The following is a 144,179-nucleotide window of genomic DNA, read 5'->3' on the forward strand; positions in this document are numbered from 1 at the left end:
AGAGGGCCACTCTTGAAACACACCTTCAAACCCAGGCACCTCTGTGCTGTCATGTAGACATCTACATCGGTGCCCTCAGACACATCCCATCCTGAGCTGCTGAGTACTAGGGGAGAGGGTGGTGCCATATTGATGGGAAGACCGGAAGAACCAAGACGGGTGTTGAAGTGCTAATGAGACTGGGGGGCTGAGGAGATGGTGTCCCAGGAGGCTGGGTTGATGTGAGCCTAGACTTGGTACCCAGAACGCGGTTCTCAGTCTCCTGATCACTCTGCCTCAGTATTTGGCCTTGTTCTAATCTACATAAAAGTATCAGAGGGCTAGAGTTCAGTGTGGTTGAAACAGGCAGTATAAATGGGGCCCAAGAGGGGTTGCCAAGGTGGGAGGGGTCCTTAACCAATTTATATTAGATTAGTTTTTTCCAAAACTTGAAAGACATTTCCATTAAAGCCTCAGAAGTGACAGACTGCAAGAAATGTTCTCTCTGTTGTGGAAGGGAGAGATGGAGAGGCTCATGATTGCTATGACTTTCGGGTTCTCCTGTTTTCCCTGGAAACGGTGAAGAGACTTCCTCATGTGCTGCAGTCGTAGGCTCTAGGAATTGCTTTTGCAGCCAGTGCCCCTTCTCTAGGGACTCATAGAGGTGATGGGCCAAGTCTGTGTTGTGGATGTCAAGTAGATGAAAGGTCTTCAGCCAGAAACTGGGAGAGACATGAGAGAGGGAAATTCTGGCAGGAGGCTGTGTACAGCAGAAGTGACTGATCAGTTCTGATTTTCTTTGCAGCAGCAGTGGCTCCCGTTTCTCCCCCTACCCCTGGTCACTACCATGTCCTCTACCGAGGGTGTGGAGAAACGCAGTTGGGCTGGCATGGGGAGACATACTGCCTGGTTGGTGGCTACCGGGCCTACGGGGATGTTCCTCTGGCCACGCCAGCAAAGGTGGAAGCAGAGAAGCCAGTCCCCAGACGTGCTCCCAAGAGAAAGCACTCTCCGGAAAAGTCGCACAAAGATCTGGGTTGCCCCAGACCCAAAATCCGGCGATTGGAGCATTCAAACCATTTCGGACTAGAAGGTGCTTTGATTCTCAAGCAGGGTGGCCCAACCTCTGGGCACATCCCCTCTGTAACAGCCCCAGTAAACGAATGTCCCATCCTTGCTTTTTCAAGGTCGGCAACAGGGATTCCCCTCCTAAAGAAGGTTCTCTCGCATTGCCACACTCTCAAAAGCTGCCCCCAGTGTGCTTCCTTCCTGTGGGCCTGATCAGGCTAAGGGCAGAGTTGTCTCTTTCCTTCTCTGAGTCGGACCAAATCGCCTTAGTAACACCTCTTCACAGTGTTGACCATGTGTTTCACGGGGGCTGCTGCTGAGCCTTTATCTCATCCTTTCATGGTGGAGAGAGAGAGGATTATACTGATTTTTACTTCTAGGGGAGAGGGTGGTGCCATATTGGTGGGAAGACCGGAAGAACCAAGAGGGGTGTTGAAGTGCTAATGAGACTGGAGGGCTGAGGAGATGGTGTCCCAGGAGGCTGGGTTGATGTGAGCCTAGACTTGGTACCCAGAACGCGGTTCTCAGTCTCCTGATCACTCTGCCTCAGTATTTGGCCTTGTTCTAATCTAGATAAAAGTATCAGAGGGCTAGAGTTCAGTGTGGTTGAAACAGGCAGTATAAATGGGGCCCAAGAGGGGTTGCCAAGGTGGGAGGGGTCCTTAACCAATTTATATTAGATTAGTTTTTTCCAAAACTTGAAAGACATTTCCATTAAAGCCTCAGAAGTGACAGACTGCAAGAAATGTTTTCTCTGTTGTGGAAGGGAGAGATGGAGAGGCTCATGATTGCAATGACTTTCGGGTTCTCCTGTTTTCCCTGGGAACGGTGAAGAGACTTCCTCATGTGCTGCAGCCGTAGGCTCTAGGAATTGCTTTTGCAGCCAGTGTCCCGTCTCTAGGGGCTCATAGAGGTGATGGGCCAAGGCTGTGTTCTGGATGTCAAGTAGATGAAAGGTCTTCAGCCAGAAACTGGGAGAGACATGAGAGAGGGAAATTCTGGCAGGAGGCTGTGTACAGCAGAAGTGACTGATCAGTTCTGATTTTCTTTGCAGCAGCAGTTCCTTTGGCCACGCCAGCAAAGGTGGAAGCAGAGAAGCCAGTCCCCAGACGTGCTCCCAAGAGAAAGCGCGCTCCGGAAGAGTCAGACGAAGACCTGGGTTGCCCCAGACCCAAAATCCGGCGATTGGAGCACGGTGCCAGGAGGTAGACCCCACAGAATCCTGCTGGCTGAGCCATTCTGAAGAGAGAGCAATGGTTTAAGTGCCTAAGGCAGCGAATGCCTCTTCCTGCTGTGACCCACCCCGTCCCCCTACTGCCCACTGCCACAGATTAGAACTTTGAAAAGATGGGCACATCTATTAAAATGGCATCATATAAAAATAGAAAATTTTATGTACATGTGCATGATTATGCCATCATATGATGATCCTGCTTGACTTCCCTAACCTAATACGTTCACAAGAATTCTTTACAATCTTTAAAATACTTGATTTGTACACATTGTATATTTATGTCTATATGGGTTTCCAACCTGCTCTCGCTGAAAGGGTTCAGACCCAAGTGTGTACATGGAGGGTCTGATTGGTGTAGTTCTGGCAGGGGTCTCATCATAAGCATCTAGGGAAACACCAGGGAAATAGCTCCCCTTGAAGGAAGGGCAAACAGATCTGGCTTATACACAAAGGGTCGCAATAAGAGGACCTGAAACAGGAAGGTCAAAGCCAGTAGGAGGTACTGGGGCAGGGGACATACAGCAAGCAAAAGACATACAGTTGGCATTGAATAGAGCCGGGAACACAGAGTGAGGGTCCTGGGGCTGCGGCCCTCAGAAGTCCAAGCAGAAAGGAGGCACTGGGCATTAGGACAGTCAGCCAGCAGGGCGCAGGGCCCAAGCCATTGAGCTGGATTCATGTCTAGGACTCATGCCAAGAGTGCCCTAGATGGCAACTAAGTCACCACGATGGGACTCGGGCAAAGGACAAGAGAGTTTAACACCTAGCCAAAGTATCCAGTGGTCCATGATGCCAGGATAAGTCTTGAAGCAAGCATGACTGAGGCTGGTTTTAAAACTATCGGGGTGGGGGGGCTTCCCTGGTGGTGCAGTGGTTGAGAATCCGCCTGCCAATGCAGGGGACACGGGTTTGAGCCCTGGTCTGGGAAGATCCCACATGCCGCGGAGCAACTGGGCCCGTGAGCCACAACTACTGAGCCTGAGCGTCTGGAGCCTCTGCTCCGCAACAAGAGAGGCCGCGATAGTGAGAGGCCCGCGCGCCGCGATGAAGAGTGGCCCCCACTTGCCGCAACTGGAGAAAGCCCTCGCGCAGAAACGAAGACCCAACACAGCCAAAAAGAAAAGTAGTAAATAAATCATAAATAAAAAATTTAAAAACAAAACCAAAAACGTAAAATCTGGAAAACAGTTGAACACCTATATACCCACTGCAGACTTTACAATTAGTATTTTTCTTTTTAATAAACTTATTTATTTATTTATTTATTTTGAGCTGTGTTGGGTCTTCGTTTCTGTGTGAGGGCTTTCTCTAGTTGTGGGGAGCGGGGGCCACTCTTCATTGCGGTGCGCGGGCCGCTCACTATCGCGGCCTCTCTTGTTGCGGAGCACAGGCTCCAGACGCGCAGGCTCAGTAGTCGTGGCTCACGGGCCCAGTTGCTCCACGGCATGTGGGATCTTCCCAGAGCAGGGCTCGAGCCCGTGTTCCGTGCATTAGCAGGCAGATTCTCAACCACTGCGCCACCAGGGAAGCCCTACAATTCGTATTTTGAAAAAAAAGTAAAACAAAGAACCTCAGTAAAAATGACTTAAGAGTCTTCAATTAATCCTTTTTCTGTCTTAGTAAAACTGGAGGGAGATAAACAACCTTAGTAATCGTTACGGATAATATCCGGACTATGGGTGTGTCATTGGCAATGATCGTATAACCATTCCTGGAGTATTACAATGGGCTGGTCATTGTCAAGGGCACTTTCAAATATTGTGCTGCTCTGCCCGAGCGCACTGCAGTGTAGATGTGATGAGTCCCACTTCACAGAACATAAACTGAGACTCAGAGAGGATATATGATGCTTTATAACACCAAATACAGAAAAATCTAAAGAAAAAAATGTCGCGTAGTCAAATCAGTACTGTTACTTTAATCACTTTTTCTGCATTTGTATTACTAAAATTTTAACAAAATGAAATACTCCATCTAGTATTTTGTGCCCTGCTTTTACACTACATCTTCCCACCATTAAATATTCTTGGAGAAAATCATTTTTAATGAACTGTTTTCCATCCTTTTTTTAAAAAAACGTCTTTATTGGAGTATAATTGCTTTACAATGGTGTGTTAGTTTCTGCTTTATAACAAAGTGAATCAGCTACGCACACGCATATATCCCCCTATCTCCTCCCTCTTGCGTCTTCCTCCCACCCTCCCTATCCCAACCCTCTAGGTGGTCACAAAGCACCGAGCTGATCTCCCTGTGCTACGCGGCTGCTTCCCACTAGCTAGCTATTTTACATTTGGTAGTATATATAAGTCCATGCCACTCTCTCACTTCGTCCCAGCTTCCCCTTCCCCTTCCCCGTGTCCTCAAGTCCATTTTCTACGTCTGCGTCTTTATTTTCCATTCTTAAGTTGGGCCATCCGTTATTTAACCAACCCCCTATTGTGGGATTTTTAGGTAGCTTCTAATATTTTTTCTATTACACTACTGGCTGAGATGAATATTCTTGAACATAAGTCTTGTACATAAATTTGACTTTCACCTTAGGATAAGATGCTAAAAGCAAAACTACTGGCTCAAAGTGTATGAACATTTTAAGGCTGTTGATACACAAATTGCCAAATTACCCTCCAGAAGGTTCGCACCAATTTCCATCCCCATCAGCAGCAACAGACGAAAACGGCCTTTTCCTTACATCCTTAGCAGCAAATTTTGTGCATTCTTAAAACTTTCTACCAATTAGATGAGCAAAAAAGAAATAGATTTATAACTTGCGTTTCTTTGTTAGGTAGTGAAGTTGAACATCTTGCCATATTTATTGGGGATAAGCTTCTGTTCTATTGTGAATGCCCTGTCGCATCTTCTACCCGCTTATCTATCACTGTTTTGGGAGATGTTAGGATGCAGAACCTTCTTCGGTGCCTGGTGTGGTTCTGCTCCTGCTGACACAGAGTCCTCTCTCAGTGGAAGATGGCTGCTCCTTAGCACTGAGAAAAGTCAGCACCCCTACATCCCGCCATGGGCCTGGAAGTGATGTCTCAGTGGCTCTGGAGGAATTACATTCAGGTCCCTGGATTAAGCAACTCACCAGCAACCAGAACTGGTACTTCAGGACTAAATGACTCTGCAGTGTATCAGGTCCCATGAACTTGACCTTCTTCCCACCTTTTCACCCAGTGACTGAATCAGGCCAAGCTGCGGTGGAGACACAGCTTCGTCTCTCTTCTCCCGGGAGTGGGACTGAAAAGCCAGTACAGAGCAGATCATCCCTGCAGACACTCGCTGGGTGGCCCCGGGGCACAGCAGGAGGAAAGAAGGGTGATCATCCTCACCCTTCTTGGACGGTGGAGCCACGTTCCAAAAACAGATGCAGTAAGCACGAACCACACAACCACCCAGATGAACTTGAACTCAGCAGTTGGAATGAATAACCCCTCCTTTCTGCAAGTCACTGCTCACCCTGTGCCTCTCTCCATTGCTGAGTGGTTCCTTCTGGCTTGAAATCACTACTGGTGACTGACCACTGCTGGTGCTTTACATTGTTGTTCCCCCCACGAGAATGCCAAGTTCAGGGCATCCAGTTTCTCCGCGTGAAACCCTTCGTAGTTGCTATGGGTGAACGGAAGAGTGAGAGATAAATGAACAAAACAATTTTTCCCTAGCACTTCCATGCTGTTTCTAAATGACAGATTTCCACAGCTCCCTCCCCCATACAACCACAGACTCTTTGAAGACATTTCTCTCTCTCCCCGCATGCCTGGCACAAAGGGGGATAAATGCTAATCGAGGGAATGAATGAACCAAACCTTATCTGGACCACAATAACACCTACTTGAGCTCATCTTTCTTTTTTTTTTTTTTTTGATGTTTTAGTTTAAATTTTATTTCCTGCCCCCAAACATCCATTAAGCGCCCAGGAGAAGGAAAAGGGGATGTGACTAGCAATAGAGAGAAATGTTCTTCACAACAATGGCCATGGCAAGCTTAGGCACTTTTGGTGAAATCTCTCTGGGAAGTACTGGCAGAGGAATAAAAGGCAAACTGACACAGAAGTATTGCTCGGTGTGCATTTCCAGGCTCTGCCTTCTTTCTCATCTCTTGGTGGCAGGCGGAGGAAGAGGAGAAAAGGTTCAACTTTTTGATAAACCGGCAGAATAAGCTTATCACATCCTCTCACTATCTCTGCATAGGTTCTAGTCTCTGCAGCATTATATAAGCTTTGCCCAAAGTAATGAACAGTTGAAAGTCAAATGTAATACTTCACCAAACAACTGAAAAATGCTTGCACACCGGAAAGGATTAAGTTGCAGAGAACACAAATGGACCCAGAGCAACCTTTGCCAAAAGAGAATATTGTGCTAAATGTACAGCCACAGCTCTTTTCCATATGAAGAAACAGTCAGAAGGATAAAAGAACTTGGTCAAAATCACACAAGTAAGTAGGACAGAATCTGCTCTGTCTGTCTCTCCCAAGGGTTGTGTTCTTTAACCACCAGGCTAGCTTTTCTCAAATCTGATTCATGCATAGAATAACTCTACCCCTCTGTTTTCCTTGAATGTTCCCTGTTTATACGTATGCCTGCTGCAGGTTTTCACATTGCCCACTTTGACTCCCAAAAGCAACCGAGAATACACAATACTTTGGCCACTCTATCCATGGACCACTGTGGTGGGACTGCCCAGGAAGCTTATTGAAAGTGCAGCTTCCAGAGCCCTACTCCAGATCTAGATAAGTTTTCTGAGGGTTGGCTCAAGAATCCAGGTACAAGTCTTATGAAGTGGTTTTGTGGAACCCCCCAGGTGGGTCTCTCGCTCTCTTAAGTTAATAAACCATTTATTCTGCCTCCCGCAGATGCCCAGCCAGGTCCTGTTAAGGTAGGAGTCCCCGCACCACATCAGAGGGATGCTCCCAGCCAAGTCATCTCTGGAGCCTTGGAGAATCTGGATGGTCTCGTGCTGGCCCACCTGCCATGACAAACCTCCACCAGAGCATTCCCCTTCCCATTTTACCTTCTACCACTCCCAAAGGCAGTCTGCTCCAATGAGGCCTGACTTCGTCTGTCCTAACGTGCACCCGCTCATTCAAGCAGTTTAGGAATACAAGGTGCTGTGGTTCTCAACCAGGGTGGCCCAACCTCTAAAAGAGTAGTCCAAGCAGTCTCTACCTCCTGGGCACATCCCCTCTGCAACAGCCCCAGTAAACGAATGTCCCATCCTTGCTTGTTCAAGGTCGGCAACAGGGAGTCCCCTCCTAAAGAAGGTTCTCTCGCATTGCCACACTCTCAAAGGCTGCCCCCAGTGTGCTTCCTTCCTGTGGGCCTGATCAGGCTAAGGGCAGAGTTGTCTCTTTCCTTCTCTGAGTCGGACCAGATCGCCTTAGTAACACCTCTTCACGGTGGTGACCATGTGTTTCACGGGGGCTGCTGCTGAGCCTTTATCTCATCCTTTCATGGTGGAGAGAGGGAGGATTATAATGATTGTTACTTCTAGGGGAGAGGGGAGTGTAATGATTATGTTGTCATTTTGTATTATGTCCTTTGGTCATGAACTTGTTTTGAATTTCATATGAAAATGGGCCCACCATTCCCACTTTGTGAGGTCATTCAGCACCCTCATTTTGCACCTTTAACATCTCTCTCAGTATCACTTGGAAATGTTTGAAATGGCATCAGCTTGTCCTCACATTCCTATCAGCTGTAAATCCGGCGCCCCAACATGAACCTAACCATTGAGCAGAACACCTCTCCACTACCTGTGTAACACTGGGTAGGCCCCTTCACCTCTTGCTTTTCTTTAGTCCTCAGTTGTGAAAATGTGAGGGTTCTATGAATTTATACTTGGGGCAGGACAAGGGCGAGGAGAGTGTGTCTTTGCTTTTATTCTTCCAAACTGGAATGTCTTCCCTCTCTTCCCCATGGGTCCAAATCTCACTTGTCCTTCAGGCCCACTGCCAAGGAGCCTTCCCTGATTCCCCAGTCCACACAAATCTCTGCCTCTTAGGGTCAGTGCCATACAACCTAGCTGTCTCTTACGTTAATCTTGCCTCTCAAGCCAATCTCAGAATGTGGGTCTCTCTTGCCCTCCTGGGGCCCCTGGGGCTGTGCCAGCCCACCGGCACGCCCCACGTGGGATGTCTGCTAGACTAGGGCATGGGTGGGGAGGCCCAGGTGTGAGGGGCCAGGCAGAGTACCTCTGCCCTCCCCCTGCTCTCCTCCACAAAACTGCCCCTCCTCCTGAAGCCTGACCCCCAAGACACAGGTTCCTTATTATGACCTCACTGGGTAGTGATGACCTCACCGGCCTTCTCCCAGTTGCCATGGCAGCGTAACTGCCAACGTGCTGCCCTCAGAGAAACTTCCCTGACAGTTCTCCACCAGAAGTTCTCCAACCTCTTTGGTTGTCTGAGGGAGAATGTGTGACCGGATCCTCTATCTTTACTCGAACCTGTGCTCTGTTCCGTGGGTGGGCAGTGCGGCAGGTACACCGAGACCGGGCATCTCTACAGGAGCCATGGTGTACACACCACCTCACCTGGCTGCCTCATGTTCCTGTGGGGCTTGCCCACTACGTATACCTGAGCGCGTTCCCAGCTGTAAGTAATACCAGTGACCTGGGACACCTTCAGGGACCCACAGTGCTCACTGCTGAGGACAAGTGAAAGGTCCTCCCTGGACAAGTGTGCAGGATGGTCCTGATCTTTATAAATGTAGCTTCCCCTTTGGGCTACAGGATGCTTCCATTCAGACCCTTTCCTGACTGGCCTCTTAGCAAAAGACAAGTGCATTTTTGTTGGCAAATGGTAAATGGAGCAGTTTGAGGAAGAGGGCCACTCTTGAAACACACCTTCAAACCCAGGCACCTCTGTGCTGTCATGTAGACATCTACATCGGTGCCCTCAGACACATCCCATCCTGAGCTGCTGAGTACTAGGGGAGAGGGTGGTGCCATATTGATGGGAAGACCGGAAGAACCAAGACGGGTGTTGAAGTGCTAATGAGACTGGGGGGCTGAGGAGATGGTGTCCCAGGAGGCTGGGTTGATGTGAGCCTAGACTTGGTACCCAGAACGCGGTTCTCAGTCTCCTGATCACTCTGCCTCAGTATTTGGCCTTGTTCTAATCTACATAAAAGTATCAGAGGGCTAGAGTTCAGTGTGGTTGAAACAGGCAGTATAAATGGGGCCCAAGAGGGGTTGCCAAGGTGGGAGGGGTCCTTAACCAATTTATATTAGATTAGTTTTTTCCAAAACTTGAAAGACATTTCCATTAAAGCCTCAGAAGTGACAGACTGCAAGAAATGTTCTCTCTGTTGTGGAAGGGAGAGATGGAGAGGCTCATGATTGCTATGACTTTCGGGTTCTCCTGTTTTCCCTGGAAACGGTGAAGAGACTTCCTCATGTGCTGCAGTCGTAGGCTCTAGGAATTGCTTTTGCAGCCAGTGCCCCTTCTCTAGGGACTCATAGAGGTGATGGGCCAAGGCTGTGTTCTGGATGTCAAGTAGATGAAAGGTCTTCAGCCAGAAACTGGGAGAGACATGAGAGAGGGAAATTCTGGCAGGAGGCTGTGTACAGCAGAAGTGACTGATCAGTTCTGATTTTCTTTGCAGCAGCAGTGGCTCCCGTTTCTCCCCCTACCCCTGGTCACTACCATGTCCTCTACCGAGGGTGTGGAGAAACGCAGTTGGGCTGGCATGGGGAGACATACTGCCTGGTTGGTGGCTACCGGGCCTACGGGGATGTTCCTCTGGCCACGCCAGCAAAGGTGGAAGCAGAGAAGCCAGTCCCCAGACGTGCTCCCAAGAGAAAGCACTCTCCGGAAAAGTCGCACAAAGATCTGGGTTGCCCCAGACCCAAAATCCGGCGATTGGAGCATTCAAACCATTTCGGACTAGAAGGTGCTTTGATTCTCAAGCAGGGTGGCCCAACCTCTGGGCACATCCCCTCTGTAACAGCCCCAGTAAACGAATGTCCCATCCTTGCTTTTTCAAGGTCGGCAACAGGGAGTCCCCTCCTAAAGAAGGTTCTCTCGCATTGCCACACTCTCAAAAGCTGCCCCCAGTGTGCTTCCTTCCTGTGGGCCTGATCAGGCTAAGGGCAGAGTTGTCTCTTTCCTTCTCTGAGTCGGACCAAATCGCCTTAGTAACACCTCTTCACAGTGTTGACCATGTGTTTCACGGGGGCTGCTGCTGAGCCTTTATCTCATCCTTTCATGGTGGAGAGAGAGAGGATTATACTGATTTTTACTTCTAGGGGAGAGGGTGGTGCCATATTGATGGGAAGACCGGAAGAACCAAGAGGGGTGTTGAAGTGCTAATGAGACTGGAGGGCTGAGGAGATGGTGTCCCAGGAGGCTGGGTTGATGTGAGCCTAGACTTGGTACCCAGAACGCGGTTCTCAGTCTCCTGATCACTCTGCCTCAGTATTTGGCCTTGTTCTAATCTACATAAAAGTATCAGAGGGCTAGAGTTCAGTGTGGTTGAAACAGGCAGTATAAATGGGGCCCAAGAGGGGTTGCCAAGGTGGGAGGGGTCCTTAACCAATTTATATTAGATTAGTTTTTTCCAAAACTTGAAAGACATTTCCATTAAAGCCTCAGAAGTGACAGACTGCAAGAAATGTTTTCTCTGTTGTGGAAGGGAGAGATGGAGAGGCTCATGATTGCAATGACTTTCGGGTTCTCCTGTTTTCCCTGGGAATGGTGAAGAGACTTCCTCATGTGCTGCAGCCGTAGGCTCTAGGAATTGCTTTTGCAGCCAGTGTCCCGTCTCTAGGGGCTCATAGAGGTGATGGGCCAAGGCTGTGTTCTGGATGTCAAGTAGATGAAAGGTCTTCAGCCAGAAACTGGGAGAGACATGAGAGAGGGAAATTCTGGCAGGAGGCTGTGTACAGCAGAAGTGACTGATCAGTTCTGATTTTCTTTGCAGCAGCAGTTCCTTTGGCCACGCCAGCAAAGGTGGAAGCAGAGAAGCCAGTCCCCAGACGTGCTCCCAAGAGAAAGCGCGCTCCGGAAGAGTCAGACGAAGACCTGGGTTGCCCCAGACCCAAAATCCGGCGAATGGAGCACGGTGCCAGGAGGTAGACCCCACAGAATCCTGCTGGCTGAGCCATTCTGAAGAGAGAGGAATGGTTTAAGTGCCTAAGGCAGCGAATGCCTCTTCCTGCTGTGACCCACCCCGTCCCCCTACTGCTCACTGCCACAGATTAGAACTTTGAAAAGATGGGCACATCTATTAAAATGGCATCATATAAAAATAGAAAATTTTATGTACATGTGCATGATTATGCCATCATATGATGATCCTGCTTGACTTCCCTAACCTAATACGTTCACAAGAATTCTTTACAATCTTTAAAATACTTGATTTGTACACATTGTATATTTATGTCTATATGGGTTTCCAACCTGCTCTCGCTGAAAGGGTTCAGACCCAAGTGTGTACATGGAGGGTCTGATTGGTGTAGTTCTGGCAGGGGTCTCATCATAAGCATCTAGGGAAACACCAGGGAAATAGCTCCCCTTGAAGGAAGGGCAAACAGATCTGGCTTATACACAAAGGGTCGCAATAAGAGGACCTGAAACAGGAAGGTCAAAGCCAGTAGGAGGTACTGGGGCAGGGGACATACAGCAAGCAAAAGACATACAGTTGGCATTGAATAGAGCCGGGAACACAGAGTGAGGGTCCTGGGGCTGCGGCCCTCAGAAGTCCAAGCAGAAAGGAGGCACTGGGCATTAGGACAGTCAGCCAGCAGGGCGCAGGGCCCAAGCCATTGAGCTGGATTCATGTCTAGGACTCATGCCAAGAGTGCCCTAGATGGCAACTAAGTCACCACGATGGGACTCGGGCAAAGGACAAGAGAGTTTAACACCTAGCCAAAGTATCCAGTGGTCCATGATGCCAGGATAAGTCTTGAAGCAAGCATGACTGAGGCTGGTTTTAAAACTATCGGGGTGGGGGGGCTTCCCTGGTGGTGCAGTGGTTGAGAATCCGCCTGCCAATGCAGGGGACACGGGTTTGAGCCCTGGTCTGGGAAGATCCCACATGCCGCGGAGCAACTGGGCCCGTGAGCCACAACTACTGAGCCTGAGCGTCTGGAGCCTCTGCTCCGCAACAAGAGAGGCCGCGATAGTGAGAGGCCCGCGCGCCGCGATGAAGAGTGGCCCCCACTTGCCGCAACTGGAGAAAGCCCTCGCGCAGAAACGAAGACCCAACACAGCCAAAAAGAAAAGTAGTAAATAAATAATAAATACAAAATTTAAAAACGAAACCAAAAACGTAAAATCTGGAAAACAGTTGAACACCTATATACCCACTGCAGACTTTACAATTAGTATTTTTCTTTTTAATAAATTTATTTATTTATTTATTTATTTTGAGCTGTGTTGGGTCTTCGTTTCTGTGTGAGGGCTTTCTCTAGTTGTGGGGAGCGGGGGCCACTCTTCATTGCGGTGCGCGGGCCGCTCACTATCGCGGCCTCTCTTGTTGCGGAGCACAGGCTCCAGACGCGCAGGCTCAGTAGTCGTGGCTCACGGGCCCAGTTGCTCCACGGCATGTGGGATCTTCCCAGAGCAGGGCTCGAGCCCGTGTTCCGTGCATTAGCAGGCAGATTCTCAACCACTGCGCCACCAGGGAAGCCCTACAATTCGTATTTTGAAAAAAAAGTAAAACAAAGAACCTCAGTAAAAATGACTTAAGAGTCTTCAATTAATCCTTTTTCTGTCTTAGTAAAACTGGAGGGAGATAAACAACCTTAGTAATCGTTACGGATAATATCCGGACTATGGGTGTGTCATTGGCAATGATCGTATAACCATTCCTGGAGTATTACAATGGGCTGGTCATTGTCAAGGGCACTTTCAAATATTGTGCTGCTCTGCCCGAGCGCACTGCAGTGTAGATGTGATGAGTCCCACTTCACAGAACATAAACTGAGACTCAGAGAGGATATATGATGCTTTATAACACCAAATACAGAAAAATCTAAAGAAAAAAATGTCGCGTAGTCAAATCAGTACTGTTACTTTAATCACTTTTTCTGCACTTGTATTATTAAAATTTTAACAAAATGAAATACTCCATCTAGTATTTTGTGCCCTGCTTTTACACTACATCTTCCCACCATTAAATATTCTTGGAGAAAATCATTTTTAATGAACTGTTTTCCATCCTTTTTTTAAAAAAACGTCTTTATTGGAGTATAATTGCTTTACAATGGTGTGTTAGTTTCTGCTTTATAACAAAGTGAATCAGCTACGCACACGCATATATCCCCCTATCTCCTCCCTCTTGCGTCTTCCTCCCACCCTCCCTATCCCAACCCTCTAGGTGGTCACAAAGCACCGAGCTGATCTCCCTGTGCTACGCGGCTGCTTCCCACTAGCTAGCTATTTTACATTTGGTAGTATATATAAGTCCATGCCACTCTCTCACTTCGTCCCAGCTTCCCCTTCCCCTTCCCCGTGTCCTCAAGTCCATTTTCTACGTCTGCGTCTTTATTTTCCATTCTTAAGTTGGGCCATCCGTTATTTAACCAACCCCCTATTGTGGGATTTTTAGGTAGCTTCTAATATTTTTTCTATTACACTACTGGCTGAGATGAATATTCTTGAACATAAGTCTTGTACATAAATTTGACTTTCACCTTAGGATAAGATGCTAAAAGCAAAACTACTGGCTCAAAGTGTATGAACATTTTAAGGCTGTTGATACACAAATTGCCAAATTACCCTCCAGAAGGTTCGCACCAATTTCCATCCCCATCAGCAGCAACAGACGAAAACGGCCTTTTCCTTACATCCTTAGCAGCAAATTTTGTACATTCTTAAAACTTTCTACCAATTAGATGAGCAAAAAAGAAATAGATTTATAACTTGCGTTTCTTTGTTAGGTAGTGAAGTTGAACATCTTTCCATATTTATTGGGGATAAGCTTCTGTTCTTTTGTGAATGCCCTGTCGCATCTTCTACCCGCTTATCTATCACTGTTTTGGGAGATGTTAGGATGCAGAACCTTCTTCGGTGCCTGGTGTGGTTCTGCTCCTGCTGACACAGAGTCCTCTCTCAGTGGAAGATGGCTGCTCCTTAGCACTGAGAAAAGTCAGCACCCCTACATCCCGCCATGGGCCTGGAAGTGATGTCTCAGTGGCTCTGGAGGAATTACATTCAGGTCCCTGGATTAAGCAACTCACCAGCAACCAGAACTGGTACTTCAGGACTAAATGACTCTGCAGTGTATCAGGTCCCATGAACTTGACCTTCTTCCCACCTTTTCACCCAGTGACTGAATCAGGCCAAGCTGCGGTGGAGACACAGCTTCGTCTCTCTTCTCCCGGGAGTGGGACTGAAAAGCCAGTACAGAGCAGATCATCCCTGCAGACACTCGCTGGGTGGCCCCGGGGCACAGCAGGAGGAAAGAAGGGTGATCATCCTCACCCTTCTTGGACGGTGGAGCCACGTTCCAAAAACAGATGCAGTAAGCACGAACCACACAACCACCCAGATGAACTTGAACTCAGCAGTTGGAATGAATAACCCCTCCTTTCTGCAAGTCACTGCTCACCCTGTGCCTCTCTCCATTGCTGAGTGGTTCCTTCTGGCTTGAAATCACTACTGGTGACTGACCACTGCTGGTGCTTTACATTGTTGTTCCCCCCACGAGAATGCCAAGTTCAGGGCATCCAGTTCCTCTGCGTGAAACCCTTCGTAGTTGCTATGGGTGAACGGAAGAGTGAGAGATAAATGAACAAAACAATTTTTCCCTAGCACTTCCATGCTGTTTCTAAATGACAGATTTCCACAGCTCCCTCCCCCATACAACCACAGACTCTTTGAAGACATTTCTCTCTCTCCCCGCATGCCTGGCACAAAGGGGGATAAATGCTAATCGAGGGAATGAATGAACCAAACCTTATCTGGACCACAATAACACCTACTTGAGCTCATCTTTCTTTTTTTTTTTTTTTTTGATGTTTTAGTTTAAATTTTATTTCCTGCCCCCAAACATCCATTAAGCGCCCAGGAGAAGGAAAAGGGGATGTGACTAGCAATAGAGAGAAATGTTCTTCACAACAATGGCCATGGCAAGCTTAGGCACTTTTGGTGAAATCTCTCTGGGAAGTACTGGCAGAGGAATAAAAGGCAAACTGACACAGAAGTATTGCTCGGTGTGCATTTCCAGGCTCTGCCTTCTTTCTCATCTCTTGGTGGCAGGCGGAGGAAGAGGAGAAAAGGTTCAACTTTTTGATAAACCGGCAGAATAAGCTTATCACATCCTCTCACTATCTCTGCATAGGTTCTAGTCTCTGCAGCATTATATAAGCTTTGCCCAAAGTAATGAACAGTTGAAAGTCAAATGTAATACTTCACCAAACAACTGAAAAATGCTTGCACACCGGAAAGGATTAAGTTGCAGAGAACACAAATGGACCCAGAGCAACCTTTGCCAAAAGAGAATATTGTGCTAAATGTACAGCCACAGCTCTTTTCCATATGAAGAAACAGTCAGAAGGATAAAAGAACTTGGTCAAAATCACACAAGTAAGTAGGACAGAATCTGCTCTGTCTGTCTCTCCCAAGGGTTGTGTTCTTTAACCACCAGGCTAGCTTTTCTCAAATCTGATTCATGCATAGAATAACTCTACCCCTCTGTTTTCCTTGAATGTTCCCTGTTTATACGTATGCCTGCTGCAGGTTTTCACATTGCCCACTTTGACTCCCAAAAGCAACCGAGAATACACAATACTTTGGCCACTCTATCCATGGACCACTGTGGTGGGACTGCCCAGGAAGCTTATTGAAAGTGCAGCTTCCAGAGCCCTACTCCAGATCTAGATAAGTTTTCTGAGGGTTGGCTCAAGAATCCAGGTACAAGTCTTATGAAGTGGTTTTGTGGAACCCCCCAGGTGAGTCTCTCGCTCTCTTAAGTTAATAAACCATTTATTCTGCCTCCCGCAGATGCCCAGCCAGGTCCTGCTAAGGTAGGAGTCCCCGCACCACATCAGAGGGATGCTCCCAGCCAAGTCATCTCTGGAGCCTTGGAGAATCTGGATGGTCTCGTGCTGGCCCACCTGCCATGACAAACCTCCTCCAGAGCATTCCCCTTCCCATTTTACCTTCTACCACTCCCAAAGGCAGTCTGCTCCAATGAGGCCTGACTTCGTCTGTCCTAACGTGCACCCGCTCATTCAAGCAGTTTAGGAATACAAGGTGCTGTGGTTCTCAACCAGGGTGGCCCAACCTCTAAAAGAGTAGTCCAAGCAGTCTCTACCTCCTGGGCACATCCCCTCTGCAACAGCCCCAGTAAACGAATGTCCCATCCTTGCTTGTTCAAGGTCGGCAACAGGGAGTCCCCTCCTAAAGAAGGTTCTCTCGCATTGCCACACTCTCAAAGGCTGCCCCCAGTGTGCTTCCTTCCTGTGGGCCTGATCAGGCTAAGGGCAGAGTTGTCTCTTTCCTTCTCTGAGTCGGACCAGATCGCCTTAGTAACACCTCTTCACGGTGGTGACCATGTGTTTCACGGGGGCTGCTGCTGAGCCTTTATCTCATCCTTTCATGGTGGAGAGAGGGAGGATTATAATGATTGTTACTTCTAGGGGAGAGGGGAGTGTAATGATTATGTTGTCATTTTGTATTATGTCCTTTGGTCATGAACTTGTTTTGAATTTCATATGAAAATGGGCCCACCATTCCCACTTTGTGAGGTCATTCAGCACCCTCATTTTGCACCTTTAACATCTCTCTCAGTATCACTTGGAAATGTTTGAAATGGCATCAGCTTGTCCTCACATTCCTATCAGCTGTAAATCCGGCGCCCCAACATGAACCTAACCATTGAGCAGAACACCTCTCCACTACCTGTGTAACACTGGGTAGGCCCCTTCACCTCTTGCTTTTCTTCAGTCCTCAGTTGTGAAAATGTGAGGGTTCTATGAATTTATACTTGGGGCAGGACAAGGGCGAGGAGAGTGTGTCTTTGCTTTTATTCTTCCAAACTGGAATGTCTTCCCTCTCTTCCCCATGGGTCCAAATCTCACTTGTCCTTCAGGCCCACTGCCAAGGAGCCTTCCCTGATTCCCCAGTCCACACAAATCTCTGCCTCTTAGGGTCAGTGCCATACAACCTAGCTGTCTCTTACGTTAATCTTGCCTCTCAAGCCAATCTCAGAATGTGGGTCTCTCTTGCCCTCCTGGGGCCCCTGGGGCTGTGCCAGCCCACCGGCACGCCCCACGTGGGATGTCTGCTAGACTAGGGCATGGGTGGGGAGGCCCAGGTGTGAGGGGCCAGGCAGAGTACCTCTGCCCTCCCCCTGCTCTCCTCCACAAAACTGCCCCTCCTCCTGAAGCCTGACCCCCAAGACACAGGTTCCTTATTATGACCTCACTGGGTAGTGATGACCTCACCGGCCTTCTCCCAGTTGCCATGGCAGCGTAACTGCCAACGTGCTGCCCTCAGAGAAACTTCCCTGACAGTTCTCCACCAGAAGTTCTCCAACCTCTTTGGTTGTCTGAGGGAGAATGTGTGACCGGATCCTCTATCTTTACTCGAACCTGTGCTCTGTTCCGTGGGTGGGCAGTGCGGCAGGTACACCGAGACCGGGCATCTCTACAGGAGCCATGGTGTACACACCACCTCACCTGGCTGCCTCATGTTCCTGTGGGGCTTGCCCACTACGTATACCTGAGCGCGTTCCCAGCTGTAAGTAATACCAGTGACCTGGGACACCTTCAGGGACCCACAGTGCTCACTGCTGAGGACAAGTGAAAGGTCCTCCCTGGACAAGTGTGCAGGATGGTCCTGATCTTTATAAATGTAGCTTCCCCTTTGGGCTACAGGATGCTTCCATTCAGACCCTTTCCTGACTGGCCTCTTAGCAAAAGACAAGTGAATTTTTGTTGGCAAATGGTAAATGGAGCAGTTTGAGGAAGAGGGCCACTCTTGAAACACACCTTCAAACCCAGGCACCTCTGTGCTGTCATGTAGACATCTACATCGGTGCCCTCAGACACATCCCATCCTGAGCTGCTGAGTACTAGGGGAGAGGGTGGTGCCATATTGATGGGAAGACCGGAAGAACCAAGACGGGTGTTGAAGTGCTAATGAGACTGGGGGGCTGAGGAGATGGTGTCCCAGGAGGCTGGGTTGATGTGAGCCTAGACTTGGTACCCAGAACGCGGTTCTCAGTCTCCTGATCACTCTGCCTCAGTATTTGGCCTTGTTCTAATCTAGATAAAAGTATCAGAGGGCTAGAGTTCAGTGTGGTTGAAACAGGCAGTATAAATGGGGCCCAAGAGGGGTTGCCAAGGTGGGAGGGGTCCTTAACCAATTTATATTAGATTAGTTTTTTCCAAAACTTGAAAGACATTTCCATTAAAGCCTCAGAAGTGACAGACTGCAAGAAATGTTCTCTCTGTTGTGGAAGGGAGAGATGGAGAGGCTCATGATTGCTATGACTTTCGGGTTCTCCTGTTTTCCCTGGAAACGGTGAAGAGACTTCCTCATGTGCTGCAGTCGTAGGCTCTAGGAATTGCTTTTGCAGCCAGTGCCCCTTCTCTAGGGACTCATAGAGGTGATGGGCCAAGGCTGTGTTCTGGATGTCAAGTAGATGAAAGGTCTTCAGCCAGAAACTGGGAGAGACATGAGAGAGGGAAATTCTGGCAGGAGGCTGTGTACAGCAGAAGTGACTGATCAGTTCTGATTTTCCTTGCAGCAGCAGTGGCTCCCGTTTCTCCCCCTACCCCTGGTCACTACCATGTCCTCTACCGAGGGTGTGGAGAAACGCAGTTGGGCTGGCATGGGGAGACATACTGCCTGGTTGGTGGCTACCGGGCCTACGGGGATGTTCCTCTGGCCACGCCAGCAAAGGTGGAAGCAGAGAAGCCAGTCCCCAGACGTGCTCCCAAGAGAAAGCACTCTCCGGAAAAGTCGCACAAAGATCTGGGTTGCCCCAGACCCAAAATCCGGCGATTGGAGCATTCAAACCATTTCGGACTAGAAGGTGCTTTGATTCTCAAGCAGGGTGGCCCAACCTCTGGGCACATCCCCTCTGTAACAGCCCCAGTAAACGAATGTCCCATCCTTGCTTTTTCAAGGTCGTCAACAGGGATTCCCCTCCTAAAGAAGGTTCTCTCGCATTGCCACACTCTCAAAAGCTGCCCCCAGTGTGCTTCCTTCCTGTGGGCCTGATCAGGCTAAGGGCAGAGTTGTCTCTTTCCTTCTCTGAGTCGAACCAAATCGCCTTAGTAACACCTCTTCACAGTGTTGACCATGTGTTTCACGGGGGCTGCTGCTGAGCCTTTATCTCATCCTTTCATGGTGGAGAGAGAGAGGATTATACTGATTTTTACTTCTAGGGGAGAGGGTGGTGCCATATTGATGGGAAGACCGGAAGAACCAAGAGGGGTGTTGAAGTGCTAATGAGACTGGAGGGCTGAGGAGATGGTGTCCCAGGAGGCTGGGTTGATGTGAGCCTAGACTTGGTACCCAGAACGCGGTTCTCAGTCTCCTGATCACTCTGCCTCAGTATTTGGCCTTGTTCTAATCTACATAAAAGTATCAGAGGGCTAGAGTTCAGTGTGGTTGAAACAGGCAGTATAAATGGGGCCCAAGAGGGGTTGCCAAGGTGGGAGGGGTCCTTAACCAATTTATATTAGATTAGTTTTTTCCAAAACTTGAAAGACATTTCCATTAAAGCCTCAGAAGTGACAGACTGCAAGAAATGTTTTCTCTGTTGTGGAAGGGAGAGATGGAGAGGCTCATGATTGCAATGACTTTCGGGTTCTCCTGTTTTCCCTGGGAATGGTGAAGAGACTTCCTCATGTGCTGCAGCCGTAGGCTCTAGGAATTGCTTTTGCAGCCAGTGTCCCGTCTCTAGGGGCTCATAGAGGTGATGGGCCAAGGCTGTGTTCTGGATGTCAAGTAGATGAAAGGTCTTCAGCCAGAAACTGGGAGAGACATGAGAGAGGGAAATTCTGGCAGGAGGCTGTGTACAGCAGAAGTGACTGATCAGTTCTGATTTTCCTTGCAGCAGCAGTTCCTTTGGCCACGCCAGCAAAGGTGGAAGCAGAGAAGCCAGTCCCCAGACGTGCTCCCAAGAGAAAGCACTCTCCGGAAAAGTCGCACGAAGACCTGGGTTGCCCCAGACCCAAAATCCGGCGATTGGAGCACGGTGCCAGGAGGTAGACCCCACAGAATCCTGCTGGCTGAGCCATTCTGAAGAGAGAGGAATGGTTTAAGTGCCTAAGGCAGCGAATGCCTCTTCCTGCTGTGACCCACCCCGTCCCCCTACTGCTCACTGCCACAGATTAGAACTTTGAAAAGATGGGCACATCTATTAAAATGGCATCATATAAAAATAGAAAATTTTATGTACATGTGCATGATTATGCCATCATATGATGATCCTGCTTGACTTCCCTAACCTAATACGTTCACAAGAATTCTTTACAATCTTTAAAATACTTGATTTGTACACATTGTATATTTATGTCTATATGGGTTTCCAACCTGCTCTCGCTGAAAGGGTTCAGACCCAAGTGTGTACATGGAGGGTCTGATTGGTGTAGTTCTGGCAGGGGTCTCATCATAAGCATCTAGGGAAACACCAGGGAAATAGCTCCCCTTGAAGGAAGGGCAAACAGATCTGGCTTATACACAAAGGGTCGCAATAAGAGGACCTGAAACAGGAAGGTCAAAGCCAGTAGGAGGTACTGGGGCAGGGGACATACAGCAAGCAAAAGACATACAGTTGGCATTGAATAGAGCCGGGAACACAGAGTGAGGGTCCTGGGGCTGCGGCCCTCAGAAGTCCAAGCAGAAAGGAGGCACTGGGCATTAGGACAGTCAGCCAGCAGGGCGCAGGGCCCAAGCCATTGAGCTGGATTCATGTCTAGGACTCATGCCAAGAGTGCCCTAGATGGCAACTAAGTCACCACGATGGGACTCGGGCAAAGGACAAGAGAGTTTAACACCTAGCCAAAGTATCCAGTGGTCCATGATGCCAGGATAAGTCTTGAAGCAAGCATGACTGAGGCTGGTTTTAAAGCTATCGGGGTGGGGGGGCTTCCCTGGTGGTGCAGTGGTTGAGAATCCGCCTGCCAATGCAGGGGACACGGGTTTGAGCCCTGGTCTGGGAAGATCCCACATGCCGCGGAGCAACTGGGCCCGTGAGCCACAACTACTGAGCCTGAGCGTCTGGAGCCTCTGCTCCGCAACAAGAGAGGCCGCGATAGTGAGAGGCCCGCGCGCCGCGATGAAGAGTGGCCCCCACTTGCCGCAACTGGAGAAAGCCCTCGCGCAGAAACGAAGACCCAACACAGCCAAAAAGAAAAGTAGTAAATAAATCATAAATAAAAAATTTAAAAACAAAACCAAAAACGTAAAATCTGGAAAACAGTTGAACACCTATATACCCACTGCAGACTTTACAATTAGTATTTTTCTTTTTAATAAATTTATTTATTTATTTATTTATTTTTAGCTGTGTTGGGTCTTCGTTTCTGTGTGAGGGCTTTCTCTAGTTGTGGGGAGCGGGGGCCACTCTTCATTGCGGTGCGCGGGCCGCTCACTATCGCGGCCTCTCTTGTTGCGGAGCACAGGCTCCAGACGCGCAGGCTCAGTAGTCGTGGCTCACGGGCCCAGTTGCTCCACGGCATGTGGGATCTTCCCAGAGCAGGGCTCGAGCCCGTGTTCCGTGCATTAGCAGGCAGATTCTCAACCACTGCGCCACCAGGGAAGCCCTACAATTCGTATTTTGAAAAAAAAGTAAAACAAAGAACCTCAGTAAAAATGACTTAAGAGTCTTCAATTAATCCTTTTTCTGTCTTAGTAAAACTGGAGGGAGATAAACAACCTTAGTAATCGTTACGGATAATATCCGGACTATGGGTGTGTCATTGGCAATGATCGTATAACCATTCCTGGAGTATTACAATGGGCTGGTCATTGTCAAGGGCACTTTCAAATATTGTGCTGCTCTGCCCGAGCGCACTGCAGTGTAGATGTGATGAGTCCCACTTCACAGAACATAAACTGAGACTCAGAGAGGATATATGATGCTTTATAACACCAAATACAGAAAAATCTAAAGAAAAAAATGTCGCGTAGTCAAATCAGTACTGTTACTTTAATCACTTTTTCTGCATTTGTATTACTAAAATTTTAACAAAATGAAATACTCCATCTAGTATTTTGTGCCCTGCTTTTACACTACATCTTCCCACCATTAAATATTCTTGGAGAAAATCATTTTTAATGAACTGTTTTCCATCCTTTTTTTAAAAAAACGTCTTTATTGGAGTATAATTGCTTTACAATGGTGTGTTAGTTTCTGCTTTATAACAAAGTGAATCAGCTACACACACGCATATATCCCCCTATCTCCTCCCTCTTGCGTCTTCCTCCCACCCTCCCTATCCCAACCCTCTAGGTGGTCACAAAGCACCGAGCTGATCTCCCTGTGCTACGCGGCTGCTTCCCACTAGCTAGCTATTTTACATTTGGTAGTATATATAAGTCCATGCCACTCTCTCACTTCGTCCCAGCTTCCCCTTCCCCTTCCCCGTGTCCTCAAGTCCATTTTCTACGTCTGCGTCTTTATTTTCCATTCTTAAGTTGGGCCATCCGTTATTTAACCAACCCCCTATTGTGGGATTTTTAGGTAGCTTCTAATATTTTTTCTATTACACTACTGGCTGAGATGAATATTCTTGAACATAAGTCTTGTACATAAATTTGACTTTCACCTTAGGATAAGATGCTAAAAGCAAAACTACTGGCTCAAAGTGTATGAACATTTTAAGGCTGTTGATACACAAATTGCCAAATTACCCTCCAGAAGGTTCGCACCAATTTCCATCCCCATCAGCAGCAACAGACGAAAACGGCCTTTTCCTTACATCCTTAGCAGCAAATTTTGTGCATTCTTAAAACTTTCTACCAATTAGATGAGCAAAAAAGAAATAGATTTATAACTTGCGTTTCTTTGTTAGGTAGTGAAGTTGAACATCTTTCCATATTTATTGGGGATAAGCTTCTGTTCTATTGTGAATGCCCTGTCGCATCTTCTACCCGCTTATCTATCACTGTTTTGGGAGATGTTAGGATGCAGAACCTTCTTCGGTGCCTGGTGTGGTTCTGCTCCTGCTGACACAGAGTCCTCTCTCAGTGGAAGATGGCTGCTCCTTAGCACTGAGAAAAGTCAGCACCCCTACATCCCGCCATGGGCCTGGAAGTGATGTCTCAGTGGCTCTGGAGGAATTACATTCAGGTCCCTGGATTAAGCAACTCACCAGCAACCAGAACTGGTACTTCAGGACTAAATGACTCTGCAGTGTATCAGGTCCCATGAACTTGACCTTCTTCCCACCTTTTCACCCAGTGACTGAATCAGGCCAAGCTGCGGTGGAGACACAGCTTCGTCTCTCTTCTCCCGGGAGTGGGACTGAAAAGCCAGTACAGAGCAGATCATCCCTGCAGACACTCGCTGGGTGGCCCCGGGGCACAGCAGGAGGAAAGAAGGGTGATCATCCTCACCCTTCTTGGACGGTGGAGCCACGTTCCAAAAACAGATGCAGTAAGCACGAACCACACAACCACCCAGATGAACTTGAACTCAGCAGTTGGAATGAATAACCCCTCCTTTCTGCAAGTCACTGCTCACCCTGTGCCTCTCTCCATTGCTGAGTGGTTCCTTCTGGCTTGAAATCACTACTGGTGACTGACCACTGCTGGTGCTTTACATTGTTGTTCCCCCCATGAGAATGCCAAGTTCAGGGCATCCAGTTCCTCCGCGTGAAAACCTTCGTAGTTGCTATGGGTGAACGGATGAGTGAGAGATAAATGAACAAAACAATTTTTCCCTAGCACTTCCATGCTGTTTCTAAATGACAGATTTCCACAGCTCCCTCCCCCATACAACCACAGACTCTTTGAAGACATTTCTCTCTCTCCCCGCATGCCTGGCACAAAGGGGGATAAATGCTAATCGAGGGAATGAATGAACCAAACCTTATCTGGACCACAATAACGCCTACTTGAGCTCATCTTTCCTTTTTTTTTTTTTTTTGATGTTTTAGTTTAAATTTTATTTCCTGCCCCCAAACATCCATTAAGCGCCCAGGAGAAGGAAAAGGGGATGTGACTAGCAATAGAGAGAAATGTTCTTCACAACAATGGCCATGGCAAGCTTAGGCACTTTTGGTGAAATCTCTCTGGGAAGTACTGGCAGAGGAATAAAAGGCAAACTGACACAGAAGTATTGCTCGGTGTGCATTTCCAGGCTCTGCCTTCTTTCTCATCTCTTGGTGGCAGGCGGAGGAAGAGGAGAAAAGGTTCAACTTTTTGATAAACCGGCAGAATAAGCTTATCACATCCTCTCACTATCTCTGCATAGGTTCTCGTCTCTGCAGCATTATATAAGCTTTGCCCAAAGTAATGAACAGTTGAAAGTCAAATGTAATACTTCACCAAACAACTGAAAAATGCTTGCACACCGGAAAGGATTAAGTTGCAGAGAACACAAATGGACCCAGAGCAAACTTGGCCAAAAGAGAATATTGTGCTAAATGTACAGCCATAGCTCTTTTCCATATGAAGAAACAGTCAGAAGGATAAAAGAACTTGGTCAAAATCACACAAGTAAGTAGGACAGAATCTGCTCTGTCTGTCTCTCCCAAGGGTTGTGTTCTTTAACCACCAGGCTAGCTTTTCTCAAATCTGATTCATGCATAGAATAACTCTACCCCTCTGTTTGCCTTGAATATTCCCTGTTTATACGTATGCCTGCTGCAGGTTTTCACATTGCCCACTTTGACTCCCAAAAGCAACCGAGAATACACAATACTTTGGCCACTCTATCCATGGACCACTGTGGTGGGACTGCCCAGGAAGCTTATTGAAAGTGCAGCTTCCAGAGCCCTACTCCAGATCTAGATAAGTTTTCTGAGGGTTGGCTCAAGAATCCAGGTACAAGTCTTATGAAGTGGTTTTGTGGAACCCCCCAGGTGAGTCTCTCGCTCTCTTAAGTTAATAAACCATTTATTCTGCCTCCTGCAGATGCCCAGCCAGGTCCTGTTAAGGTAGGAGTCCCCGCACCACATCAGAGGGATGCTCCCAGCCAAGTCATCTCTGGAGCCTTGGAGAATCTGGATGGTCTCGTGCTGGCCCACCTGCCATGACAAACCTCCTCCAGAGCATTCCCCTTCCCATTTTACCTTCTACCACTCCCAAAGGCAGTCTGCTCCAATGAGGCCTGACTTCGTCTGTCCTAACGTGCACCCGCTCATTCAAGCAGTTTAGGAATACAAGGTGCTGTGGTTCTCAACCAGGGTGGCCCAACCTCTAAAAGAGTAGTCCAAGCAGTCTCTACCTCCTGGGCACATCCCCTCTGCAACAGCCCCAGTAAACGAATGTCCCATCCTTGCTTGTTCAAGGTCGGCAACAGGGAGTCCCCTCCTAAAGAAGGTTCTCTCGCATTGCCACACTCTCAAAGGCTGCCCCCAGTGTGCTTCCTTCCTGTGGGCCTGATCAGGCTAAGGGCAGAGTTGTCTCTTTCCTTCTCTGAGTCGGACCAGATCGCCTTAGTAACACCTCTTCATGGTGGTGACCATGTGTTTCACGGGGGCTGCTGCTGAGCCTTTATCTCATCCTTTCATGGTGGAGAGAGGGAGGATTATAATGATTGTTACTTCTAGGGGAGAGGGGAGTGTAATGATTATGTTGTCATTTTGTATTATGTCCTTTGGTCATGAACTTGTTTTGAATTTCATATGAAAATGGGCCCACCATTCCCACTTTGTGAGGTCATTCAGCACCCTCATTTTGCACCTTTAACATCTCTCTCAGTATCACTTGGAAATGTTTGAAATGGCATCAGCTTGTCCTCACATTCCTATCAGCTGTAAATCCGGCGCCCCAACATGAACCTAACCATTGAGCAGAACACCTCTCCACTACCTGTGTAACACTGGGTAGGCCCCTTCACCTCTTGCTTTTCTTCAGTCCTCAGTTGTGAAAATGTGAGGGTTCTATGAATTTATACTTGGGGCAGGACAAGGGCGAGGAGAGTGTGTCTTTGCTTTTATTCTTCCAAACTGGAATGTCTTCCCTCTCTTCCCCATGGGTCCAAATCTCACTTGTCCTTCAGGCCCACTGCCAAGGAGCCTTCCCTGATTCCCCAGTCCACACAAATCTCTGCCTCTTAGGGTCAGTGCCATACAACCTAGCTGTCTCTTACGTTAATCTTGCCTCTCAAGCCAATCTCAGAATGTGGGTCTCTCTTGCCCTCCTGGGGCCCCTGGGGCTGTGCCAGCCCACCGGCACGCCCCACGTGGGATGTCTGCTAGACTAGGGCATGGGTGGGGAGGCCCAGGTGTGAGGGGCCAGGCAGAGTACCTCTGCCCTCCCCCTGCTCTCCTCCACAAAACTGCCCCTCCTCCCGAAGCCTGACCCCCAAGTCACAGGTTCCTTATTATGACCTCACTGGGTAGTGATGACCTCACCGGCCTTCTCCCAGTTGCCATGGCAGCGTAACTGCCAACGTGCTGCCCTCAGAGAAACTTCCCTGACAGTTCTCCACCAGAAGTTCTCCAACCTCTTTGGCTGTCTGAGGGAGAATGTGTGACCGGTTCCTCTATCTTTACTCGAACCTGTGCTCTGTTCCGTGGGTGGGCAGTGCGGCAGGTACACCGAGACCGGGCATCTCTACAGGAGCCATGGTGTACACACCACCTCACCTGGCTGCCTCATGTTCCTGTGGGGCTTGCCCACTACGTATACCTGAGCGCGTTCCCAGCTGTAAGTAATACCAGTGACCTGGGACACCTTCAGGGACCCACAGTGCTCACTGCTGAGGACAAGTGAAAGGTCCTCCCTGGACAAGTGTGCAGGATGGTCCTGATCTTTATAAATGTAGCTTCCCCTTTGGGCTACAGGATGCTTCCATTCAGGCCCTTTCCTGACTGGCCTCTTAGCAAAAGACAAGTGCATTTTTGTTGGCAAATGGTAAATGGAGCAGTTTGAGGAAGAGGGCCACTCTTGAAACACACCTTCAAACCCAGGCACCTCTGTGCTGTCATGTAGACATCTACATCGGTGCCCTCAGACACATCCCATCCTGAGCTGCTGAGTACTAGGGGAGAGGGTGGTGCCATATTGATGGGAAGACCGGAAGAACCAAGACGGGTGTTGAAGTGCTAATGAGACTGGAGGGCTGAGGAGATGGTGTCCCAGGAGGCTGGGTTGATGTGAGCCTAGACTTGGTACCCAGAACGCGGTTCTCAGTCTCCTGATCACTCTGCCTCAGTATTTGGCCTTGTTCTAATCTACATAAAAGTATCAGAGGGCTAGAGTTCAGTGTGGTTGAAACAGGCAGTATAAATGGGGCCCAAGAGGGGTTGCCAAGGTGGGAGGGGTCCTTAACCAATTTATATTAGATTAGTTTTTTCCAAAACTTGAAAGACATTTCCATTAAAGCCTCAGAAGTGACAGACTGCAAGAAATGTTCTCTCTGTTGTGGAAGGGAGAGATGGAGAGGCTCATGATTGCTATGACTTTCGGGTTCTCCTGTTTTCCCTGGAAACGGTGAAGAGACTTCCTCATGTGCTGCAGCCGTAGGCTCTAGGACTTGCTTTTGCAGCCAGTGTCCCTTCTCTAGGGACTCATAGAGGTGATGGGCCAAGGCTGTGTTCTGGATGTCAAGTAGATGAAAGGTCTTCAGCCAGAAACTGGGAGAGACATGAGAGAGGGAAATTCTGGCAGGAGGCTGTGTACAGCAGAAGTGACTGATCAGTTCTGATTTTCTTTGCAGCAGCAGTGGCTCCCGTTTCTCCCGCTACCCCTGGTCACTACCATGTCCTCTACCGAGGGTGTGGAGAAACGCAGTTGGGCTGGCATGGGGAGACATACTGCCTGGTTGGTGGCTACCGGGCCTACGGGGATGTTCCTCTGGCCACGCCAGCAAAGGTGGAAGCAGAGAAGCCAGTCCCCAGACGTGCTGCCAAGAGAAAGCACTCTCCGGAAAAGTCGCACAAAGATCTGGGTTGCCCCAGACCCAAAATCCGGCGATTGGAGCATTCAAACCATTTCGGACTAGAAGGTGCTTTGATTCTCAAGCAGGGTGGCCCAACCTCTGGGCACATCCCCTCTGTAACAGCCCCAGTAAACGAATGTCCCATCCTTGCTTTTTCAAGGTCGGCAACAGGGATTCCCCTCCTAAAGAAGGTTCTCTCGCACTGCCACACTCTCAAAAGCTGCCCCCAGTGTGCTTCCTTCCTGTGGGCCTGATCAGGCTAAGGGCAGAGTTGTCTCTTTCCTTCTCTGAGTCGGACCAAATCGCCTTAGTAACACCTCTTCACAGTGTTGACCATGTGTTTCACGGGGGCTGCTGCTGAGCCTTTATCTCATCCTTTCATGGTGGAGAGAGAGAGGATTATACTGATTTTTACTTCTAGGGGAGAGGGTGGTGCCATATTGATGGGAAGACCGGAAGAACCAAGAGGGGTGTTGAAGTGCTACTGAGACTGGAGGGCTGAGGAGATGGTGTCCCAGGTGGCTGGGTTGATGTGAGCCTAGACTTGGTACCCAGAACGCGGTTCTCAGTCTCCTGATCACTCTGCCTCAGTATTTGTCCTTGTTCTAATCTACATAAAAGTATCAGAGGGCTAGAGTTCAGTGTGGTTGAAACAGGCAGTATAAATGGGGCCCAAGAGGGGTTGCCAAGGTGGGAGGGGTCCTTAACCAATTTATATTAGATTAGTTTTTTCCAAAACTTGAAAGACATTTCCATTAAAGCCTCAGAAGTGACAGACTGCAAGAAATGTTTTCTCTGTTGTGGAAGGGAGAGATGGAGAGGCTCATGATTGCAATGACTTTCGGGTTCTAATGTTTTCCCTGGGAACGGTGAAGAGACTTCCTCATGTGCTGCAGCCGTAGGCTCTAGGAATTGCTTTTGCAGCCAGTGTCCCGTCTCTAGGGGCTCATAGAGGTGATGGGCCAAGGCTGTGTTCTGGATGTCAAGTAGATGAAAGGTCTTCAGCCAGAAACTGGGAGAGACATGAGAGAGGGAAATTCTGGCAGGAGGCTGTGTACAGCAGAAGTGACTGATCAGTTCTGATTTTCTTTGCAGCAGCAGTTCCTTTGGCCACGCCAGCAAAGGTGGAAGCAGAGAAGCCAGTCCCCAGACGTGCTCCCAAGAGAAAGCGCGCTCCGGAAGAGTCAGACGAAGACCTGGGTTGCCCCAGACCCAAAATCCGGCGATTGGAGCACGGTGCCAGGAGGTAGACCCCACAGAATCCTGCTGGCTGAGCCATTCTGAAGAGAGAGCAATGGTTTAAGTGCCTAAGGCAGCGAATGCCTCTTCCTGCTGTGACCCACCCCGTCCCCCTACTGCCCACTGCCACAGATTAGAACTTTGAAAAGATGGGCACATCTATTAAAATGGCATCATATAAAAATAGAAAATTTTATGTACATGTGCATGATTATGCCATCATATGATGATCCTGCTTGACTTCCCTAACCTAATACGTTCACAAGAATTCTTTACAATCTTTAAAATACTTGATTTGTACACATTGTATATTTATGTCTATATGGGTTTCCAACCTGCTCTCGCTGAAAGGGTTCAGACCCAAGTGTGTACATGGAGGGTCTGATTGGTGTAGTTCTGGCAGGGGTCTCATCATAAGCATCTAGGGAAACACCAGGGAAATAGCTCCCCTTGAAGGAAGGGCAAACAGATCTGGCTTATACACAAAGGGTCGCAATAAGAGGACCTGAAACAGGAAGGTCAAAGCCAGTAGGAGGTACTGGGGCAGGGGACATACAGCAAGCAAAAGACATACAGTTGGCATTGAATAGAGCCGGGAACACAGAGTGAGGGTCCTGGGGCTGCGGCCCTCAGAAGTCCAAGCAGAAAGGAGGCACTGGGCATTAGGACGGTCAGCCAGCAGGGCGCAGGGCCCAAGCCATTGAGCTGGATTCATGTCTAGGACTCATGCCAAGAGTGCCCTAGATGGCAACTAAGTCACCACGATGGGACTCGGGCAAAGGACAAGAGAGTTTAACACCTAGCCAAAGTATCCAGTGGTCCATGATGCCAGGATAAGTCTTGAAGCAAGCATGACTGAGGCTGGTTTTAAAACTATCGGGGTGGGGGGGCTTCCCTGGTGGTGCAGTGGTTGAGAATCCGCCTGCCAATGCAGGGGACACGGGTTTGAGCCCTGGTCTGGGAAGATCCCACATGCCGCGGAGCAACTGGGCCCGTGAGCCACAACTACTGAGCTTGAGCGTCTGGAGCCTCTGCTCCGCAACAAGAGAGGCCGCGATAGTGAGAGGCCCGCGCGCCACGATGAAGAGTGGCCCCCACTTGCCGCAACTGGAGAAAGCCCTCGCGCAGAAACGAAGACCCAACACAGCCAAAAAGAAAAGTAGTAAATAAATAATAAATACAAAATTTAAAAACAAAACCAAAAACGTAAAATCTGGAAAAGAGTTGAACACCTATATACCCACTGCAGACTTTACAATTAGTATTTTTCTTTTTAATAAATTTATTTATTTATTTATTTATTTTGAGCTGTGTTGGGTCTTCGTTTCTGTGTGAGGGCTTTCTCTAGTTGTGGGGAGCGGGGGCCACTCTTCATTGCGGTGCGCGGGCCGCTCACTATCGCGGCCTCTCTTGTTGCGGAGCACAGGCTCCAGACGCGCAGGCTCAGTAGTCGTGGCTCACGGGCCCAGTTGCTCCACGGCATGTGGGATCTTCCGAGAGCAGGGCTCGAGCCCGTGTTCCGTGCATTAGCAGGCAGATTCTCAACCACTGCGCCACCAGGGAAGCCCTACAATTCGTATTTTGAAAAAAAAGTAAAACAAAAAACCTCAGTAAAAATGACTTAAGAGTCTTCAATTAATCCTTTTTCTGTCTTAGTAAAACTGGAGGGAGATAAACAACCTTGGTAATCGTTACGGATAATATCCGGACTATGGGTGTGTCATTGGCAATGATCGTATAACCATTCCTGGAGTATTACAATGGGCTGGTCATTGTCAAGGGCACTTTCAAATATTGTGCTGCTCTGCCCGAGCGCACTGCAGTGTAGATGTGATGAGTCCCACTTCACAGAACATAAACTGAGACTCAGAGAGGATATATGATGCTTTATAACACCAAATACAGAAAAATCTAAAGAAAAAAATGTCCCGTAGTCAAATCAGTACTGTTACTTTAATCACTTTTTCTGCACTTGTATTATTAAAATTTTAACAAAATGAAATACTCCATCTAGTATTTTGTGCCCTGCTTTTACACTACATCTTCCCACCATTAAATATTCTTGGAGAAAATCATTTTTAATGAACTGTTTTCCATCCTTTTTTTAAAAAAAGTCTTTATTGGAGTATAAATGCTTTACAATGGTGTGTTAGTTTCTGCTTTATAACAAAGTGAATCAGCTATACACACGCATATATCGCCCTATCTCCTCCCTCTTGCGTCTTCCTCCCACCCTCCCTATCCCAACCCTCTAGGTGGTCACAAAGCACCGAGCTGATCTCCCTGTGCTACGCGGCTGCTTCCCACTAGCTAGCTATTTTACATTTGGTAGTATATATAAGTCCATGCCACTCTCTCACTTCGTCCCAGCTTCCCCTTCCCCTTCCCCGTGTCCTCAAGTCCATTTTCTACGTCTGCGTCTTTATTTTCCATTCTTAAGTTGGGCCATCCGTTATTTAACCAACCCCCTATTGTGGGATTTTTAGGTAGCTTCTAATATTTTTTCTATTACACTACTGGCTGAGATGAATATTCTTGAACATAAGTCTTGTACATAAATTTGACTTTCACCTTAGGATAAGATGCTAAAAGCAAAACTACTGGCTCAAAGTGTATGAACATTTTAAGGCTGTTGATACACAAATTGCCAAATTACCCTCCAGAAGGTTCGCACCAATTTCCATCCCCATCAGCAGCAACAGACGAAAACGGCCTTTTCCTTACATCCTTAGCAGCAAATTTTGTGCATTCTTAAAACTTTCTACCAATTAGATGAGCAAAAAAGAAATAGATTTATAACTTGCGTTTCTTTGTTAGGTAGTGAAGTTGAACATCTTTCCATATTTATTGGGGATAAGCTTCTGTTCTATTGTGAATGCCCTGTCGCATCTTCTACCCGTTTATCTATCACTGTGTTGGGAGATGCTGGGATGCAGAACCTTCTTCGGTGCCTGGTGTGGTTCTGCTCCTGCTGACACAGAGTCCTCTCTCAGTGGAAGATGGCTGCTCCTTAGCACTGAGAAAAGTCAGCACCCCTACATCCCGCCATGGGCCTGGAAGTGATGTCTCAGTGGCTCTGGAGGAATTACATTCAGGTCCCTGGATTTAGCAACTCACCAGCAACCAGAACTGGTACTTCAGGACTAAATGACTCTGCAGTGTATCAGGTCCCATGAACTTGACCTTCTTCCCACCTTTTCACCCAGTGACTGAATCAGGCCAAGCTGCGGTGGAGACACAGCTTCGTCTCTCTTCTCCCGGGAGTGGGACTGAAAAGCCAGTACAGAGCAGATCATCCCTGCAGACACTCGCTGGGTGACCCCGGGGCACAGCAGGAGGAAAGAAGGGTGATCATCCTCACCCTTCTTGGACGGTGGAGCCACGTTCCAAAAACAGATGCAGTAAGCACGAACCACACAACCACCCAGATGAACTTGAACTCAGCAGTTGGAATGAATAACCCCTCCTTTCTGCAAGTCACTGCTCACCCTGTGCCTCTCTCCATTGCTGAGTGGTTCCTTCTGGCTTGAAATCACTACTGGTGACTGACCACTGCTGGTGCTTTACATTGTTGTTCCCCCCACGAGAATGTCAAGTTCAGGGCATCCAGTTCCTCCGCGTGAAACCCTTCGTAGTTGCTATGGGTGAACGGAAGAGTGAGAGATAAATGAACAAAACAATTTTTCCCTAGCACTTCCATGCTGTTTCTAAATGACAGATTTCCACAGCTCCCTCCCCCATACAACCACAGACTCTTTGAAGACATTTCTCTCTCTCCCCGCATGCCTGGCACAAAGGGGGATAAATGCTAATCGAGGGAATGAATGAACCAAACCTTATCTGGACCACAATAACGCCTACTTGAGCTCATCTTTCCTTTTTTTTTTTTTTTTTTTGATGTTTTAGTTTAAATTTTATTTCCTGCCCCCAAACATCCATTAAGCGCCCAGGAGAAGGAAAAGGGGATGTGACTAGCAATAGAGAGAAATGTTCTTCACAACAATGGCCATGGCAAGCTTAGGCACTTTTGGTGAAATCTCTCTGGGAAGTACTGGCAGAGGAATAAAAGGCAAACTGACACAGAAGTATTGCTCGGTGTGCATTTCCAGGCTCTGCCTTCTTTCTCATCTCTTGGTGGCAGGCGGAGGAAGAGGAGAAAAGGTTCAACTTTTTGATAAACCGGCAGAATAAGCTTATCACATCCTCTCACTATCTCTGCATAGGTTCTAGTCTCTGCAGCATTATATAAGCTTTGCCCAAAGTAATGAACAGTTGAAAGTCAAATGTAATACTTCACCAAACAACTGAAAAATGCTTGCACACCGGAAAGGATTAAGTTGCAGAGAACACAAATGGACCCAGAGCAAACTTGGCCAAAAGAGAATATTGTGCTAAATGTACAGCCATAGCTCTTTTCCATATGAAGAAACAGTCAGAAGGATAAAAGAATTTGGTCAAAATCACACAAGTAAGTAGGACAGAATCTGCTCTGTCTGTCTCTCCCAAGGGTTGTGTTCTATAACCACCAGGCTAGCTTTTCTCAAATCTGATTCATGCATAGAATAACTCTACCCCTCTGTTTGCCTTGAATATTCCCTGTTTATACGTATGCCTGCTGCAGGTTTTCACATTGCCCACTTTGACTCCCAAAAGCAACCGAGAATACACAATACTTTGGCCACTCTATCCATGGACCACTGTGGTGGGACTGCCCAGGAAGCTTATTGAAAGTGCAGCTTCCAGAGCCCTACTCCAGATCTAGATAAGTTTTCTGAGGGTTGGCTCAAGAATCCAGGTACAAGTCTTATGAAGTGGTTTTGTGGAACCCCCCAGGTGAGTCTCTCGCTCTCTTAAGTTAATAAACCATTTATTCTGCCTCCCGCAGATGCCCAGCCAGGTCCTGTTAAGGTAGGAGTCCCCGCACCACATCAGAGGGATGCTCCCAGCCAAGTCATCTCTGGAGCCTTGGAGAATCTGGATGGTCTCGTGCTGGCCCACCTGCCATGACAAACCTCCTCCAGAGCATTCCCCTTCCCATTGTACCTTCTACCACTCCCAAAGGCAGTCTGCTCCAATGAGGCCTGACTTCGTCTGTCCTAACGTGCACCCGCTCATTCAAGCAGTTTAGGAATACAAGGTGCTGTGGTTCTCAACCAGGGTGGCCCAACCTCTAAAAGAGTAGTCCAAGCAGTCTCTACCTCCTGGGCACATCCCCTCTGCAACAGCCCCAGTAAACGAATGTCCCATCCTTGCTTGTTCAAGGTCGGCAACAGGGAGTCCCCTCCTAAAGAAGGTTCTCTCGCATTGCCACACTCTCAAAGGCTGCCCCCAGTGTGCTTCCTTCCTGTGGGCCTGATCAGGCTAAGGGCAGAGTTGTCTCTTTCCTTCTCTGAGTCGGACCAGATCGCCTTAGTAACACCTCTTCACGGTGGTGACCATGTGTTTCACGGGGGCTGCTGCTGAGCCTTTATCTCATCCTTTCATGGTGGAGAGAGGGAGGATTGTAATGATTGTTACTTCTAGGGGAGAGGGGAGTGTAATGATTATGTTGTCATTTTGTATTATGTCCTTTGGTCATGAACTTGTTTTGAATTTCATATGAAAATGGGCCCACCATTCCCACTTTGTGAGGTCATTCAGCACCCTCATTTTGCACCTTTAACATCTCTCTCAGTATCACTTGGAAATGTTTGAAATGGCATCAGCTTGTCCTCACATTCCTATCAGCTGTAAATCCGGCGCCCCAACATGAACCTAACCATTGAGCAGAACACCTCTCCACTACCTGTGTAACACTGGGTAGGCCCCTTCACCTCTTGCTTTTCTTCAGTCCTCAGTTGTGAAAATGTGAGGGTTCTATGAATTTATACTTGGGGCAGGACAAGGGCGAGGAGAGTGTGTCTTTGCTTTTATTCTTCCAAACTGGAATGTCTTCCCTCTCTTCCCCATGGGTCCAAATCTCACTTGTCCTTCAGGCCCACTGCCAAGGAGCCTTCCCTGATTCCCCAGTCCACACAAATCTCTGCCTCTTAGGGTCAGTGCCATACAACCTAGCTGTCTCTTACGTTAATCTTGCCTCTCAAGCCAATCTCAGAATGTGGGTCTCTCTTGCCCTCCTGGGGCCCCTGGGGCTGTGCCAGCCCACCGGCACGCCCCACGTGGGATGTCTGCTAGACTAGGGCATGGGTGGGGAGGCCCAGGTGTGAGGGGCCAGGCAGAGTACCTCTGCCCTCCCCCTGCTCTCCTCCACAAAACTGCCCCTCCTCCCGAAGCCTGACCCCCAAGTCACAGGTTCCTTATTATGACCTCACTGGGTAGTGATGACCTCACCGGCCTTCTCCCAGTTGCCATGGCAGCGTAACTGCCAACGTGCTGCCCTCAGAGAAACTTCCCTGACAGTTCTCCACCAGAAATTCTCCAACCTCTTTGGTTGTCTGAGGGAGAATGTGTGACCGGATCCTCTATCTTTACTCGAACCTGTGCTCTGTTCCGTGGGTGGGCAGTGCGGCAGGTACACCGAGACCGGGCATCTCTACAGGAGCCATGGTGTACACACCACCTCACCTGGCTGCCTCATGTTCCTGTGGGGCTTGCCCACTACGTATACCTGAGCGCGTTCCCAGCTGTAAGTAATACCAGTGACCTGGGACACCTTCAGGGACCCACAGTGCTCACTGCTGAGGACAAGTGAAAGGTCCTCCCTGGACAAGTGTGCAGGATGGTCCTGATCTTTATAAATGTAGCTTCCCCTTTGGGCTACAGGATGCTTCCATTCAGACCCTTTCCTGACTGGCCTCTTAGCAAAAGACAAGTGCATTTTTGTTGGCAAATGGTAAATGGAGCAGTTTGAGGAAGAGGGCCACTCTTGAAACACACCTTCAAACCCAGGCACCTCTGTGCTGTCATGTAGACATCTACATCGGTGCCCTCAGACACATCCCATCCTGAGCTGCTGAGTACTAGGGGAGAGGGTGGTGCCATATTGATGGGAAGACCGGAAGAACCAAGACGGGTGTTGAAGTGCTAATGAGACTGGAGGGCTGAGGAGATGGTGTCCCAGGAGGCTGGGTTGATGTGAGCCTAGACTTGGTACCCAGAACGCGGTTCTCAGTCTCCTGATCACTCTGCCTCAGTATTTGGCCTTGTTCTAATCTACATAAAAGTATCAGAGGGCTAGAGTTCAGTGTGGTTGAAACAGGCAGTATAAATGGGGCCCAAGAGGGGTTGCCAAGGTGGGAGGGGTCCTTAACCAATTTATATTAGATTAGTTTTTTCCAAAACTTGAAAGACATTTCCATTAAAGCCTCAGAAGTGACAGACTGCAAGAAATGTTCTCTCTGTTGTGGAAGGGAGAGATGGAGAGGCTCATGATTGCTATGACTTTCGGGTTCTCCTGTTTTCCCTGGAAACGGTGAAGAGACTTCCTCATGTGCTGCAGCCGTAGGCTCTAGGACTTGCTTTTGCAGCCAGTGTCCCTTCTCTAGGGACTCATAGAGGTGATGGGCCAAGGCTGTGTTCTGGATGTCAAGTAGATGAAAGGTCTTCAGCCAGAAACTGGGAGAGACATGAGAGAGGGAAATTCTGGCAGGAGGCTGTGTACAGCAGAAGTGACTGATCAGTTCTGATTTTCTTTGCAGCAGCAGTGGCTCCCGTTTCTCCCGCTACCCCTGGTCACTACCATGTCCTCTACCGAGGGTGTGGAGAAACGCAGTTGGGCTGGCATGGGGAGACATACTGCCTGGTTGGTGGCTACCGGGCCTACGGGGATGTTCCTCTGGCCACACCAGCAAAGGTGGGAGCAGAGAAGCCAGTCCCCAGACGTGCTCCCAAGAGAAAGCACTCTCCGGAAAAGTCGCACAAAGATCTGGGTTGCCCCAGACCCAAAATCCGGCGATTGGAGCATTCAAACCATTTCGGACTAGAAGGTGCTTTGATTCTCGAGCAGGGTGGCCCAACCTCTGGGCACATCCCCTCTGTAACAGCCCCAGTAAACGAATGTCCCATCCTTGCTTTTTCAAGGTCGGCAACAGGGATTCCCCTCCTAAAGAAGGTTCTCTCGCATTGCCACACTCTCAAAAGCTGCCCCCAGTGTGCTTCCTTCCTGTGGGCCTGATCAGGCTAAGGGCAGAGTTGTCTCTTTCCTTCTCTGAGTCGGACCAAATCGCCTTAGTAACACCTCTTCACAGTGTTGACCATGTGTTTCACGGGGGCTGCTGCTGAGCCTTTATCTCATCCTTTCATGGTGGAGAGAGAGAGGATTATACTGATTTTTACTTCTAGGGGAGAGGGTGGTGCCATATTGATGGGAAGACCGGAAGAACCAAGAGGGGTGTTGAAGTGCTAATGAGACTGGAGGGCTGAGGAGATGGTGTCCCAGGAGGCTGGGTTGATGTGTGCCTAGACTTGGTACCCAGAACGCGGTTCTCAGTCTCCTGATCACTCTGCCTCAGTATTTGGCCTTGTTCTAATCTACATAAAAGTATCAGAGGGCTAGAGTTCAGTGTGGTTGAAACAGGCAGTATAAATGGGGCCCAAGAGGGGTTGCCAAGGTGGGAGGGGTCCTTAACCAATTTATATTAGATTAGTTTTTTCCAAAACTTGAAAGACATTTCCATTAAAGCCTCAGAAGTGACAGACTGCAAGAAATGTTTTCTCTGTTGTGGAAGGGAGAGATGGAGAGGCTCATGATTGCAATGACTTTCGGGTTCTACTGCTTTCCCTGGGAACGGTGAAGAGACTTCCTCATGTGCTGCAGCCGTAGGCTCTAGGACTTGCTTTTGCAGCCAGTGTCCCGTCTCTAGGGGCTCATAGAGGTGATGGGCCAAGGCTGTGTTCTGGATGTCAAGTAGATGAAAGGTCTTCAGCCAGAAACTGGGAGAGACATGAGAGAGGGAAATTCTGGCAGGAGGCTGTGTACAGCAGAAGTGACTGATCAGTTCTGATTTTCTTTGCAGCAGCAGTTCCTTTGGCCACGCCAGCAAAGGTGGAAGCAGAGAAGCCAGTCCCCAGACGTGCTCCCAAGAGAAAGCACTCTCCGGAAAAGTCGCACGAAGACCTGGGTTGCCCCAGACCCAAAATCCGGCGATTGGAGCACGGTGCCAGGAGGTAGACCCCACAGAATCCTGCTGGCTGAGCCATTCTGAAGAGAGAGCAATGGTTTAAGTGCCTAAGGCAGCGAATGCCTCTTCCTGCTGTGACCCACCCCGTCCCCCTACTGCCCACTGCCACAGATTAGAACTTTGAAAAGATGGGCACATCTATTAAAATGGCATCATATAAAAATAGAAAATTTTATGTACATGTGCATGATTATGCCATCATATGATGATCCTGCTTGACTTCCCTAACCTAATACGTTCACAAGAATTCTTTACAATCTTTAAAATACTTGATTTGTACACATTGTATATTTATGTCTATATGGGTTTCCAACCTGCTCTCGCTGAAAGGGTTCAGACCCAAGTGTGTACATGGAGGGTCTGATTGGTGTAGTTCTGGCAGGGGTCTCATCATAAGCATCTAGGGAAACACCAGGGAAATAGCTCCCCTTGAAGGAAGGGCAAACAGATCTGGCTTATACACAAAGGGTCGCAATAAGAGGACCTGAAACAGGAAGGTCAAAGCCAGTAGGAGGTACTGGGGCAGGGGACATACAGCAAGCAAAAGACATACAGTTGGCATTGAATAGAGCCGGGAACACAGAGTGAGGGTCCTGGGGCTGCGGCCCTCAGAAGTCCAAGCAGAAAGGAGGCACTGGGCATTAGGACAGTCAGCCAGCAGGGCGCAGGGCCCAAGCCATTGAGCTGGATTCATGTCTAGGACTCATGCCAAGAGTGCCCTAGATGGCAACTAAGTCACCACGATGGGACTCGGGCAAAGGACAAGAGAGTTTAACACCTAGCCAAAGTATCCAGTGGTCCATGATGCCAGGATAAGTCTTGAAGCAAGCATGACTGAGGCTGGTTTTAAAACTATCGGGGTGGGGGGGCTTCCCTGGTGGTGCAGTGGTTGAGAATCCGCCTGCCAATGCAGGGGACACGGGTTTGAGCCCTGGTCTGGGAAGATCCCACATGCCGCGGAGCAACTGGGCCCGTGAGCCACAACTACTGAGCCTGAGCGTCTGGAGCCTCTGCTCCGCAACAAGAGAGGCCGCGATAGTGAGAGGCCCGCGCGCCGCGATGAAGAGTGGCCCCCACTTGCCACAACTGGAGAAAGCCCTCGCGCAGAAACGAAGACCCAACACAGCCAAAAAGAAAAGTAATAAATAAATAATAAATAAAAAATTTAAAAAAAAAACCAAAAACGTAAAATCTGGAAAACAGTTGAACACCTATATACCCACTGCAGACTTTACAATTAGTATTTTTCTTTTTAATAAATTTATTTATTTATTTATTTATTTTTAGCTGTGTTGGGTCTTCGTTTCTGTGTGAGGGCTTTCTCTAGTTGTGGGGAGCGGGAGCCACTCTTCATTGCGGTGCGCGGGCCGCTCACTAGCGCGGCCTCTCTTGTTGCGGAGCACAGGCTCCAGACGCGCAGGCTCAGTAGTCGTGGCTCACGGGCCCAGTTGCTCCACGGCATGTGGGATCTTCCCAGAGCAGGGCTCGAACCCGTGTTCCGTGCATTAGCAGGCAGATTCTCAACCACTGCGCCACCAGGGAAGCCCTACAATTCGTATTTTGAAAAAAAAGTAAAACAAAGAACCTCAGTAAAAATGACTTAAGAGTCTTCAATTAATCCTTTTTCTGTCTTAGTAAAACTGGAGGGAGATAAACAACCTTGGTAATCGTTACGGATAATATCCGGACTATGGGTGTGTCATTGGCAATGATCGTATAACCATTCCTGGAGTATTACAATGGGCTGGTCATTGTCAAGGGCACTTTCAAATATTGTGCTGCTCTGCCCGAGCGCACTGCATTGTAGATGTGATGAGTCCCACTTCACAGAACATAAACTGAGACTCAGAGAGGATATATGATGCTTTATAACACCAAATACAGAAAAATCTAAAGAAAAAAATGTCCCGTAGTCAAATCAGTACTGTTACTTTAATCACTTTTTCTGCACTTGTATTATTAAAATTTTAACAAAATGAAATACTCCATCTAGTATTTTGTGCCCTGCTTTTACACTACATCTTCCCACCATTAAATATTCTTGGAGAAAATCATTTTTAATGAACTGTTTTCCATCCTTTTTTTAAAAAAACGTCTTTATTGGAGTATAATTGCTTTACAATGGTGTGTTAGTTTCTGCTTTATAACAAAGTGAATCAGCTACGCACACGCATATATCCCCCTATCTCCTCCCTCTTGCGTCTTCCTCCCACCCTCCCTATCCCAACCCTCTAGGTGGTCACAAAGCACCGAGCTGATCTCCCTGTGCTACGCGGCTGCTTCCCACTAGCTAGCTATTTTACATTTGGTAGTATATATAAGTCCATGCCACTCTCTCACTTCGTCCCAGCTTCCCCTTCCCCTTCCCCGTGTCCTCAAGTCCATTTTCTACGTCTGCGTCTTTATTTTCCATTCTTAAGTTGGGCCATCCGTTATTTAACCAACCCCCTATTGTGGGATTTTTAGGTAGCTTCTAATATTTTTTCTATTACACTACTGGCTGAGATGAATATTCTTGAACATAAGTCTTGTACATAAATTTGACTTTCACCTTAGGATAAGATGCTAAAAGCAAAACTACTGGCTCAAAGTGTATGAACATTTTAAGGCTGTTGATACACAAATTGCCAAATTACCCTCCAGAAGGTTCGCACCAATTTCCATCCCCATCAGCAGCAACAGACGAAAACGGCCTTTTCCTTACATCCTTAGCAGCAAATTTTGTGCATTCTTAAAACTTTCTACCAATTAGATGAGCAAAAAAGAAATAGATTTATAACTTGCGTTTCTTTGTTAGGTAGTGAAGTTGAACATCTTTCCATATTTATTGGGGATAAGCTTCTGTTCTATTGTGAATGCCCTGTCGCATCTTCTACCCGTTTATCTATCACTGTGTTGGGAGATGCTGGGATGCAGAACCTTCTTCGGTGCCTGGTGTGGTTCTGCTCCTGCTGACACAGAGTCCTCTCTCAGTGGAAGATGGCTGCTCCTTAGCACTGAGAAAAGTCAGCACCCCTACATCCCGCCATGGGCCTGGAAGTGATGTCTCAGTGGCTCTGGAGGAATTACATTCAGGTCCCTGGATTTAGCAACTCACCAGCAACCAGAACTGGTACTTCAGGACTAAATGACTCTGCAGTGTATCAGGTCCCATGAACTTGACCTTCTTCCCACCTTTTCACCCAGTGACTGAATCAGGCCAAGCTGCGGTGGAGACACAGCTTCGTCTCTCTTCTCCCGGGAGTGGGACTGAAAAGCCAGTACAGAGCAGATCATCCCTGCAGACACTCGCTGGGTGACCCCGGGGCACAGCAGGAGGAAAGAAGGGTGATCATCCTCACCCTTCTTGGACGGTGGAGCCACGTTCCAAAAACAGATGCAGTAAGCACGAACCACACAACCACCCAGATGAACTTGAACTCAGCAGTTGGAATGAATAACCCCTCCTTTCTGCAAGTCACTGCTCACCCTGTGCCTCTCTCCATTGCTGAGTGGTTCCTTCTGGCTTGAAATCACTACTGGTGACTGACCACTGCTGGTGCTTTACATTGTTGTTTCCCCCACGAGAATGTCAAGTTCAGGGCATCCAGTTCCTCCGCGTGAAACCCTTCGTAGTTGCTATGGGTGAACGGAAGAGTGAGAGATAAATGAACAAAACAATTTTTCCCTAGCACTTCCATGCTGTTTCTAAATGACAGATTTCCACAGCTCCCTCCCCCATACAACCACAGACTCTTTGAAGACATTTCTCTCTCTCCCCGCATGCCTGGCACAAAGGGGGATAAATGCTAATCGAGGGAATGAATGAACCAAACCTTATCTGGACCACAATAACGCCTACTTGAGCTCATCTTTCCTTTTTTTTTTTTTTTTTTTTGATGTTTTAGTTTAAATTTTATTTCCTGCCCCCAAACATCCATTAAGCGCCCAGGAGAAGGAAAAGGGGATGTGACTAGCAATAGAGAGAAATGTTCTTCACAACAATGGCCATGGCAAGCTTAGGCACTTTTGGTGAAATCTCTCTGGGAAGTACTGGCAGAGGAATAAAAGGCAAACTGACACAGAAGTATTGCTCGGTGTGCATTTCCAGGCTCTGCCTTCTTTCTCATCTCTTGGTGGCAGGCGGAGGAAGAGGAGAAAAGGTTCAACTTTTTGATAAACCGGCAGAATAAGCTTATCACATCCTCTCACTATCTCTGCATAGGTTCTCGTCTCTGCAGCATTATATAAGCTTTGCCCAAAGTAATGAACAGTTGAAAGTCAAATGTAATACTTCACCAAACAACTGAAAAATGCTTGCACACCGGAAAGGATTAAGTTGCAGAGAACACAAATGGACCCAGAGCAAACTTGGCCAAAAGAGAATATTGTGCTAAATGTACAGCCATAGCTCTTTTCCATATGAAGAAACAGTCAGAAGGATAAAAGAACTTGGTCAAAATCACACAAGTAAGTAGGACAGAATCTGCTCTGTCTGTCTCTCCCAAGGGTTGTGTTCTTTAACCACCAGGCTAGCTTTTCTCAAATCTGATTCATGCATAGAATAACTCTACCCCTCTGTTTGCCTTGAATATTCCCTGTTTATACGTATGCCTGCTGCAGGTTTTCACATTGCCCACTTTGACTCCCAAAAGCAACCGAGAATACACAATACTTTGGCCACTCTATCCATGGACCACTGTGGTGGGACTGCCCAGGAAGCTTATTGAAAGTGCAGCTTCCAGAGCCCTACTCCAGATCTAGATAAGTTTTCTGAGGGTTGGCTCAAGAATCCAGGTACAAGTCTTATGAAGTGGTTTTGTGGAACCCCCCAGGTGAGTCTCTCGCTCTCTTAAGTTAATAAACCATTTATTCTGCCTCCCGCAGATGCCCAGCCAGGTCCTGTTAAGGTAGGAGTCCCCGCACCACATCAGAGGGATGCTCCCAGCCAAGTCATCTCTGGAGCCTTGGAGAATCTGGATGGTCTCGTGCTGGCCCACCTGCCATGACAAACCTCCTCCAGAGCATTCCCCTTCCCATTTCACCTTCTACCACTCCCAAAGGCAGTCTGCTCCAATGAGGCCTGACTTCGTCTGTCCTAACGTGCACCCGCTCATTCAAGCAGTTTAGGAATACAAGGTGCTGTGGTTCTCAACCAGGGTGGCCCAACCTCTAAAAGAGTAGTCCAAGCAGTCTCTACCTCCTGGGCACATCCCCTCTGCAACAGCCCCAGTAAACGAATGTCCCATCCTTGCTTGTTCAAGGTCGGCAACAGGGAGTCCCCTCCTAAAGAAGGTTCTCTCGCATTGCCACACTCTCAAAGGCTGCCCCCAGTGTGCTTCCTTCCTGTGGGCCTGATCAGGCTAAGGGCAGAGTTGTCTCTTTCCTTCTCTGAGTCGGACCAGATCGCCTTAGTAACACCTCTTCACGGTGGTGACCATGTGTTTCACGGGGGCTGCTGCTGAGCCTTTATCTCATCCTTTCATGGTGGAGAGAGGGAGGATTATAATGATTGTTACTTCTAGGGGAGAGGGGAGTGTAATGGTTATGTTGTCATTTTGTATTATGTCCTTTGGTCATGAACTTGTTTTGAATTTCATATGAAAATGGGCCCACCATTCCCACTTTGTGAGGTCATTCAGCACCCTCATTTTGCACCTTTAACATCTCTCTCAGTATCACTTGGAAATGTTTGAAATGGCATCAGCTTGTCCTCACATTCCTATCAGCTGTAAATCCGGCGCCCCAACATGAACCTAACCATTGAGCAGAACACCTCTCCACTACCTGTGTAACACTGGGTAGGCCCCTTCACCTCTTGCTTTTCTTCAGTCCTCAGTTGTGAAAATGTGAGGGTTCTATGAATTTATACTTGGGGCAGGACAAGGGCGAGGAGAGTGTGTCTTTGCTTTTATTCTTCCAAACTGGAATGTCTTCCCTCTCTTCCCCATGGGTCCAAATCTCACTTGTCCTTCAGGCCCACTGCCAAGGAGCCTTCCCTGATTCCCCAGTCCACACAAATCTCTGCCTCTTAGGGTCAGTGCCATACAACCTAGCTGTCTCTTACGTTAATCTTGCCTCTCAAGCCAATCTCAGAATGTGGGTCTCTCTTGCCCTCCTGGGGCCCCTGGGGCTGTGCCAGCCCACCGGCACGCCCCACGTGGGATGTCTGCTAGACTAGGGCATGGGTGGGGAGGCCCAGGTGTGAGGGGCCAGGCAGAGTACCTCTGCCCTCCCCCTGCTCTCCTCCACAAAACTGCCCCTCCTCCCGAAGCCTGACCCCCAAGTCACAGGTTCCTTATTATGACCTCACTGGGTAGTGATGACCTCACCGGCCTTCTCCCAGTTGCCATGGCAGCGTAACTGCCAACGTGCTGCCCTCAGAGAAACTTCCCTGACAGTTCTCCACCAGAAGTTCTCCAACCTCTTTGGTTGTCTGAGGGAGAATGTGTGACCGGATCCTCTATCTTTACTCGAACCTGTGCTCTGTTCCGTGGGTGGGCAGTGCGGCAGGTACACCGAGACCGGGCATCTCTACAGGAGCCATGGTGTACACACCACCTCACCTGGCTGCCTCATGTTCCTGTGGGGCTTGCCCACTACGTATACCTGAGCGCGTTCCCAGCTGTAAGTAATACCAGTGACCTGGGACACCTTCAGGGACCCACAGTGCTCACTGCTGAGGACAAGTGAAAGGTCCTCCCTGGACAAGTGTGCAGGATGGTCCTGATCTTTATAAATGTAGCTTCCCCTTTGGGCTACAGGATGCTTCCATTCAGACCCTTTCCTGACTGGCCTCTTAGCAAAAGACAAGTGCATTTTTGTTGGCAAATGGTAAATGGAGCAGTTTGAGGAAGAGGGCCACTCTTGAAACACACCTTCAAACCCAGGCACCTCTGTGCTGTCATGTAGACATCTACATCGGTGCCCTCAGACACATCCCATCCTGAGCTGCTGAGTACTAGGGGAGAGGGTGGTGCCATATTGATGGGAAGACCGGAAGAACCAAGACGGGTGTTGAAGTGCTAATGAGACTGGAGGGCTGAGGAGATGGTGTCCCAGGAGGCTGGGTTGATGTGAGCCTAGACTTGGTACCCAGAACGCGGTTCTCAGTCTCCTGATCACTCTGCCTCAGTATTTGGCCTTGTTCTAATCTACATAAAAGTATCAGAGGGCTAGAGTTCAGTGTGGTTGAAACAGGCAGTATAAATGGGGCCCAAGAGGGGTTGCCAAGGTGGGAGGGGTCCTTAACCAATTTATATTAGATTAGTTTTTTCCAAAACTTGAAAGACATTTCCATTAAAGCCTCAGAAGTGACAGACTGCAAGAAATGTTCTCTCTGTTGTGGAAGGGAGAGATGGAGAGGCTCATGATTGCTATGACTTTCGGGTTCTCCTGTTTTCCCTGGAAACGGTGAAGAGACTTCCTCATGTGCTGCAGCCGTAGGCTCTAGGAATTGCTTTTGCAGCCAGTGTCCCTTCTCTAGGGACTCATAGAGGTGATGGGCCAAGGCTGTGTTCTGGATGTCAAGTAGATGAAAGGTCTTCAGCCAGAAACTGGGAGAGACATGAGAGAGGGAAATTCTGGCAGGAGGCTGTGTACAGCAGAAGTGACTGATCAGTTCTGATTTTCTTTGCAGCAGCAGTGGCTCCCGTTTCTCCCCCTACCCCTGGTCACTACCATGTCCTCTACCGAGGGTGTGGAGAAACGCAGTTGGGCTGGCATGGGGAGACATACTGCCTGGTTGGTGGCTACCGGGCCTACGGGGATGTTCCTCTGGCCACGCCAGCAAAGGTGGAAGCAGAGAAGCCAGTCCCCAGACGTGCTCCCAAGAGAAAGCACTCTCCGGAAAAGTCGCACAAAGATCTGGGTTGCCCCAGACCCAAAATCCGGCGATTGGAGCATTCAAACCATTTCGGACTAGAAGGTGCTTTGATTCTCAAGCAGGGTGGCCCAACCTCTGGGCACATCCCCTCTGTAACAGCCCCAGTAAACGAATGTCCCATCCTTGCTTTTTCAAGGTCGGCAACAGGGATTCCCCTCCTAAAGAAGGTTCTCTCGCATTGCCACACTCTCAAAGGCTGCCCCCAGTGTGCTTCCTTCCTGTGGGCCTGATCAGGCTAAGGGCAGAGTTGTCTCTTTCCTTCTCTGAGTCGGACCAAATTGCCTTAGTAACACCTCTTCACAGTGTTGACCATGTGTTTCACGGGGGCTGCTGCTGAGCCTTTATCTCATCCTTTCATGGTGGAGAGAGAGAGGATTATACTGATTTTTACTTCTAGGGGAGAGGGTGGTGCCATATTGATGGGAAGACCGGAAGAACCAAGAGGGGTATTGAAGTGCTAATGAGACTGGAGGGCTGAGGAGATGGTGTCCCAGGAGGCTGGGTTGATGTGAGCCTAGACTTGGTACCCAGAACGCGGTTCTCAGTCTCCTGATCACTCTGCCTCAGTATTTGGCCTTGTTCTAATCTACATAAAAGTATCAGAGGGCTAGAGTTCAGTGTGGTTGAAACAGGCAGTATAAATGGGGCCCAAGAGGGGTTGCCAAGGTGGGAGGGGTCCTTAACCAATTTATATTAGATTAGTTTTTTCCAAAACTTGAAAGACATTTCCATTAAAGCCTCAGAAGTGACAGACTGCAAGAAATGTTTTCTCTGTTGTGGAAGGGAGAGATGGAGAGGCTCATGATTGCTATGACTTTCGGGTTCTACTGTTTTCCCTGGGAACGGTGAAGAGACTTCCTCATGTGCTGCAGCCGTAGGCTCTAGGAATTGCTTTTGCAGCCAGTGTCCCGTCTCTAGGGGCTCATAGAGGTGATGGGCCAAGGCTGTGTTCTGGATGTCAAGTAGATGAAAGGTCTTCAGCCAGAAACTGGGAGAGACATGAGAGAGGGAAATTCTGGCAGGAGGCTGTGTACAGCAGAAGTGACTGATCAGTTCTGATTTTCTTTGCAGCAGCAGTTCCTATGGCCACGCCAGCAAAGGTGGAAGCAGAGAAGCCAGTCCCCAGATGTGCTCCCAAGAGAAAGCACTCTCCGGAAAAGTCGCACGAAGACCTGGGTTGCCCCAGACCCAAAATCCGGCGATTGGAGCACGGTGCCAGGAGGTAGACCCCACAGAATCCTGCTGGCTGAGCCATTCTGAAGAGAGAGCAATGGTTTAAGTGCCTAAGGCAGCGAATGCCTCTTCCTGCTGTGACCCACCCCGTCCCCCTACTGCCCACTGCCACAGATTAGAACTTTGAAAAGATGGGCACATCTATTAAAATGGCATCATATAAAAATAGAAAATTTTATGTACATGTGCATGATTATGCCATCATATGATGATCCTGCTTGACTTCCCTAACCTAATACGTTCACAAGAATTCTTTACAATCTTTAAAATACTTGATTTGTACACATTGTATATTTATGTCTATATGGGTTTCCAACCTGCTCTCGCTGAAAGGGTTCAGACCCAAGTGTGTACATGGAGGGTCTGATTGGTGTAGTTCTGGCAGGGGTCTCATCATAAGCATCTAGGGAAACACCAGGGAAATAGCTCCCCTTGAAGGAAGGGCAAACAGATCTGGCTTATACACAAAGGGTCGCAATAAGAGGACCTGAAACAGGAAGGTCAAAGCCAGTAGGAGGTACTGGGGCAGGGGACATACAGCAAGCAAAAGACATACAGTTGGCATTGAATAGAGCCGGGAACACAGAGTGAGGGTCCTGGGGCTGCGGCCCTCAGAAGTCCAAGCAGAAAGGAGGCACTGGGCATTAGGACAGTCAGCCAGCAGGGCGCAGGGCCCAAGCCATTGAGCTGGATTCATGTCTAGGACTCATGCCAAGAGTGCCCTAGATGGCAACTAAGTCACCACGATGGGACTCGGGCAAAGGACAAGAGAGTTTAACACCTAGCCAAAGTATCCAGTGGTCCATGATGCCAGGATAAGTCTTGAAGCAAGCATGACTGAGGCTGGTTTTAAAACTATCGGGGTGGGGGGGCTTCCCTGGTGGTGCAGTGGTTGAGAATCCGCCTGCCAATGCAGGGGACACGGGTTTGAGCCCTGGTCTGGGAAGATCCCACATGCCGCGGAGCAACTGGGCCCGTGAGCCACAACTACTGAGCCTGAGCGTCTGGAGCCTCTGCTCCGCAACAAGAGAGGCCGCGATAGTGAGAGGCCCACGCGCCGCGATGAAGAGTGGCCCCCACTTGCCGCAACTGGAGAAAGCCCTCGCGCAGAAACGAAGACCCAACACAGCCAAAAAGAAAAGTAGTAAATAAATCATAAATAAAAAATTTAAAAACAAAACCAAAAACGTAAAATCTGGAAAACAGTTGAACACCTATATACCCACTGCAGACTTTACAATTAGTATTTTTCTTTTTAATAAATTTATTTATTTATTTATTTATTTTGAGCTGTGTTGGGTCTTCGTTTCTGTGTGAGGGCTTTCTCTAGTTGTGGGGAGCGGGGGCCACTCTTCATTGCGGTGCGCGGGCCGCTCACTATCGCGGCCTGTCTTGTTGCGGAGCACAGGCTCCAGACGCGCAGGCTCAGTAGTCGTGGCTCACGGGCCCAGTTGCTCCACGGCATGTGGGATCTTCCGAGAGCAGGGCTCGAGCCCGTGTTCCGTGCATTAGCAGGCAGATTCTCAACCACTGCGCCACCAGGGAAGCCCTACAATTCGTATTTTGAAAAAAAAGTAAAACAAAGAACCTCAGTAAAAATGACTTAAGAGTCTTCAATTAATCCTTTTTCTGTCTTAGTAAAACTGGAGGGAGATAAACAACCTTAGTAATCGTTACGGATAATATCCGGACTATGGGTGTGTCATTGGCAATGATCGTATAACCATTCCTGGAGTATTACAATGGGCTGGTCATTGTCAAGGGCACTTTCAAATATTGTGCTGCTCTGCCCGAGCGCACTGCAGTGTAGATGTGATGAGTCCCACTTCACAGAACATAAACTGAGACTCAGAGAGGATATATGATGCTTTATAACACCAAATACAGAAAAATTTAAAGAAAAAAATGTCCCGTAGTCAAATCAGTACTGTTACTTTAATCACTTTTTCTGCACTTGTATTATTAAAATTTTAACAAAATGAAATACTCCATCTAGTATTTTGTGCCCTGCTTTTACACTACATCTTCCCACCATTAAATATTCTTGGAGAAAATCATTTTTAATGAACTGTTTTCCATCCTTTTTTTAAAAAAACGTCTTTATTGGAGTATAATTGCTTTACAATGGTGTGTTAGTTTCTGCTTTATAACAAAGTGAATCAGCTATACACACACATATATCGCCCTATCTCCTCCCTCTTGCGTCTTCCTCCCACCCTCCCTATCCCAACCCTCTAGGTGGTCACAAAGCACCGAGCTGATCTCCCTGTGCTACGCGGCTGCTTCCCACTAGCTAGCTATTTTACATTTGGTAGTATATATAAGTCCATGCCACTCTCTCACTTCGTCCCAGCTTCCCCTTCCCCTTCCCCGTGTCCTCAAGTCCATTTTCTACGTCTGCGTCTTTATTTTCCATTCTTAAGTTGGGCCATCCGTTATTTAACCAAGCCCCTATTGTGGGATTTTTAGGTAGCTTCTAATATTTTTTCTATTACACTACTGGCTCAGATGAATATCCTTGAACATAAGTCTTGTACATAAATTTGACTTTCACCTTAGGATAAGATGCTAAAAGCAAAACTACTGGCTCAAAGTGTATGAACATTTTAAGGCTGTTGATACACAAATTGCCAAATTACCCTCCAGAAGGTTCGCACCAATTTCCATCCCCATCAGCAGCAACAGACGAAAATGGCCTTTTCCTTACATCCTTAGCAGCAAATTTTGTGCATTCTTAAAACTTTCTACCAATTAGATGAGCAAAAAAGAAATAGATTTATAACTTGCGTTTCTTTGTTAGGTAGTGAAGTTGAACATCTTTCCATATTTATTGGGGATAAGCTTCTGTTCTATTGTGAATGCCCTGTCGCATCTTCTACCCGCTTATCTATCACTGTTTTGGGAGATGTTAGGATGCAGAACCTTCTTCGGTGCCTGGTGTGGTTCTGCGCCTGCTGACACAGAGTCCTCTCTCAGTGGAAGATGGCTGCTCCTTAGCACTGAGAAAAGTCAGCACCCCTACATCCCGCCATGGGCCTGGAAGTGATGTCTCAGTGGCTCTGGAGGAATTACATTCAGGTCCCTGGATTTAGCAACTCACCAGCAACCAGAACTGGTACTTCAGGACTAAATGACTCTGCAGTGTATCAGGTCCCATGAACTTGACCTTCTTCCCACCTTTTCACCCAGTGACTGAATCAGGCCAAGCTGCGGTGGAGACACAGCTTCGTCTCTCTTCTCCCGGGAGTGGGACTGAAAAGCCAGTACAGAGCAGATCATCCCTGCAGACACTCGCTGGGTGACCCCGGGGCACAGCAGGAGGAAAGAAGGGTGATCATCCTCACCCTTCTTGGACGGTGGAGCCACGTTCCAAAAACAGATGCAGTAAGCACGAACCACACAACCACCCAGATGAACTTGAACTCAGCAGTTGGAATGAATAACCCCTCCTTTCTGCAAGTCACTGCTCACCCTGTGCCTCTCTCCATTGCTGAGTGGTTCCTTCTGGCTTGAAATCACTACTGGTGACTGACCACTGCTGGTGCTTTACATTGTTGTTCCCCCCACGAGAATGCCAAGTTCAGGGCATCCAGTTCCTCCGCGTGAAACCCTTCGTAGTTGCTATGGGTGAACGGAAGAGTGAGAGATAAATGAACAAAACAATTTTTCCCTAGCACTTCCATGCTGTTTCTAAATGACAGATTTCCACAGCTCCCTCCCCCATACAACCACAGACTCTTTGAAGACATTTCTCTCTCTCCCCGCATGCCTGGCACAAAGGGGGATAAATGCTAATCGAGGGAATGAATGAACCAAACCTTATCTGGACCACAATAACGCCTACTTGAGCTCATCTTTCTTTTTTTTTTTTTTTTGATGTTTTAGTTTAAATTTTATTTCCTGCCCCCAAACATCCATTAAGCACCAAGGAGAAGGAAAAGGGGATGTGACTAGCAATAGAGAGAAATGTTCTTCACAACAATGGCCATGGCAAGCTTAGGCACTTTTGGTGAAATCTCTCTGGGAAGTACTGGCAGAGGAATAAAAGGCAAACTGACACAGAAGTATTGCTCGGTGTGCATTTCCAGGCTCTGCCTTCTTTCTCATCTCTTGGTGGCAGGCGGAGGAAGAGGAGAAAAGGTTCAACTTTTTGATAAACCGGCAGAATAAGCTTATCACATCCTCTCACTATCTCTGCATAGGTTCTCGTCTCTGCAGCATTATATAAGCTTTGCCCAAAGTAATGAACAGTTGAAAGTCAAATGTAATACTTCACCAAACAACTTAAAAATGCTTGCACACCGGAAAGGATTAAGTTGCAGAGAACACAAATGGACCCAGAGCAACCTTTGCCAAAAGAGAATATTGTGCTAAATGTACAGCCACAGCTCTTTTCCATATGAAGAAACAGTCAGAAGGATAAAAGAACTTGGTCAAAATCACACAAGTAAGTAGGACAGAATCTGCTCTGTCTGTCTCTCCCAAGGGTTGTGTTCTTTAACCACCAGGCTAGCTTTTCTCAAATCTGATTCATGCATAGAATAACTCTACCCCTCTGTTTGCCTTGAATGTTCCCTGTTTATACGTATGCCTGCTGCAGGTTTTCACATTGCCCACTTTGACTCCCAAAAGCAACCGAGAATACACAATACTTTGGCCACTCTATCCATGGACCACTGTGGTGGGACTGCCCAGGAAGCTTATTGAAAGTGCAGCTTCCAGAGCCCTACTCCAGATCTAGATAAGTTTTCTGAGGGTTGGCTCAAGAATCCAGGTACAAGTCTTTTGAAGTGGTTTTGTGGAACCCCCCAGGTGAGTCTCTCGCTCTCTTAAGTTAATAAACCATTTATTCTGCCTCCCGCAGATGCCCAGCCAGGTCCTGTTAAGGTAGGAGTCCCCGCACCACATCAGAGGGATGCTCCCAGCCAAGTCATCTCTGGAGCCTTGGAGAATCTGGATGGTCTCGTGCTGGCCCACCTGCCATGACAAACCTCCTCCAGAGCATTCCCCTTCCCATTGTACCTTCTACCACTCCCAAAGGCAGTCTGCTCCAATGAGGCCTGACTTCGTCTGTCCTAACGTGCACCCGCTCATTCAAGCAGTTTAGGAATACAAGGTGCTGTGGTTCTCAACCAGGGTGGCCCAACCTCTAAAAGAGTAGTCCAAGCAGTCTCTACCTCCTGGGCACATCCCCTCTGCAACAGCCCCAGTAAACGAATGTCCCATCCTTGCTTGTTCAAGGTCGGCAACAGGGAGTCCCCTCCTAAAGAAGGTTCTCTCGCATTGCCACACTCTCAAAGGCTGCCCCCAGTGTGCTTCCTTCCTGTGGGCCTGATCAGGCTAAGGGCAGAGTTGTCTCTTTCCTTCTCTGAGTCGGACCAGATCGCCTTAGTAACACCTCTTCACGGTGGTGACCATGTGTTTCACGGGGGCTGCTGCTGAGCCTTTATCTCATCCTTTCATGGTGGAGAGAGGGAGGATTATAATGATTGTTACTTCTAGGGGAGAGGGGAGTGTAATGATTATGTTGTCATTTTGTATTATGTCCTTTGGTCATGAACTTGTTTTGAATTTCATATGAAAATGGGCCCACCATTCCCACTTTGTGAGGTCATTCAGCACCCTCATTTTGCACCTTTAACATCTCTCTCAGTATCACTTGGAAATGTTTGAAATGGCATCAGCTTGTCCTCACATTCCTATCAGCTGTAAATCCGGCGCCCCAACATGAACCTAACCATTGAGCAGAACACCTCTCCACTACCTGTGTAACACTGGGTAGGCCCCTTCACCTCTTGCTTTTCTTCAGTCCTCAGTTGTGAAAATGTGAGGGTTCTATGAATTTATACTTGGGGCAGGACAAGGGCGAGGAGAGTGTGTCTTTGCTTTTATTCTTCCAAACTGGAATGTCTTCCCTCTCTTCCCCATGGGTCCAAATCTCACTTGTCCTTCAGGCCCACTGCCAAGGAGCCTTCCCTGATTCCCCAGTCCACACAAATCTCTGCCTCTTAGGGTCAGTGCCATACAACCTAGCTGTCTCTTACGTTAATCTTGCCTCTCAAGCCAATCTCAGAATGTGGGTCTCTCTTGCCCTCCTGGGGCCCCTGGGGCTGTGCCAGCCCACCGGCACGCCCCACGTGGGATGTCTGCTAGACTAGGGCATGGGTGGGGAGGCCCAGGTGTGAGGGGCCAGGCAGAGTACCTCTGCCCTCCCCCTGCTCTCCTCCACAAAACTGCCCCTCCTCCCGAAGCCTGACCCCCAAGTCACAGGTTCCTTATTATGACCTCACTGGGTAGTGATGACCTCACCGGCCTTCTCCCAGTTGCCATGGCAGCGTAACTGCCAACGTGCTGCCCTCAGAGAAACTTCCCTGACAGTTCTCCACCAGAAGTTCTCCAACCTCTTTGGTTGTCTGAGGGAGAATGTGTGACCGGATCCTCTATCTTTACTCGAACCTGTGCTCTGTTCCGTGGGTGGGCAGTGCGGCAGGTACACCGAGACCGGGCATCTCTACAGGAGCCATGGTGTACACACCACCTCACCTGGCTGCCTCATGTTCCTGTGGGGCTTGCCCACTACGTATACCTGAGCGCGTTCCCAGCTGTAAGTAATACCAGTGACCTGGGACACCTTCAGGGACCCACAGTGCTCACTGCTGAGGACAAGTGAAAGGTCCTCCCTGGACAAGTGTGCAGGATGGTCCTGATCTTTATAAATGTAGCTTCCCCTTTGGGCTACAGGATGCTTCCATTCAGACCCTTTCCTGACTGGCCTCTTAGCAAAAGACAAGGGCATTTTTGTTGGCAAATGGTAAATGGAGCAGTTTGAGGAAGAGGGCCACTCTTGAAACACACCTTCAAACCCAGGCACCTCTGTGCTGTCATGTAGACATCTACATCGGTGCCCTCAGACACATCCCATCCTGAGCTGCTGAGTACTAGGGGAGAGGGTGGTGCCATATTGATGGGAAGACCGGAAGAACCAAGAGGGGTGTTGAAGTGCTAATGAGACTGGAGGGCTGAGGAGATGGTGTCCCAGGAGGCTGGGTTGATGTGAGCCTAGACTTGGTACCCAGAACGCGGTTCTCAGTCTCCTGATCACTCTGCCTCAGTATTTGGCCTTGTTCTAATCTACATAAAAGTATCAGAGGGCTAGAGTTCAGTGTGGTTGAAACAGGCAGTATAAATGGGGCCCAAGAGGGGTTGCCAAGGTGGGAGGGGTCCTTAACCAATTTATATTAGATTAGTTTTTTCCAAAACTTGAAAGACATTTCCATTAAAGCCTCAGAAGTGACAGACTGCAAGAAATGTTCTCTCTGTTGTGGAAGGGAGAGATGGAGAGGCTCATGATTGCTATGACTTTCGGGTTCTCCTGTTTTCCCTGGAAACGGTGAAGAGACTTCCTCATGTGCTGCAGCCGTAGGCTCTAGGAATTGCTTTTGCAGCCAGTGTCCCTTCTCTAGGGACTCATAGAGGTGATGGGCCAAGGCTGTGTTCTGGATGTCAAGTAGATGAAAGGTCTTCAGCCAGAAACTGGGAGAGACATGAGAGAGGGAAATTCTGGCAGGAGGCTGTGTAGAGCAGAAGTGACTGATCAGTTCTGATTTTCTTTGCAGCAGCAGTGGCTCCCGTTTCTCCCCCTACCCCTGGTCACTACCATGTCCTCTACCGAGGGTGTGGAGAAACGCAGTTGGGCTGGCATGGGGAGACATACTGCCTGGTTGGTGGCTACCGGGCCTACGGGGATGTTCCTCTGGCCACGCCAGCAAAGGTGGAAGCAGAGAAGCCAGTCCCCAGACGTGCTCCCAAGAGAAAGCACTCTCCGGAAAAGTCGCACAAAGATCTGGGTTGCCCCAGACCCAAAATCCGGCGATTGGAGCATTCAAACCATTTCGGACTAGAAGGTGCTTTGATTCTCAAGCAGGGTGGCCCAACCTCTGGGCACATCCCCTCTGTAACAGCCCCAGTAAACGAATGTCCCATCCTTGCTTTTTCAAGGTCGGCAACAGGGATTCCCCTCCTAAAGAAGGTTCTCTCGCATTGCCACACTCTCAAAGGCTGCCCCCAGTGTGCTTCCTTCCTGTGGGCCTGATCAGGCTAAGGGCAGAGTTGTCTCTTTCCTTCTCTGAGTCGGACCAAATTGCCTTAGTAACACCTCTTCACAGTGTTGACCATGTGTTTCACGGGGGCTGCTGCTGAGCCTTTATCTCATCCTTTCATGGTGGAGAGAGAGAGGATTATACTGATTTTTACTTCTAGGGGAGAGGGTGGTGCCATATTGATGGGAAGACCGGAAGAACCAAGAGGGGTGTTGAAGTGCTAATGAGACTGGAGGGCTGAGGAGATGGTGTCCCAGGAGGCTGGGTTGATGTGAGCCTAGACTTGGTACCCAGAACGCGGTTCTCAGTCTCCTGATCACTCTGCCTCAGTATTTGGCCTTGTTCTAATCTACATAAAAGTATCAGAGGGCTAGAGTTCAGTGTGGTTGAAACAGGCAGTATAAATGGGGCCCAAGAGGGGTTGCCAAGGTGGGAGGGGTCCTTAACCAATTTATATTAGATTAGTTTTTTCCAAAACTTGAAAGACATTTCCATTAAAGCCTCAGAAGTGACAGACTGCAAGAAATGTTTTCTCTGTTGTGGAAGGGAGAGATGGAGAGGCTCATGATTGCTATGACTTTCGGGTTCTCCTGTTTTCCCTGGAAACGGTGAAGAGACTTCCTCATGTGCTGCAGCCGTAGGCTCTAGGAATTGCTTTTGCAGCCAGTGTCCCGTCTCTAGGGGCTCATAGAGGTGATGGGCCAAGGCTGTGTTCTGGATGTCAAGTAGATGAAAGGTCTTCAGCCAGAAACTGGGAGAGACATGAGAGAGGGAAATTCTGGCAGGAGGCTGTGTACAGCAGAAGTGACTGATCAGTTCTGATTTTCTTTGCAGCAGCAGTTCCTATGGCCACGCCAGCAAAGGTGGAAGCAGAGAAGCCAGTCCCCAGACGTGCTCCCAAGAGAAAGCACTCTCCGGAAAAGTCGCATGAAGACCTGGGTTGCCCCAGACCCAAAATCCGGCGATTGGAGCACGGTGCCAGGAGGTAGACCCCACAGAATCCTGCTGGCTGAGCCATTCTGAAGAGAGAGCAATGGTTTAAGTGCCTAAGGCAGCGAATGCCTCTTCCTGCTGTGACCCACCCCGTCCCCCTACTGCCCACTGCCACAGATTAGAACTTTGAAAAGATGGGCACATCTATTAAAATGGCATCATATAAAAATAGAAAATTTTATGTACATGTGCATGATTATGCCATCATATGATGATCCTGCTTGACTTCCCTAACCTAATACGTTCACAAGAATTCTTTACAATCTTTAAAATACTTGATTTGTACACATTGTATATTTATGTCTATATGGGTTTCCAACCTGCTCTCGCTGAAAGGGTTCAGACCCAAGTGTGTACATGGAGGGTCTGATTGGTGTAGTTCTGGCAGGGGTCTCATCATAAGCATCTAGGGAAACACCAGGGAAATAGCTCCCCTTGAAGGAAGGGCAAACAGATCTGGCTTATACACAAAGGGTCGCAATAAGAGGACCTGAAACAGGAAGGTCAAAGCCAGTAGGAGGTACTGGGGCAGGGGACATACAGCAAGCAAAAGACATACAGTTGGCATTGAATAGAGCCGGGAACACAGAGTGAGGGTCCTGGGGCTGCGGCCCTCAGAAGTCCAAGCAGAAAGGAGGCACTGGGCATTAGGACAGTCAGCCAGCAGGGCGCAGGGCCCAAGCCATTGAGCTGGATTCATGTCTAGGACTCATGCCAAGAGTGCCCTAGATGGCAACTAAGTCACCACGATGGGACTCGGGCAAAGGACAAGAGAGTTTAACACCTAGCCAAAGTATCCAGTGGTCCATGATGCCAGGATAAGTCTTGAAGCAAGCATGACTGAGGCTGGTTTTAAAACTATCGGGGTGGGGGGGCTTCCCTGGTGGTGCAGTGGTTGAGAATCCGCCTGCCAATGCAGGGGACACGGGTTTGAGCCCTGGTCTGGGAAGATCCCACATGCCGCGGAGCAACTGGGCCCGTGAGCCACAACTACTGAGCCTGAGCGTCTGGAGCCTCTGCTCCGCAACAAGAGAGGCCGCGATAGTGAGAGGCCCGCGCGCCGCGATGAAGAGTGGCCCCCACTTGCCACAACTGGAGAAAGCCCTCGCGCAGAAACGAAGACCCAACACAGCCAAAAAGAAAAGTAGTAAATAAATCATAAATAAAAAATTTAAAAACAAAACCAAAAACGTAAAATCTGGAAAACAGTTGAACACCTATATACCCACTGCAGACTTTACAATTAGTATTTTTCTTTTTAATAAATTTATTTATTTATTTATTTATTTTTAGCTGTGTTGGGTCTTCGTTTCTGTGTGAGGGCTTTCTCTAGTTGTGGGGAGCGGGGGCCACTCTTCATTGCGGTGCGCGGGCCGCTCACTATCGCGGCCTCTCTTGTTGCGGAGCACAGGCTCCAGACACGCAGGCTCAGTAGTCGTGGCTCACGGGCCCAGTTGCTCCACGGCATGTGGGATCTTCCCAGAGCAGGGCTCGAGCCCGTGTTCCGTGCATTAGCAGGCAGATTCTCAACCACTGCGCCACCAGGGAAGCCCTACAATTCGTATTTTGAAAAAAAAGTAAAACAAAGAACCTCAGTAAAAATGACTTAAGAGTCTTCAATTAATCCTTTTTCTGTCTTAGTAAAACTGGAGGGAGATAAACAACCTTAGTAATCGTTACGGATAATATCCGGACTATGGGTGTGTCATTGGCAATGATCGTATAACCATTCCTGGAGTATTACAATGGGCTGGTCATTGTCAAGGGCACTTTCAAATATTGTGCTGCTCTGCCCGAGCGCACTGCAGTGTAGATGTGATGAGTCCCACTTCACAGAACATAAACTGAGACTCAGAGAGGATATATGATGCTTTATAACACCAAATACAGAAAAATTTAAAGAAAAAAATGTCCCGTAGTCAAATCAGTACTGTCACTTTAATCACTTTTTCTGCACTTGTATTATTAAAATTTTAACAAAATGAAATACTCCATCTAGTATTTTGTGCCCTGCTTTTACACTACATCTTCCCACCATTAAATATTCTTGGAGAAAATCATTTTTAATGAACTGTTTTCCATCCTTTTTTTAAAAAAACGTCTTTATTGGAGTATAATTGCTTTACAATGGTGTGTTAGTTTCTGCTTTATAACAAAGTGAATCAGCTATACACACACATATATCGCCCTATCTCCTCCCTCTTGCGTCTTCCTCCCACCCTCCCTATCCCAACCCTCTAGGTGGTCACAAAGCACCGAGCTGATCTCCCTGTGCTACGCGGCTGCTTCCCACTAGCTAGCTATTTTACATTTGGTAGTATATATAAGTCCATGCCACTCTCTCACTTCGTCCCAGCTTCCCCTTCCCCTTCCCCGTGTCCTCAAGTCCATTTTCTACGTCTGCGTCTTTATTTTCCATTCTTAAGTTGGGCCATCCGTTATTTAACCAACCCCCTATTGTGGGATTTTTAGGTAGCTTCTAATATTTTTTCTATTACACTACTGGCTGAGATGAATATTCTTGAACATAAGTCTTGTACATAAATTTGACTTTCACCTTAGGATAAGATGCTAAAAGCAAAACTACTGGCTCAAAGTGTATGAACATTTTAAGGCTGTTGATACACAAATTGCCAAATTACCCTCCAGAAGGTTCGCACCAATTTCCATCCCCATCAGCAGCAACAGACGAAAACGGCCTTTTCCTTACATCCTTAGCAGCAAATTTTGTGCATTCTTAAAACTTTCTACCAATTAGATGAGCAAAAAAGAAATAGATTTATAACTTGCGTTTCTTTGTTAGGTAGTGAAGTTGAACATCTTTCCATATTTATTGGGGATAAGCTTCTGTTCTATTGTGAATGCCCTGTCGCATCTTCTACCCGCTTATCTATCACTGTTTTGGGAGATGTTAGGATGCAGAACCTTCTTCGGTGCCTGGTGTGGTTCTGCGCCTGCTGACACAGAGTCCTCTCTCAGTGGAAGATGGCTGCTCCTTAGCACTGAGAAAAGTCAGCACCCCTACATCCCGCCATGGGCCTGGAAGTGATGTCTCAGTGGCTCTGGAGGAATTACATTCAGGTCCCTGGATTAAGCAACTCACCAGCAACCAGAACTGGTACTTCAGGACTAAATGACTCTGCAGTGTATCAGTTCCCATGAACTTGACCTTCTTCCCACCTTTTCACCCAGTGACTGAATCAGGCCAAGCTGCGGTGGAGACACAGCTTCGTCTCTCTTCTCCCGGGAGTGGGACTGAAAAGCCAGTACAGAGCAGATCATCCCTGCAGACACTCGCTGGGTGACCCCGGAGCACAGCAGGAGGAAAGAAGGGTGATCATCCTCACCCTTCTTGGACGGTGGAGCCACGTTCCAAAAACAGATGCAGTAAGCACGAACCACACAACCACCCAGATGAACTTGAACTCAGCAGTTGGAATGAATAACCCCTCCTTTCTGCAAGTCACTGCTCACCCTGTGCCTCTCTCCATTGCTGAGTGGTTCCTTCTGGCTTGAAATCACTACTGGTGACTGACCACTGCTGGTGCTTTACATTGTTGTTTCCCCCACGAGAATGCCAAGTTCAGGGCATCCAGTTCCTCCGCGTGAAACCCTTCGTAGTTGCTATGGGTGAACGGAAGAGTGAGAGATAAATGAACAAAACAATTTTTCCCTAGCACTTCCATGCTGTTTCTAAATGACAGATTTCCACAGCTCCCTCCCCCATACAACCACAGACTCTTTGAAGACATTTCTCTCTCTCCCCGCATGCCTGGCACAAAGGGGGATAAATGCTAATCGAGGGAATGAATGAACCAAACCTTATCTGGACCACAATAACACCTACTTGAGCTCATCTTTCCTTTTTTTTTTTTTTTTTTTTTTGATGTTTTAGTTTAAATTTTATTTCCTGCCCCCAAACATCCATTAAGCGCCCAGGAGAAGGAAAAGGGGATGTGACTAGCAATAGAGAGAAATGTTCTTCACAACAATGGCCATGGCAAGCTTAGGCACTTTTGGTGAAATCTCTCTGGGAAGTACTGGCAGAGGAATAAAAGGCAAACTGACACAGAAGTATTGCTCGGTGTGCATTTCCAGGCTCTGCCTTCTTTCTCATCTCTTGGTGGCAGGCGGAGGAAGAGGAGAAAAGGTTAAAGTTTTTCATAAACCGGCAGAATAAGCTTATCACATCCTCTCACTATCTCTGCATAGGTTCTAGTCTCTGCAGCATTATATAAGCTTTGCCCAAAGTAATGAACAGTTGAAAGTCAAATGTAATACTTCACCAAACAACTTAAAAATGCTTGCACACCGGAAAGGATTAAGTTGCAGAGAACACAAATGGACCCAGAGCAACCTTTGCCAAAAGAGAATATTGTGCTAAATGTACAGCCACAGCTCTTTTCCATATGAAGAAACAGTCAGAAGGATAAAAGAACTTGGTCAAAATCACACAAGTAAGTAGGACAGAATCTGCTCTGTCTGTCTCTCCCAAGGGTTGTGTTCTTTAACCACCAGGCTAGCTTTTCTCAAATCTGATTCATGCATAGAATAACTCTACCCCTCTGTTTGCCTTGAATGTTCCCTGTTTATACGTATGCCTGCTGCAGGTTTTCACATTGCCCACTTTGACTCCCAAAAGCAACCGAGAATACACAATACTTTGGCCACTCTATCCATGGACCACTGTGGTGGGACTGCCCAGGAAGCTTATTGAAAGTGCAGCTTCCAGAGCCCTACTCCAGATCTAGATAAGTTTTCTGAGGGTTGGCTCAAGAATCCAGGTACAAGTCTTTTGAAGTGGTTTTGTGGAACCCCCCAGGTGAGTCTCTCGCTCTCTTAAGTTAATAAACCATTTATTCTGCCTCCCGCAGATGCCCAGCCAGGTCCTGTTAAGGTAGGAGTCCCCGCACCACATCAGAGGGATGCTCCCAGCCAAGTCATCTCTGGAGCCTTGGAGAATCTGGATGGTCTCGTGCTGGCCCACCTGCCATGACAAACCTCCTCCAGAGCATTCCCCTTCCCATTGTACCTTCTACCACTCCCAAAGGCAGTCTGCTCCAATGAGGCCTGACTTCGTCTGTCCTAACGTGCACCCGCTCATTCAAGCAGTTTAGGAATACAAGGTGCTGTGGTTCTCAACCAGGGTGGCCCAACCTCTAAAAGAGTAGTCCAAGCAGTCTCTACCTCCTGGGCACATCCCCTCTGCAACAGCCCCAGTAAACGAATGTCCCATCCTTGCTTGTTCAAGGTCGGCAACAGGGAGTCCCCTCCTAAAGAAGGTTCTCTCGCATTGCCACACTCTCAAAGGCTGCCCCCAGTGTGCTTCCTTCCTGTGGGCCTGATCAGGCTAAGGGCAGAGTTGTCTCTTTCCTTCTCTGAGTCGGACCAGATCGCCTTAGTAACACCTCTTCACGGTGGTGACCATGTGTTTCACGGGGGCTGCTGCTGAGCCTTTATCTCATCCTTTCATGGTGGAGAGAGGGAGGATTATAATGATTGTTACTTCTAGGGGAGAGGGGAGTGTAATGATTATGTTGTCATTTTGTATTATGTCCTTTGGTCATGAACTTGTTTTGAATTTCATATGAAAATGGGCCCACCATTCCCACTTTGTGAGGTCATTCAGCACCCTCATTTTGCACCTTTAACATCTCTCTCAGTATCACTTGGAAATGTTTGAAATGGCATCAGCTTGTCCTCACATTCCTATCAGCTGTAAATCCGGCGCCCCAACATGAACCTAACCATTGAGCAGAACACCTCTCCACTACCTGTGTAACACTGGGTAGGCCCCTTCACCTCTTGCTTTTCTTCAGTCCTCAGTTGTGAAAATGTGAGGGTTCTATGAATTTATACTTGGGGCAGGACAAGGGCGAGGAGAGTGTGTCTTTGCTTTTATTCTTCCAAACTGGAATGTCTTCCCTCTCTTCCCCATGGGTCCAAATCTCACTTGTCCTTCAGGCCCACTGCCAAGGAGCCTTCCCTGATTCCCCAGTCCACACAAATCTCTGCCTCTTAGGGTCAGTGCCATACAACCTAGCTGTCTCTTACGTTAATCTTGCCTCTCAAGCCAATCTCAGAATGTGGGTCTCTCTTGCCCTCCTGGGGCCCCTGGGGCTGTGCCAGCCCACCGGCACGCCCCACGTGGGATGTCTGCTAGACTAGGGCATGGGTGGGGAGGCCCAGGTGTGAGGGGCCAGGCAGAGTACCTCTGCCCTCCCCCTGCTCTCCTCCACAAAACTGCCCCTCCTCCCGAAGCCTGACCCCCAAGTCACAGGTTCCTTATTATGACCTCACTGGGTAGTGATGACCTCACCGGCCTTCTCCCAGTTGCCATGGCAGCGTAACTGCCAACGTGCTGCCCTCAGAGAAACTTCCCTGACAGTTCTCCACCAGAAGTTCTCCAACCTCTTTGGTTGTCTGAGGGAGAATGTGTGACCGGATCCTCTATCTTTACTCGAACCTGTGCTCTGTTCCGTGGGTGGGCAGTGCGGCAGGTACACCGAGACCGGGCATCTCTACAGGAGCCATGGTGTACACACCACCTCACCTGGCTGCCTCATGTTCCTGTGGGGCTTGCCCACTACGTATACCTGAGCGCGTTCCCAGCTGTAAGTAATACCAGTGACCTGGGACACCTTCAGGGACCCACAGTGCTCACTGCTGAGGACAAGTGAAAGGTCCTCCCTGGACAAGTGTGCAGGATGGTCCTGATCTTTATAAATGTAGCTTCCCCTTTGGGCTACAGGATGCTTCCTTTCAGGCCCTTTCCTGACTGGCCTCTTAGCAAAAGACAAGGGCATTTTTGTTGGCAAATGGTAAATGGAGCAGTTTGAGGAAGAGGGCCACTCTTGAAACACACCTTCAAACCCAGGCACCTCTGTGCTGTCATGTAGACATCTACATCGGTGCCCTCAGACACATCCCATCCTGAGCTGCTGAGTACTAGGGGAGAGGGTGGTGCCATATTGATGGGAAGACCGGAAGAACCAAGAGGGGTGTTGAAGTGCTAATGAGACTGGAGGGCTGAGGAGATGGTGTCCCAGGAGGCTGGGTTGATGTGAGCCTAGACTTGGTACCCAGAACGCGGTTCTCAGTCTCCTGATCACTCTGCCTCAGTATTTGGCCTTGTTCTAATCTACATAAAAGTATCAGAGGGCTAGAGTTCAGTGTGGTTGAAACAGGCAGTATAAATGGGGCCCAAGAGGGGTTGCCAAGGTGGGAGGGGTCCTTAACCAATTTATATTAGATTAGTTTTTTCCAAAACTTGAAAGACATTTCCATTAAAGCCTCAGAAGTGACAGACTGCAAGAAATGTTCTCTCTGTTGTGGAAGGGAGAGATGGAGAGGCTCATGATTGCTATGACTTTCGGGTTCTCCTGTTTTCCCTGGAAACGGTGAAGAGACTTCCTCATGTGCTGCAGCCGTAGGCTCTAGGAATTGCTTTTGCAGCCAGTGTCCCTTCTCTAGGGACTCATAGAGGTGATGGGCCAAGGCTGTGTTCTGGATGTCAAGTAGATGAAAGGTCTTCAGCCAGAAACTGGGAGAGACATGAGAGAGGGAAATTCTGGCAGGAGGCTGTGTAGAGCAGAAGTGACTGATCAGTTCTGATTTTCTTTGCAGCAGCAGTGGCTCCCGTTTCTCCCCCTACCCCTGGTCACTACCATGTCCTCTACCGAGGGTGTGGAGAAACGCAGTTGGGCTGGCATGGGGAGACATACTGCCTGGTTGGTGGCTACCGGGCCTACGGGGATGTTCCTCTGGCCACGCCAGCAAAGGTGGAAGCAGAGAAGCCAGTCCCCAGACGTGCTCCCAAGAGAAAGCACTCTCCGGAAAAGTCGCACAAAGATCTGGGTTGCCCCAGACCCAAAATCCGGCGATTGGAGCATTCAAACCATTTCGGACTAGAAGGTGCTTTGATTCTCAAGCAGGGTGGCCCAACCTCTGGGCACATCCCCTCTGTAACAGCCCCAGTAAACGAATGTCCCATCCTTGCTTTTTCAAGGTCGGCAACAGGGATTCCCCTCCTAAAGAAGGTTCTCTCGCATTGCCACACTCTCAAAGGCTGCCCCCAGTGTGCTTCCTTCCTGTGGGCCTGATCAGGCTAAGGGCAGAGTTGTCTCTTTCCTTCTCTGAGTCGGACCAAATTGCCTTAGTAACACCTCTTCACAGTGTTGACCATGTGTTTCACGGGGGCTGCTGCTGAGCCTTTATCTCATCCTTTCATGGTGGAGAGAGAGAGGATTATACTGATTTTTACTTCTAGGGGAGAGGGTGGTGCCATATTGATGGGAAGACCGGAAGAACCAAGAGGGGTGTTGAAGTGCTAATGAGACTGGAGGGCTGAGGAGATGGTGTCCCAGGAGGCTGGGTTGATGTGAGCCTAGACTTGGTACCCAGAACGCGGTTCTCAGTCTCCTGATCACTCTGCCTCAGTATTTGGCCTTGTTCTAATCTACATAAAAGTATCAGAGGGCTAGAGTTCAGTGTGGTTGAAACAGGCAGTATAAATGGGGCCCAAGAGGGGTTGCCAAGGTGGGAGGGGTCCTTAACCAATTTATATTAGATTAGTTTTTTCCAAAACTTGAAAGACATTTCCATTAAAGCCTCAGAAGTGACAGACTGCAAGAAATGTTTTCTCTGTTGTGGAAGGGAGAGATGGAGAGGCTCATGATTGCTATGACTTTCGGGTTCTCCTGTTTTCCCTGGAAACGGTGAAGAGACTTCCTCATGTGCTGCAGCCGTAGGCTCTAGGAATTGCTTTTGCAGCCAGTGTCCCGTCTCTAGGGGCTCATAGAGGTGATGGGCCAAGGCTGTGTTCTGGATGTCAAGTAGATGAAAGGTCTTCAGCCAGAAACTGGGAGAGACATGAGAGAGGGAAATTCTGGCAGGAGGCTGTGTACAGCAGAAGTGACTGATCAGTTCTGATTTTCTTTGCAGCAGCAGTTCCTATGGCCACGCCAGCAAAGGTGGAAGCAGAGAAGCCAGTCCCCAGACGTGCTCCCAAGAGAAAGCACTCTCCGGAAAAGTCGCATGAAGACCTGGGTTGCCCCAGACCCAAAATCCGGCGATTGGAGCACGGTGCCAGGAGGTAGACCCCACAGAATCCTGCTGGCTGAGCCATTCTGAAGAGAGAGCAATGGTTTAAGTGCCTAAGGCAGCGAATGCCTCTTCCTGCTGTGACCCACCCCGTCCCCCTACTGCCCACTGCCACAGATTAGAACTTTGAAAAGATGGGCACATCTATTAAAATGGCATCATATAAAAATAGAAAATTTTATGTACATGTGCATGATTATGCCATCATATGATGATCCTGCTTGACTTCCCTAACCTAATACGTTCACAAGAATTCTTTACAATCTTTAAAATACTTGATTTGTACACATTGTATATTTATGTCTATATGGGTTTCCAACCTGCTCTCGCTGAAAGGGTTCAGACCCAAGTGTGTACATGGAGGGTCTGATTGGTGTAGTTCTGGCAGGGGTCTCATCATAAGCATCTAGGGAAACACCAGGGAAATAGCTCCCCTTGAAGGAAGGGCAAACAGATCTGGCTTATACACAAAGGGTCGCAATAAGAGGACCTGAAACAGGAAGGTCAAAGCCAGTAGGAGGTACTGGGGCAGGGGACATACAGCAAGCAAAAGACATACAGTTGGCATTGAATAGAGCCGGGAACACAGAGTGAGGGTCCTGGGGCTGCGGCCCTCAGAAGTCCAAGCAGAAAGGAGGCACTGGGCATTAGGACAGTCAGCCAGCAGGGAGCAGGGCCCAAGCCATTGAGCTGGATTCATGTCTAGGACTCATGCCAAGAGTGCCCTAGATGGCAACTAAGTCACCACGATGGGACTCGGGCAAAGGACAAGAGAGTTTAACACCTAGCCAAAGTATCCAGTGGTCCATGATGCCAGGATAAGTCTTGAAGCAAGCATGACTGAGGCTGGTTTTAAAACTATCGGGGTGGGGGTGCTGCCCTGGTGGTGCAGTGGTTGAGAATCCGCCTGCCAATGCAGGGGACACGGGTTTGAGCCCTGGTCTGGGAAGATCCCACATGCCGCGGAGCAACTGGGCCCGTGAGCCACAACTACTGAGCCTGAGCGTCTGGAGCCTCTGCTCCGCAACAAGAGAGGCCGCGATAGTGAGAGGCCCGCGCGCCGCGATGAAGAGTGGCCCCCACTTGCCGCAACTGGAGAAAGCCCTCGCGCAGAAACGAAGACCCAACACAGCCAAAAAGAAAAGTAGTAAATAAATCATAAATAAAAAATTTAAAAACAAAACCAAAAACGTAAAATCTGGAAAACAGTTGAACACCTATATACCCACTGCAGACTTTACAATTAGTATTTTTCTTTTTAATAAATTTATTTATTTATTTATTTATTTTTAGCTGTGTTGGGTCTTCGTTTCTGTGTGAGGGCTTTCTCTAGTTGTGGGGAGCGGGGGCCACTCTTCATTGCGGTGCGCGGGCCGCTCACTATCGCGGCCTCTCTTGTTGCGGAGCACAGGCTCCAGACGCGCAGGCTCAGTAGTCGTGGCTCACGGGCCCAGTTGCTCCACGGCATGTGGGATCTTCCCAGAGCAGGGCTCGAACCCGTGTTCCGTGCATTAGCAGGCAGATTCTCAACCACTGCGCCACCAGGGAAGCCCTACAATTCGTATTTTGAAAAAAAAGTAAAACAAAGAACCTCAGTAAAAATGACTTAAGAGTCTTCAATTAATCCTTTTTCTGTCTTAGTAAAACTGGAGGGAGATAAACAACCTTAGTAATCGTTACGGATAATATCCGGACTATGGGTGTGTCATTGGCAATGATCGTATAACCATTCCTGGAGTATTACAATGGGCTGGTCATTGTCAAGGGCACTTTCAAATATTGTGCTGCTCTGCCCGAGCGCACTGCAGTGTAGATGTGATGAGTCCCACTTCACAGAACATAAACTGAGACTCAGAGAGGATATATGATGCTTTATAACACCAAATACAGAAAAATTTAAAGAAAAAAATGTCCCGTAGTCAAATCAGTACTGTTACTTTAATCACTTTTTCTGCACTTGTATTATTAAAATTTTAACAAAATGAAATACTCCATCTAGTATTTTGTGCCCTGCTTTTACACTACATCTTCCCACCATTAAATATTCTTGGAGAAAATCATTTTTAATGAACTGTTTTCCATCCTTTTTTTAAAAAAACGTCTTTATTGGAGTATAATTGCTTTACAATGGTGTGTTAGTTTCTGCTTTATAACAAAGTGAATCAGCTACACACACGCATATATCGCCCTATCTCCTCCCTCTTGCGTCTTCCTCCCACCCTCCCTATCCCAACCCTCTAGGTGGTCACAAAGCACCGAGCTGATCTCCCTGTGCTACGCGGCTGCTTCCCACTAGCTAGCTATTTTACATTTGGTAGTATATATAAGTCCATGCCACTCTCTCACTTCGTCCCAGCTTCCCCTTCCCCTTCCCCGTGTCCTCAAGTCCATTTTCTACGTCTGCGTCTTTATTTTCCATTCTTAAGTTGGGCCATCCGTTATTTAACCAAGCCCCTATTGTGGGATTTTTAGGTAGCTTCTAATATTTTTTCTATTACACTACTGGCTCAGATGAATATCCTTGAACATAAGTCTTGTACATAAATTTGACTTTCACCTTAGGATAAGATGCTAAAAGCAAAACTACTGGCTCAAAGTGTATGAACATTTTAAGGCTGTTGATACACAAATTGCCAAATTACTCTCCAGAAGGTTCGCACCAATTTCCATCCCCATCAGCAGCAACAGACGAAAACGGCCTTTTCCTTACATCCTTAGCAGCAAATTTTGTGCATTCTTAAAACTTTCTACCAATTAGATGAGCAAAAAAGAAATAGATTTATAACTTGCGTTTCTTTGTTAGGTAGTGAAGTTGAACATCTTTCCATATTTATTGGGGATAAGCTTCTGTTCTATTGTGAATGCCCTGTCGCATCTTCTACCCGCTTATCTATCACTGTTTTGGGAGATGTTAGGATGCAGAACCTTCTTCGGTGCCTGGTGTGGTTCTGCGCCTGCTGACACAGAGTCCTCTCTCAGTGGAAGATGGCTGCTCCTTAGCACTGAGAAAAGTCAGCACCCCTACATCCCGCCATGGGCCTGGAAGTGATGTCTCAGTGGCTCTGGAGGAATTACATTCAGGTCCCTGGATTAAGCAACTCACCAGCAACCAGAACTGGTACTTCAGGACTAAATGACTCTGCAGTGTATCAGTTCCCATGAACTTGACCTTCTTCCCACCTTTTCACCCAGTGACTGAATCAGGCCAAGCTGCGGTGGAGACACAGCTTCGTCTCTCTTCTCCCGGGAGTGGGACTGAAAAGCCAGTACAGAGCAGATCATCCCTGCAGACACTCGCTGGGTGACCCCGGAGCACAGCAGGAGGAAAGAAGGGTGATCATCCTCACCCTTCTTGGACGGTGGAGCCACGTTCCAAAAACAGATGCAGTAAGCACGAACCACACAACCACCCAGATGAACTTGAACTCAGCAGTTGGAATGAATAACCCCTCCTTTCTGCAAGTCACTGCTCACCCTGTGCCTCTCTCCATTGCTGAGTGGTTCCTTCTGGCTTGAAATCACTACTGGTGACTGACCACTGCTGGTGCTTTACATTGTTGTTTCCCCCACGAGAATGCCAAGTTCAGGGCATCCAGTTCCTCCGCGTGAAACCCTTCGTAGTTGCTATGGGTGAACGGAAGAGTGAGAGATAAATGAACAAAACAATTTTTCCCTAGCACTTCCATGCTGTTTCTAAATGACAGATTTCCACAGCTCCCTCCCCCATACAACCACAGACTCTTTGAAGACATTTCTCTCTCTCCCCGCATGCCTGGCACAAAGGGGGATAAATGCTAATCGAGGGAATGAATGAACCAAACCTTATCTGGACCACAATAACACCTACTTGAGCTCATCTTTCCTTTTTTTTTTTTTTTTTTTTTTGATGTTTTAGTTTAAATTTTATTTCCTGCCCCCAAACATCCATTAAGCGCCCAGGAGAAGGAAAAGGGGATGTGACTAGCAATAGAGAGAAATGTTCTTCACAACAATGGCCATGGCAAGCTTAGGCACTTTTGGTGAAATCTCTCTGGGAAGTACTGGCAGAGGAATAAAAGGCAAACTGACACAGAAGTATTGCTCGGTGTGCATTTCCAGGCTCTGCCTTCTTTCTCATCTCTTGGTGGCAGGCGGAGGAAGAGGAGAAAAGGTTAAAGTTTTTCATAAACCGTCAGAATAAGCTTATCACATCCTCTCACTATCTCTGCATAGGTTCTAGTCTCTGCAGCATTATATAAGCTTTGCCCAAAGTAATGAACAGTTGAAAGTCAAATGTAATACTTCACCAAACAACTTAAAAATGCTTGCACACCGGAAAGGATTAAGTTGCAGAGAACACAAATGGACCCAGAGCAACCTTTGCCAAAAGAGAATATTGTGCTAAATGTACAGCCACAGCTCTTTTCCATATGAAGAAACAGTCAGAAGGATAAAAGAACTTGGTCAAAATCACACAAGTAAGTAGGACAGAATCTGCTCTGTCTGTCTCTCCCAAGGGTTGTGTTCTTTAACCACCAGGCTAGCTTTTCTCAAATCTGATTCATGCATAGAATAACTCTACCCCTCTGTTTGCCTTGAATGTTCCCTGTTTATACGTATGCCTGCTGCAGGTTTTCACATTGCCCACTTTGACTCCCAAAAGCAACCGAGAATACACAATACTTTGGCCACTCTATCCATGGACCACTGTGGTGGGACTGCCCAGGAAGCTTATTGAAAGTGCAGCTTCCAGAGCCCTACTCCAGATCTAGATAAGTTTTCTGAGGGTTGGCTCAAGAATCCAGGTACAAGTCTTTTGAAGTGGTTTTGTGGAACCCCCCAGGTGAGTCTCTCGCTCTCTTAAGTTAATAAACCATTTATTCTGCCTCCCGCAGATGCCCAGCCAGGTCCTGTTAAGGTAGGAGTCCCCGCACCACATCAGAGGGATGCTCCCAGCCAAGTCATCTCTGGAGCCTTGGAGAATCTGGATGGTCTCGTGCTGGCCCACCTGCCATGACAAACCTCCTCCAGAGCATTCCCCTTCCCATTGTACCTTCTACCACTCCCAAAGGCAGTCTGCTCCAATGAGGCCTGACTTCGTCTGTCCTAACGTGCACCCGCTCATTCAAGCAGTTTAGGAATACAAGGTGCTGTGGTTCTCAACCAGGGTGGCCCAACCTCTAAAAGAGTAGTCCAAGCAGTCTCTACCTCCTGGGCACATCCCCTCTGCAACAGCCCCAGTAAACGAATGTCCCATCCTTGCTTGTTCAAGGTCGGCAACAGGGAGTCCCCTCCTAAAGAAGGTTCTCTCGCATTGCCACACTCTCAAAGGCTGCCCCCAGTGTGCTTCCTTCCTGTGGGCCTGATCAGGCTAAGGGCAGAGTTGTCTCTTTCCTTCTCTGAGTCGGACCAGATCGCCTTAGTAACACCTCTTCACGGTGGTGACCATGTGTTTCACGGGGGCTGCTGCTGAGCCTTTATCTCATCCTTTCATGGTGGAGAGAGGGAGGATTATAATGATTGTTACTTCTAGGGGAGAGGGGAGTGTAATGATTATGTTGTCATTTTGTATTATGTCCTTTGGTCATGAACTTGTTTTGAATTTCATATGAAAATGGGCCCACCATTCCCACTTTGTGAGGTCATTCAGCACCCTCATTTTGCACCTTTAACATCTCTCTCAGTATCACTTGGAAATGTTTGAAATGGCATCAGCTTGTCCTCACATTCCTATCAGCTGTAAATCCGGCGCCCCAACATGAACCTAACCATTGAGCAGAACACCTCTCCACTACCTGTGTAACACTGGGTAGGCCCCTTCACCTCTTGCTTTTCTTCAGTCCTCAGTTGTGAAAATGTGAGGGTTCTATGAATTTATACTTGGGGCAGGACAAGGGCGAGGAGAGTGTGTCTTTGCTTTTATTCTTCCAAACTGGAATGTCTTCCCTCTCTTCCCCATGGGTCCAAATCTCACTTGTCCTTCAGGCCCACTGCCAAGGAGCCTTCCCTGATTCCCCAGTCCACACAAATCTCTGCCTCTTAGGGTCAGTGCCATACAACCTAGCTGTCTCTTACGTTAATCTTGCCTCTCAAGCCAATCTCAGAATGTGGGTCTCTCTTGCCCTCCTGGGGCCCCTGGGGCTGTGCCAGCCCACCGGCACGCCCCACGTGGGATGTCTGCTAGACTAGGGCATGGGTGGGGAGGCCCAGGTGTGAGGGGCCAGGCAGAGTACCTCTGCCCTCCCCCTGCTCTCCTCCACAAAACTGCCCCTCCTCCCGAAGCCTGACCCCCAAGTCACAGGTTCCTTATTATGACCTCACTGGGTAGTGATGACCTCACCGGCCTTCTCCCAGTTGCCATGGCAGCGTAACTGCCAACGTGCTGCCCTCAGAGAAACTTCCCTGACAGTTCTCCACCAGAAGTTCTCCAACCTCTTTGGTTGTCTGAGGGAGAATGTGTGACCGGATCCTCTATCTTTACTCGAACCTGTGCTCTGTTCCGTGGGTGGGCAGTGCGGCAGGTACACCGAGACCGGGCATCTCTACAGGAGCCATGGTGTACACACCACCTCACCTGGCTGCCTCATGTTCCTGTGGGGCTTGCCCACTACGTATACCTGAGCGCGTTCCCAGCTGTAAGTAATACCAGTGACCTGGGACACCTTCAGGGACCCACAGTGCTCACTGCTGAGGACAAGTGAAAGGTCCTCCCTGGACAAGTGTGCAGGATGGTCCTGATCTTTATAAATGTAGCTTCCCCTTTGGGCTACAGGATGCTTCCTTTCAGGCCCTTTCCTGACTGGCCTCTTAGCAAAAGACAAGGGCATTTTTGTTGGCAAATGGTAAATGGAGCAGTTTGAGGAAGAGGGCCACTCTTGAAACACACCTTCAAACCCAGGCACCTCTGTGCTGTCATGTAGACATCTACATCGGTGCCCTCAGACACATCCCATCCTGAGCTGCTGAGTAGTAGGGGAGAGGGTGGTGCCATATTGATGGGAAGACCGGAAGAACCAAGAGGGGTGTTGAAGTGCTAATGAGACTGGAGGGCTGAGGAGATGGTGTCCCAGGAGGCTGGGTTGATGTGAGCCTAGACTTGGTACCCAGAACGCGGTTCTCAGTCTCCTGATCACTCTGCCTCAGTATTTGGCCTTGTTCTAATCTACATAAAAGTATCAGAGGGCTAGAGTTCAGTGTGGTTGAAACAGGCAGTATAAATGGGGCCCAAGAGGGGTTGCCAAGGTGGGAGGGGTCCTTAACCAATTTATATTAGATTAGTTTTTTCCAAAACTTGAAAGACATTTCCATTAAAGCCTCAGAAGTGACAGACTGCAAGAAATGTTCTCTCTGTTGTGGAAGGGAGAGATGGAGAGGCTCATGATTGCTATGACTTTCGGGTTCTCCTGTTTTCCCTGGAAACGGTGAAGAGACTTCCTCATGTGCTGCAGCCGTAGGCTCTAGGAATTGCTTTTGCAGCCAGTGTCCCTTCTCTAGGGACTCATAGAGGTGATGGGCCAAGGCTGTGTTCTGGATGTCAAGTAGATGAAAGGTCTTCAGCCAGAAACTGGGAGAGACATGAGAGAGGGAAATTCTGGCAGGAGGCTGTGTACAGCAGAAGTGACTGATCAGTTCTGATTTTCTTTGCAGCAGCAGTGGCTCCCGTTTCTCCCCCTACCCCTGGTCACTACCATGTCCTCTACCGAGGGTGTGGAGAAACGCAGTTGGGCTGGCATGGGGAGACATACTGCCTGGTTGGTGGCTACCGGGCCTACGGGGATGTTCCTCTGGCCACGCCAGCAAAGGTGGAAGCAGAGAAGCCAGTCCCCAGACGTGCTCCCAAGAGAAAGCACTCTCCGGAAAAGTCGCACAAAGATCTGGGTTGCCCCAGACCCAAAATCCGGCGATTGGAGCATTCAAACCATTTCGGACTAGAAGGTGCTTTGATTCTCAAGCAGGGTGGCCCAACCTCTGGGCACATCCCCTCTGTAACAGCCCCAGTAAACGAATGTCCCATCCTTGCTTTTTCAAGGTCGGCAACAGGGATTCCCCTCCTAAAGAAGGTTCTCTCGCATTGCCACACTCTCAAAGGCTGCCCCCAGTGTGCTTCCTTCCTGTGGGCCTGATCAGGCTAAGGGCAGAGTTGTCTCTTTCCTTCTCTGAGTCGGACCAAATTGCCTTAGTAACACCTCTTCACAGTGTTGACCATGTGTTTCACGGGGGCTGCTGCTGAGCCTTTATCTCATCCTTTCATGGTGGAGAGAGAGAGGATTATACTGATTTTTACTTCTAGGGGAGAGGGTGGTGCCATATTGATGGGAAGACCGGAAGAACCAAGAGGGGTGTTGAAGTGCTAATGAGACTGGAGGGCTGAGGAGATGGTGTCCCAGGAGGCTGGGTTGATGTGAGCCTAGACTTGGTACCCAGAACGCGGTTCTCAGTCTCCTGATCACTCTGCCTCAGTATTTGGCCTTGTTCTAATCTACATAAAAGTATCAGAGGGCTAGAGTTCAGTGTGGTTGAAACAGGCAGTATAAATGGGGCCCAAGAGGGGTTGCCAAGGTGGGAGGGGTCCTTAACCAATTTATATTAGATTAGTTTTTTCCAAAACTTGAAAGACATTTCCATTAAAGCCTCAGAAGTGACAGACTGCAAGAAATGTTCTCTCTGTTGTGGAAGGGAGAGATGGAGAGGCTCATGATTGCTATGACTTTCGGGTTCTCCTGTTTTCCCTGGAAACGGTGAAGAGACTTCCTCATGTGCTGCAGCCGTAGGCTCTAGGAATTGCTTTTGCAGCCAGTGTCCCGTCTCTAGGGGCTCATAGAGGTGATGGGCCAAGGCTGTGTTCTGGATGTCAAGTAGATGAAAGGTCTTCAGCCAGAAACTGGGAGAGACATGAGAGAGGGAAATTCTGGCAGGAGGCTGTGTACAGCAGAAGTGACTGATCAGTTCTGATTTTCTTTGCAGCAGCAGTTCCTATGGCCACGCCAGCAAAGGTGGAAGCAGAGAAGCCAGTCCCCAGACGTGCTCCCAAGAGAAAGCACTCTCCGGAAAAGTCGCACGAAGACCTGGGTTGCCCCAGACCCAAAATCCGGCGATTGGAGCACGGTGCCAGGAGGTAGACCCCACAGAATCCTGCTGGCTGAGCCATTCTGAAGAGAGAGCAATGGTTTAAGTGCCTAAGGCAGCGAATGCCTCTTCCTGCTGTGACCCACCCCGTCCCCCTACTGCCCACTGCCACAGATTAGAACTTTGAAAAGATGGGCACATCTATTAAAATGGCATCATATAAAAATAGAAAATTTTATGTACATGTGCATGATTATGCCATCATATGATGATCCTGCTTGACTTCCCTAACCTAATACGTTCACAAGAATTCTTTACAATCTTTAAAATACTTGATTTGTACACATTGTATATTTATGTCTATATGGGTTTCCAACCTGCTCTCGCTGAAAGGGTTCAGACCCAAGTGTGTACATGGAGGGTCTGATTGGTGTAGTTCTGGCAGGGGTCTCATCATAAGCATCTAGGGAAACACCAGGGAAATAGCTCCCCTTGAAGGAAGGGCAAACAGATCTGGCTTATACACAAAGGGTCGCAATAAGAGGACCTGAAACAGGAAGGTCAAAGCCAGTAGGAGGTACTGGGGCAGGGGACATACAGCAAGCAAAAGACATACAGTTGGCATTGAATAGAGCCGGGAACACAGAGTGAGGGTCCTGGGGCTGCGGCCCTCAGAAGTCCAAGCAGAAAGGAGGCACTGGGCATTAGGACAGTCAGCCAGCAGGGCGCAGGGCCCAAGCCATTGAGCTGGATTCATGTCTAGGACTCATGCCAAGAGTGCCCTAGATGGCAACTAAGTCACCACGATGGGACTCGGGCAAAGGACAAGAGAGTTTAACACCTAGCCAAAGTATCCAGTGGTCCATGATGCCAGGATAAGTCTTGAAGCAAGCATGACTGAGGCTGGTTTTAAAACTATCGGGGTGGGGGGGCTTCCCTGGTGGTGCAGTGGTTGAGAATCCGCCTGCCAATGCAGGGGACACGGGTTTGAGCCCTGGTCTGGGAAGATCCCACATGCCGCGGAGCAACTGGGCCCGTGAGCCACAACTACTGAGCCTGAGCGTCTGGAGCCTCTGCTCCGCAACAAGAGAGGCCGCGATAGTGAGAGGCCCGCGCGCCGCGATGAAGAGTGGCCCCCACTTGCCGCAACTGGAGAAAGCCCTCGCGCAGAAACGAAGACCCAACACAGCCAAAAAGAAAAGTAGTAAATAAATCATAAATAAAAAATTTAAAAACAAAACCAAAAACGTAAAATCTGGAAAACAGTTGAACACCTATATACCCACTGCAGACTTTACAATTAGTATTTTTCTTTTTAATAAATTTATTTATTTATTTATTTATTTTGAGCTGTGTTGGGTCTTCGTTTCTGTGTGAGGGCTTTCTCTAGTTGTGGGGAGCGGGGGCCACTCTTCATTGCGGTGCGCGGGCCGCTCACTATCGCGGCCTCTCTTGTTGCGGAGCACAGGCTCCAGACGCGCAGGCTCAGTAGTCGTGGCTCACGGGCCCAGTTGCTCCACGGCATGTGGGATCTTCCGAGAGCAGGGCTCGAGCCCGTGTTCCGTGCATTAGCAGGCAGATTCTCAACCACTGCGCCACCAGGGAAGCCCTACAATTCGTATTTTGAAAAAAAAGTAAAACAAAGAACCTCAGTAAAAATGACTTAAGAGTCTTCAATTAATCCTTTTTCTGTCTTAGTAAAACTGGAGGGAGATAAACAACCTTAGTAATCGTTACGGATAATATCCGGACTATGGGTGTGTCATTGGCAATGATCGTATAACCATTCCTGGAGTATTACAATGGGCTGGTCATTGTCAAGGGCACTTTCAAATATTGTGCTGCTCTGCCCGAGCGCACTGCAGTGTAGATGTGATGAGTCCCACTTCACAGAACATAAACTGAGACTCAGAGAGGATATATGATGCTTTATAACACCAAATACAGAAAAATTTAAAGAAAAAAATGTCCCGTAGTCAAATCAGTACTGTTACTTTAATCACTTTTTCTGCACTTGTATTATTAAAATTTTAACAAAATGAAATACTCCATCTAGTATTTTGTGCCCTGCTTTTACACTACATCTTCCCACCATTAAATATTCTTGGAGAAAATCATTTTTAATGAACTGTTTTCCATCCTTTTTTTAAAAAAACGTCTTTATTGGAGTATAATTGCTTTACAATGGTGTGTTAGTTTCTGCTTTATAACAAAGTGAATCAGCTATACACACACATATATCGCCCTATCTCCTCCCTCTTGCGTCTTCCTCCCACCCTCCCTATCCCAACCCTCTAGGTGGTCACAAAGCACCGAGCTGATCTCCCTGTGCTACGCGGCTGCTTCCCACTAGCTAGCTATTTTACATTTGGTAGTATATATAAGTCCATGCCACTCTCTCACTTCGTCCCAGCTTCCCCTTCCCCTTCCCCGTGTCCTCAAGTCCATTTTCTACGTCTGCGTCTTTATTTTCCATTCTTAAGTTGGGCCATCCGTTATTTAACCAAGCCCCTATTGTGGGATTTTTAGGTAGCTTCTAATATTTTTTCTATTACACTACTGGCTCAGATGAATATCCTTGAACATAAGTCTTGTACATAAATTTGACTTTCACCTTAGGATAAGATGCTAAAAGCAAAACTACTGGCTCAAAGTGTATGAACATTTTAAGGCTGTTGATACACAAATTGCCAAATTACCCTCCAGAAGGTTCGCACCAATTTCCATCCCCATCAGCAGCAACAGACGAAAATGGCCTTTTCCTTACATCCTTAGCAGCAAATTTTGTGCATTCTTAAAACTTTCTACCAATTAGATGAGCAAAAAAGAAATAGATTTATAACTTGCGTTTCTTTGTTAGGTAGTGAAGTTGAACATCTTTCCATATTTATTGGGGATAAGCTTCTGTTCTATTGTGAATGCCCTGTCGCATCTTCTACCCGCTTATCTATCACTGTTTTGGGAGATGTTAGGATGCAGAACCTTCTTCGGTGCCTGGTGTGGTTCTGCTCCTGCTGACACAGAGTCCTCTCTCAGTGGAAGATGGCTGCTCCTTAGCACTGAGAAAAGTCAGCACCCCTACATCCCGCCATGGGCCTGGAAGTGATGTCTCAGTGGCTCTGGAGGAATTACATTCAGGTCCCTGGATTTAGCAACTCACCAGCAACCAGAACTGGTACTTCAGGACTAAATGACTCTGCAGTGTATCAGGTCCCATGAACTTGACCTTCTTCCCACCTTTTCACCCAGTGACTGAATCAGGCCAAGCTGCGGTGGAGACACAGCTTCGTCTCTCTTCTCCTGGGAGTGGGACTGAAAAGCCAGTACAGAGCAGATCATCCCTGCAGACACTCGCTGGGTGACCCCGGGGCACAGCAGGAGGAAAGAAGGGTGATCATCCTCACCCTTCTTGGACGGTGGAGCCACGTTCCAAAAACAGATGCAGTAAGCACGAACCACACAACCACCCAGATGAACTTGAACTCAGCAGTTGGAATGAATAACCCCTCCTTTCTGCAAGTCACTGCTCACCCTGTGCCTCTCTCCATTGCTGAGTGGTTCCTTCTGGCTTGAAATCACTACTGGTGACTGACCACTGCTGGTGCTTTACATTGTTGTTCCCCCCACGAGAATGCCAAGTTCAGGGCATCCAGTTCCTCCGCGTGAAACCCTTCGTAGTTGCTATGGGTGAACGGAAGAGTGAGAGATAAATGAACAAAACAATTTTTCCCTAGCACTTCCATGCTGTTTCTAAATGACAGATTTCCACAGCTCCCTCCCCCATACAACCACAGACTCTTTGAAGACATTTCTCTCTCTCCCCGCATGCCTGGCACAAAGGGGGATAAATGCTAATCGAGGGAATGAATGAACCAAACCTTATCTGGACCACAATAACGCCTACTTGAGCTCATCTTTCTTTTTTTTTTTTTTTTGATGTTTTAGTTTAAATTTTATTTCCTGCCCCCAAACATCCATTAAGCACCAAGGAGAAGGAAAAGGGGATGTGACTAGCAATAGAGAGAAATGTTCTTCACAACAATGGCCATGGCAAGCTTAGGCACTTTTGGTGAAATCTCTCTGGGAAATACTGGCAGAGGAATAAAAGGCAAACTGACACAGAAGTATTGCTCGGTGTGCATTTCCAGGCTCTGCCTTCTTTCTCATCTCTTGGTGGCAGGCGGAGGAAGAGGAGAAAAGGTTCAACTTTTTGATAAACCGTCAGAATAAGCTTATCACATCCTCTCACTATCTCTGCATAGGTTCTCGTCTCTGCAGCATTATATAAGCTTTGCCCAAAGTAATGAACAGTTGAAAGTCAAATGTAATACTTCACCAAACAACTTAAAAATGCTTGCACACCGGAAAGGATTAAGTTGCAGAGAACACAAATGGACCCAGAGCAACCTTTGCCAAAAGAGAATATTGTGCTAAATGTACAGCCACAGCTCTTTTCCATATGAAGAAACAGTCAGAAGGATAAAAGAACTTGGTCAAAATCACACAAGTAAGTAGGACAGAATCTGCTCTGTCTGTCTCTCCCAAGGGTTGTGTTCTTTAACCACCAGGCTAGCTTTTCTCAAATCTGATTCATGCATAGAATAACTCTACCCCTCTGTTTGCCTTGAATGTTCCCTGTTTATACGTATGCCTGCTGCAGGTTTTCACATTGCCCACTTTGACTCCCAAAAGCAACCGAGAATACACAATACTTTGGCCACTCTATCCATGGACCACTGTGGTGGGACTGCCCAGGAAGCTTATTGAAAGTGCAGCTTCCAGAGCCCTACTCCAGATCTAGATAAGTTTTCTGAGGGTTGGCTCAAGAATCCAGGTACAAGTCTTTTGAAGTGGTTTTGTGGAACCCCCCAGGTGAGTCTCTCGCTCTCTTAAGTTAATAAACCATTTATTCTGCCTCCCGCAGATGCCCAGCCAGGTCCTGTTAAGGTAGGAGTCCCCGCACCACATCAGAGGGATGCTCCCAGCCAAGTCATCTCTGGAGCCTTGGAGAATCTGGATGGTCTCGTGCTGGCCCACCTGCCATGACAAACCTCCTCCAGAGCATTCCCCTTCCCATTGTACCTTCTACCACTCCCAAAGGCAGTCTGCTCCAATGAGGCCTGACTTCGTCTGTCCTAACGTGCACCCGCTCATTCAAGCAGTTTAGGAATACAAGGTGCTGTGGTTCTCAACCAGGGTGGCCCAACCTCTAAAAGAGTAGTCCAAGCAGTCTCTACCTCCTGGGCACATCCCCTCTGCAACAGCCCCAGTAAACGAATGTCCCATCCTTGCTTGTTCAAGGTCGGCAACAGGGAGTCCCCTCCTAAAGAAGGTTCTCTCGCATTGCCACACTCTCAAAGGCTGCCCCCAGTGTGCTTCCTTCCTGTGGGCCTGATCAGGCTAAGGGCAGAGTTGTCTCTTTCCTTCTCTGAGTCGGACCAGATCGCCTTAGTAACACCTCTTCACGGTGGTGACCATGTGTTTCACGGGGGCTGCTGCTGAGCCTTTATCTCATCCTTTCATGGTGGAGAGAGGGAGGATTATAATGATTGTTACTTCTAGGGGAGAGGGGAGTGTAATGATTATGTTGTCATTTTGTATTATGTCCTTTGGTCATGAACTTGTTTTGAATTTCATATGAAAATGGGCCCACCATTCCCACTTTGTGAGGTCATTCAGCACCCTCATTTTGCACCTTTAACATCTCTCTCAGTATCACTTGGAAATGTTTGAAATGGCATCAGCTTGTCCTCACATTCCTATCAGCTGTAAATCCGGCGCCCCAACATGAACCTAACCATTGAGCAGAACACCTCTCCACTACCTGTGTAACACTGGGTAGGCCCCTTCACCTCTTGCTTTTCTTCAGTCCTCAGTTGTGAAAATGTGAGGGTTCTATGAATTTATACTTGGGGCAGGACAAGGGCGAGGAGAGTGTGTCTTTGCTTTTATTCTTCCAAACTGGAATGTCTTCCCTCTCTTCCCCATGGGTCCAAATCTCACTTGTCCTTCAGGCCCACTGCCAAGGAGCCTTCCCTGATTCCCCAGTCCACACAAATCTCTGCCTCTTAGGGTCAGTGCCATACAACCTAGCTGTCTCTTACGTTAATCTTGCCTCTCAAGCCAATCTCAGAATGTGGGTCTCTCTTGCCCTCCTGGGGCCCCTGGGGCTGTGCCAGCCCACCGGCACGCCCCACGTGGGATGTCTGCTAGACTAGGGCATGGGTGGGGAGGCCCAGGTGTGAGGGGCCAGGCAGAGTACCTCTGCCCTCCCCCTGCTCTCCTCCACAAAACTGCCCCTCCTCCCGAAGCCTGACCCCCAAGTCACAGGTTCCTTATTATGACCTCACTGGGTAGTGATGACCTCACCGGCCTTCTCCCAGTTGCCATGGCAGCGTAACTGCCAACGTGCTGCCCTCAGAGAAACTTCCCTGACAGTTCTCCACCAGAAGTTCTCCAACCTCTTTGGTTGTCTGAGGGAGAATGTGTGACCGGATCCTCTATCTTTACTCGAACCTGTGCTCTGTTCCGTGGGTGGGCAGTGCGGCAGGTACACCGAGACCGGGCATCTCTACAGGAGCCATGGTGTACACACCACCTCACCTGGCTGCCTCATGTTCCTGTGGGGCTTGCCCACTACGTATACCTGAGCGCGTTCCCAGCTGTAAGTAATACCAGTGACCTGGGACACCTTCAGGGACCCACAGTGCTCACTGCTGAGGACAAGTGAAAGGTCCTCCCTGGACAAGTGTGCAGGATGGTCCTGATCTTTATAAATGTAGCTTCCCCTTTGGGCTACAGGATGCTTCCATTCAGACCCTTTCCTGACTGGCCTCTTAGCAAAAGACAAGGGCATTTTTGTTGGCAAATGGTAAATGGAGCAGTTTGAGGAAGAGGGCCACTCTTGAAACACACCTTCAAACCCAGGCACCTCTGTGCTGTCATGTAGACATCTACATCGGTGCCCTCAGACACATCCCATCCTGAGCTGCTGAGTAGTAGGGGAGAGGGTGGTGCCATATTGATGGGAAGACCGGAAGAACCAAGAGGGGTGTTGAAGTGCTAATGAGACTGGAGGGCTGAGGAGATGGTGTCCCAGGAGGCTGGGTTGATGTGAGCCTAGACTTGGTACCCAGAACGCGGTTCTCAGTCTCCTGATCACTCTGCCTCAGTATTTGGCCTTGTTCTAATCTACATAAAAGTATCAGAGGGCTAGAGTTCAGTGTGGTTGAAACAGGCAGTATAAATGGGGCCCAAGAGGGGTTGCCAAGGTGGGAGGGGTCCTTAACCAATTTATATTAGATTAGTTTTTTCCAAAACTTGAAAGACATTTCCATTAAAGCCTCAGAAGTGACAGACTGCAAGAAATGTTCTCTCTGTTGTGGAAGGGAGAGATGGAGAGGCTCATGATTGCTATGACTTTCGGGTTCTCCTGTTTTCCCTGGAAACGGTGAAGAGACTTCCTCATGTGCTGCAGCCGTAGGCTCTAGGAATTGCTTTTGCAGCCAGTGTCCCTTCTCTAGGGACTCATAGAGGTGATGGGCCAAGGCTGTGTTCTGGATGTCAAGTAGATGAAAGGTCTTCAGCCAGAAACTGGGAGAGACATGAGAGAGGGAAATTCTGGCAGGAGGCTGTGTAGAGCAGAAGTGACTGATCAGTTCTGATTTTCTTTGCAGCAGCAGTGGCTCCCGTTTCTCCCCCTACCCCTGGTCACTACCATGTCCTCTACCGAGGGTGTGGAGAAACGCAGTTGGGCTGGCATGGGGAGACATACTGCCTGGTTGGTGGCTACCGGGCCTACGGGGATGTTCCTCTGGCCACGCCAGCAAAGGTGGAAGCAGAGAAGCCAGTCCCCAGACGTGCTCCCAAGAGAAAGCACTCTCCGGAAAAGTCGCACAAAGATCTGGGTTGCCCCAGACCCAAAATCCGGCGATTGGAGCATTCAAACCATTTCGGACTAGAAGGTGCTTTGATTCTCAAGCAGGGTGGCCCAACCTCTGGGCACATCCCCTCTGTAACAGCCCCAGTAAACGAATGTCCCATCCTTGCTTTTTCAAGGTCGGCAACAGGGATTCCCCTCCTAAAGAAGGTTCTCTCGCATTGCCACACTCTCAAAGGCTGCCCCCAGTGTGCTTCCTTCCTGTGGGCCTGATCAGGCTAAGGGCAGAGTTGTCTCTTTCCTTCTCTGAGTCGGACCAAATTGCCTTAGTAACACCTCTTCACAGTGTTGACCATGTGTTTCACGGGGGCTGCTGCTGAGCCTTTATCTCATCCTTTCATGGTGGAGAGAGAGAGGATTATACTGATTTTTACTTCTAGGGGAGAGGGTGGTGCCATATTGATGGGAAGACCGGAAGAACCAAGAGGGGTGTTGAAGTGCTAATGAGACTGGAGGGCTGAGGAGATGGTGTCCCAGGAGGCTGGGTTGATGTGAGCCTAGACTTGGTACCCAGAACGCGGTTCTCAGTCTCCTGATCACTCTGCCTCAGTATTTGGCCTTGTTCTAATCTACATAAAAGTATCAGAGGGCTAGAGTTCAGTGTGGTTGAAACAGGCAGTATAAATGGGGCCCAAGAGGGGTTGCCAAGGTGGGAGGGGTCCTTAACCAATTTATATTAGATTAGTTTTTTCCAAAACTTGAAAGACATTTCCATTAAAGCCTCAGAAGTGACAGACTGCAAGAAATGTTTTCTCTGTTGTGGAAGGGAGAGATGGAGAGGCTCATGATTGCTATGACTTTCGGGTTCTCCTGTTTTCCCTGGAAACGGTGAAGAGACTTCCTCATGTGCTGCAGCCGTAGGCTCTAGGAATTGCTTTTGCAGCCAGTGTCCCGTCTCTAGGGGCTCATAGAGGTGATGGGCCAAGGCTGTGTTCTGGATGTCAAGTAGATGAAAGGTCTTCAGCCAGAAACTGGGAGAGACATGAGAGAGGGAAATTCTGGCAGGAGGCTGTGTACAGCAGAAGTGACTGATCAGTTCTGATTTTCTTTGCAGCAGCAGTTCCTATGGCCACGCCAGCAAAGGTGGAAGCAGAGAAGCCAGTCCCCAGACGTGCTCCCAAGAGAAAGCACTCTCCGGAAAAGTCGCATGAAGACCTGGGTTGCCCCAGACCCAAAATCCGGCGATTGGAGCACGGTGCCAGGAGGTAGACCCCACAGAATCCTGCTGGCTGAGCCATTCTGAAGAGAGAGCAATGGTTTAAGTGCCTAAGGCAGCGAATGCCTCTTCCTGCTGTGACCCACCCCGTCCCCCTACTGCCCACTGCCACAGATTAGAACTTTGAAAAGATGGGCACATCTATTAAAATGGCATCATATAAAAATAGAAAATTTTATGTACATGTGCATGATTATGCCATCATATGATGATCCTGCTTGACTTCCCTAACCTAATACGTTCACAAGAATTCTTTACAATCTTTAAAATACTTGATTTGTACACATTGTATATTTATGTCTATATGGGTTTCCAACCTGCTCTCGCTGAAAGGGTTCAGACCCAAGTGTGTACATGGAGGGTCTGATTGGTGTAGTTCTGGCAGGGGTCTCATCATAAGCATCTAGGGAAACACCAGGGAAATAGCTCCCCTTGAAGGAAGGGCAAACAGATCTGGCTTATACACAAAGGGTCGCAATAAGAGGACCTGAAACAGGAAGGTCAAAGCCAGTAGGAGGTACTGGGGCAGGGGACATACAGCAAGCAAAAGACATACAGTTGGCATTGAATAGAGCCGGGAACACAGAGTGAGGGTCCTGGGGCTGCGGCCCTCAGAAGTCCAAGCAGAAAGGAGGCACTGGGCATTAGGACAGTCAGCCAGCAGGGCGCAGGGCCCAAGCCATTGAGCTGGATTCATGTCTAGGACTCATGCCAAGAGTGCCCTAGATGGCAACTAAGTCACCACGATGGGACTCGGGCAAAGGACAAGAGAGTTTAACACCTAGCCAAAGTATCCAGTGGTCCATGATGCCAGGATAAGTCTTGAAGCAAGCATGACTGAGGCTGGTTTTAAAACTATCGGGGTGGGGGTGCTGCCCTGGTGGTGCAGTGGTTGAGAATCCGCCTGCCAATGCAGGGGACACGGGTTTGAGCCCTGGTCTGGGAAGATCCCACATGCCGCGGAGCAACTGGGCCCGTGAGCCACAACTACTGAGCCTGAGCGTCTGGAGCCTCTGCTCCGCAACAAGAGAGGCCGCGATAGTGAGAGGCCCGCGCGCCGCGATGAAGAGTGGCCCCCACTTGCCACAACTGGAGAAAGCCCTCGCGCAGAAACGAAGACCCAACACAGCCAAAAAGAAAAGTAGTAAATAAATCATAAATACAAAATTTAAAAACAAAACCAAAAACGTAAAATCTGGAAAACAGTTGAACACCTATATACCCACTGCAGACTTTACAATTAGTATTTTTCTTTTTAATAAATTTATTTATTTATTTATTTATTTTTAGCTGTGTTGGGTCTTCGTTTCTGTGTGAGGGCTTTCTCTAGTTGTGGGGAGCGGGGGCCACTCTTCATTGCGGTGCGCGGGCCGCTCACTATCGCGGCCTCTCTTGTTGCGGAGCACAGGCTCCAGACACGCAGGCTCAGTAGTCGTGGCTCACGGGCCCAGTTGCTCCACGGCATGTGGGATCTTCCCAGAGCAGGGCTCGAGCCCGTGTTCCGTGCATTAGCAGGCAGATTCTCAACCACTGCGCCACCAGGGAAGCCCTACAATTCGTATTTTGAAAAAAAAGTAAAACAAAGAACCTCAGTAAAAATGACTTAAGAGTCTTCAATTAATCCTTTTTCTGTCTTAGTAAAACTGGAGGGAGATAAACAACCTTAGTAATCGTTACGGATAATATCCGGACTATGGGTGTGTCATTGGCAATGATCGTATAACCATTCCTGGAGTATTACAATGGGCTGGTCATTGTCAAGGGCACTTTCAAATATTGTGCTGCTCTGCCCGAGCGCACTGCAGTGTAGATGTGATGAGTCCCACTTCACAGAACATAAACTGAGACTCAGAGAGGATATATGATGCTTTATAACACCAAATACAGAAAAATTTAAAGAAAAAAATGTCCCGTAGTCAAATCAGTACTGTCACTTTAATCACTTTTTCTGCACTTGTATTATTAAAATTTTAACAAAATGAAATACTCCATCTAGTATTTTGTGCCCTGCTTTTACACTACATCTTCCCACCATTAAATATTCTTGGAGAAAATCATTTTTAATGAACTGTTTTCCATCCTTTTTTTAAAAAAACGTCTTTATTGGAGTATAATTGCTTTACAATGGTGTGTTAGTTTCTGCTTTATAACAAAGTGAATCAGCTATACACACACATATATCGCCCTATCTCCTCCCTCTTGCGTCTTCCTCCCACCCTCCCTATCCCAACCCTCTAGGTGGTCACAAAGCACCGAGCTGATCTCCCTGTGCTACGCGGCTGCTTCCCACTAGCTAGCTATTTTACATTTGGTAGTATATATAAGTCCATGCCACTCTCTCACTTCGTCCCAGCTTCCCCTTCCCCTTCCCCGTGTCCTCAAGTCCATTTTCTACGTCTGCGTCTTTATTTTCCATTCTTAAGTTGGGCCATCCGTTATTTAACCAACCCCCTATTGTGGGATTTTTAGGTAGCTTCTAATATTTTTTCTATTACACTACTGGCTGAGATGAATATCCTTGAACATAAGTCTTGTACATAAATTTGACTTTCACCTTAGGATAAGATGCTAAAAGCAAAACTACTGGCTCAAAGTGTATGAACATTTTAAGGCTGTTGATACACAAATTGCCAAATTACCCTCCAGAAGGTTCGCACCAATTTCCATCCCCATCAGCAGCAACAGACGAAAACGGCCTTTTCCTTACATCCTTAGCAGCAAATTTTGTGCATTCTTAAAACTTTCTACCAATTAGATGAGCAAAAAAGAAATAGATTTATAACTTGCGTTTCTTTGTTAGGTAGTGAAGTTGAACATCTTTCCATATTTATTGGGGATAAGCTTCTGTTCTATTGTGAATGCCCTGTCGCATCTTCTACCCGCTTATCTATCACTGTTTTGGGAGATGTTAGGATGCAGAACCTTCTTCGGTGCCTGGTGTGGTTCTGCGCCTGCTGACACAGAGTCCTCTCTCAGTGGAAGATGGCTGCTCCTTAGCACTGAGAAAAGTCAGCACCCCTACATCCCGCCATGGGCCTGGAAGTGATGTCTCAGTGGCTCTGGAGGAATTACATTCAGGTCCCTGGATTAAGCAACTCACCAGCAACCAGAACTGGTACTTCAGGACTAAATGACTCTGCAGTGTATCAGTTCCCATGAACTTGACCTTCTTCCCACCTTTTCACCCAGTGACTGAATCAGGCCAAGCTGCGGTGGAGACACAGCTTCGTCTCTCTTCTCCCGGGAGTGGGACTGAAAAGCCAGTACAGAGCAGATCATCCCTGCAGACACTCGCTGGGTGACCCCGGAGCACAGCAGGAGGAAAGAAGGGTGATCATCCTCACCCTTCTTGGACGGTGGAGCCACGTTCCAAAAACAGATGCAGTAAGCACGAACCACACAACCACCCAGATGAACTTGAACTCAGCAGTTGGAATGAATAACCCCTCCTTTCTGCAAGTCACTGCTCACCCTGTGCCTCTCTCCATTGCTGAGTGGTTCCTTCTGGCTTGAAATCACTACTGGTGACTGACCACTGCTGGTGCTTTACATTGTTGTTTCCCCCACGAGAATGCCAAGTTCAGGGCATCCAGTTCCTCCGCGTGAAACCCTTCGTAGTTGCTATGGGTGAACGGAAGAGTGAGAGATAAATGAACAAAACAATTTTTCCCTAGCACTTCCATGCTGTTTCTAAATGACAGATTTCCACAGCTCCCTCCCCCATACAACCACAGACTCTTTGAAGACATTTCTCTCTCTCCCCGCATGCCTGGCACAAAGGGGGATAAATGCTAATCGAGGGAATGAATGAACCAAACCTTATCTGGACCACAATAACACCTACTTGAGCTCATCTTTCCTTTTTTTTTTTTTTTTTTTTTTGATGTTTTAGTTTAAATTTTATTTCCTGCCCCCAAACATCCATTAAGCGCCCAGGAGAAGGAAAAGGGGATGTGACTAGCAATAGAGAGAAATGTTCTTCACAACAATGGCCATGGCAAGCTTAGGCACTTTTGGTGAAATCTCTCTGGGAAGTACTGGCAGAGGAATAAAAGGCAAACTGACACAGAAGTATTGCTCGGTGTGCATTTCCAGGCTCTGCCTTCTTTCTCATCTCTTGGTGGCAGGCGGAGGAAGAGGAGAAAAGGTTAAAGTTTTTCATAAACCGTCAGAATAAGCTTATCACATCCTCTCACTATCTCTGCATAGGTTCTAGTCTCTGCAGCATTATATAAGCTTTGCCCAAAGTAATGAACAGTTGAAAGTCAAATGTAATACTTCACCAAACAACTTAAAAATGCTTGCACACCGGAAAGGATTAAGTTGCAGAGAACACAAATGGACCCAGAGCAACCTTTGCCAAAAGAGAATATTGTGCTAAATGTACAGCCACAGCTCTTTTCCATATGAAGAAACAGTCAGAAGGATAAAAGAACTTGGTCAAAATCACACAAGTAAGTAGGACAGAATCTGCTCTGTCTGTCTCTCCCAAGGGTTGTGTTCTTTAACCACCAGGCTAGCTTTTCTCAAATCTGATTCATGCATAGAATAACTCTACCCCTCTGTTTGCCTTGAATGTTCCCTGTTTATACGTATGCCTGCTGCAGGTTTTCACATTGCCCACTTTGACTCCCAAAAGCAACCGAGAATACACAATACTTTGGCCACTCTATCCATGGACCACTGTGGTGGGACTGCCCAGGAAGCTTATTGAAAGTGCAGCTTCCAGAGCCCTACTCCAGATCTAGATAAGTTTTCTGAGGGTTGGCTCAAGAATCCAGGTACAAGTCTTTTGAAGTGGTTTTGTGGAACCCCCCAGGTGAGTCTCTCGCTCTCTTAAGTTAATAAACCATTTATTCTGCCTCCCGCAGATGCCCAGCCAGGTCCTGTTAAGGTAGGAGTCCCCGCACCACATCAGAGGGATGCTCCCAGCCAAGTCATCTCTGGAGCCTTGGAGAATCTGGATGGTCTCGTGCTGGCCCACCTGCCATGACAAACCTCCTCCAGAGCATTCCCCTTCCCATTGTACCTTCTACCACTCCCAAAGGCAGTCTGCTCCAATGAGGCCTGACTTCGTCTGTCCTAACGTGCACCCGCTCATTCAAGCAGTTTAGGAATACAAGGTGCTGTGGTTCTCAACCAGGGTGGCCCAACCTCTAAAAGAGTAGTCCAAGCAGTCTCTACCTCCTGGGCACATCCCCTCTGCAACAGCCCCAGTAAACGAATGTCCCATCCTTGCTTGTTCAAGGTCGGCAACAGGGAGTCCCCTCCTAAAGAAGGTTCTCTCGCATTGCCACACTCTCAAAGGCTGCCCCCAGTGTGCTTCCTTCCTGTGGGCCTGATCAGGCTAAGGGCAGAGTTGTCTCTTTCCTTCTCTGAGTCGGACCAGATCGCCTTAGTAACACCTCTTCACGGTGGTGACCATGTGTTTCACGGGGGCTGCTGCTGAGCCTTTATCTCATCCTTTCATGGTGGAGAGAGGGAGGATTATAATGATTGTTACTTCTAGGGGAGAGGGGAGTGTAATGATTATGTTGTCATTTTGTATTATGTCCTTTGGTCATGAACTTGTTTTGAATTTCATATGAAAATGGGCCCACCATTCCCACTTTGTGAGGTCATTCAGCACCCTCATTTTGCACCTTTAACATCTCTCTCAGTATCACTTGGAAATGTTTGAAATGGCATCAGCTTGTCCTCACATTCCTATCAGCTGTAAATCCGGCGCCCCAACATGAACCTAACCATTGAGCAGAACACCTCTCCACTACCTGTGTAACACTGGGTAGGCCCCTTCACCTCTTGCTTTTCTTCAGTCCTCAGTTGTGAAAATGTGAGGGTTCTATGAATTTATACTTGGGGCAGGACAAGGGCGAGGAGAGTGTGTCTTTGCTTTTATTCTTCCAAACTGGAATGTCTTCCCTCTCTTCCCCATGGGTCCAAATCTCACTTGTCCTTCAGGCCCACTGCCAAGGAGCCTTCCCTGATTCCCCAGTCCACACAAATCTCTGCCTCTTAGGGTCAGTGCCATACAACCTAGCTGTCTCTTACGTTAATCTTGCCTCTCAAGCCAATCTCAGAATGTGGGTCTCTCTTGCCCTCCTGGGGCCCCTGGGGCTGTGCCAGCCCACCGGCACGCCCCACGTGGGATGTCTGCTAGACTAGGGCATGGGTGGGGAGGCCCAGGTGTGAGGGGCCAGGCAGAGTACCTCTGCCCTCCCCCTGCTCTCCTCCACAAAACTGCCCCTCCTCCCGAAGCCTGACCCCCAAGTCACAGGTTCCTTATTATGACCTCACTGGGTAGTGATGACCTCACCGGCCTTCTCCCAGTTGCCATGGCAGCGTAACTGCCAACGTGCTGCCCTCAGAGAAACTTCCCTGACAGTTCTCCACCAGAAGTTCTCCAACCTCTTTGGTTGTCTGAGGGAGAATGTGTGACCGGATCCTCTATCTTTACTCGAACCTGTGCTCTGTTCCGTGGGTGGGCAGTGCGGCAGGTACACCGAGACCGGGCATCTCTACAGGAGCCATGGTGTACACACCACCTCACCTGGCTGCCTCATGTTCCTGTGGGGCTTGCCCACTACGTATACCTGAGCGCGTTCCCAGCTGTAAGTAATACCAGTGACCTGGGACACCTTCAGGGACCCACAGTGCTCACTGCTGAGGACAAGTGAAAGGTCCTCCCTGGACAAGTGTGCAGGATGGTCCTGATCTTTATAAATGTAGCTTCCCCTTTGGGCTACAGGATGCTTCCTTTCAGGCCCTTTCCTGACTGGCCTCTTAGCAAAAGACAAGGGCATTTTTGTTGGCAAATGGTAAATGGAGCAGTTTGAGGAAGAGGGCCACTCTTGAAACACACCTTCAAACCCAGGCACCTCTGTGCTGTCATGTAGACATCTACATCGGTGCCCTCAGACACATCCCATCCTGAGCTGCTGAGTACTAGGGGAGAGGGTGGTGCCATATTGATGGGAAGACCGGAAGAACCAAGAGGGGTGTTGAAGTGCTAATGAGACTGGAGGGCTGAGGAGATGGTGTCCCAGGAGGCTGGGTTGATGTGAGCCTAGACTTGGTACCCAGAACGCGGTTCTCAGTCTCCTGATCACTCTGCCTCAGTATTTGGCCTTGTTCTAATCTACATAAAAGTATCAGAGGGCTAGAGTTCAGTGTGGTTGAAACAGGCAGTATAAATGGGGCCCAAGAGGGGTTGCCAAGGTGGGAGGGGTCCTTAACCAATTTATATTAGATTAGTTTTTTCCAAAACTTGAAAGACATTTCCATTAAAGCCTCAGAAGTGACAGACTGCAAGAAATGTTCTCTCTGTTGTGGAAGGGAGAGATGGAGAGGCTCATGATTGCTATGACTTTCGGGTTCTCCTGTTTTCCCTGGAAACGGTGAAGAGACTTCCTCATGTGCTGCAGCCGTAGGCTCTAGGAATTGCTTTTGCAGCCAGTGTCCCTTCTCTAGGGACTCATAGAGGTGATGGGCCAAGGCTGTGTTCTGGATGTCAAGTAGATGAAAGGTCTTCAGCCAGAAACTGGGAGAGACATGAGAGAGGGAAATTCTGGCAGGAGGCTGTGTAGAGCAGAAGTGACTGATCAGTTCTGATTTTCTTTGCAGCAGCAGTGGCTCCCGTTTCTCCCCCTACCCCTGGTCACTACCATGTCCTCTACCGAGGGTGTGGAGAAACGCAGTTGGGCTGGCATGGGGAGACATACTGCCTGGTTGGTGGCTACCGGGCCTACGGGGATGTTCCTCTGGCCACGCCAGCAAAGGTGGAAGCAGAGAAGCCAGTCCCCAGACGTGCTCCCAAGAGAAAGCACTCTCCGGAAAAGTCGCACAAAGATCTGGGTTGCCCCAGACCCAAAATCCGGCGATTGGAGCATTCAAACCATTTCGGACTAGAAGGTGCTTTGATTCTCAAGCAGGGTGGCCCAACCTCTGGGCACATCCCCTCTGTAACAGCCCCAGTAAACGAATGTCCCATCCTTGCTTTTTCAAGGTCGGCAACAGGGATTCCCCTCCTAAAGAAGGTTCTCTCGCATTGCCACACTCTCAAAGGCTGCCCCCAGTGTGCTTCCTTCCTGTGGGCCTGATCAGGCTAAGGGCAGAGTTGTCTCTTTCCTTCTCTGAGTCGGACCAAATTGCCTTAGTAACACCTCTTCACAGTGTTGACCATGTGTTTCACGGGGGCTGCTGCTGAGCCTTTATCTCATCCTTTCATGGTGGAGAGAGAGAGGATTATACTGATTTTTACTTCTAGGGGAGAGGGTGGTGCCATATTGATGGGAAGACCGGAAGAACCAAGAGGGGTGTTGAAGTGCTAATGAGACTGGAGGGCTGAGGAGATGGTGTCCCAGGAGGCTGGGTTGATGTGAGCCTAGACTTGGTACCCAGAACGCGGTTCTCAGTCTCCTGATCACTCTGCCTCAGTATTTGGCCTTGTTCTAATCTACATAAAAGTATCAGAGGGCTAGAGTTCAGTGTGGTTGAAACAGGCAGTATAAATGGGGCCCAAGAGGGGTTGCCAAGGTGGGAGGGGTCCTTAACCAATTTATATTAGATTAGTTTTTTCCAAAACTTGAAAGACATTTCCATTAAAGCCTCAGAAGTGACAGACTGCAAGAAATGTTCTCTCTGTTGTGGAAGGGAGAGATGGAGAGGCTCATGATTGCTATGACTTTCGGGTTCTCCTGTTTTCCCTGGAAACGGTGAAGAGACTTCCTCATGTGCTGCAGCCGTAGGCTCTAGGAATTGCTTTTGCAGCCAGTGTCCCGTCTCTAGGGGCTCATAGAGGTGATGGGCCAAGGCTGTGTTCTGGATGTCAAGTAGATGAAAGGTCTTCAGCCAGAAACTGGGAGAGACATGAGAGAGGGAAATTCTGGCAGGAGGCTGTGTACAGCAGAAGTGACTGATCAGTTCTGATTTTCTTTGCAGCAGCAGTTCCTATGGCCACGCCAGCAAAGGTGGAAGCAGAGAAGCCAGTCCCCAGACGTGCTCCCAAGAGAAAGCACTCTCCGGAAAAGTCGCACGAAGACCTGGGTTGCCCCAGACCCAAAATCCGGCGATTGGAGCACGGTGTCAGGAGGTAGACCCCACAGAATCCTGCTGGCTGAGCCATTCTGAAGAGAGAGCAATGGTTTAAGTGCCTAAGGCAGCGAATGCCTCTTCCTGCTGTGACCCACCCCGTCCCCCTACTGCCCACTGCCACAGATTAGAACTTTGAAAAGATGGGCACATCTATTAAAATGGCATCATATAAAAATAGAAAATTTTATGTACATGTGCATGATTATGCCATCATATGATGATCCTGCTTGACTTCCCTAACCTAATACGTTCACAAGAATTCTTTACAATCTTTAAAATACTTGATTTGTACACATTGTATATTTATGTCTATATGGGTTTCCAACCTGCTCTCGCTGAAAGGGTTCAGACCCAAGTGTGTACATGGAGGGTCTGATTGGTGTAGTTCTGGCAGGGGTCTCATCATAAGCATCTAGGGAAACACCAGGGAAATAGCTCCCCTTGAAGGAAGGGCAAACAGATCTGGCTTATACACAAAGGGTCGCAATAAGAGGACCTGAAACAGGAAGGTCAAAGCCAGTAGGAGGTACTGGGGCAGGGGACATACAGCAAGCAAAAGACATACAGTTGGCATTGAATAGAGCCGGGAACACAGAGTGAGGGTCCTGGGGCTGCGGCCCTCAGAAGTCCAAGCAGAAAGGAGGCACTGGGCATTAGGACAGTCAGCCAGCAGGGAGCAGGGCCCAAGCCATTGAGCTGGATTCATGTCTAGGACTCATGCCAAGAGTGCCCTAGATGGCAACTAAGTCACCACGATGGGACTCGGGCAAAGGACAAGAGAGTTTAACACCTAGCCAAAGTATCCAGTGGTCCATGATGCCAGGATAAGTCTTGAAGCAAGCATGACTGAGGCTGGTTTTAAAACTATCGGGGTGGGGGTGCTGCCCTGGTGGTGCAGTGGTTGAGAATCCGCCTGCCAATGCAGGGGACACGGGTTTGAGCCCTGGTCTGGGAAGATCCCACATGCCGCGGAGCAACTGGGCCCGTGAGCCACAACTACTGAGCCTGAGCGTCTGGAGCCTCTGCTCCGCAACAAGAGAGGCCGCGATAGTGAGAGGCCCGCGCGCCGCGATGAAGAGTGGCCCCCACTTGCCGCAACTGGAGAAAGCCCTCGCGCAGAAACGAAGACCCAACACAGCCAAAAAGAAAAGTAGTAAATAAATCATAAATAAAAAATTTAAAAACAAAACCAAAAACGTAAAATCTGGAAAACAGTTGAACACCTATATACCCACTGCAGACTTTACAATTAGTATTTTTCTTTTTAATAAATTTATTTATTTATTTATTTATTTTGAGCTGTGTTGGGTCTTCGTTTCTGTGTGAGGGCTTTCTCTAGTTGTGGGGAGCGGGGGCCACTCTTCATTGCGGTGCGCGGGCCGCTCACTATCGCGGCCTCTCTTGTTGCGGAGCACAGGCTCCAGACGCGCAGGCTCAGTAGTCGTGGCTCACGGGCCCAGTTGCTCCACGGCATGTGGGATCTTCCCAGAGCAGGGCTCGAACCCGTGTTCCGTGCATTAGCAGGCAGATTCTCAACCACTGCGCCACCAGGGAAGCCCTACAATTCGTATTTTGAAAAAAAAGTAAAACAAAGAACCTCAGTAAAAATGACTTAAGAGTCTTCAATTAATCCTTTTTCTGTCTTAGTAAAACTGGAGGGAGATAAACAACCTTAGTAATCGTTACGGATAATATCCGGACTATGGGTGTGTCATTGGCAATGATCGTATAACCATTCCTGGAGTATTACAATGGGCTGGTCATTGTCAAGGGCACTTTCAAATATTGTGCTGCTCTGCCCGAGCGCACTGCAGTGTAGATGTGATGAGTCCCACTTCACAGAACATAAACTGAGACTCAGAGAGGATATATGATGCTTTATAACACCAAATACAGAAAAATTTAAAGAAAAAAATGTCCCGTAGTCAAATCAGTACTGTTACTTTAATCACTTTTTCTGCACTTGTATTATTAAAATTTTAACAAAATGAAATACTCCATCTAGTATTTTGTGCCCTGCTTTTACACTACATCTTCCCACCATTAAATATTCTTGGAGAAAATCATTTTTAATGAACTGTTTTCCATCCTTTTTTTAAAAAAACGTCTTTATTGGAGTATAATTGCTTTACAATGGTGTGTTAGTTTCTGCTTTATAACAAAGTGAATCAGCTACACACACGCATATATCGCCCTATCTCCTCCCTCTTGCGTCTTCCTCCCACCCTCCCTATCCCAACCCTCTAGGTGGTCACAAAGCACCGAGCTGATCTCCCTGTGCTACGCGGCTGCTTCCCACTAGCTAGCTATTTTACATTTGGTAGTATATATAAGTCCATGCCACTCTCTCACTTCGTCCCAGCTTCCCCTTCCCCTTCCCCGTGTCCTCAAGTCCATTTTCTACGTCTGCGTCTTTATTTTCCATTCTTAAGTTGGGCCATCCGTTATTTAACCAAGCCCCTATTGTGGGATTTTTAGGTAGCTTCTAATATTTTTTCTATTACACTACTGGCTCAGATGAATATCCTTGAACATAAGTCTTGTACATAAATTTGACTTTCACCTTAGGATAAGATGCTAAAAGCAAAACTACTGGCTCAAAGTGTATGAACATTTTAAGGCTGTTGATACACAAATTGCCAAATTACTCTCCAGAAGGTTCGCACCAATTTCCATCCCCATCAGCAGCAACAGACGAAAATGGCCTTTTCCTTACATCCTTAGCAGCAAATTTTGTGCATTCTTAAAACTTTCTACCAATTAGATGAGCAAAAAAGAAATAGATTTATAACTTGCGTTTCTTTGTTAGGTAGTGAAGTTGAACATCTTTCCATATTTATTGGGGATAAGCTTCTGTTCTATTGTGAATGCCCTGTCGCATCTTCTACCCGCTTATCTATCACTGTTTTGGGAGATGTTAGGATGCAGAACCTTCTTCGGTGCCTGGTGTGGTTCTGCGCCTGCTGACACAGAGTCCTCTCTCAGTGGAAGATGGCTGCTCCTTAGCACTGAGAAAAGTCAGCACCCCTACATCCCGCCATGGGCCTGGAAGTGATGTCTCAGTGGCTCTGGAGGAATTACATTCAGGTCCCTGGATTAAGCAACTCACCAGCAACCAGAACTGGTACTTCAGGACTAAATGACTCTGCAGTGTATCAGTTCCCATGAACTTGACCTTCTTCCCACCTTTTCACCCAGTGACTGAATCAGGCCAAGCTGCGGTGGAGACACAGCTTCGTCTCTCTTCTCCCGGGAGTGGGACTGAAAAGCCAGTACAGAGCAGATCATCCCTGCAGACACTCGCTGGGTGACCCCGGAGCACAGCAGGAGGAAAGAAGGGTGATCATCCTCACCCTTCTTGGACGGTGGAGCCACGTTCCAAAAACAGATGCAGTAAGCACGAACCACACAACCACCCAGATGAACTTGAACTCAGCAGTTGGAATGAATAACCCCTCCTTTCTGCAAGTCACTGCTCACCCTGTGCCTCTCTCCATTGCTGAGTGGTTCCTTCTGGCTTGAAATCACTACTGGTGACTGACCACTGCTGGTGCTTTACATTGTTGTTTCCCCCACGAGAATGCCAAGTTCAGGGCATCCAGTTCCTCCGCGTGAAACCCTTCGTAGTTGCTATGAGTGAACGGAAGAGTGAGAGATAAATGAACAAAACAATTTTTCCCTAGCACTTCCATGCTGTTTCTAAATGACAGATTTCCACAGCTCCCTCCCCCATACAACCACAGACTCTTTGAAGACATTTCTCTCTCTCCCCGCATGCCTGGCACAAAGGGGGATAAATGCTAATCGAGGGAATGAATGAACCAAACCTTATCTGGACCACAATAACACCTACTTGAGCTCATCTTTCCTTTTTTTTTTTTTTTTTTTTTTTGATGTTTTAGTTTAAATTTTATTTCCTGCCCCCAAACATCCATTAAGCGCCCAGGAGAAGGAAAAGGGGATGTGACTAGCAATAGAGAGAAATGTTCTTCACAACAATGGCCATGGCAAGCTTAGGCACTTTTGGTGAAATCTCTCTGGGAAGTACTGGCAGAGGAATAAAAGGCAAACTGACACAGAAGTATTGCTCGGTGTGCATTTCCAGGCTCTGCCTTCTTTCTCATCTCTTGGTGGCAGGCGGAGGAAGAGGAGAAAAGGTTAAAGTTTTTCATAAACCGTCAGAATAAGCTTATCACATCCTCTCACTATCTCTGCATAGGTTCTAGTCTCTGCAGCATTATATAAGCTTTGCCCAAAGTAATGAACAGTTGAAAGTCAAATGTAATACTTCACCAAACAACTTAAAAATGCTTGCACACCGGAAAGGATTAAGTTGCAGAGAACACAAATGGACCCAGAGCAACCTTTGCCAAAAGAGAATATTGTGCTAAATGTACAGCCACAGCTCTTTTCCATATGAAGAAACAGTCAGAAGGATAAAAGAACTTGGTCAAAATCACACAAGTAAGTAGGACAGAATCTGCTCTGTCTGTCTCTCCCAAGGGTTGTGTTCTTTAACCACCAGGCTAGCTTTTCTCAAATCTGATTCATGCATAGAATAACTCTACCCCTCTGTTTGCCTTGAATGTTCCCTGTTTATACGTATGCCTGCTGCAGGTTTTCACATTGCCCACTTTGACTCCCAAAAGCAACCGAGAATACACAATACTTTGGCCACTCTATCCATGGACCACTGTGGTGGGACTGCCCAGGAAGCTTATTGAAAGTGCAGCTTCCAGAGCCCTACTCCAGATCTAGATAAGTTTTCTGAGGGTTGGCTCAAGAATCCAGGTACAAGTCTTTTGAAGTGGTTTTGTGGAACCCCCCAGGTGAGTCTCTCGCTCTCTTAAGTTAATAAACCATTTATTCTGCCTCCCGCAGATGCCCAGCCAGGTCCTGTTAAGGTAGGAGTCCCCGCACCACATCAGAGGGATGCTCCCAGCCAAGTCATCTCTGGAGCCTTGGAGAATCTGGATGGTCTCGTGCTGGCCCACCTGCCATGACAAACCTCCTCCAGAGCATTCCCCTTCCCATTGTACCTTCTACCACTCCCAAAGGCAGTCTGCTCCAATGAGGCCTGACTTCGTCTGTCCTAACGTGCACCCGCTCATTCAAGCAGTTTAGGAATACAAGGTGCTGTGGTTCTCAACCAGGGTGGCCCAACCTCTAAAAGAGTAGTCCAAGCAGTCTCTACCTCCTGGGCACATCCCCTCTGCAACAGCCCCAGTAAACGAATGTCCCATCCTTGCTTGTTCAAGGTCGGCAACAGGGAGTCCCCTCCTAAAGAAGGTTCTCTCGCATTGCCACACTCTCAAAGGCTGCCCCCAGTGTGCTTCCTTCCTGTGGGCCTGATCAGGCTAAGGGCAGAGTTGTCTCTTTCCTTCTCTGAGTCGGACCAGATCGCCTTAGTAACACCTCTTCACGGTGGTGACCATGTGTTTCACGGGGGCTGCTGCTGAGCCTTTATCTCATCCTTTCATGGTGGAGAGAGGGAGGATTATAATGATTGTTACTTCTAGGGGAGAGGGGAGTGTAATGATTATGTTGTCATTTTGTATTATGTCCTTTGGTCATGAACTTGTTTTGAATTTCATATGAAAATGGGCCCACCATTCCCACTTTGTGAGGTCATTCAGCACCCTCATTTTGCACCTTTAACATCTCTCTCAGTATCACTTGGAAATGTTTGAAATGGCATCAGCTTGTCCTCACATTCCTATCAGCTGTAAATCCGGCGCCCCAACATGAACCTAACCATTGAGCAGAACACCTCTCCACTACCTGTGTAACACTGGGTAGGCCCCTTCACCTCTTGCTTTTCTTCAGTCCTCAGTTGTGAAAATGTGAGGGTTCTATGAATTTATACTTGGGGCAGGACAAGGGCGAGGAGAGTGTGTCTTTGCTTTTATTCTTCCAAACTGGAATGTCTTCCCTCTCTTCCCCATGGGTCCAAATCTCACTTGTCCTTCAGGCCCACTGCCAAGGAGCCTTCCCTGATTCCCCAGTCCACACAAATCTCTGCCTCTTAGGGTCAGTGCCATACAACCTAGCTGTCTCTTACGTTAATCTTGCCTCTCAAGCCAATCTCAGAATGTGGGTCTCTCTTGCCCTCCTGGGGCCCCTGGGGCTGTGCCAGCCCACCGGCACGCCCCACGTGGGATGTCTGCTAGACTAGGGCATGGGTGGGGAGGCCCAGGTGTGAGGGGCCAGGCAGAGTACCTCTGCCCTCCCCCTGCTCTCCTCCACAAAACTGCCCCTCCTCCCGAAGCCTGACCCCCAAGTCACAGGTTCCTTATTATGACCTCACTGGGTAGTGATGACCTCACCGGCCTTCTCCCAGTTGCCATGGCAGCGTAACTGCCAACGTGCTGCCCTCAGAGAAACTTCCCTGACAGTTCTCCACCAGAAGTTCTCCAACCTCTTTGGTTGTCTGAGGGAGAATGTGTGACCGGATCCTCTATCTTTACTCGAACCTGTGCTCTGTTCCGTGGGTGGGCAGTGCGGCAGGTACACCGAGACCGGGCATCTCTACAGGAGCCATGGTGTACACACCACCTCACCTGGCTGCCTCATGTTCCTGTGGGGCTTGCCCACTACGTATACCTGAGCGCGTTCCCAGCTGTAAGTAATACCAGTGACCTGGGACACCTTCAGGGACCCACAGTGCTCACTGCTGAGGACAAGTGAAAGGTCCTCCCTGGACAAGTGTGCAGGATGGTCCTGATCTTTATAAATGTAGCTTCCCCTTTGGGCTACAGGATGCTTCCTTTCAGGCCCTTTCCTGACTGGCCTCTTAGCAAAAGACAAGGGCATTTTTGTTGGCAAATGGTAAATGGAGCAGTTTGAGGAAGAGGGCCACTCTTGAAACACACCTTCAAACCCAGGCACCTCTGTGCTGTCATGTAGACATCTACATCGGTGCCCTCAGACACATCCCATCCTGAGCTGCTGAGTAGTAGGGGAGAGGGTGGTGCCATATTGATGGGAAGACCGGAAGAACCAAGAGGGGTGTTGAAGTGCTAATGAGACTGGAGGGCTGAGGAGATGGTGTCCCAGGAGGCTGGGTTGATGTGAGCCTAGACTTGGTACCCAGAACGCGGTTCTCAGTCTCCTGATCACTCTGCCTCAGTATTTGGCCTTGTTCTAATCTACATAAAAGTATCAGAGGGCTAGAGTTCAGTGTGGTTGAAACAGGCAGTATAAATGGGGCCCAAGAGGGGTTGCCAAGGTGGGAGGGGTCCTTAACCAATTTATATTAGATTAGTTTTTTCCAAAACTTGAAAGACATTTCCATTAAAGCCTCAGAAGTGACAGACTGCAAGAAATGTTCTCTCTGTTGTGGAAGGGAGAGATGGAGAGGCTCATGATTGCTATGACTTTCGGGTTCTCCTGTTTTCCCTGGAAACGGTGAAGAGACTTCCTCATGTGCTGCAGCCGTAGGCTCTAGGAATTGCTTTTGCAGCCAGTGTCCCTTCTCTAGGGACTCATAGAGGTGATGGGCCAAGGCTGTGTTCTGGATGTCAAGTAGATGAAAGGTCTTCAGCCAGAAACTGGGAGAGACATGAGAGAGGGAAATTCTGGCAGGAGGCTGTGTACAGCAGAAGTGACTGATCAGTTCTGATTTTCTTTGCAGCAGCAGTGGCTCCCGTTTCTCCCCCTACCCCTGGTCACTACCATGTCCTCTACCGAGGGTGTGGAGAAACGCAGTTGGGCTGGCATGGGGAGACATACTGCCTGGTTGGTGGCTACCGGGCCTACGGGGATGTTCCTCTGGCCACGCCAGCAAAGGTGGAAGCAGAGAAGCCAGTCCCCAGACGTGCTCCCAAGAGAAAGCACTCTCCGGAAAAGTCGCACAAAGATCTGGGTTGCCCCAGACCCAAAATCCGGCGATTGGAGCATTCAAACCATTTCGGACTAGAAGGTGCTTTGATTCTCAAGCAGGGTGGCCCAACCTCTGGGCACATCCCCTCTGTAACAGCCCCAGTAAACGAATGTCCCATCCTTGCTTTTTCAAGGTCGGCAACAGGGATTCCCCTCCTAAAGAAGGTTCTCTCGCATTGCCACACTCTCAAAGGCTGCCCCCAGTGTGCTTCCTTCCTGTGGGCCTGATCAGGCTAAGGGCAGAGTTGTCTCTTTCCTTCTCTGAGTCGGACCAAATTGCCTTAGTAACACCTCTTCACAGTGTTGACCATGTGTTTCACGGGGGCTGCTGCTGAGCCTTTATCTCATCCTTTCATGGTGGAGAGAGAGAGGATTATACTGATTTTTACTTCTAGGGGAGAGGGTGGTGCCATATTGATGGGAAGACCGGAAGAACCAAGAGGGGTGTTGAAGTGCTAATGAGACTGGAGGGCTGAGGAGATGGTGTCCCAGGAGGCTGGGTTGATGTGAGCCTAGACTTGGTACCCAGAACGCGGTTCTCAGTCTCCTGATCACTCTGCCTCAGTATTTGGCCTTGTTCTAATCTACATAAAAGTATCAGAGGGCTAGAGTTCAGTGTGGTTGAAACAGGCAGTATAAATGGGGCCCAAGAGGGGTTGCCAAGGTGGGAGGGGTCCTTAACCAATTTATATTAGATTAGTTTTTTCCAAAACTTGAAAGACATTTCCATTAAAGCCTCAGAAGTGACAGACTGCAAGAAATGTTCTCTCTGTTGTGGAAGGGAGAGATGGAGAGGCTCATGATTGCTATGACTTTCGGGTTCTCCTGTTTTCCCTGGAAACGGTGAAGAGACTTCCTCATGTGCTGCAGCCGTAGGCTCTAGGAATTGCTTTTGCAGCCAGTGTCCCGTCTCTAGGGGCTCATAGAGGTGATGGGCCAAGGCTGTGTTCTGGATGTCAAGTAGATGAAAGGTCTTCAGCCAGAAACTGGGAGAGACATGAGAGAGGGAAATTCTGGCAGGAGGCTGTGTACAGCAGAAGTGACTGATCAGTTCTGATTTTCTTTGCAGCAGCAGTTCCTATGGCCACGCCAGCAAAGGTGGAAGCAGAGAAGCCAGTCCCCAGACGTGCTCCCAAGAGAAAGCACTCTCCGGAAAAGTCGCACGAAGACCTGGGTTGCCCCAGACCCAAAATCCGGCGATTGGAGCACGGTGCCAGGAGGTAGACCCCACAGAATCCTGCTGGCTGAGCCATTCTGAAGAGAGAGCAATGGTTTAAGTGCCTAAGGCAGCGAATGCCTCTTCCTGCTGTGACCCACCCCGTCCCCCTACTGCCCACTGCCACAGATTAGAACTTTGAAAAGATGGGCACATCTATTAAAATGGCATCATATAAAAATAGAAAATTTTATGTACATGTGCATGATTATGCCATCATATGATGATCCTGCTTGACTTCCCTAACCTAATACGTTCACAAGAATTCTTTACAATCTTTAAAATACTTGATTTGTACACATTGTATATTTATGTCTATATGGGTTTCCAACCTGCTCTCGCTGAAAGGGTTCAGACCCAAGTGTGTACATGGAGGGTCTGATTGGTGTAGTTCTGGCAGGGGTCTCATCATAAGCATCTAGGGAAACACCAGGGAAATAGCTCCCCTTGAAGGAAGGGCAAACAGATCTGGCTTATACACAAAGGGTCGCAATAAGAGGACCTGAAACAGGAAGGTCAAAGCCAGTAGGAGGTACTGGGGCAGGGGACATACAGCAAGCAAAAGACATACAGTTGGCATTGAATAGAGCCGGGAACACAGAGTGAGGGTCCTGGGGCTGCGGCCCTCAGAAGTCCAAGCAGAAAGGAGGCACTGGGCATTAGGACAGTCAGCCAGCAGGGAGCAGGGCCCAAGCCATTGAGCTGGATTCATGTCTAGGACTCATGCCAAGAGTGCCCTAGATGGCAACTAAGTCACCACGATGGGACTCGGGCAAAGGACAAGAGAGTTTAACACCTAGCCAAAGTATCCAGTGGTCCATGATGCCAGGATAAGTCTTGAAGCAAGCATGACTGAGGCTGGTTTTAAAACTATCGGGGTGGGGGTGCTGCCCTGGTGGTGCAGTGGTTGAGAATCCGCCTGCCAATGCAGGGGACACGGGTTTGAGCCCTGGTCTGGGAAGATCCCACATGCCGCGGAGCAACTGGGCCCGTGAGCCACAACTACTGAGCCTGAGCGTCTGGAGCCTCTGCTCCGCAACAAGAGAGGCCGCGATAGTGAGAGGCCCGCGCGCCGCGATGAAGAGTGGCCCCCACTTGCCGCAACTGGAGAAAGCCCTCGCGCAGAAACGAAGACCCAACACAGCCAAAAAGAAAAGTAGTAAATAAATCATAAATAAAAAATTTAAAAACAAAACCAAAAACGTAAAATCTGGAAAACAGTTGAACACCTATATACCCACTGCAGACTTTACAATTAGTATTTTTCTTTTTAATAAATTTATTTATTTATTTATTTATTTTTAGCTGTGTTGGGTCTTCGTTTCTGTGTGAGGGCTTTCTCTAGTTGTGGGGAGCGGGGGCCACTCTTCATTGCGGTGCGCGGGCCGCTCACTATCGCGGCCTCTCTTGTTGCGGAGCACAGGCTCCAGACGCGCAGGCTCAGTAGTCGTGGCTCACGGGCCCAGTTGCTCCACGGCATGTGGGATCTTCCCAGAGCAGGGCTCGAACCCGTGTTCCGTGCATTAGCAGGCAGATTCTCAACCACTGCGCCACCAGGGAAGCCCTACAATTCGTATTTTGAAAAAAAAGTAAAACAAAGAACCTCAGTAAAAATGACTTAAGAGTCTTCAATTAATCCTTTTTCTGTCTTAGTAAAACTGGAGGGAGATAAACAACCTTAGTAATCGTTACGGATAATATCCGGACTATGGGTGTGTCATTGGCAATGATCGTATAACCATTCCTGGAGTATTACAATGGGCTGGTCATTGTCAAGGGCACTTTCAAATATTGTGCTGCTCTGCCCGAGCGCACTGCAGTGTAGATGTGATGAGTCCCACTTCACAGAACATAAACTGAGACTCAGAGAGGATATATGATGCTTTATAACACCAAATACAGAAAAATTTAAAGAAAAAAATGTCCCGTAGTCAAATCAGTACTGTTACTTTAATCACTTTTTCTGCACTTGTATTATTAAAATTTTAACAAAATGAAATACTCCATCTAGTATTTTGTGCCCTGCTTTTACACTACATCTTCCCACCATTAAATATTCTTGGAGAAAATCATTTTTAATGAACTGTTTTCCATCCTTTTTTTAAAAAAACGTCTTTATTGGAGTATAATTGCTTTACAATGGTGTGTTAGTTTCTGCTTTATAACAAAGTGAATCAGCTACACACACGCATATATCGCCCTATCTCCTCCCTCTTGCGTCTTCCTCCCACCCTCCCTATCCCAACCCTCTAGGTGGTCACAAAGCACCGAGCTGATCTCCCTGTGCTACGCGGCTGCTTCCCACTAGCTAGCTATTTTACATTTGGTAGTATATATAAGTCCATGCCACTCTCTCACTTCGTCCCAGCTTCCCCTTCCCCTTCCCCGTGTCCTCAAGTCCATTTTCTACGTCTGCGTCTTTATTTTCCATTCTTAAGTTGGGCCATCCGTTATTTAACCAAGCCCCTATTGTGGGATTTTTAGGTAGCTTCTAATATTTTTTCTATTACACTACTGGCTCAGATGAATATCCTTGAACATAAGTCTTGTACATAAATTTGACTTTCACCTTAGGATAAGATGCTAAAAGCAAAACTACTGGCTCAAAGTGTATGAACATTTTAAGGCTGTTGATACACAAATTGCCAAATTACCCTCCAGAAGGTTCGCACCAATTTCCATCCCCATCAGCAGCAACAGACGAAAACGGCCTTTTCCTTACATCCTTAGCAGCAAATTTTGTGCATTCTTAAAACTTTCTACCAATTAGATGAGCAAAAAAGAAATAGATTTATAACTTGCGTTTCTTTGTTAGGTAGTGAAGTTGAACATCTTTCCATATTTATTGGGGATAAGCTTCTGTTCTATTGTGAATGCCCTGTCGCATCTTCTACCCGCTTATCTATCACTGTTTTGGGAGATGTTAGGATGCAGAACCTTCTTCGGTGCCTGGTGTGGTTCTGCGCCTGCTGACACAGAGTCCTCTCTCAGTGGAAGATGGCTGCTCCTTAGCACTGAGAAAAGTCAGCACCCCTACATCCCGCCATGGGCCTGGAAGTGATGTCTCAGTGGCTCTGGAGGAATTACATTCAGGTCCCTGGATTAAGCAACTCACCAGCAACCAGAACTGGTACTTCAGGACTAAATGACTCTGCAGTGTATCAGTTCCCATGAACTTGACCTTCTTCCCACCTTTTCACCCAGTGACTGAATCAGGCCAAGCTGCGGTGGAGACACAGCTTCGTCTCTCTTCTCCCGGGAGTGGGACTGAAAAGCCAGTACAGAGCAGATCATCCCTGCAGACACTCGCTGGGTGACCCCGGAGCACAGCAGGAGGAAAGAAGGGTGATCATCCTCACCCTTCTTGGACGGTGGAGCCACGTTCCAAAAACAGATGCAGTAAGCACGAACCACACAACCACCCAGATGAACTTGAACTCAGCAGTTGGAATGAATAACCCCTCCTTTCTGCAAGTCACTGCTCACCCTGTGCCTCTCTCCATTGCTGAGTGGTTCCTTCTGGCTTGAAATCACTACTGGTGACTGACCACTGCTGGTGCTTTACATTGTTGTTTCCCCCACGAGAATGCCAAGTTCAGGGCATCCAGTTCCTCCGCGTGAAACCCTTCGTAGTTGCTATGGGTGAACGGAAGAGTGAGAGATAAATGAACAAAACAATTTTTCCCTAGCACTTCCATGCTGTTTCTAAATGACAGATTTCCACAGCTCCCTCCCCCATACAACCACAGACTCTTTGAAGACATTTCTCTCTCTCCCCGCATGCCTGGCACAAAGGGGGATAAATGCTAATCGAGGGAATGAATGAACCAAACCTTATCTGGACCACAATAACACCTACTTGAGCTCATCTTTCCTTTTTTTTTTTTTTTTTTTTTGATGTTTTAGTTTAAATTTTATTTCCTGCCCCCAAACATCCATTAAGCGCCCAGGAGAAGGAAAAGGGGATGTGACTAGCAATAGAGAGAAATGTTCTTCACAACAATGGCCATGGCAAGCTTAGGCACTTTTGGTGAAATCTCTCTGGGAAGTACTGGCAGAGGAATAAAAGGCAAACTGACACAGAAGTATTGCTCGGTGTGCATTTCCAGGCTCTGCCTTCTTTCTCATCTCTTGGTGGCAGGCGGAGGAAGAGGAGAAAAGGTTAAAGTTTTTCATAAACCGGCAGAATAAGCTTATCACATCCTCTCACTATCTCTGCATAGGTTCTAGTCTCTGCAGCATTATATAAGCTTTGCCCAAAGTAATGAACAGTTGAAAGTCAAATGTAATACTTCACCAAACAACTTAAAAATGCTTGCACACCGGAAAGGATTAAGTTGCAGAGAACACAAATGGACCCAGAGCAACCTTTGCCAAAAGAGAATATTGTGCTAAATGTACAGCCACAGCTCTTTTCCATATGAAGAAACAGTCAGAAGGATAAAAGAACTTGGTCAAAATCACACAAGTAAGTAGGACAGAATCTGCTCTGTCTGTCTCTCCCAAGGGTTGTGTTCTTTAACCACCAGGCTAGCTTTTCTCAAATCTGATTCATGCATAGAATAACTCTACCCCTCTGTTTGCCTTGAATGTTCCCTGTTTATACGTATGCCTGCTGCAGGTTTTCACATTGCCCACTTTGACTCCCAAAAGCAACCGAGAATACACAATACTTTGGCCACTCTATCCATGGACCACTGTGGTGGGACTGCCCAGGAAGCTTATTGAAAGTGCAGCTTCCAGAGCCCTACTCCAGATCTAGATAAGTTTTCTGAGGGTTGGCTCAAGAATCCAGGTACAAGTCTTTTGAAGTGGTTTTGTGGAACCCCCCAGGTGAGTCTCTCGCTCTCTTAAGTTAATAAACCATTTATTCTGCCTCCCGCAGATGCCCAGCCAGGTCCTGTTAAGGTAGGAGTCCCCGCACCACATCAGAGGGATGCTCCCAGCCAAGTCATCTCTGGAGCCTTGGAGAATCTGGATGGTCTCGTGCTGGCCCACCTGCCATGACAAACCTCCTCCAGAGCATTCCCCTTCCCATTGTACCTTCTACCACTCCCAAAGGCAGTCTGCTCCAATGAGGCCTGACTTCGTCTGTCCTAACGTGCACCCGCTCATTCAAGCAGTTTAGGAATACAAGGTGCTGTGGTTCTCAACCAGGGTGGCCCAACCTCTAAAAGAGTAGTCCAAGCAGTCTCTACCTCCTGGGCACATCCCCTCTGCAACAGCCCCAGTAAACGAATGTCCCATCCTTGCTTGTTCAAGGTCGGCAACAGGGAGTCCCCTCCTAAAGAAGGTTCTCTCGCATTGCCACACTCTCAAAGGCTGCCCCCAGTGTGCTTCCTTCCTGTGGGCCTGATCAGGCTAAGGGCAGAGTTGTCTCTTTCCTTCTCTGAGTCGGACCAGATCGCCTTAGTAACACCTCTTCACGGTGGTGACCATGTGTTTCACGGGGGCTGCTGCTGAGCCTTTATCTCATCCTTTCATGGTGGAGAGAGGGAGGATTATAATGATTGTTACTTCTAGGGGAGAGGGGAGTGTAATGATTATGTTGTCATTTTGTATTATGTCCTTTGGTCATGAACTTGTTTTGAATTTCATATGAAAATGGGCCCACCATTCCCACTTTGTGAGGTCATTCAGCACCCTCATTTTGCACCTTTAACATCTCTCTCAGTATCACTTGGAAATGTTTGAAATGGCATCAGCTTGTCCTCACATTCCTATCAGCTGTAAATCCGGCGCCCCAACATGAACCTAACCATTGAGCAGAACACCTCTCCACTACCTGTGTAACACTGGGTAGGCCCCTTCACCTCTTGCTTTTCTTCAGTCCTCAGTTGTGAAAATGTGAGGGTTCTATGAATTTATACTTGGGGCAGGACAAGGGCGAGGAGAGTGTGTCTTTGCTTTTATTCTTCCAAACTGGAATGTCTTCCCTCTCTTCCCCATGGGTCCAAATCTCACTTGTCCTTCAGGCCCACTGCCAAGGAGCCTTCCCTGATTCCCCAGTCCACACAAATCTCTGCCTCTTAGGGTCAGTGCCATACAACCTAGCTGTCTCTTACGTTAATCTTGCCTCTCAAGCCAATCTCAGAATGTGGGTCTCTCTTGCCCTCCTGGGGCCCCTGGGGCTGTGCCAGCCCACCGGCACGCCCCACGTGGGATGTCTGCTAGACTAGGGCATGGGTGGGGAGGCCCAGGTGTGAGGGGCCAGGCAGAGTACCTCTGCCCTCCCCCTGCTCTCCTCCACAAAACTGCCCCTCCTCCCGAAGCCTGACCCCCAAGTCACAGGTTCCTTATTATGACCTCACTGGGTAGTGATGACCTCACCGGCCTTCTCCCAGTTGCCATGGCAGCGTAACTGCCAACGTGCTGCCCTCAGAGAAACTTCCCTGACAGTTCTCCACCAGAAGTTCTCCAACCTCTTTGGTTGTCTGAGGGAGAATGTGTGACCGGATCCTCTATCTTTACTCGAACCTGTGCTCTGTTCCGTGGGTGGGCAGTGCGGCAGGTACACCGAGACCGGGCATCTCTACAGGAGCCATGGTGTACACACCACCTCACCTGGCTGCCTCATGTTCCTGTGGGGCTTGCCCACTACGTATACCTGAGCGCGTTCCCAGCTGTAAGTAATACCAGTGACCTGGGACACCTTCAGGGACCCACAGTGCTCACTGCTGAGGACAAGTGAAAGGTCCTCCCTGGACAAGTGTGCAGGATGGTCCTGATCTTTATAAATGTAGCTTCCCCTTTGGGCTACAGGATGCTTCCTTTCAGGCCCTTTCCTGACTGGCCTCTTAGCAAAAGACAAGGGCATTTTTGTTGGCAAATGGTAAATGGAGCAGTTTGAGGAAGAGGGCCACTCTTGAAACACACCTTCAAACCCAGGCACCTCTGTGCTGTCATGTAGACATCTACATCGGTGCCCTCAGACACATCCCATCCTGAGCTGCTGAGTAGTAGGGGAGAGGGTGGTGCCATATTGATGGGAAGACCGGAAGAACCAAGAGGGGTGTTGAAGTGCTAATGAGACTGGAGGGCTGAGGAGATGGTGTCCCAGGAGGCTGGGTTGATGTGAGCCTAGACTTGGTGCCCAGAACGCGGTTCTCAGTCTCCTGATCACTCTGCCTCAGTATTTGGCCTTGTTCTAATCTAGATAAAAGTATCAGAGGGCTAGAGTTCAGTGTGGTTGAAACAGGCAGTATAAATGGGGCCCAAGAGGCGTTGCCAAGGTGGGAGGGGTTCTTAACCAATTTATATTAGATTAGTTTTTTCCAAAACTTGAAAGACATTTCCATTAAAGCCTCAGAAGTGACAGACTGCAAGAAATGTTCTCTCTGTTGTGGAAGGGAGAGATGGAGAGGCTCATGATTGCTATGACTTTCGGGTTCTCCTGTTTTCCCTGGAAACGGTGAAGAGACTTCCTCATGTGCTGCAGCCGTAGGCTCTAGGAATTGCTTTTGCAGCCAGTGTCCCTTCTCTAGGGACTCATAGAGGTGATGGGCCAAGGCTGTGTTCTGGATGTCAAGTAGATGAAAGGTCTTCAGCCAGAAACTGGGAGAGACATGAGAGAGGGAAATTCTGGCAGGAGGCTGTGTACAGCAGAAGTGACTGATCAGTTCTGAGTTTCTTTGCAGCAGCAGTGGCTCCCGTTTCTCCCCCTACCCCTGGTCACTACCATGTCCTCTACCGAGGGTGTGGAGAAATGCAGTTGGGCTGGCATGGGGAGACATACTGCCTGGTTGGTGGCTACCGGGCCTACGGGGATGTTCCTCTGGCCACGCCAGCAAAGGTGGAAGCAGAGAAGCCAGTCCCCAGACGTGCTCCCAAGAGAAAGCACTCTCCGGAAAAGTCGCACAAAGATCTGGGTTGCCCCAGACCCAAAATCCGGCGATTGGAGCATTCAAACCATTTCGGACTAGAAGGTGCTTTGATTCTCAAGCAGGGTGGCCCAACCTCTGGGCACATCCCCTCTGTAACAGCCCCAGTAAACGAATGTCCCATCCTTGCTTTTTCAAGGTCGGCAACAGGGATTCCCCTCCTAAAGAAGGTTCTCTCGCATTGCCACACTCTCAAAGGCTGCCCCCAGTGTGCTTCCTTCCTGTGGGCCTGATCAGGCTAAGGACAGAGTTGTCTCTTTCCTTCTCTGAGTCGGACCAAATTGCCTTAGTAACACCTCTTCACAGTGTTGACCATGTGTTTCACGGGGGCTGCTGCTGAGCCTTTATCTCATCCTTTCATGGTGGAGAGAGAGAGGATTATACTGATTTTTACTTCTAGGGGAGAGGGTGGTGCCATATTGATGGGAAGACCGGAAGAACCAAGAGGGGTGTTGAAGTGCTAATGAGACTGGAGGGCTGAGGAGATGGTGTCCCAGGAGGCTGGGTTGATGTGAGCCTAGACTTGGTACCCAGAACGCGGTTCTCAGTCTCCTGATCACTCTGCCTCAGTATTTGGCCTTGTTCTAATCTACATAAAAGTATCAGAGGGCTAGAGTTCAGTGTGGTTGAAACAGGCAGTATAAATGGGGCCCAAGAGGGGTTGCCAAGGTGGGAGGGGTCCTTAACCAATTTATATTAGATTAGTTTTTTCCAAAACTTGAAAGACATTTCCATTAAAGCCTCAGAAGTGACAGACTGCAAGAAATGTTTTCTCTGTTGTGGAAGGGAGAGATGGAGAGGCTCATGATTGCTATGACTTTCGGGTTCTACTGTTTTCCCTGGGAACGGTGAAGAGACTTCCTCATGTGCTGCAGCCGTAGGCTCTAGGAATTGCTTTTGCAGCCAGTGTCCCGTCTCTAGGGGCTCATAGAGGTGATGGGCCAAGGCTGTGTTCTGGATGTCAAGTAGATGAAAGGTCTTCAGCCAGAAACTGGGAGAGACATGAGAGAGGGAAATTCTGGCAGGAGGCTGTGTACAGCAGAAGTGACTGATCAGTTCTGATTTTCTTTGCAGCAGCAGTTCCTATGGCCACGCCAGCAAAGGTGGAAGCAGAGAAGCCAGTCCCCAGACGTGCTCCCAAGAGAAAGCACTCTCCGGAAAAGTCGCACGAAGACCTGGGTTGCCCCAGACCCAAAATCCGGCGATTGGAGCACGGTGCCAGGAGGTAGACCCCACAGAATCCTGCTGGCTGAGCCATTCTGAAGAGAGAGCAATGGTTTAAGTGCCTAAGGCAGCGAATGCCTCTTCCTGCTGTGACCCACCCCGTCCCCCTACTGCCCACTGCCACAGATTAGAACTTTGAAAAGATGGGCACATCTATTAAAATGGCATCATATAAAAATAGAAAATTTTATGTACATGTGCATGATTATGCCATCATATGATGATCCTGCTTGACTTCCCTAACCTAATACGTTCACAAGAATTCTTTACAATCTTTAAAATACTTGATTTGTACACATTGTATATTTATGTCTATATGGGTTTCCAACCTGCTCTCGCTGAAAGGGTTCAGACCCAAGTGTGTACATGGAGGGTCTGATTGGTGTAGTTCTGGCAGGGGTCTCATCATAAGCATCTAGGGAAACACCAGGGAAATAGCTCCCCTTGAAGGAAGGGCAAACAGATCTGGCTTATACACAAAGGGTCGCAATAAGAGGACCTGAAACAGGAAGGTCAAAGCCAGTAGGAGGTACTGGGGCAGGGGACATACAGCAAGCAAAAGACATACAGTTGGCATTGAATAGAGCCGGGAACACAGAGTGAGGGTCCTGGGGCTGCGGCCCTCAGAAGTCCAAGCAGAAAGGAGGCACTGGGCATTAGGACAGTCAGCCAGCAGGGAGCAGGGCCCAAGCCATTGAGCTGGATTCATGTCTAGGACTCATGCCAAGAGTGCCCTAGATGGCAACTAAGTCACCACGATGGGACTCGGGCAAAGGACAAGAGAGTTTAACACCTAGCCAAAGTATCCAGTGGTCCATGATGCCAGGATAAGTCTTGAAGCAAGCATGACTGAGGCTGGTTTTAAAACTATCGGGGTGGGGGTGCTGCCCTGGTGGTGCAGTGGTTGAGAATCCGCCTGCCAATGCAGGGGACACGGGTTTGAGCCCTGGTCTGGGAAGATCCCACATGCCGCGGAGCAACTGGGCCCGTGAGCCACAACTACTGAGCCTGAGCGTCTGGAGCCTCTGCTCCGCAACAAGAGAGGCCGCGATAGTGAGAGGCCCGCGCGCCGCGATGAAGAGTGGCCCCCACTTGCCGCAACTGGAGAAAGCCCTCGCGCAGAAACGAAGACCCAACACAGCCAAAAAGAAAAGTAGTAAATAAATCATAAATAAAAAATTTAAAAACAAAACCAAAAACGTAAAATCTGGAAAACAGTTGAACACCTATATACCCACTGCAGACTTTACAATTAGTATTTTTCTTTTTAATAAATTTATTTATTTATTTATTTATTTTTAGCTGTGTTGGGTCTTCGTTTCTGTGTGAGGGCTTTCTCTAGTTGTGGGGAGCGGGGGCCACTCTTCATTGCGGTGCGCGGGCCGCTCACTATCGCGGCCTCTCTTGTTGCGGAGCACAGGCTCCAGACGCGCAGGCTCAGTAGTCGTGGCTCACGGGCCCAGTTGCTCCACGGCATGTGGGATCTTCCCAGAGCAGGGCTCGAACCCGTGTTCCGTGCATTAGCAGGCAGATTCTCAACCACTGCGCCACCAGGGAAGCCCTACAATTCGTATTTTGAAAAAAAAGTAAAACAAAGAACCTCAGTAAAAATGACTTAAGAGTCTTCACTTAATCCTTTTTCTGTCTTAGTAAAACTGGAGGGAGATAAACAACCTTAGTAATCGTTACGGATAATATCCGGACTATGGGTGTGTCATTGGCAATGATCCTATAACCATTCCTGGAGTATTACAATGGGCTGGTCATTGTCAAGGGCACTTTCAAATATTGTGCTGCTCTGCCCGAGCGCACTGCAGTGTAGATGTGATGAGTCCCACTTCACAGAACATAAACTGAGACTCAGAGAGGATATATGATGCTTTATAACACCAAATACAGAAAAATTTAAAGAAAAAAATGTCCCGTAGTCAAATCAGTACTGTTACTTTAATCACTTTTTCTGCACTTGTATTATTAAAATTTTAACAAAATGAAATACTCCATCTAGTATTTTGTGCCCTGCTTTTACACTACATCTTCCCACCATTAAATATTCTTGGAGAAAATCATTTTTAATGAACTGTTTTCCATCCTTTTTTTAAAAAAACGTCTTTATTGGAGTATAATTGCTTTACAATGGTGTGTTAGTTTCTGCTTTATAACAAAGTGAATCAGCTATACACACACATATATCGCCCTATCTCCTCCCTCTTGCGTCTTCCTCCCACCCTCCCTATCCCAACCCTCTAGGTGGTCACAAAGCACCGAGCTGATCTCCCTGTGCTACGCGGCTGCTTCCCACTAGCTAGCTATTTTACATTTGGTAGTATATATAAGTCCATGCCACTCTCTCACTTCGTCCCAGCTTCCCCTTCCCCTTCCCCGTGTCCTCAAGTCCATTTTCTACGTCTGCGTCTTTATTTTCCATTCTTAAGTTGGGCCATCCGTTATTTAACCAACCCCCTATTGTGGGATTTTTAGGTAGCTTCTAATATTTTTTCTATTACACTACTGGCTGAGATGAATATCCTTGAACATAAGTCTTGTACATAAATTTGACTTTCACCTTAGGATAAGATGCTAAAAGCAAAACTACTGGCTCAAAGTGTATGAACATTTTAAGGCTGTTGATACACAAATTGCCAAATTACCCTCCAGAAGGTTCGCACCAATTTCCATCCCCATCAGCAGCAACAGACGAAAACGGCCTTTTCCTTACATCCTTAGCAGCAAATTTTGTGCATTCTTAAAACTTTCTACCAATTAGATGAGCAAAAAAGAAATAGATTTATAACTTGCGTTTCTTTGTTAGGTAGTGAAGTTGAACATCTTTCCATATTTATTGGGGATAAGCTTCTGTTCTATTGTGAATGCCCTGTCGCATCTTCTACCCGCTTATCTATCACTGTTTTGGGAGATGTTAGGATGCAGAACCTTCTTCGGTGCCTGGTGTGGTTCTGCGCCTGCTGACACAGAGTCCTCTCTCAGTGGAAGATGGCTGCTCCTTAGCACTGAGAAAAGTCAGCACCCCTACATCCCGCCATGGGCCTGGAAGTGATGTCTCAGTGGCTCTGGAGGAATTACATTCAGGTCCCTGGATTAAGCAACTCACCAGCAACCAGAACTGGTACTTCAGGACTAAATGACTCTGCAGTGTATCAGTTCCCATGAACTTGACCTTCTTCCCACCTTTTCACCCAGTGACTGAATCAGGCCAAGCTGCGGTGGAGACACAGCTTCGTCTCTCTTCTCCCGGGAGTGGGACTGAAAAGCCAGTACAGAGCAGATCATCCCTGCAGACACTCGCTGGGTGACCCCGGAGCACAGCAGGAGGAAAGAAGGGTGATCATCCTCACCCTTCTTGGACGGTGGAGCCACGTTCCAAAAACAGATGCAGTAAGCACGAACCACACAACCACCCAGATGAACTTGAACTCAGCAGTTGGAATGAATAACCCCTCCTTTCTGCAAGTCACTGCTCACCCTGTGCCTCTCTCCATTGCTGAGTGGTTCCTTCTGGCTTGAAATCACTACTGGTGACTGACCACTGCTGGTGCTTTACATTGTTGTTTCCCCCACGAGAATGCCAAGTTCAGGGCATCCAGTTCCTCCGCGTGAAACCCTTCGTAGTTGCTATGGGTGAACGGAAGAGTGAGAGATAAATGAACAAAACAATTTTTCCCTAGCACTTCCATGCTGTTTCTAAATGACAGATTTCCACAGCTCCCTCCCCCATACAACCACAGACTCTTTGAAGACATTTCTCTCTCTCCCCGCATGCCTGGCACAAAGGGGGATAAATGCTAATCGAGGGAATGAATGAACCAAACCTTATCTGGACCACAATAACACCTACTTGAGCTCATCTTTCCTTTTTTTTTTTTTTTTTTTTTTGATGTTTTAGTTTAAATTTTATTTCCTGCCCCCAAACATCCATTAAGCGCCCAGGAGAAGGAAAAGGGGATGTGACTAGCAATAGAGAGAAATGTTCTTCACAACAATGGCCATGGCAAGCTTAGGCACTTTTGGTGAAATCTCTCTGGGAAGTACTGGCAGAGGAATAAAAGGCAAACTGACACAGAAGTATTGCTCGGTGTGCATTTCCAGGCTCTGCCTTCTTTCTCATCTCTTGGTGGCAGGCGGAGGAAGAGGAGAAAAGGTTAAAGTTTTTCATAAACCGGCAGAATAAGCTTATCACATCCTCTCACTATCTCTGCATAGGTTCTAGTCTCTGCAGCATTATATAAGCTTTGCCCAAAGTAATGAACAGTTGAAAGTCAAATGTAATACTTCACCAAACAACTTAAAAATGCTTGCACACCGGAAAGGATTAAGTTGCAGAGAACACAAATGGACCCAGAGCAACCTTTGCCAAAAGAGAATATTGTGCTAAATGTACAGCCACAGCTCTTTTCCATATGAAGAAACAGTCAGAAGGATAAAAGAACTTGGTCAAAATCACACAAGTAAGTAGGACAGAATCTGCTCTGTCTGTCTCTCCCAAGGGTTGTGTTCTTTAACCACCAGGCTAGCTTTTCTCAAATCTGATTCATGCATAGAATAACTCTACCCCTCTGTTTGCCTTGAATATTCCCTGTTTATACGTATGCCTGCTGCAGGTTTTCACATTGCCCACTTTGACTCCCAAAAGCAACCGAGAATACACAATACTTTGGCCACTCTATCCATGGACCACTGTGGTGGGACTGCCCAGGAAGCTTATTGAAAGTGCAGCTTCCAGAGCCCTACTCCAGATCTAGATAAGTTTTCTGAGGGTTGGCTCAAGAATCCAGGTACAAGTCTTATGAAGTGGTTTTGTGGAACCCCCCAGGTGAGTCTCTCGCTCTCTTAAGTTAATAAACCATTTATTCTGCCTCCCGCAGATGCCCAGCCAGGTCCTGTTAAGGTAGGAGTCCCCGCACCACATCAGAGGGATGCTCCCAGCCAAGTCATCTCTGGAGCCTTGGAGAATCTGGATGGTCTCGTGCTGGCCCACCTGCCATGACAAACCTCCTCCAGAGCATTCCCCTTCCCATTGTACCTTCTACCACTCCCAAAGGCAGTCTGCTCCAATGAGGCCTGACTTCGTCTGTCCTAACGTGCACCCGCTCATTCAAGCAGTTTAGGAATACAAGGTGCTGTGGTTCTCAACCAGGGTGGCCCAACCTCTAAAAGAGTAGTCCAAGCAGTCTCTACCTCCTGGGCACATCCCCTCTGCAACAGCCCCAGTAAACGAATGTCCCATCCTTGCTTGTTCAAGGTCGGCAACAGGGAGTCCCCTCCTAAAGAAGGTTCTCTCGCATTGCCACACTCTCAAAGGCTGCCCCCAGTGTGCTTCCTTCCTGTGGGCCTGATCAGGCTAAGGGCAGAGTTGTCTCTTTCCTTCTCTGAGTCGGACCAGATCGCCTTAGTAACACCTCTTCACGGTGGTGACCATGTGTTTCACGGGGGCTGCTGCTGAGCCTTTATCTCATCCTTTCATGGTGGAGAGAGGGAGGATTATAATGATTGTTACTTCTAGGGGAGAGGGGAGTGTAATGATTATGTTGTCATTTTGTATTATGTCCTTTGGTCATGAACTTGTTTTGAATTTCATATGAAAATGGGCCCACCATTCCCACTTTGTGAGGTCATTCAGCACCCTCATTTTGCACCTTTAACATCTCTCTCAGTATCACTTGGAAATGTTTGAAATGGCATCAGCTTGTCCTCACATTCCTATCAGCTGTAAATCCGGCGCCCCAACATGAACCTAACCATTGAGCTGAACACCTCTCCACTACCTGTGTAACACTGGGTAGGCCCCTTCACGTCTTGCTTTTCTTCAGTCCTCAGTTGTGAAAATGTGAGGGTTCTATGAATTTATACTTGGGGCAGGACAAGGGCGAGGAGAGTGTGTCTTTGCTTTTATTCTTCCAAACTGGAATGTCTTCCCTCTCTTCCCCATGGGTCCAAATCTCACTTGTCCTTCAGGCCCACTGCCAAGGAGCCTTCCCTGATTCCCCAGTCCACACAAATCTCTGCCTCTTAGGGTCAGTGCCATACAACCTAGCTGTCTCTTACGTTAATCTTGCCTCTCAAGCCAATCTCAGAATGTGGGTCTCTCTTGCCCTCCTGGGGCCCCTGGGGCTGTGCCAGCCCACCGGCACGCCCCACGTGGGATGTCTGCTAGACTAGGGCATGGGTGGGGAGGCCCAGGTGTGAGGGGCCAGGCAGAGTACCTCTGCCCTCCCCCTGCTCTCCTCCACAAAACTGCCCCTCCTCCCGAAGCCTGACCCCCAAGTCACAGGTTCCTTATTATGACCTCACTGGGTAGTGATGACCTCACCGGCCTTCTCCCAGTTGCCATGGCAGCGTAACTGCCAACGTGCTGCCCTCAGAGAAACTTCCCTGACAGTTCTCCACCAGAAGTTCTCCAACCTCTTTGGTTGTCTGAGGGAGAATGTGTGACCGGATCCTCTATCTTTACTCGAACCTGTGCTCTGTTCCGTGGGTGGGCAGTGCGGCAGGTACACCGAGACCGGGCATCTCTACAGGAGCCATGGTGTACACACCACCTCACCTGGCTGCCTCATGTTCCTGTGGGGCTTGCCCACTACGTATACCTGAGCGCGTTCCCAGCTGTAAGTAATACCAGTGACCTGGGACACCTTCAGGGACCCACAGTGCTCACTGCTGAGGACAAGTGAAAGGTCCTCCCTGGACAAGTGTGCAGGATGGTCCTGATCTTTATAAATGTAGCTTCCCCTTTGGGCTACAGGATGCTTCCTTTCAGGCCCTTTCCTGACTGGCCTCTTAGCAAAAGACAAGGGCATTTTTGTTGGCAAATGGTAAATGGAGCAGTTTGAGGAAGAGGGCCACTCTTGAAACACACCTTCAAACCCAGGCACCTCTGTGCTGTCATGTAGACATCTACATCGGTGCCCTCAGACACATCCCATCCTGAGCTGCTGAGTAGTAGGGGAGAGGGTGGTGCCATATTGATGGGAAGACCGGAAGAACCAAGAGGGGTGTTGAAGTGCTAATGAGACTGGAGGGCTGAGGAGATGGTGTCCCAGGAGGCTGGGTTGATGTGAGCCTAGACTTGGTGCCCAGAACGCGGTTCTCAGTCTCCTGATCACTCTGCCTCAGTATTTGGCCTTGTTCTAATCTAGATAAAAGTATCAGAGGGCTAGAGTTCAGTGTGGTTGAAACAGGCAGTATAAATGGGGCCCAAGAGGCGTTGCCAAGGTGGGAGGGGTCCTTAACCAATTTATATTAGATTAGTTTTTTCCAAAACTTGAAAGACATTTCCATTAAAGCCTCAGAAGTGACAGACTGCAAGAAATGTTCTCTCTGTTGTGGAAGGGAGAGATGGAGAGGCTCATGATTGCTATGACTTTCGGGTTCTCCTGTTTTCCCTGGAAACGGTGAAGAGACTTCCTCATGTGCTGCAGCCGTAGGCTCTAGGAATTGCTTTTGCAGCCAGTGTCCCTTCTCTAGGGACTCATAGAGGTGATGGGCCAAGGCTGTGTTCTGGATGTCAAGTAGATGAAAGGTCTTCAGCCAGAAACTGGGAGAGACATGAGAGAGGGAAATTCTGGCAGGAGGCTGTGTAGAGCAGAAGTGACTGATCAGTTCTGAGTTTCTTTGCAGCAGCAGTGGCTCCCGTTTCTCCCCCTACCCCTGGTCACTACCATGTCCTCTACCGAGGGTGTGGAGAAACGCAGTTGGGCTGGCATGGGGAGACATACTGCCTGGTTGGTGGCTACCGGGCCTACGGGGATGTTCCTCTGGCCACGCCAGCAAAGGTGGAAGCAGAGAAGCCAGTCCCCAGACGTGCTCCCAAGAGAAAGCACTCTCCGGAAAAGTCGCACAAAGATCTGGGTTGCCCCAGACCCAAAATCCGGCGATTGGAGCATTCAAACCATTTCGGACTAGAAGGTGCTTTGATTCTCAAGCAGGGTGGCCCAACCTCTGGGCACATCCCCTCTGTAACAGCCCCAGTAAACGAATGTCCCATCCTTGCTTTTTCAAGGTCGGCAACAGGGATTCCCCTCCTAAAGAAGGTTCTCTCGCATTGCCACACTCTCAAAGGCTGCCCCCAGTGTGCTTCCTTCCTGTGGGCCTGATCAGGCTAAGGGCAGAGTTGTCTCTTTCCTTCTCTGAGTCGGACCAAATTGCCTTAGTAACACCTCTTCACAGTGTTGACCATGTGTTTCACGGGGGCTGCTGCTGAGCCTTTATCTCATCCTTTCATGGTGGAGAGAGAGAGGATTATACTGATTTTTACTTCTAGGGGAGAGGGTGGTGCCATATTGATGGGAAGACCGGAAGAACCAAGAGGGGTGTTGAAGTGCTAATGAGACTGGAGGGCTGAGGAGATGGTGTCCCAGGAGGCTGGGTTGATGTGAGCCTAGACTTGGTACCCAGAACGCGGTTCTCAGTCTCCTGATCACTCTGCCTCAGTATTTGGCCTTGTTCTAATCTACATAAAAGTATCAGAGGGCTAGAGTTCAGTGTGGTTGAAACAGGCAGTATAAATGGGGCCCAAGAGGGGTTGCCAAGGTGGGAGGGGTCCTTAACCAATTTATATTAGATTAGTTTTTTCCAAAACTTGAAAGACATTTCCATTAAAGCCTCAGAAGTGACAGACTGCAAGAAATGTTCTCTCTGTTGTGGAAGGGAGAGATGGAGAGGCTCATGATTGCTATGACTTTCGGGTTCTCCTGTTTTCCCTGGAAACGGTGAAGAGACTTCCTCATGTGCTGCAGCCGTAGGCTCTAGGAATTGCTTTTGCAGCCAGTGTCCCTTCTCTAGGGACTCATAGAGGTGATGGGCCAAGGCTGTGTTCTGGATGTCAAGTAGATGAAAGGTCTTCAGCCAGAAACTGGGAGAGACATGAGAGAGGGAAATTCTGGCAGGAGGCTGTGTACAGCAGAAGTGACTGATCAGTTCTGAGTTTCTTTGCAGCAGCAGTGGCTCCCGTTTCTCCCCCTACCCCTGGTCACTACCATGTCCTCTACCGAGGGTGTGGAGAAATGCAGTTGGGCTGGCATGGGGAGACATACTGCCTGGTTGGTGGCTACCGGGCCTACGGGGATGTTCCTCTGGCCACGCCAGCAAAGGTGGAAGCAGAGAAGCCAGTCCCCAGACGTGCTCCCAAGAGAAAGCACTCTCCGGAAAAGTCGCACAAAGATCTGGGTTGCCCCAGACCCAAAATCCGGCGATTGGAGCATTCAAACCATTTCGGACTAGAAGGTGCTTTGATTCTCAAGCAGGGTGGCCCAACCTCTGGGCACATCCCCTCTGTAACAGCCCCAGTAAACGAATGTCCCATCCTTGCTTTTTCAAGGTCGGCAACAGGGATTCCCCTCCTAAAGAAGGTTCTCTCGCATTGCCACACTCTCAAAGGCTGCCCCCAGTGTGCTTCCTTCCTGTGGGCCTGATCAGGCTAAGGACAGAGTTGTCTCTTTCCTTCTCTGAGTCGGACCAAATTGCCTTAGTAACACCTCTTCACAGTGTTGACCATGTGTTTCACGGGGGCTGCTGCTGAGCCTTTATCTCATCCTTTCATGGTGGAGAGAGAGAGGATTATACTGATTTTTACTTCTAGGGGAGAGGGTGGTGCCATATTGATGGGAAGACCGGAAGAACCAAGAGGGGTGTTGAAGTGCTAATGAGACTGGAGGGCTGAGGAGATGGTGTCCCAGGAGGCTGGGTTGATGTGAGCCTAGACTTGGTACCCAGAACGCGGTTCTCAGTCTCCTGATCACTCTGCCTCAGTATTTGGCCTTGTTCTAATCTACATAAAAGTATCAGAGGGCTAGAGTTCAGTGTGGTTGAAACAGGCAGTATAAATGGGGCCCAAGAGGGGTTGCCAAGGTGGGAGGGGTCCTTAACCAATTTATATTAGATTAGTTTTTTCCAAAACTTGAAAGACATTTCCATTAAAGCCTCAGAAGTGACAGACTGCAAGAAATGTTTTCTCTGTTGTGGAAGGGAGAGATGGAGAGGCTCATGATTGCTATGACTTTCGGGTTCTACTGTTTTCCCTGGGAACGGTGAAGAGACTTCCTCATGTGCTGCAGCCGTAGGCTCTAGGAATTGCTTTTGCAGCCAGTGTCCCGTCTCTAGGGGCTCATAGAGGTGATGGGCCAAGGCTGTGTTCTGGATGTCAAGTAGATGAAAGGTCTTCAGCCAGAAACTGGGAGAGACATGAGAGAGGGAAATTCTGGCAGGAGGCTGTGTACAGCAGAAGTGACTGATCAGTTCTGATTTTCTTTGCAGCAGCAGTTCCTATGGCCACGCCAGCAAAGGTGGAAGCAGAGAAGCCAGTCCCCAGACGTGCTCCCAAGAGAAAGCACTCTCCGGAAAAGTCGCACGAAGACCTGGGTTGCCCCAGACCCAAAATCCGGCGATTGGAGCACGGTGCCAGGAGGTAGACCCCACAGAATCCTGCTGGCTGAGCCATTCTGAAGAGAGAGCAATGGTTTAAGTGCCTAAGGCAGCGAATGCCTCTTCCTGCTGTGACCCACCCCGTCCCCCTACTGCCCACTGCCACAGATTAGAACTTTGAAAAGATGGGCACATCTATTAAAATGGCATCATATAAAAATAGAAAATTTTATGTACATGTGCATGATTATGCCATCATATGATGATCCTGCTTGACTTCCCTAACCTAATACGTTCACAAGAATTCTTTACAATCTTTAAAATACTTGATTTGTACACATTGTATATTTATGTCTATATGGGTTTCCAACCTGCTCTCGCTGAAAGGGTTCAGACCCAAGTGTGTACATGGAGGGTCTGATTGGTGTAGTTCTGGCAGGGGTCTCATCATAAGCATCTAGGGAAACACCAGGGAAATAGCTCCCCTTGAAGGAAGGGCAAACAGATCTGGCTTATACACAAAGGGTCGCAATAAGAGGACCTGAAACAGGAAGGTCAAAGCCAGTAGGAGGTACTGGGGCAGGGGACATACAGCAAGCAAAAGACATACAGTTGGCATTGAATAGAGCCGGGAACACAGAGTGAGGGTCCTGGGGCTGCGGCCCTCAGAAGTCCAAGCAGAAAGGAGGCACTGGGCATTAGGACAGTCAGCCAGCAGGGAGCAGGGCCCAAGCCATTGAGCTGGATTCATGTCTAGGACTCATGCCAAGAGTGCCCTAGATGGCAACTAAGTCACCACGATGGGACTCGGGCAAAGGACAAGAGAGTTTAACACCTAGCCAAAGTATCCAGTGGTCCATGATGCCAGGATAAGTCTTGAAGCAAGCATGACTGAGGCTGGTTTTAAAACTATCGGGGTGGGGGTGCTGCCCTGGTGGTGCAGTGGTTGAGAATCCGCCTGCCAATGCAGGGGACACGGGTTTGAGCCCTGGTCTGGGAAGATCCCACATGCCGCGGAGCAACTGGGCCCGTGAGCCACAACTACTGAGCCTGAGCGTCTGGAGCCTCTGCTCCGCAACAAGAGAGGCCGCGATAGTGAGAGGCCCGCGCGCCGCGATGAAGAGTGGCCCCCACTTGCCGCAACTGGAGAAAGCCCTCGCGCAGAAACGAAGACCCAACACAGCCAAAAAGAAAAGTAGTAAATAAATCATAAATAAAAAATTTAAAAACAAAACCAAAAACGTAAAATCTGGAAAACAGTTGAACACCTATATACCCACTGCAGACTTTACAATTAGTATTTTTCTTTTTAATAAATTTATTTATTTATTTATTTATTTTGAGCTGTGTTGGGTCTTCGTTTCTGTGTGAGGGCTTTCTCTAGTTGTGGGGAGCGGGGGCCACTCTTCATTGCGGTGCGCGGGCCGCTCACTATCGCGGCCTCTCTTGTTGCGGAGCACAGGCTCCAGACGCGCAGGCTCAGTAGTCGTGGCTCACGGGCCCAGTTGCTCCACGGCATGTGGGATCTTCCCAGAGCAGGGCTCGAACCCGTGTTCCGTGCATTAGCAGGCAGATTCTCAACCACTGCGCCACCAGGGAAGCCCTACAATTCGTATTTTGAAAAAAAAGTAAAACAAAGAACCTCAGTAAAAATGACTTAAGAGTCTTCACTTAATCCTTTTTCTGTCTTAGTAAAACTGGAGGGAGATAAACAACCTTAGTAATCGTTACGGATAATATCCGGACTATGGGTGTGTCATTGGCAATGATCCTATAACCATTCCTGGAGTATTACAATGGGCTGGTCATTGTCAAGGGCACTTTCAAATATTGTGCTGCTCTGCCCGAGCGCACTGCAGTGTAGATGTGATGAGTCCCACTTCACAGAACATAAACTGAGACTCAGAGAGGATATATGATGCTTTATAACACCAAATACAGAAAAATTTAAAGAAAAAAATGTCCCGTAGTCAAATCAGTACTGTTACTTTAATCACTTTTTCTGCACTTGTATTATTAAAATTTTAACAAAATGAAATACTCCATCTAGTATTTTGTGCCCTGCTTTTACACTACATCTTCCCACCATTAAATATTCTTGGAGAAAATCATTTTTAATGAACTGTTTTCCATCCTTTTTTTAAAAAAACGTCTTTATTGGAGTATAATTGCTTTACAATGGTGTGTTAGTTTCTGCTTTATAACAAAGTGAATCAGCTATACACACACATATATCGCCCTATCTCCTCCCTCTTGCGTCTTCCTCCCACCCTCCCTATCCCAACCCTCTAGGTGGTCACAAAGCACCGAGCTGATCTCCCTGTGCTACGCGGCTGCTTCCCACTAGCTAGCTATTTTACATTTGGTAGTATATATAAGTCCATGCCACTCTCTCACTTCGTCCCAGCTTCCCCTTCCCCTTCCCCGTGTCCTCAAGTCCATTTTCTACGTCTGCGTCTTTATTTTCCATTCTTAAGTTGGGCCATCCGTTATTTAACCAACCCCCTATTGTGGGATTTTTAGGTAGCTTCTAATATTTTTTCTATTACACTACTGGCTGAGATGAATATCCTTGAACATAAGTCTTGTACATAAATTTGACTTTCACCTTAGGATAAGATGCTAAAAGCAAAACTACTGGCTCAAAGTGTATGAACATTTTAAGGCTGTTGATACACAAATTGCCAAATTACCCTCCAGAAGGTTCGCACCAATTTCCATCCCCATCAGCAGCAACAGACGAAAACGGCCTTTTCCTTACATCCTTAGCAGCAAATTTTGTGCATTCTTAAAACTTTCTACCAATTAGATGAGCAAAAAAGAAATAGATTTATAACTTGCGTTTCTTTGTTAGGTAGTGAAGTTGAACATCTTTCCATATTTATTGGGGATAAGCTTCTGTTCTATTGTGAATGCCCTGTCGCATCTTCTACCCGCTTATCTATCACTGTTTTGGGAGATGTTAGGATGCAGAACCTTCTTCGGTGCCTGGTGTGGTTCTGCGCCTGCTGACACAGAGTCCTCTCTCAGTGGAAGATGGCTGCTCCTTAGCACTGAGAAAAGTCAGCACCCCTACATCCCGCCATGGGCCTGGAAGTGATGTCTCAGTGGCTCTGGAGGAATTACATTCAGGTCCCTGGATTAAGCAACTCACCAGCAACCAGAACTGGTACTTCAGGACTAAATGACTCTGCAGTGTATCAGTTCCCATGAACTTGACCTTCTTCCCACCTTTTCACCCAGTGACTGAATCAGGCCAAGCTGCGGTGGAGACACAGCTTCGTCTCTCTTCTCCCGGGAGTGGGACTGAAAAGCCAGTACAGAGCAGATCATCCCTGCAGACACTCGCTGGGTGACCCCGGAGCACAGCAGGAGGAAAGAAGGGTGATCATCCTCACCCTTCTTGGACGGTGGAGCCACGTTCCAAAAACAGATGCAGTAAGCACGAACCACACAACCACCCAGATGAACTTGAACTCAGCAGTTGGAATGAATAACCCCTCCTTTCTGCAAGTCACTGCTCACCCTGTGCCTCTCTCCATTGCTGAGTGGTTCCTTCTGGCTTGAAATCACTACTGGTGACTGACCACTGCTGGTGCTTTACATTGTTGTTTCCCCCACGAGAATGCCAAGTTCAGGGCATCCAGTTCCTCCGCGTGAAACCCTTCGTAGTTGCTATGGGTGAACGGAAGAGTGAGAGATAAATGAACAAAACAATTTTTCCCTAGCACTTCCATGCTGTTTCTAAATGACAGATTTCCACAGCTCCCTCCCCCATACAACCACAGACTCTTTGAAGACATTTCTCTCTCTCCCCGCATGCCTGGCACAAAGGGGGATAAATGCTAATCGAGGGAATGAATGAACCAAACCTTATCTGGACCACAATAACACCTACTTGAGCTCATCTTTCCTTTTTTTTTTTTTTTTTTTTTTTGATGTTTTAGTTTAAATTTTATTTCCTGCCCCCAAACATCCATTAAGCGCCCAGGAGAAGGAAAAGGGGATGTGACTAGCAATAGAGAGAAATGTTCTTCACAACAATGGCCATGGCAAGCTTAGGCACTTTTGGTGAAATCTCTCTGGGAAGTACTGGCAGAGGAATAAAAGGCAAACTGACACAGAAGTATTGCTCGGTGTGCATTTCCAGGCTCTGCCTTCTTTCTCATCTCTTGGTGGCAGGCGGAGGAAGAGGAGAAAAGGTTAAAGTTTTTCATAAACCGGCAGAATAAGCTTATCACATCCTCTCACTATCTCTGCATAGGTTCTAGTCTCTGCAGCATTATATAAGCTTTGCCCAAAGTAATGAACAGTTGAAAGTCAAATGTAATACTTCACCAAACAACTTAAAAATGCTTGCACACCGGAAAGGATTAAGTTGCAGAGAACACAAATGGACCCAGAGCAACCTTTGCCAAAAGAGAATATTGTGCTAAATGTACAGCCACAGCTCTTTTCCATATGAAGAAACAGTCAGAAGGATAAAAGAACTTGGTCAAAATCACACAAGTAAGTAGGACAGAATCTGCTCTGTCTGTCTCTCCCAAGGGTTGTGTTCTTTAACCACCAGGCTAGCTTTTCTCAAATCTGATTCATGCATAGAATAACTCTACCCCTCTGTTTGCCTTGAATATTCCCTGTTTATACGTATGCCTGCTGCAGGTTTTCACATTGCCCACTTTGACTCCCAAAAGCAACCGAGAATACACAATACTTTGGCCACTCTATCCATGGACCACTGTGGTGGGACTGCCCAGGAAGCTTATTGAAAGTGCAGCTTCCAGAGCCCTACTCCAGATCTAGATAAGTTTTCTGAGGGTTGGCTCAAGAATCCAGGTACAAGTCTTATGAAGTGGTTTTGTGGAACCCCCCAGGTGAGTCTCTCGCTCTCTTAAGTTAATAAACCATTTATTCTGCCTCCCGCAGATGCCCAGCCAGGTCCTGTTAAGGTAGGAGTCCCCGCACCACATCAGAGGGATGCTCCCAGCCAAGTCATCTCTGGAGCCTTGGAGAATCTGGATGGTCTCGTGCTGGCCCACCTGCCATGACAAACCTCCTCCAGAGCATTCCCCTTCCCATTGTACCTTCTACCACTCCCAAAGGCAGTCTGCTCCAATGAGGCCTGACTTCGTCTGTCCTAACGTGCACCCGCTCATTCAAGCAGTTTAGGAATACAAGGTGCTGTGGTTCTCAACCAGGGTGGCCCAACCTCTAAAAGAGTAGTCCAAGCAGTCTCTACCTCCTGGGCACATCCCCTCTGCAACAGCCCCAGTAAACGAATGTCCCATCCTTGCTTGTTCAAGGTCGGCAACAGGGAGTCCCCTCCTAAAGAAGGTTCTCTCGCATTGCCACACTCTCAAAGGCTGCCCCCAGTGTGCTTCCTTCCTGTGGGCCTGATCAGGCTAAGGGCAGAGTTGTCTCTTTCCTTCTCTGAGTCGGACCAGATCGCCTTAGTAACACCTCTTCACGGTGGTGACCATGTGTTTCACGGGGGCTGCTGCTGAGCCTTTATCTCATCCTTTCATGGTGGAGAGAGGGAGGATTATAATGATTGTTACTTCTAGGGGAGAGGGGAGTGTAATGATTATGTTGTCATTTTGTATTATGTCCTTTGGTCATGAACTTGTTTTGAATTTCATATGAAAATGGGCCCACCATTCCCACTTTGTGAGGTCATTCAGCACCCTCATTTTGCACCTTTAACATCTCTCTCAGTATCACTTGGAAATGTTTGAAATGGCATCAGCTTGTCCTCACATTCCTATCAGCTGTAAATCCGGCGCCCCAACATGAACCTAACCATTGAGCTGAACACCTCTCCACTACCTGTGTAACACTGGGTAGGCCCCTTCACGTCTTGCTTTTCTTCAGTCCTCAGTTGTGAAAATGTGAGGGTTCTATGAATTTATACTTGGGGCAGGACAAGGGCGAGGAGAGTGTGTCTTTGCTTTTATTCTTCCAAACTGGAATGTCTTCCCTCTCTTCCCCATGGGTCCAAATCTCACTTGTCCTTCAGGCCCACTGCCAAGGAGCCTTCCCTGATTCCCCAGTCCACACAAATCTCTGCCTCTTAGGGTCAGTGCCATACAACCTAGCTGTCTCTTACGTTAATCTTGCCTCTCAAGCCAATCTCAGAATGTGGGTCTCTCTTGCCCTCCTGGGGCCCCTGGGGCTGTGCCAGCCCACCGGCACGCCCCACGTGGGATGTCTGCTAGACTAGGGCATGGGTGGGGAGGCCCAGGTGTGAGGGGCCAGGCAGAGTACCTCTGCCCTCCCCCTGCTCTCCTCCACAAAACTGCCCCTCCTCCCGAAGCCTGACCCCCAAGTCACAGGTTCCTTATTATGACCTCACTGGGTAGTGATGACCTCACCGGCCTTCTCCCAGTTGCCATGGCAGCGTAACTGCCAACGTGCTGCCCTCAGAGAAACTTCCCTGACAGTTCTCCACCAGAAGTTCTCCAACCTCTTTGGTTGTCTGAGGGAGAATGTGTGACCGGATCCTCTATCTTTACTCGAACCTGTGCTCTGTTCCGTGGGTGGGCAGTGCGGCAGGTACACCGAGACCGGGCATCTCTACAGGAGCCATGGTGTACACACCACCTCACCTGGCTGCCTCATGTTCCTGTGGGGCTTGCCCACTACGTATACCTGAGCGCGTTCCCAGCTGTAAGTAATACCAGTGACCTGGGACACCTTCAGGGACCCACAGTGCTCACTGCTGAGGACAAGTGAAAGGTCCTCCCTGGACAAGTGTGCAGGATGGTCCTGATCTTTATAAATGTAGCTTCCCCTTTGGGCTACAGGATGCTTCCTTTCAGGCCCTTTCCTGACTGGCCTCTTAGCAAAAGACAAGGGCATTTTTGTTGGCAAATGGTAAATGGAGCAGTTTGAGGAAGAGGGCCACTCTTGAAACACACCTTCAAACCCAGGCACCTCTGTGCTGTCATGTAGACATCTACATCGGTGCCCTCAGACACATCCCATCCTGAGCTGCTGAGTAGTAGGGGAGAGGGTGGTGCCATATTGATGGGAAGACCGGAAGAACCAAGAGGGGTGTTGAAGTGCTAATGAGACTGGAGGGCTGAGGAGATGGTGTCCCAGGAGGCTGGGTTGATGTGAGCCTAGACTTGGTGCCCAGAACGCGGTTCTCAGTCTCCTGATCACTCTGCCTCAGTATTTGGCCTTGTTCTAATCTAGATAAAAGTATCAGAGGGCTAGAGTTCAGTGTGGTTGAAACAGGCAGTATAAATGGGGCCCAAGAGGCGTTGCCAAGGTGGGAGGGGTCCTTAACCAATTTATATTAGATTAGTTTTTTCCAAAACTTGAAAGACATTTCCATTAAAGCCTCAGAAGTGACAGACTGCAAGAAATGTTCTCTCTGTTGTGGAAGGGAGAGATGGAGAGGCTCATGATTGCTATGACTTTCGGGTTCTCCTGTTTTCCCTGGAAACGGTGAAGAGACTTCCTCATGTGCTGCAGCCGTAGGCTCTAGGAATTGCTTTTGCAGCCAGTGTCCCTTCTCTAGGGACTCATAGAGGTGATGGGCCAAGGCTGTGTTCTGGATGTCAAGTAGATGAAAGGTCTTCAGCCAGAAACTGGGAGAGACATGAGAGAGGGAAATTCTGGCAGGAGGCTGTGTAGAGCAGAAGTGACTGATCAGTTCTGAGTTTCTTTGCAGCAGCAGTGGCTCCCGTTTCTCCCCCTACCCCTGGTCACTACCATGTCCTCTACCGAGGGTGTGGAGAAACGCAGTTGGGCTGGCATGGGGAGACATACTGCCTGGTTGGTGGCTACCGGGCCTACGGGGATGTTCCTCTGGCCACGCCAGCAAAGGTGGAAGCAGAGAAGCCAGTCCCCAGACGTGCTCCCAAGAGAAAGCACTCTCCGGAAAAGTCGCACAAAGATCTGGGTTGCCCCAGACCCAAAATCCGGCGATTGGAGCATTCAAACCATTTCGGACTAGAAGGTGCTTTGATTCTCAAGCAGGGTGGCCCAACCTCTGGGCACATCCCCTCTGTAACAGCCCCAGTAAACGAATGTCCCATCCTTGCTTTTTCAAGGTCGGCAACAGGGATTCCCCTCCTAAAGAAGGTTCTCTCGCATTGCCACACTCTCAAAGGCTGCCCCCAGTGTGCTTCCTTCCTGTGGGCCTGATCAGGCTAAGGGCAGAGTTGTCTCTTTCCTTCTCTGAGTCGGACCAAATTGCCTTAGTAACACCTCTTCACAGTGTTGACCATGTGTTTCACGGGGGCTGCTGCTGAGCCTTTATCTCATCCTTTCATGGTGGAGAGAGAGAGGATTATACTGATTTTTACTTCTAGGGGAGAGGGTGGTGCCATATTGATGGGAAGACCGGAAGAACCAAGAGGGGTGTTGAAGTGCTAATGAGACTGGAGGGCTGAGGAGATGGTGTCCCAGGAGGCTGGGTTGATGTGAGCCTAGACTTGGTACCCAGAACGCGGTTCTCAGTCTCCTGATCACTCTGCCTCAGTATTTGGCCTTGTTCTAATCTACATAAAAGTATCAGAGGGCTAGAGTTCAGTGTGGTTGAAACAGGCAGTATAAATGGGGCCCAAGAGGGGTTGCCAAGGTGGGAGGGGTCCTTAACCAATTTATATTAGATTAGTTTTTTCCAAAACTTGAAAGACATTTCCATTAAAGCCTCAGAAGTGACAGACTGCAAGAAATGTTCTCTCTGTTGTGGAAGGGAGAGATGGAGAGGCTCATGATTGCTATGACTTTCGGGTTCTCCTGTTTTCCCTGGAAACGGTGAAGAGACTTCCTCATGTGCTGCAGCCGTAGGCTCTAGGAATTGCTTTTGCAGCCAGTGTCCCTTCTCTAGGGACTCATAGAGGTGATGGGCCAAGGCTGTGTTCTGGATGTCAAGTAGATGAAAGGTCTTCAGCCAGAAACTGGGAGAGACATGAGAGAGGGAAATTCTGGCAGGAGGCTGTGTACAGCAGAAGTGACTGATCAGTTCTGATTTTCTTTGCAGCAGCAGTGGCTCCCGTTTCTCCCCCTACCCCTGGTCACTACCATGTCCTCTACCGAGGGTGTGGAGAAACGCAGTTGGGCTGGCATGGGGAGACATACTGCCTGGTTGGTGGCTACCGGGCCTACGGGGATGTTCCTCTGGCCACGCCAGCAAAGGTGGAAGCAGAGAAGCCAGTCCCCAGACGTGCTCCCAAGAGAAAGCACTCTCCGGAAAAGTCGCACAAAGATCTGGGTTGCCCCAGACCCAAAATCCGGCGATTGGAGCATTCAAACCATTTCGGACTAGAAGGTGCTTTGATTCTCAAGCAGGGTGGCCCAACCTCTGGGCACATCCCCTCTGTAACAGCCCCAGTAAACGAATGTCCCATCCTTGCTTTTTCAAGGTCGGCAACAGGGATTCCCCTCCTAAAGAAGGTTCTCTCGCATTGCCACACTCTCAAAGGCTGCCCCCAGTGTGCTTCCTTCCTGTGGGCCTGATCAGGCTAAGGGCAGAGTTGTCTCTTTCCTTCTCTGAGTCGGACCAAATTGCCTTAGTAACACCTCTTCACAGTGTTGACCATGTGTTTCACGGGGGCTGCTGCTGAGCCTTTATCTCATCCTTTCATGGTGGAGAGAGAGAGGATTATACTGATTTTTACTTCTAGGGGAGAGGGTGGTGCCATATTGATGGGAAGACCGGAAGAACCAAGAGGGGTGTTGAAGTGCTAATGAGACTGGAGGGCTGAGGAGATGGTGTCCCAGGAGGCTGGGTTGATGTGAGCCTAGACTTGGTACCCAGAACGCGGTTCTCAGTCTCCTGATCACTCTGCCTCAGTATTTGGCCTTGTTCTAATCTACATAAAAGTATCAGAGGGCTAGAGTTCAGTGTGGTTGAAACAGGCAGTATAAATGGGGCCCAAGAGGGGTTGCCAAGGTGGGAGGGGTCCTTAACCAATTTATATTAGATTAGTTTTTTCCAAAACTTGAAAGACATTTCCATTAAAGCCTCAGAAGTGACAGACTGCAAGAAATGTTCTCTCTGTTGTGGAAGGGAGAGATGGAGAGGCTCATGATTGCTATGACTTTCGGGTTCTCCTGTTTTCCCTGGAAACGGTGAAGAGACTTCCTCATGTGCTGCAGCCGTAGGCTCTAGGAATTGCTTTTGCAGCCAGTGTCCCGTCTCTAGGGGCTCATAGAGGTGATGGGCCAAGGCTGTGTTCTGGATGTCAAGTAGATGAAAGGTCTTCAGCCAGAAACTGGGAGAGACATGAGAGAGGGAAATTCTGGCAGGAGGCTGTGTACAGCAGAAGTGACTGATCAGTTCTGATTTTCTTTGCAGCAGCAGTTCCTATGGCCACGCCAGCAAAGGTGGAAGCAGAGAAGCCAGTCCCCAGACGTGCTCCCAAGAGAAAGCACTCTCCGGAAAAGTCGCACGAAGACCTGGGTTGCCCCAGACCCAAAATCCGGCGATTGGAGCACGGTGCCAGGAGGTAGACCCCACAGAATCCTGCTGGCTGAGCCATTCTGAAGAGAGAGCAATGGTTTAAGTGCCTAAGGCAGCGAATGCCTCTTCCTGCTGTGACCCACCCCGTCCCCCTACTGCCCACTGCCACAGATTAGAACTTTGAAAAGATGGGCACATCTATTAAAATGGCATCATATAAAAATAGAAAATTTTATGTACATGTGCATGATTATGCCATCATATGATGATCCTGCTTGACTTCCCTAACCTAATACGTTCACAAGAATTCTTTACAATCTTTAAAATACTTGATTTGTACACATTGTATATTTATGTCTATATGGGTTTCCAACCTGCTCTCGCTGAAAGGGTTCAGACCCAAGTGTGTACATGGAGGGTCTGATTGGTGTAGTTCTGGCAGGGGTCTCATCATAAGCATCTAGGGAAACACCAGGGAAATAGCTCCCCTTGAAGGAAGGGCAAACAGATCTGGCTTATACACAAAGGGTCGCAATAAGAGGACCTGAAACAGGAAGGTCAAAGCCAGTAGGAGGTACTGGGGCAGGGGACATACAGCAAGCAAAAGACATACAGTTGGCATTGAATAGAGCCGGGAACACAGAGTGAGGGTCCTGGGGCTGCGGCCCTCAGAAGTCCAAGCAGAAAGGAGGCACTGGGCATTAGGACAGTCAGCCAGCAGGGAGCAGGGCCCAAGCCATTGAGCTGGATTCATGTCTAGGACTCATGCCAAGAGTGCCCTAGATGGCAACTAAGTCACCACGATGGGACTCGGGCAAAGGACAAGAGAGTTTAACACCTAGCCAAAGTATCCAGTGGTCCATGATGCCAGGATAAGTCTTGAAGCAAGCATGACTGAGGCTGGTTTTAAAACTATCGGGGTGGGGGTGCTGCCCTGGTGGTGCAGTGGTTGAGAATCCGCCTGACAATGCAGGGGACACGGGTTTGAGCCCTGGTCTGGGAAGATCCCACATGCCGCGGAGCAACTGGGCCCGTGAGCCACAACTACTGAGCCTGAGCGTCTGGAGCCTCTGCTCCGCAACAAGAGAGGCCGCGATAGTGAGAGGCCCGCGCGCCGCGATGAAGAGTGGCCCCCACTTGCCGCAACTGGAGAAAGCCCTCGCGCAGAAACGAAGACCCAACACAGCCAAAAAGAAAAGTAGTAAATAAATCATAAATAAAAAATTTAAAAACAAAACCAAAAACGTAAAATCTGGAAAACAGTTGAACACCTATATACCCACTGCAGACTTTACAATTAGTATTTTTCTTTTTAATAAATTTATTTATTTATTTATTTATTTTTAGCTGTGTTGGGTCTTCGTTTCTGTGTGAGGGCTTTCTCTAGTTGTGGGGAGCGGGGGCCACTCTTCATTGCGGTGCGCGGGCCGCTCACTATCGCGGCCTCTCTTGTTGCGGAGCACAGGCTCCAGACGCGCAGGCTCAGTAGTCGTGGCTCACGGGCCCAGTTGCTCCACGGCATGTGGGATCTTCCCAGAGCAGGGCTCGAGCCCGTGTTCCGTGCATTAGCAGGCAGATTCTCAACCACTGCGCCACCAGGGAAGCCCTACAATTCGTATTTTGAAAAAAAAGTAAAACAAAGAACCTCAGTAAAAATGACTTAAGAGTCTTCACTTAATCCTTTTTCTGTCTTAGTAAAACTGGAGGGAGATAAACAACCTTGGTAATCGTTACGGATAATATCCGGACTATGGGTGTGTCATTGGCAATGATCGTATAACCATTCCTGGAGTATTACAATGGGCTGGTCATTGTCAAGGGCACTTTCAAATATTGTGCTGCTCTGCCCGAGCGCACTGCAGTGTAGATGTGATGAGTCCCACTTCACAGAACATAAACTGAGACTCAGAGAGGATATATGATGCTTTATAACACCAAATACAGAAAAATTTAAAGAAAAAAATGTCCCGTAGTCAAATCAGTACTGTTACTTTAATCACTTTTTCTGCACTTGTATTATTAAAATTTTAACAAAATGAAATACTCCATCTAGTATTTTGTGCCCTGCTTTTACACTACATCTTCCCACCATTAAATATTCTTGGAGAAAATCATTTTTAATGAACTGTTTTCCATCCTTTTTTTAAAAAAACGTCTTTATTGGAGTATAATTGCTTTACAATGGTGTGTTAGTTTCTGCTTTATAACAAAGTGAATCAGCTACACACACGCATATATCCCCCTATCTCCTCCCTCTTGCGTCTTCCTCCCACCCTCCCTATCCCAACCCTCTAGGTGGTCACAAAGCACCGAGCTGATCTCCCTGTGCTACGCGGCTGCTTCCCACTAGCTAGCTATTTTACATTTGGTAGTATATATAAGTCCATGCCACTCTCTCACTTCGTCCCAGCTTCCCCTTCCCCTTCCCCGTGTCCTCAAGTCCATTTTCTACGTCTGCGTCTTTATTTTCCATTCTTAAGTTGGGCCATCCGTTATTTAACCAACCCCCTATTGTGGGATTTTTAGGTAGCTTCTAATATTTTTTCTATTACACTACTGGCTGAGATGAATATTCTTGAACATAAGTCTTGTACATAAATTTGACTTTCACCTTAGGATAAGATGCTAAAAGCAAAACTACTGGCTCAAAGTGTATGAACATTTTAAGGCTGTTGATACACAAATTGCCAAATTACCCTCCAGAAGGTTCGCACCAATTTCCATCCCCATCAGCAGCAACAGACGAAAACGGCCTTTTCCTTACATCCTTAGCAGCAAATTTTGTGCATTCTTAAAACTTTCTACCAATTAGATGAGCAAAAAAGAAATAGATTTATAACTTGCGTTTCTTTGTTAGGTAGTGAAGTTGAACATCTTTCCATATTTATTGGGGATAAGCTTCTGTTCTATTGTGAATGCCCTGTCGCATCTTCTACCCGCTTATCTATCACTGTTTTGGGAGATGTTAGGATGCAGAACCTTCTTCGGTGCCTGGTGTGGTTCTGCGCCTGCTGACACAGAGTCCTCTCTCAGTGGAAGATGGCTGCTCCTTAGCACTGAGAAAAGTCAGCACCCCTACATCCCGCCATGGGCCTGGAAGTGATGTCTCAGTGGCTCTGGAGGAATTACATTCAGGTCCCTGGATTAAGCAACTCACCAGCAACCAGAACTGGTACTTCAGGACTAAATGACTCTGCAGTGTATCAGTTCCCATGAACTTGACCTTCTTCCCACCTTTTCACCCAGTGACTGAATCAGGCCAAGCTGCGGTGGAGACACAGCTTCGTCTCTCTTCTCCCGGGAGTGGGACTGAAAAGCCAGTACAGAGCAGATCATCCCTGCAGACACTCGCTGGGTGACCCCGGAGCACAGCAGGAGGAAAGAAGGGTGATCATCCTCACCCTTCTTGGACGGTGGAGCCACGTTCCAAAAACAGATGCAGTAAGCACGAACCACACAACCACCCAGATGAACTTGAACTCAGCAGTTGGAATGAATAACCCCTCCTTTCTGCAAGTCACTGCTCACCCTGTGCCTCTCTCCATTGCTGAGTGGTTCCTTCTGGCTTGAAATCACTACTGGTGACTGACCACTGCTGGTGCTTTACATTGTTGTTTCCCCCACGAGAATGCCAAGTTCAGGGCATCCAGTTCCTCCGCGTGAAACCCTTCGTAGTTGCTATGGGTGAACGGAAGAGTGAGAGATAAATGAACAAAACAATTTTTCCCTAGCACTTCCATGCTGTTTCTAAATGACAGATTTCCACAGCTCCCTCCCCCATACAACCACAGACTCTTTGAAGACATTTCTCTCTCTCCCCGCATGCCTGGCACAAAGGGGGATAAATGCTAATCGAGGGAATGAATGAACCAAACCTTATCTGGACCACAATAACACCTACTTGAGCTCATCTTTCCTTTTTTTTTTTTTTTTTTTTTGATGTTTTAGTTTAAATTTTATTTCCTGCCCCCAAACATCCATTAAGCGCCCAGGAGAAGGAAAAGGGGATGTGACTAGCAATAGAGAGAAATGTTCTTCACAACAATGGCCATGGCAAGCTTAGGCACTTTTGGTGAAATCTCTCTGGGAAGTACTGGCAGAGGAATAAAAGGCAAACTGACACAGAAGTATTGCTCGGTGTGCATTTCCAGGCTCTGCCTTCTTTCTCATCTCTTGGTGGCAGGCGGAGGAAGAGGAGAAAAGGTTAAAGTTTTTCATAAACCGGCAGAATAAGCTTATCACATCCTCTCACTATCTCTGCATAGGTTCTAGTCTCTGCAGCATTATATAAGCTTTGCCCAAAGTAATGAACAGTTGAAAGTCAAATGTAATACTTCACCAAACAACTGAAAAATGCTTGCACACCGGAAAGGATTAAGTTGCAGAGAACACAAATGGACCCAGAGCAACCTTTGCCAAAAGAGAATATTGTGCTAAATGTACAGCCACAGCTCTTTTCCATATGAAGAAACAGTCAGAAGGATAAAAGAACTTGGTCAAAATCACACAAGTAAGTAGGACAGAATCTGCTCTGTCTGTCTCTCCCAAGGGTTGTGTTCTTTAACCACCAGGCTAGCTTTTCTCAAATCTGATTCATGCATAGAATAACTCTACCCCTCTGTTTGCCTTGAATGTTCCCTGTTTATACGTATGCCTGCTGCAGGTTTTCACATTGCCCACTTTGACTCCCAAAAGCAACCGAGAATACACAATACTTTGGCCACTCTATCCATGGACCACTGTGGTGGGACTGCCCAGGAAGCTTATTGAAAGTGCAGCTTCCAGAGCCCTACTCCAGATCTAGATAAGTTTTCTGAGGGTTGGCTCAAGAATCCAGGTACAAGTCTTATGAAGTGGTTTTGTGGAACCCCCCAGGTGAGTCTCTCGCTCTCTTAAGTTAATAAACCATTTATTCTGCCTCCCGCAGATGCCCAGCCAGGTCCTGTTAAGGTAGGAGTCCCCGCACCACATCAGAGGGATGCTCCCAGCCAAGTCATCTCTGGAGCCTTGGAGAATCTGGATGGTCTCGTGCTGGCCCACCTGCCATGACAAACCTCCTCCAGAGCATTCCCCTTCCCATTGTACCTTCTACCACTCCCAAAGGCAGTCTGCTCCAATGAGGCCTGACTTCGTCTGTCCTAACGTGCACCCGCTCATTCAAGCAGTTTAGGAATACAAGGTGCTGTGGTTCTCAACCAGGGTGGCCCAACCTCTAAAAGAGTAGTCCAAGCAGTCTCTACCTCCTGGGCACATCCCCTCTGCAACAGCCCCAGTAAACGAATGTCCCATCCTTGCTTGTTCAAGGTCGGCAACAGGGAGTCCCCTCCTAAAGAAGGTTCTCTCGCATTGCCACACTCTCAAAGGCTGCCCCCAGTGTGCTTCCTTCCTGTGGGCCTGATCAGGCTAAGGGCAGAGTTGTCTCTTTCCTTCTCTGAGTCGGACCAGATCGCCTTAGTAACACCTCTTCACGGTGGTGACCATGTGTTTCACGGGGGCTGCTGCTGAGCCTTTATCTCATCCTTTCATGGTGGAGAGAGGGAGGATTATAATGATTGTTACTTCTAGGGGAGAGGGGAGTGTAATGATTATGTTGTCATTTTGTATTATGTCCTTTGGTCATGAACTTGTTTTGAATTTCATATGAAAATGGGCCCACCATTCCCACTTTGTGAGGTCATTCAGCACCCTCATTTTGCACCTTTAACATCTCTCTCAGTATCACTTGGAAATGTTTGAAATGGCATCAGCTTGTCCTCACATTCCTATCAGCTGTAAATCCGGCGCCCCAACATGAACCTAACCATTGAGCAGAACACCTCTCCACTACCTGTGTAACACTGGGTAGGCCCCTTCACGTCTTGCTTTTCTTCAGTCCTCAGTTGTGAAAATGTGAGGGTTCTATGAATTTATACTTGGGGCAGGACAAGGGCGAGGAGAGTGTGTCTTTGCTTTTATTCTTCCAAACTGGAATGTCTTCCCTCTCTTCCCCATGGGTCCAAATCTCACTTGTCCTTCAGGCCCACTGCCAAGGAGCCTTCCCTGATTCCCCAGTCCACACAAATCTCTGCCTCTTAGGGTCAGTGCCATACAACCTAGCTGTCTCTTACGTTAATCTTGCCTCTCAAGCCAATCTCAGAATGTGGGTCTCTCTTGCCCTCCTGGGGCCCCTGGGGCTGTGCCAGCCCACCGGCACGCCCCACGTGGGATGTCTGCTAGACTAGGGCATGGGTGGGGAGGCCCAGGTGTGAGGGGCCAGGCAGAGTACCTCTGCCCTCCCCCTGCTCTCCTCCACAAAACTGCCCCTCCTCCCGAAGCCTGACCCCCAAGTCACAGGTTCCTTATTATGACCTCACTGGGTAGTGATGACCTCACCGGCCTTCTCCCAGTTGCCATGGCAGCGTAACTGCCAACGTGCTGCCCTCAGAGAAACTTCCCTGACAGTTCTCCACCAGAAGTTCTCCAACCTCTTTGGTTGTCTGAGGGAGAATGTGTGACCGGATCCTCTATCTTTACTCGAACCTGTGCTCTGTTCCGTGGGTGGGCAGTGCGGCAGGTACACCGAGACCGGGCATCTCTACAGGAGCCATGGTGTACACACCACCTCACCTGGCTGCCTCATGTTCCTGTGGGGCTTGCCCACTACGTATACCTGAGCGCGTTCCCAGCTGTAAGTAATACCAGTGACCTGGGACACCTTCAGGGACCCACAGTGCTCACTGCTGAGGACAAGTGAAAGGTCCTCCCTGGACAAGTGTGCAGGATGGTCCTGATCTTTATAAATGTAGCTTCCCCTTTGGGCTACAGGATGCTTCCATTCAGACCCTTTCCTGACTGGCCTCTTAGCAAAAGACAAGGGCATTTTTGTTGGCAAATGGTAAATGGAGCAGTTTGAGGAAGAGGGCCACTCTTGAAACACACCTTCAAACCCAGGCACCTCTGTGCTGTCATGTAGACATCTACATCGGTGCCCTCAGACACATCCCATCCTGAGCTGCTGAGTAGTAGGGGAGAGGGTGGTGCCATATTGATGGGAAGACCGGAAGAACCAAGAGGGGTGTTGAAGTGCTAATGAGACTGGAGGGCTGAGGAGATGGTGTCCCAGGAGGCTGGGTTGATGTGAGCCTAGACTTGGTACCCAGAACGCGGTTCTCAGTCTCCTGATCACTCTGCCTCAGTATTTGGCCTTGTTCTAATCTACATAAAAGTATCAGAGGGCTAGAGTTCAGTGTGGTTGAAACAGGCAGTATAAATGGGGCCCAAGAGGGGTTGCCAAGGTGGGAGGGGTCCTTAACCAATTTATATTAGATTAGTTTTTTCCAAAACTTGAAAGACATTTCCATTAAAGCCTCAGAAGTGACAGACTGCAAGAAATGTTCTCTCTGTTGTGGAAGGGAGAGATGGAGAGGCTCATGATTGCTATGACTTTCGGGTTCTCCTGTTTTCCCTGGAAACGGTGAAGAGACTTCCTCATGTGCTGCAGCCGTAGGCTCTAGGAATTGCTTTTGCAGCCAGTGTCCCTTCTCTAGGGACTCATAGAGGTGATGGGCCAAGGCTGTGTTCTGGATGTCAAGTAGATGAAAGGTCTTCAGCCAGAAACTGGGAGAGACATGAGAGAGGGAAATTCTGGCAGGAGGCTGTGTAGAGCAGAAGTGACTGATCAGTTCTGATTTTCTTTGCAGCAGCAGTGGCTCCCGTTTCTCCCCCTACCCCTGGTCACTACCATGTCCTCTACCGAGGGTGTGGAGAAACGCAGTTGGGCTGGCATGGGGAGACATACTGCCTGGTTGGTGGCTACCGGGCCTACGGGGATGTTCCTCTGGCCACGCCAGCAAAGGTGGAAGCAGAGAAGCCAGTCCCCAGACGTGCTCCCAAGAGAAAGCACTCTCCGGAAAAGTCGCACAAAGATCTGGGTTGCCCCAGACCCAAAATCCGGCGATTGGAGCATTCAAACCATTTCGGACTAGAAGGTGCTTTGATTCTCAAGCAGGGTGGCCCAACCTCTGGGCACATCCCCTCTGTAACAGCCCCAGTAAACGAATGTCCCATCCTTGCTTTTTCAAGGTCGGCAACAGGGATTCCCCTCCTAAAGAAGGTTCTCTCGCATTGCCACACTCTCAAAGGCTGCCCCCAGTGTGCTTCCTTCCTGTGGGCCTGATCAGGCTAAGGGCAGAGTTGTCTCTTTCCTTCTCTGAGTCGGACCAAATTGCCTTAGTAACACCTCTTCACAGTGTTGACCATGTGTTTGACGGGGGCTGCTGCTGAGCCTTTATCTCATCCTTTCATGGTGGAGAGAGAGAGGATTATACTGATTTTTACTTCTAGGGGAGAGGGTGGTGCCATATTGATGGGAAGACCGGAAGAACCAAGAGGGGTGTTGAAGTGCTAATGAGACTGGAGGGCTGAGGAGATGGTGTCCCAGGAGGCTGGGTTGATGTGAGCCTAGACTTGGTACCCAGAACGCGGTTCTCAGTCTCCTGATCACTCTGCCTCAGTATTTGGCCTTGTTCTAATCTACATAAAAGTATCAGAGGGCTAGAGTTCAGTGTGGTTGAAACAGGCAGTATAAATGGGGCCCAAGAGGGGTTGCCAAGGTGGGAGGGGTCCTTAACCAATTTATATTAGATTAGTTTTTTCCAAAACTTGAAAGACATTTCCATTAAAGCCTCAGAAGTGACAGACTGCAAGAAATGTTTTCTCTGTTGTGGAAGGGAGAGATGGAGAGGCTCATGATTGCTATGACTTTCGGGTTCTACTGTTTTCCCTGGGAACGGTGAAGAGACTTCCTCATGTGCTGCAGCCGTAGGCTCTAGGAATTGCTTTTGCAGCCAGTGTCCCGTCTCTAGGGGCTCATAGAGGTGATGGGCCAAGGCTGTGTTCTGGATGTCAAGTAGATGAAAGGTCTTCAGCCAGAAACTGGGAGAGACATGAGAGAGGGAAATTCTGGCAGGAGGCTGTGTACAGCAGAAGTGACTGATCAGTTCTGATTTTCTTTGCAGCAGCAGTTCCTATGGCCACGCCAGCAAAGGTGGAAGCAGAGAAGCCAGTCCCCAGACGTGCTCCCAAGAGAAAGCACTCTCCGGAAAAGTCGCACGAAGACCTGGGTTGCCCCAGACCCAAAATCCGGCGATTGGAGCACGGTGCCAGGAGGTAGACCCCACAGAATCCTGCTGGCTGAGCCATTCTGAAGAGAGAGCAATGGTTTAAGTGCCTAAGGCAGCGAATGCCTCTTCCTGCTGTGACCCACCCCGTCCCCCTACTGCCCACTGCCACAGATTAGAACTTTGAAAAGATGGGCACATCTATTAAAATGGCATCATATAAAAATAGAAAATTTTATGTACATGTGCATGATTATGCCATCATATGATGATCCTGCTTGACTTCCCTAACCTAATACGTTCACAAGAATTCTTTACAATCTTTAAAATACTTGATTTGTACACATTGTATATTTATGTCTATATGGGTTTCCAATCTGCTCTCGCTGAAAGGGTTCAGACCCAAGTGTGTACATGGAGGGTCTGATTGGTGTAGTTCTGGCAGGGGTCTCATCATAAGCATCTAGGGAAACACCAGGGAAATAGCTCCCCTTGAAGGAAGGGCAAACAGATCTGGCTTATACACAAAGGGTCGCAATAAGAGGACCTGAAACAGGAAGGTCAAAGCCAGTAGGAGGTACTGGGGCAGGGGACATACAGCAAGCAAAAGACATACAGTTGGCATTGAATAGAGCCGGGAACACAGAGTGAGGGTCCTGGGGCTGCGGCCCTCAGAAGTCCAAGCAGAAAGGAGGCACTGGGCATTAGGACAGTCAGCCAGCAGGGAGCAGGGCCCAAGCCATTGAGCTGGATTCATGTCTAGGACTCATGCCAAGAGTGCCCTAGATGGCAACTAAGTCACCACGATGGGACTCGGGCAAAGGACAAGAGAGTTTAACACCTAGCCAAAGTATCCAGTGGTCCATGATGCCAGGATAAGTCTTGAAGCAAGCATGACTGAGGCTGGTTTTAAAACTATCGGGGTGGGGGTGCTGCCCTGGTGGTGCAGTGGTTGAGAATCCGCCTGCCAATGCAGGGGACACGGGTTTGAGCCCTGGTCTGGGAAGATCCCACATGCCGCGGAGCAACTGGGCCCGTGAGCCACAACTACTGAGCCTGAGCGTCTGGAGCCTCTGCTCCGCAACAAGAGAGGCCGCGATAGTGAGAGGCCCGCGCGCCGCGATGAAGAGTGGCCCCCACTTGCCGCAACTGGAGAAAGCCCTCGCGCAGAAACGAAGACCCAACACAGCCAAAAAGAAAAGTAGTAAATAAATCATAAATAAAAAATTTAAAAACAAAACCAAAAACGTAAAATCTGGAAAACAGTTGAACACCTATATACCCACTGCAGACTTTACAATTAGTATTTTTCTTTTTAATAAATTTATTTATTTATTTATTTATTTTTAGCTGTGTTGGGTCTTCGTTTCTGTGTGAGGGCTTTCTCTAGTTGTGGGGAGCGGGGGCCACTCTTCATTGCGGTGCGCGGGCCGCTCACTATCGCGGCCTCTCTTGTTGCGGAGCACAGGCTCCAGACGCGCAGGCTCAGTAGTCGTGGCTCACGGGCCCAGTTGCTCCACGGCATGTGGGATCTTCCCAGAGCAGGGCTCGAGCCCGTGTTCCGTGCATTAGCAGGCAGATTCTCAACCACTGCGCCACCAGGGAAGCCCTACAATTCGTATTTTGAAAAAAAAGTAAAACAAAGAACCTCAGTAAAAATGACTTAAGAGTCTTCAATTAATCCTTTTTCTGTCTTAGTAAAACTGGAGGGAGATAAACAACCTTAGTAATCGTTACGGATAATATCCGGACTATGGGTGTGTCATTGGCAATGATCGTATAACCATTCCTGGAGTATTACAATGGGCTGGTCATTGTCAAGGGCACTTTCAAATATTGTGCTGCTCTGCCCGAGCGCACTGCAGTGTAGATGTGATGAGTCCCACTTCACAGAACATAAACTGAGACTCAGAGAGGATATATGATGCTTTATAACACCAAATACAGAAAAATTTAAAGAAAAAAATGTCCCGTAGTCAAATCAGTACTGTTACGTTAATCACTTTTTCTGCACTTGTATTATTAAAATTTTAACAAAATGAAATACTCCATCTAGTATTTTGTGCCCTGCTTTTACACTACATCTTCCCACCATTAAATATTCTTGGAGAAAATCATTTTTAATGAACTGTTTTCCATCCTTTTTTTAAAAAAACGTCTTTATTGGAGTATAATTGCTTTACAATGGTGTGTTAGTTTCTGCTTTATAACAAAGTGAATCAGCTATACACACACATATATCGCCCTATCTCCTCCCTCTTGCGTCTTCCTCCCACCCTCCCTATCCCACCCCTCTAGGTGGTCACAAAGCACCGAGCTGATCTCCCTGTGCTACGCGGCTGCTTCCCACTAGCTAGCTATTTTACATTTGGTAGTATATATAAGTCCATGCCACTCTCTCACTTCGTCCCAGCTTCCCCTTCCCCTTCCCCGTGTCCTCAAGTCCATTTTCTACGTCTGCGTCTTTATTTTCCATTCTTAAGTTGGGCCATCCGTTATTTAACCAAGCCCCTATTGTGGGATTTTTAGGTAGCTTCTAATATTTTTTCTATTACACTACTGGCTCAGATGAATATCCTTGAACATAAGTCTTGTACATAAATTTGACTTTCACCTTAGGATAAGATGCTAAAAGCAAAACTACTGGCTCAAAGTGTATGAATATTTTAAGGCTGTTGGTACACAAATTGCCAAATTACCCTCCAGAAGGTTCGCACCAATTTCCATCCCCATCAGCAGCAACAGACGAAAATGGCCTTTTCCTTACATCCTTAGCAGCAAATTTTGTGCATTCTTAAAACTTTCTACCAATTAGATGAGCAAAAAAGAAATAGATTTATAACTTGCGTTT

This window comes from Balaenoptera borealis, assembly GCF_965194805.1.
Source record: "Balaenoptera borealis genome assembly, contig: HAP1_SCAFFOLD_581, whole genome shotgun sequence".
Taxonomy (NCBI): domain Eukaryota; kingdom Metazoa; phylum Chordata; class Mammalia; order Artiodactyla; family Balaenopteridae; genus Balaenoptera; species Balaenoptera borealis.